At 32.9% G+C, this 105,443-nt stretch overlaps 8 protein-coding genes, 1 long non-coding RNA gene and 1 other non-coding gene across 23 annotated transcripts; 3 read left to right on the top strand and 7 right to left on the bottom strand.

Moving 5' to 3' along the window:
* Positions 1 to 10,446: 10,446 nt before the first annotated feature.
* LOC106371883 (beta-galactosidase 5-like) lies at positions 10,447 to 14,896 on the top strand. Its single transcript, XM_048737646.1, has 16 exons — positions 10,447 to 10,848; positions 10,921 to 11,016; positions 11,116 to 11,228; positions 11,322 to 11,388; positions 12,038 to 12,130; positions 12,208 to 12,345; positions 12,429 to 12,517; positions 12,623 to 12,728; positions 12,980 to 13,067; positions 13,138 to 13,421; positions 13,494 to 13,672; positions 13,747 to 13,856; positions 13,927 to 14,036; positions 14,121 to 14,231; positions 14,304 to 14,417; positions 14,501 to 14,896. Exons 1-16 carry the CDS (start codon positions 10,675 to 10,677, stop codon positions 14,816 to 14,818), a joined length of 2,190 nt encoding a protein of 729 aa, XP_048593603.1. The 5' UTR covers positions 10,447 to 10,674; the 3' UTR covers positions 14,819 to 14,896.
* LOC106371884 (thioredoxin H5) lies at positions 14,756 to 15,443 on the bottom strand. Its single transcript, XM_013811982.3, has 2 exons — positions 15,294 to 15,443; positions 14,756 to 15,201 (listed from the first exon to the last, which is right to left on the bottom strand). The coding sequence occupies exons 1-2, from the start codon at positions 15,378 to 15,380 to the stop codon at positions 14,932 to 14,934; spliced, it is 357 nt and encodes a 118-aa protein (XP_013667436.2). The 5' UTR covers positions 15,381 to 15,443; the 3' UTR covers positions 14,756 to 14,931.
* Positions 15,444 to 26,275: 10,832 nt separating this feature from the next.
* On the top strand, positions 26,276 to 33,557 carry LOC106370487 (signal recognition particle 54 kDa protein 2-like). Of its 2 annotated transcripts, none has more exons than XM_048737644.1 (10): positions 26,276 to 27,004; positions 27,066 to 27,106; positions 31,885 to 31,940; positions 32,002 to 32,152; positions 32,226 to 32,373; positions 32,450 to 32,598; positions 32,692 to 32,792; positions 32,868 to 32,965; positions 33,063 to 33,144; positions 33,215 to 33,557. In XM_048737644.1, the coding sequence occupies exons 1-10, from the start codon at positions 26,780 to 26,782 to the stop codon at positions 33,397 to 33,399; spliced, it is 1,236 nt and encodes a 411-aa protein (XP_048593601.1). In that variant the 5' UTR covers positions 26,276 to 26,779; the 3' UTR covers positions 33,400 to 33,557. The 2 variants fall into 2 exon arrangements, with proteins under 2 accessions (XP_048593601.1, XP_048593602.1); XM_048737645.1 differs by having other exon boundaries at positions 32,871 to 32,965; positions 33,215 to 33,556.
* A 7,081-nt stretch (positions 33,558 to 40,638) lies between these two features.
* On the bottom strand, positions 40,639 to 44,902 carry LOC106371881. The gene is made up of 15 exons (XM_048737643.1): positions 44,733 to 44,902; positions 44,344 to 44,546; positions 44,058 to 44,194; positions 43,863 to 43,973; positions 43,688 to 43,789; positions 43,472 to 43,577; positions 43,015 to 43,384; positions 42,845 to 42,926; positions 42,671 to 42,764; positions 42,421 to 42,517; positions 42,121 to 42,214; positions 41,688 to 41,760; positions 41,199 to 41,372; positions 40,990 to 41,112; positions 40,639 to 40,910 (listed from the first exon to the last, which is right to left on the bottom strand). The coding sequence occupies exons 1-15, from the start codon at positions 44,746 to 44,748 to the stop codon at positions 40,746 to 40,748; spliced, it is 1,947 nt and encodes a 648-aa protein (XP_048593600.1). The 5' UTR covers positions 44,749 to 44,902; the 3' UTR covers positions 40,639 to 40,745.
* A 1,596-nt stretch (positions 44,903 to 46,498) lies between these two features.
* Positions 46,499 to 49,939, bottom strand: LOC106369805 (mitogen-activated protein kinase kinase kinase 20-like). Its single transcript, XM_048737388.1, has one exon. The coding sequence runs from the start codon at positions 47,597 to 47,599 to the stop codon at positions 46,499 to 46,501; it is 1,101 nt and encodes a 366-aa protein (XP_048593345.1). The 5' UTR covers positions 47,600 to 49,939.
* Positions 49,940 to 51,687: 1,748 nt separating this feature from the next.
* Positions 51,688 to 56,605, bottom strand: LOC125577018 (F-box/kelch-repeat protein At3g27150-like). The gene has a single exon (XM_048737642.1). The coding sequence runs from the start codon at positions 53,364 to 53,366 to the stop codon at positions 52,065 to 52,067; it is 1,302 nt and encodes a 433-aa protein (XP_048593599.1). The 5' UTR covers positions 53,367 to 56,605; the 3' UTR covers positions 51,688 to 52,064.
* Positions 56,606 to 66,114: 9,509 nt separating this feature from the next.
* LOC106369804 (probable serine/threonine protein kinase IRE4) lies at positions 66,115 to 71,792 on the bottom strand. 3 transcript variants are annotated; one of them, XM_022689786.2, is made up of 17 exons: positions 71,409 to 71,791; positions 71,236 to 71,333; positions 70,982 to 71,179; positions 69,721 to 70,890; positions 69,253 to 69,425; positions 68,925 to 69,165; positions 68,747 to 68,839; positions 68,527 to 68,667; positions 68,366 to 68,458; positions 67,978 to 68,170; positions 67,816 to 67,901; positions 67,446 to 67,534; positions 67,300 to 67,351; positions 67,125 to 67,181; positions 66,856 to 66,984; positions 66,681 to 66,755; positions 66,115 to 66,535 (listed from the first exon to the last, which is right to left on the bottom strand). In XM_022689786.2, the coding sequence occupies exons 1-17, from the start codon at positions 71,608 to 71,610 to the stop codon at positions 66,437 to 66,439; spliced, it is 3,189 nt and encodes a 1,062-aa protein (XP_022545507.2). In that variant the 5' UTR covers positions 71,611 to 71,791; the 3' UTR covers positions 66,115 to 66,436. The 3 variants fall into 3 exon arrangements, 2 of the variants coding, with proteins under 2 accessions (XP_022545507.2, XP_022545508.2); XM_022689787.2 differs by having other exon boundaries at positions 70,982 to 71,164; positions 71,409 to 71,790; XR_007315348.1 differs by lacking the exons at positions 66,115 to 66,535; positions 66,681 to 66,755; positions 66,856 to 66,984 and having other exon boundaries at positions 67,300 to 67,373; positions 71,409 to 71,792.
* A 6,369-nt stretch (positions 71,793 to 78,161) lies between these two features.
* Positions 78,162 to 81,206, bottom strand: LOC106371880. 8 transcript variants are annotated; one of them, XR_002653492.2, is made up of 8 exons: positions 80,519 to 81,206; positions 79,888 to 80,309; positions 79,707 to 79,799; positions 79,498 to 79,621; positions 79,356 to 79,418; positions 79,116 to 79,289; positions 78,934 to 79,022; positions 78,162 to 78,435 (listed from the first exon to the last, which is right to left on the bottom strand). It is a non-coding gene; the product is annotated as an uncharacterized LOC106371880 (long non-coding RNA). The 8 variants fall into 8 exon arrangements; XR_002653491.2 differs by having other exon boundaries at positions 78,934 to 79,007; positions 80,519 to 81,204; XR_002653490.2 differs by lacking the exon at positions 78,162 to 78,435 and having other exon boundaries at positions 78,705 to 79,007; positions 80,519 to 80,776; positions 80,899 to 81,205.
* Positions 81,207 to 86,339: 5,133 nt separating this feature from the next.
* LOC106371878 (probable E3 ubiquitin-protein ligase RHG1A) lies at positions 86,340 to 90,598 on the top strand. 4 transcript variants are annotated; one of them, XM_048737637.1, is made up of 6 exons: positions 86,340 to 86,746; positions 87,433 to 88,850; positions 88,959 to 89,009; positions 89,676 to 89,774; positions 89,840 to 89,980; positions 90,055 to 90,598. In XM_048737637.1, the coding sequence occupies exons 2-6, from the start codon at positions 87,471 to 87,473 to the stop codon at positions 90,202 to 90,204; spliced, it is 1,821 nt and encodes a 606-aa protein (XP_048593594.1). In that variant the 5' UTR covers positions 86,340 to 86,746; positions 87,433 to 87,470; the 3' UTR covers positions 90,205 to 90,598. The 4 variants fall into 4 exon arrangements, with proteins under 4 accessions (XP_048593594.1, XP_048593595.1, XP_048593597.1 ...); XM_048737638.1 differs by having other exon boundaries at positions 86,387 to 86,669; XM_048737640.1 differs by having other exon boundaries at positions 86,671 to 86,904.
* Positions 90,599 to 103,992: 13,394 nt separating this feature from the next.
* Positions 103,993 to 104,099, bottom strand: LOC125577541. Its single transcript, XR_007315950.1, has one exon. It is a non-coding gene; the product is annotated as a small nucleolar RNA R71 (small nucleolar RNA).
* Positions 104,100 to 105,443: the final 1,344 nt, after the last annotated feature.

Genomic DNA, 105,443 nt, shown 5'->3' with positions numbered 1-105,443 from the left:
GAGATGTGAAAGTGATAATGGAAGAGGAAACACATGAGCGTGTTGGGTGAATAGTCTACCCTTCCTCTAGTTGGAAGAAGCTTCCAAGGACAACAGTTGGTGACGCCAAGAAGGTTCGTGATGTGCCATGTATGATTGATAACGCCGATCTCGCGTTACACTCACGGCAATAGCTGCTGCTGCCTCGTTACGTTATTGCCTAGTGTGATCAAGGCTCCATCCATCAATCCCATTGAGAAGTTGGTTTATAGATTGCACAACCCCAGTAAACTCAAGATGATGAAATGGCTCACAAAGAATGTTATGAAGCTGTTAAGATGAAGCTTCAAAGAGAACGTTGACTTGGTGAGTGTTATGCATACATTCCACCGCCCAGTGCATTGCCCACAGATCTGCCTCAGCTTTGGATCGCATGAAGGAGTATGAACGTCTGCTATGCATAATGGTTTTACCATCCTCCCCACGTAGAATCCAAGAAGCTCCACTTGGGTGATTAGAGTCTACCCATGATGAACCAATGTTACACTTCAAGCATCCAGATGGTGGCTTAATCCACCCAATAGGTTGTTCTGTTCTCAACTCTTCCTCTACTACCTCAGTGTTCATCTTAAGGATCATGGTCTTCTGCCATGAGGACGCTTCCTCAAAGGCTCTAGATGCGATGGTGAAAGCCGTTACCACCTTGTTTTTGAAAGCCAAAGCATTCCTAGCCTTACATAGTTCCCATACAATCCATGGGAACACACTTCACGTATTAGAATCTCCATCTTTCGAGTTGTACACCTTCAAAAGATGTAAGAAGTTTAGGAAGACAAAGTTCCTTGAGAATCCTATTTGAGGTAATGGAATGTTGGCAAGATCCCAAACTTCTTTTGCTTTTTCGCACACAAAAATCATGTGACAAATGCTTTCTGATTCACGATCACAGCTGGAGCATGTGGTATCAATCTGAATACCCCTAGTGGACAAAAGCTCTTTAACTGCCAAAGCTCCCGACTAAGAAATGTTCTAAGCAAAGAACTAAAAGATAAACTCATAAAAGGTTGAAAGAAAATCGATTGCCTTGATTATGAGAAGAATTTACATATTTATACTAGATGTGATCAAAGAGAAGACATAAAAAATTGTGGAAAAACACATCTACGAAATATAAATTTGACTTTAGAAGTTTAAAAGACATAAAGAAAACTCTTTGGTTCACGAACTGGTCAAGGTGACCATTCGCCTACTGTCCAGGTTCATCCGTACCAGCTGATTCCATGGCGGTAAAGATCAGGACGGGAGAAAGACGATCCGGACGGTCCGCCAAGTACCCTTCACAAACGAGTTGTGTCCCAAGATGGGTTAAGTCTTCAGAAAGCTTGAGGATCCTTGCCTTAGAGAAATGGACGAGAGAGAAGTCCATCACGGGATCGAACACGGAGGCAAGGTTGTTGGTACCATCTTCGGGATGTGCGGTACAGACCAAATGGGCCAAAAGTAAGAAGATGTGGTCGTCTTTGGATTCTTCGCGTTCCAAGTTGATTCTGGCTTGACCATCAGTCTTAGCTTGGCGAGTTGGACGAGAAAGAACGTCTGTGGTACAGTCAGTTCAGTCGTCTGGACGTGGTTCCAGCCTTAGCTCCATTCTGGACGTACGCGGGTCGATGCGGTACACGGAACGGTCAGTCTGATCGGTACGGTCGGACGGACGAACCTTGTTTGAACTGCTCTGAACGGCCTGAACTCCATTCTGATCTGGTTCCATGTACTGATCCATGTGCTGAGGCGCATCAAATAGTTTTAGGTTTGGTTCAGTTCGGATAATAAAACTAGGAACCAGAATTCTGTGATCTGTGGCCGTGTCGGGTGATCTGCTCAGATATTTGATCTGAAAGTCTTATGAGAATCCATATTCTGAGAATCCATACGGATATGGTCACTAGACTGGTTTGTGGATGAAGATCAATTTCTTGCAAGCTCTCGCAAACACTAATTTAGAGCTCCCTGGTTTGTTCTTCGTATACGATTGGTAGTTTAATGTATATGTAATTATATGTTGTTGATGCAGAGTTCATGAATTAAATCTGTTCATCGCATTGCAGATGTTGTTGGGCAAATTCAGTCTGTCCAAGGTTCAGACCTTAAGGACGCTGCGGTGATGACTCGAGTTGTGGTCCGTTTCGTTGTTGAACCGTAAGTGAACGAAACCGTTACTTTTCACTTTTTATAATTGGTAATCACATTGGATCCAGATTCCATGTCGATGTTTCCCTTTCCATTCCATGCTTCTGCTTTTGCTTCCAGTTCTTGCTTTCTCAATGTTCTAAAAAAATTGTTTAATGCTCTTACTGATCTGTTTCTTGCAGAGTGATGCATACTACTGGCTGCTACAATTTTCTTTGCTCAGGTTTTATTCAAATCAACAGCAACATAGCAATGGAAGCAAGTATCTCTCCTGTCTCTGGATATTGTAACTTGCAGTATGACATCAGCATTCTGATCTGGAAGGTTTGTTAAGCCACTTTTTTTAATTAAAAAAGATAAGAGGCACCTTTAACTTGGCCTCTGTTACTTTGTCACAGGATCCAAAAGAGGACACTGGTGGATGCAATTTAGCAAACGGCTATGTTATAGGATACTTGCCATCTTTTCTCTTCTCCTACTTGACAGAAAGTGTGCGTCAATGATTGAATGAGGAAGACAAGCAGATGGGCACCACACTTCAACGCAAATGGGCAGTGGTAGATTCCCAGAAGAAGGTTTTAGCAAAGCAAGTTACTTCAGGAACTGGAGTAGATGGAAGCGTGTTGTGTTACTTGTGTTTATATATATGTTCGGTCAAATGGTTTTGGTAAAGGGAAATATAAAAAATGAATTAATTGATATTGTTTGCAGATAATTTATGTTGTTTTCTTTATATGTGGATCCGTTTCTCCATATAGTTTTGTTGTTACATAAAAGTGATCGTTATATCAGATGACTGTTAAGTTTTCAAATTCTAATTTTTTTTACAATGAAGATCATGGATAATTTTTTTACAAGTCTTTTAATTTTGACTTGGAATTCAAGTAGTGTCATTAGTTTAACTAGAAAAGTAAACATACCAAGACAACATAAAAAGAATACTAATATCGCTACTAAAACACAAAAGTGATATAAAAAAAAAGATTAGAATTAATATAAGATATTTTCCTTTACAAAACCCACTTTGCAGATCTAGAGGAAGACAATCAGATTCGCTAACTATTCATAATCTCCGTCATTACCAACCAACAAGGTCAGCAATTCACTGCAATTAAACTAGCACTTTCCTTAATTGATTGTTTTTCGGAAAAAAAAAAACAAAATTTTACAACAGGGATGGCGCCTTGATTTCAAAGCTTGAAGTAGAGGAACATCTAAAATTTCCTTCACCACCAAAGAAGGCAAAAGACCCAATTTCATAGCTCCAATTCAATTTAAAACTCTGCTTTTAACTTTTAACCCATTATGGCCCAACAGTATCTGTCATTTTTAGATAATATGAATCATAGTATCTTAGTATGGGACTATGAGTAGTAACTTTAGATTCGATCCCAATAGGCTGATTGTTAATAAACATAGAGAAATTGGTGTGAATACACTCAGAAGCCCATATAATTTGTCATATACTCTTGTTTCTTTTTAATATTTTTTATGACTATAATACCCTTATCTCTATCTCTCTCTCTTCTCCCTTTTATGTGTTCTAATCACTTTATCTCTCGTACAGATTCTTCAAATCATCTTCTAATTCAACACAAATCTTTATTTTTTTATTCTGATTCTTTTGACACCCATAATGCTAATCTAATTATCTCACCCATAATGCTAATCTAATGAGAGAGAGAGAAAGAGGGAGAGAGAGGGAGAGGGGGGGGGGGAGAGAGAGAGAGAGAGAGAGAGAGAGAGAGAGAGAGAGAGAGAGAGAGAGTAAACACTTTTGTGTTTTAGAGTGTGTTTAATAATAACCAGAGAAGATTAGAGTAAAGATTCTAGAGAGAGAAAGATTCAAAACTCCATTAATTCATTCAATCTGAGAGTTTACAAAATAAAATAGAGATATAAGCTTGTCTAGGTTCAATGTATGTAAAACAGAAGCATGTGAGGTCAAAGACAATATTTGAATTCAGCCAATGAAGAGCTCCACATGCTTTGATATCTTTCCAGCATGTGCCAGCCTGTCCTGATTTTGTTTCTCTCTTTCTACACTTCACTGCACCTCACTGCACTTCATACATTTCACTGCACTTCTCTCAACAACCACCTCTCATCTCAACACATTGAACCCTCAAAGCTTCATATCATCACTTCTTGGTTTTCATCTCAACACTCCCCCTCAAGCTTGACCAAAGGAACCGATCAAGCTTGGAAACCATGAAGACCCCCCCCCTCATTAAATAGATATATAAGCTTGTCTAGGTTCAATGTATGTAAAACAGAAGCATGTGAGGTCAAAGACAATATTTGAATTCAGCCAATGAGGAGCTCCACATGCTTTGATATCTTTCCAGCTTGTGCCAACCTGCCCTGATCTGTTTCTCTCTTCCTACACTTCACTGCACCTCACTGCACTTCATACATTTCACTGCACTTCTCTCAATAACCACCTCTCATCTCAACACATTGAACCCTCAAAGCTTCATATCATCACTTCTTGGTTTGCATCTCAACACTCCCCCTCAAGCTTGACCAAAGGAACCAATCAAGCTTGGCAACCATGAAGACCCCCCTCATTAAAAACCTCACCAAGAAAAATCCATTAGGATAAAACCTTGATGAGGAAAAAAGAGTGGAGCAAGGGTGGACCCAGGAGAAAATGTGACTCGGTTCAAAAAAGTTAAATATGTCATTTAAGGGAATCAAACCCAGGTTTTTGGGGGTTCAGAAACATAGTTTTACCAACTAAGCTACTGATTCTTTAACATTTTCACATACAGAACAACATTTTAACATATTTTATGGTGTCAAGTGACCCCACTCCTCTCCATGTGGGTCCACCTTTGGTGGAGACTCCATGGTTAAGAGGCTCAACTCCTAAGGATAAGATCAATGAGCCCAAGTCTTGATAGTATGGACTCCATTGTCTTTAATCTCGCTGCCTTAGTAAACACATCTGCAAGCTGATCTTCACTTCTTGTATAACATTGCAGAATCACTCCTTAGATAATCATATGCCTCACCTTATGACAGTCCACTTCTATATGCTTCGTTCTCTCATGAAATACTGAATTGGAGGCCATGTGAATAGCTGCTTGATTGTCACAATGCATTGTCATAGGAGTAGCCTGCTCAATCTCCAGATGCTTCAAGATCCCCTTGATCCACACCAACTCGTTTGTCAGCTTCAACATAGCTCTATACTCAGCTTCAGCACTTAAACAAGAGATGACCTTCTGTTTCTTACTCTTCCAAGTAACCAGATTTCCTCCAATGAAAGTACAATACGCAGTAGTTGATCTCTGTTGAAAAACATTACATAGACGATATTACAGCCGACAATTTTACATGTTTTATGAGGATTCACATCTGATTGCATCACCATGTGCCACCTCATTTCTGACGGTACTCCTTGTGCCATGCTAAAGATCTTTTGTAAGCATTTTCTCCAATTTTTTGCATAATTTGCTTTCTTTGGGAATTGAAACCCAAACATCTTGGTATAGAAATTGCGTCGTTTGGGGTTTGTACCCCACACCTGAGTGTAAAAGCCTTTAAACCTTGGACACTAGGCCACAGTGCTTTCACAAAAAAATTGGGGATTTCCGAAATATTCGGGGAGTTTGAACCCGACGTGAATCGAACACGCAACCTTCAATTTTATATCGTGCTAATTTTTTTATATCGCATCAAAAATTTTTATTGCCTCAATGCCTTGTAATCATTATCATATCGAGAGCAAATGATTGCTTCTCATTCGGTTCAATTGAAACTAGGTTAAGACCCACGCAATTGTGCAGAATAAACTTTACATAAAAAAATAATTTTTATATTTTATTGCATATTTGTTCTCATTTACATATTATGTATATAATTAAATTAGAATAAGTATATAAATCAAAAAAGTTACCTCTTGTTTATTTACAATAATTGTTTTGGTAAATAAATCAAAATAATTGTTTTATTACGGTATATAACTAAATTTCAATGACATGGACATAGATATATAGTATATTTTAATATAAATATTTATTCTTGAGAATTCGTACTCTTATGATAAATACAAAATTTCTAATATGCAATTTTTTCAATGCAAATTTCAAAATTAAAATATTAAGGTTTCAATATTTTTTCAATGCAAATTTATAAATTAACATATTTATGTATTTTATATGTTATATAGTTTAATTTTAAACTATATTAATATATAATATGAATGTCTGTTAATTGAGACTTCATATTCATATGATTTATGATCATTTGTATCATGCTATTACAAAAAAAGTTAAACCATTTTCAATACTTTTTAAGGTTTACAAAAAAGTAAAAAAAAGTAAAAATTAAAATATTAAAGTTTCAATACTTTTTCAATACAAATTTAGAAATTAACATATTTATGTATTTTATATGTTATATAGTTTAATTTTAAACTATACTAATATATAATATGAATGTCTATTAACTGAGACTTTATATTCATACGATTTATGATCATTTGTATCATGCTATTACAAAAAAAGTTAAACCATGGATCACAAAATTTTAGTGTGAGACATTTAACATTTTTAGTAATTTATAGTCGTTTTAAAGATTCAAAATATAACATATAAAAATCTAATTTTTTATTATATGGTTAATGTGATTTTTTATCTTTTAATAATATAAAATTAAACAAAAAATAGAGAAGATACAAAAGTTGTTATCAAATATTTATTATTCATAATCATTAATTGTCATATACACGTTAACCATATTAAGTAATTCCATATGTTTTATTTAAGGAAAGTGCGAGAATATTATTTTGTATATTATTTATTAATTTGTAAGTTAGTGTAATAAAAATTAAAATATACGTTAAAAATCCATTAATATATAAGGGATTACGTAAACTACTAATCGGATACAAATAGAGGAAAACAAAATAACTCGATGAGTGGTTTATTGTTAACGTTGTTAAGTATATAGATTTAAATGGATACTTGATAGTATAATAGACATTTGATAGTATAATAGACTATGTCTCTTTCATTTTGATTGTTACACATATTGGTGTCTACAGCCAATCATAATTACTATTAGTCAAATGATATAGAGATTCTCTCATAAAAAAAAGTCGTGGACATACTAACAATTAATCTTTGAAAACATACCTTGATTGTCTCTGTGTAGCAATCGATTGTCATTTCCACAAGAAGAACGTTAAACAGTGAAGGATCGAGGTTTTGTTTTCTTACGTTTTAGGTTTAGAATGAATTTGATTTTTTATTAATATAACTTTTACCAGTGATATATTTGTTAATGTTTGGTTTGTGAAATGTTGATGTGTTTGTAAAAGGATGATAACAATTTTACCATAAAACAGTCCACCTCATTTTAATATAAACTAGATCTGGATCCGCGCAACCGCGCGGATGTTAATTTTTATTTTTACTTATATAGATATTTGGTTTTATTTCAAGAATGGTATATATTATAATTATATATGTGTATATGCATTTTAGAAACATAAGTATGTTATTCAATTTTTTTATTTTTCATCAAATTAATTATTTCAAAATGTAACATATTTTTGTATCTTCTTTTATATATTTTTGTTTGTTGAATTAGTGTTTTATGATTAAACACATGAACATGTATACAGTTTTGTAAAATAGAAAATAATTTTCATTTCCAAATACATTGTAACATTTCACAACATTATAAAGTTCAACAAAAAATATTCTTATATCTTCTTAGATTAATCAGTATGGATTATGTTTGATATATGGTTTTATTTAATGAATGTATAAACCGCACATGTTAAATAGTCAATGATTGACTCAAGATAAATCCGTTTCGGGTTTTGTGAAAACAACCAAAATTTACAAACCCAACAAAATCCTCTAAAACCTAAAATCCGGTTACCAGTTGAACCACTGGTTAAACCAATAGACAACTTTTAGTTTTTAATTATTTTTTTAAAATCTATTTTGTATAATTTTTAAGTTTTGTTATCAACATTTTATTAATGATTTTTACTTTTGGTATATTTTAGATTTAAGGTTTAATTTTATTAGTCACATTAAACATATAACTATTTATAATTTTTTAAGTCTTAATATATTTTTGTTAGATGTCATAAATCTTAACTTGTTATTTTTTAAAAATAAAACTAAGGTTAAATATTTTCTAATTCTTTTTAAACATAAAATATTCACATATCCAAACTGTTAATTTATATTTTATATAAATATTATAAAATACTTAACATTAGTTTCTATATATTTATTTTTATAGCTAATATATTATTATATAATACAATTAATTTATATATTATTCTGCCGATCACCGGCGGTCGATCCGATGATCTGATGACTCAGAAGTTCATCTGGTTTAGTGTCCGGGTAGGATTTAAAAACATTGAGTGGGGGTTATTGGTTGGTGTATTTTGATGGATTTGAAAATCCAAACTAAATCTAGTGTTATTGGTTCTGTGATTTTAAAATACGTATTGAAATCATGTGTTATTCGTTTAACGATTCGTAAATTCTAATTCAAATCAAGTGTTATTCAATTATACGGATTTACTAATAGAATTGATTTCATAATGTATTTGAATGGATTTTCATGGATTTCTTTGTTAAAAATACAAAGGCCCAAATCCGAGGGAAAACTTCCGGATTTGTAAATACTGATCCGAGAGAATTTGAAAATTTGTATATTTTACTAGGATTTATAAATACTGTATGGATTTCTAAATCAATCAAAATATATAAACCAATAACACAATCTAATCATGTATCAGAAATGATGGCCAGAACGGGTTATTCTAATTGTGATTTGTTTATTAACTTGTATAAACCAAACCTGGTAAAATTACTTATTTAGAAAAAATGTTAGGTTCGATATAGGCATATTTTTAAACACAGATATGCATCTTTATGTGAATCATTAATGATGCAAATATATGTTTCTTAACTGAATCGTGTTTGTAGGAGTAGGTAGTTATTATAATATCAAATATAGTGATTTAGTAAGGCATAAATGATATTAAGGAATGAATGAATTTGGACTTTCTAGGAAGGGTTTATTTTTTTTAAAAATCACACATGAATCAAGGTTGTGACTTTTGTTTTAATATATAAGATGATACTCGACAAATATTGTTATTGATGCTCTACTGTTCTATTCGGTGTTCTATGCTCTTCATGTGTTCTCAGGCCTTGATTGGTAGAACATTAGCATTAACAGTAGTAGTATGCTATAGAATCAATATGCTGCAGAAGCTGTATGCTTTGCTAAACTGTTTAATAAGATGATTAGTAGAGCATTATGAATATGTTATTTAAAATTATTATAAAAATTAGTATATAATATATAATATATTTATTTTTAATGAATATGTTTCTAATATATATATAAATATACTAACATATAAAATAAAAAAGATATATAAGTAATTTATTTTATTTAATAATTTTAAAATTATGCTTATATCGAAAAATATTATTTTAAAATAAATTATATAGTTAAAATATCTATTTTTATAAATAATATTTCACATTTAAAATAAATTAAATTATTTAAATTAAATTATATTTTAAATGTAAAATACTATTTAAAAATACTTTTATTGTAAATTAATTTTAGAAATCAAAATTTTATTTTTTAGATATAAAAATAATTTTATGATATTATTAAATAAAATAAATGAATTAATTATATATTTTCCTTAATTTTATAAATTATAAATGCAAATGCTCTTGTAAAAGCTTAGAACATACATTTAGAGAGCATTAGCATTTAGTAAATGCTTTTCTAAATGCTTTACTAACAATTGTTGTTTGGATAAAGTATAGCATAATGCTAATGCTAATGCTAATGCTAATGTTATACCAATCAATGCCTCAGTTTAAAAGTGAGTAAACAAAATTCCAACAATTTTTTCATGCTTATATTTCGTAGTTGAACCTTTTGATTTTTAAATTATAAACTTTTCAAAATTTTTTAAATATTTATTATTTAAAATTATGAGAAATAAATATTAACACCACATTTAAACTAATATTTTAGAAATCATAAAAGAACATAATATAAACTCAAATATACATTTAAAAGAACATAACACACATGATTGTGTTAATTTCTAAATTAATTAAATTCAGAAAATGATAAACTCATCCTAATCAACCACGTTCACAACAACCATTCAATCTCATTCTTAGAACATATATAGGCAAAAAAAAATCAACTTTCCACAATATATAAGAAACGCTTTTTGTATGCTAGTTAATGCAAATAAAGTAATACAGTAGTACAGATTAGTTTTAATTATTTGAAAACCTCCATTAATAAATCAGTATACTAGTTAATGTTTATATAAAGTGTCAAAGGAAATAGACGGTGGACGGCCAAACGAAATCAGAGATATATCAGACCAACTACACTACACTCTACACTGTTTTTGCTTCCTCTTTAAACTTTTTTTTTTTTTTGAAAGAATCAATTCCCTCTCAAACATCTTTTCCTCAAAAAATGGGAACCATCTGGGTTCTCTCCAAGATCGTTACCTTCTTCCTAACAGCAATGCTAATTGGATCCTCCATAATCCAGTGCAGCGTAACCTACGACAAAAAGGCCATAGTCGTCAATGGCCACCGTAGAATCCTCCTCTCCGGCTCCATTCACTACCCAAGAAGCACCCCTGAGGTAAGCAATCTCTCGATTAATTCTCAGATTTTTTTTTTGTTTCTTTGCTTTGATCTTTGTTGATTTTTGTAGATGTGGGAAGATCTTATAAAGAAGGCTAAAGATGGAGGCTTGGATGTTATTGACACTTATGTTTTCTGGAATGGCCATGAACCTTCTCCTGGCATTGTAAAAAAATTCCTCTTCTTCTTCTTTCCAAATCCCATTAAAGTTTGAATCTTTTTATGAAATTAAATTCGAGAATTGGTGGGTTTGTTTTGTTTGCAGTACAATTTCGAAGGAAGATACGATTTGGTACGATTCATAAAGACTGTACAAGAAGTGGGGCTTTATGTTCATCTCAGAATTGGTCCTTACGTTTGTGCAGAATGGAATTTTGGGTAATGCTACAGAAAGGAAAATAATAAGAACATTCTATTTATTTATTATTGCTTAGAAATTTTGAAATTTGAAATTATTTTTTCATCCTGTAGAGGGTTTCCTGTTTGGTTGAAGTATGTACCTGGGATTAGCTTCAGAACAGATAATGGACCCTTCAAGGTAAATACAAATCTTTGATCTTTTTGACGTTTAATTCTATTTAGTTTTGGATATTAATATAAGAGAAAAAGACTAGAATAGCACTAAACCAAGTTTATGTTCCCAAAGTAGCACTCAAGGCTCAAAGTCACAAAAATAGGTTTCATTAAAGAGGTAAATATACACTTATACCCCTTGGGTTAATTAATCCAAACTTTAGGGTTTAGAGTTAAGGGGTGGGGTTTTGGAATTAGGGTTTAAAATTTTATAAAAAAAAAATACTAAAATAAAAAATAAAAATTTTAAAAACAGTTTCAAAAAGTATTTTTAAATTATAAAAAAAAAAATTTGAAAAAAAAAAAATTATAAAAAAAAAAATTTGAAAAAAAAAATTATAAAAATTTCGAATCTGAAAACATATAATCTGAAACTATAAAAAAAAAAAATCTTTTTTTCATTTTTTTTATTTTTATTTTATTTATTTTTATTTATTTTTGTTTGTTTATTTAATTTTAAACCAAGGGTATTAGGGATATTTTACCCTTTAATGAATGTCATTTTTGTGACTTTCTCCTTCTAGTGCTATTTTTGAGACATAAACTTCAAAAGGTGCTATTATTGACAATTGCCCTTAATATAATGTAACATATTTATTTGTTGTAATGTTAAGGATGCGATGCAAGGCTTCACTCATAAGATTGTTCAGATGATGAAAGATCATCAATTCTTCGCATCACAAGGTGGACCTATCATCTTATCTCAGGTATACTACAAATTCAGAAATGTTACATCTTCTGAGAGATAAATGCTTCAAAAAGTTTTGATCTTTTGAAAATGTAGATTGAGAATGAGTTCGGTCCAATTCTAAAAGGGTCGTCTGATCACTCATATGTTAACTGGGCTGCAAAAATGGCGGTTGGTTTAAACACTGGAGTCCCATGGGTGATGTGCAAGGAAGATGATGCACCTGATCCAATTGTGAGAGACCAATCTTCTGATCTTTTGTGTGCTTCATAAGACTATTTGAGTATGTTCTCTAATCTATATTATCAACCTTGTAGATAAACACTTGCAACGGATTCTACTGTGATTACTTTACTCCAAACAAACCATATAAGCCAACGATGTGGACAGAAGCATGGACTGGCTGGTAAAAAAATAAGATCACTTTTCTTTTGAAAATATAATTTTGTGGGAGAGAGAGAGAGAGAGAGAAAATGTGTGTACTGATTTGTTCGCAATAATGACCTAACAGGTTCACATTGTTTGGTGGAACCATTCGAAAACGACCTGTAGAGGATCTAGCATTTGGAGTGACACGTTTCATTCAAAATGGAGGATCATATATAAACTACTACATGGTATAACGTCATTGCACAAAACTAGGCTTGCGGGTTCGGATAATTCGATTCGGGTAGTTTGGTTCGACTAAAGTCTTGCCGAATTGAACCACAAAAAAGTTCGGGTCGGTTTGCTTTGGAATTCGGGTAGACCAATTTTTAAAAGTTTTACTGACACTAACCGAAGTTTTTCGTTTCGATAATATCTCGGTTAAAACATTACAAAGCATCTGTTTCGGTTTCAGTCGCTTGATTGTGTGGTTATGTGACAGTACCATGGAGGAACAAACTTTGGACGAACTGCAGGAGGTCCATTTATCACAACTAGTTACGACTATGATGCTCCCATAGATGAATACGGTACAATGATCTCAACACTTTGTTTTGTGGCACGGTGTCGTTTCTCTCATTGCGTATTTTTATGATGCAGGGTTGGTCCAAGAGCCTAAGTATAGCCATCTTAAGCAGCTTCACCAAGCAATTAAGCAATGTGAATCAGCCTTAGTTTCTTCCGACGCAACCGTTACTAAACTAGGAAGGTACGGGGAGGCTCACGTGTTCTCCGCCGGTAAAGGAAGCTGTGCAGCTTTCCTATCGAACTATCACATGAATGCACCTGCAAAAGTAGTCTTCAACAAACGGCAATATACTCTACCTGCTTGGTCCACAAGCATTCTTCCGGATTGCGAAAACGTTGTTTACAACACTGCGACGGTAATGTTTAAAAAGAGTTTGGTTTGTGTGAGACTCCATCATGAAAGAATCTAATGTGAAGTTGTAAGACAGGTTGTTTCAAAGACATCAAATGTGGAAATGGTGCCATCTGGCTCTGTCGTGTACTCGGTAGCTAGATACGATGAAGATATAGCTACTTATGGAGACCGTGGAACAATCACAGCTCTTGGATTGTTGGACCAGATTAATGTCACACGAGATACAAATGATTACCTTTGGTACATAACCAGGTACGTGTGTAACCTTAATCTTTAGCTGGTTAGACATGAAATGAATCTGTTATTTATTTTTTTTGGGTTTCTAGTGTGGACATTAAGGAGTCAGAATCGTTCTTGCGTGGAGGTAAATTGCCGACGCTTACGGTTGATTCTGCAGGGCATGCTGTTCATGTGTTTGTTAATGGACACTTCTACGGTGAGAGTCAATTTTTATTTTATTTTTGCTAACTTAAAGCGGTTTCATCAAATGTTTTGAAATGATGCAGGATCTGCCTTTGGGACAAGAGAAAACAGAAAGGTTTCGTTTAGTGCACCGGTCAATCTTCGAGGTGGAGCTAACAGAGTCGCGCTACTAAGCGTAGCAGTTGGTTTACCGGTGAGTGTTATTACCAAGAAAGCACCACACTTATTGTTGTTTCAGACTGATAAATGATGTTTACTTTCTTGTGTGGTTCTGGAGAATGATGGACCACATTTTGAGACGTGGGCCACGGGAGTTGTCGGTTCTGTCGCGCTTCACGGTCTTGACGAGGGTAATAAAGATTTGAGTCGGCAGAAATGGACATATCAGGTGAGATACAAGAAGAAGAAGAAACTATCATTGATTCATCACCCATTAAACATTTTCCGCATAATTAATCAGGTTGGTCTACGAGGTGAAGCGTTGAACTTGATCTCTCCTACAGAAGCTTCCTCTGTTGACTGGATCAAAGGCTCATTAGCTAAGCAGAACAAACAACCTTTCACATGGTACAAGGTAAATAAGAAACATCTCTTTAGTCCAAGCTAAGGCTATAGCTGAAAATTCGTTCAACATGTCTCTTATTATCACATTTGCAGGCCTACTTTGACTCGCCTAGCGGTAACGAGCCACTGGCGTTGGATCTAGAGAGTATGGGGAAAGGACAAGCTTGGATAAACGGAGAAAGCCTAGGAAGGTACTGGACGGCTATTGCCAAAGGAAACTGCGGGAGTTGCAACTACGCAGGGCCATACAGGCAAGCCAATTGCCAATCAGGTTGTGGAGAACCAACACAAAGATGGTACCATGTTCCACGTTCGTGGTTGAAGCCAAGAGGGAACTTGCTAGTACTCTTTGAAGAACTTGGTGGAGATATATCTAAAGTCTCTGTTGTAAAGAGATCATCAGTACACTAGTTCATTACACAACAGCATTATCTATCTCCGTTGTGATCAGAACCAACTAGTTTATAACGACATCACTTTTTATTATTACATAACACCAAATAGCACAAAGATTCTAAAATGTTTTAAGCAGAAGAGACAAGACCACCATGCTTCATCAAAGTCTGGTGGATCTCCTCTTTCCTTGCCCCGACAACACGATCCACGACCTCGCCTTCTCTCATGAAGAGAAAAGTGGGCATCGCCTCGACTTTGAACTCTTTAGCAACGGACTGCAGTTCGTCAACGTCGATCTTGAAGAAGACAACGTTGAGGAACTTCTTGGCCATGTCTACAAAGACTGGTGCAATGAAGCGGCAAGGTGGGCACCATATAGCAGTGAAGTCTATCACAATCTGAGTCAAGTTCGAGATCAAAAGTCAGAGGTTGAGCATTCGTGATTAAAAAAAAAGTAAAAACCTAATAAGCAATGTCATTAAATCGTTACCAGTTTCTTGGATTCGTTGGCGGCTTTGATCTTCTCGCTCCAGACTTCGAGGGTATGGCAAGCGATCACTTCTCCTTCTCCGGCCATCTTTAGAAAGCTCGTAAGAGTTTTGTGTTTATTATTTTTGGTGAATGAACAAATTGTTATTGGTCCTTTTGGGGTTTTATAGGCAAGTCGAGGTTGACTCTGCGACTTCTTCTCGGTCTTTTTTTTCATAAAGATATTTAAAATAATACTAGTTTATCGTATACCATAATTTATACCAAATATTAACAAAAAAAGTTTATCTTTCTAAAAAATTAATAAAATTATCTAACATAACTAATATAGAAAGATTGGGCTTCTCTACGGCCCATTTGACAAAAACTTTGGGTTCCCTTCACCCTTTCTTATAAAAAGAGACGCAGCTCTTTCTTTTGTCTCATTTAGAAACTGAAGCGAAGCTCTGCAGAGAATTCCCGGAGACCGAAAACCCTAGCCGTCGAGCTCTCTCTCTCTCCTCTGCGCCGTCTCTCTCTTCTCTCTCTCCTCTCTCCCTCCTCCTCACCGGTGTTGTGTGGTGGTGGTGGTTGCAGCCGATTGGTGGTGGTGGTCTGATCTCGCTGCTCTCTTGTTTCCTTATTCCAGATCTGTTCAGATCTCATCCCCCTTGTTTCTTGTTTTCCGATCCATATCCAGATCTAGGCTAAGGTGGGGTGTCTCGAACCCAAATTTCTCTCATGATTCTGTATACTCCTTTATGTTGGAGTTAGTTTTGATTAGACCTTGTTTGAGAGCTAGGTTGATAGAACATGATTATTGCTAGGATGATAGATGAATGGATCATGATGCATAAGAACCCTCATACTAATAAATGGGACTTGATGAACTGAATTGAGTTATTGTGGTGATGATTGATTGGTAATTGATGCTTGTATGATTGGATATGCAGTCCCATGCATTGTTTGTGATTAAAGCTAGGATGGTAGAAAGAAAGGAATGCTAAGTTGATAGTAAGAATTGATTGTTAAGGTTATTGAGTAGAACCTGAGTGTGATGAGTATTATGTGTGACACCGATAACGGGTGGCGTATAGTGAATGAGTTCAAATACGAGTCTAAGGGTAAGGAAAGGTAAATGAGAATGAGAATGGATAAGTGAAAGTGAATAAGGATGTGTAAGGATAAGTGAATGTATAAGTGAATAACGTTAAGGTTAAGCATGGGTTTGGGGAATCATATAGAGTCTAGAGGGAGTACGTGGGATAGTAGTTCTACGCTAGGTATCAATAGGAGCTGTGGTGGAATCCACAAGAATATGGGGTAGAAGCCTAGTGGGAGCTACCCACGGAGAAAGAGAAGATGAGCCAACCGCGAGAGGCGGGATATAAAAACGTGCATTGTAGAGTTCCTAGTTCATGGTCGGGTATCGGGGTGCTAAAGGTGTCATAAGATTGAGTCGGTCTTGTATGTCGAGTCGGTTAAGTCTATGGTTTGACGTGTGTGGCAATGAGTGAGATCATTGTATTGACTAATCGCTAGGTTGTTAGAAATGTATGGAATTGAATGTTTGAAAATAAATGATGATATGAAATGTTAAGATGCATTAGCTGATTGTAGTGGCTAGTCAGCCTTAGTTCCCGCATAGAGTAGTATAGAGTGTCATGCGGGCAGGCTGGTCTAGAGTTACTTCACTGAGTAACTTGTTGCTCATCCCTCCATTTCCATTTCTCTGTATGCAGGACTGTAAGTAGAAGTATATGGATGTGGTTGTGACGGTATTTCAAAGAAGGTTATGCGTCCGTCGACTCTTGGGACCAATAACGGGACACGTAGGATTGTCTAAATGAGTAGACACGTGTCCATAACGCCCTTTTGATAACTCCGGTCGGACGCCGGGGGATCGGGCCGTTACATAACCAGTCATAAGTATCCCGTAAACGTACAAATTTCTAACCGTAGAACCAGTCGTACAAATCTCTTAAAACCTCTAGAAACCGCAATCATCCGCATCCGCAAACTCCCACAACCGCAACCGTTGCGTTTGAACCAGTCAGACCCATAAAAGGAACATTACCAGTTGGAAATCCTCTTGGGTTCTACAAAAAATAATAATATCAATATTATACTTAAATGATTAAATTTTTATTTTATTAAATCAGTTGAAAAAAACAAATGACTGATACATGTTGTTTGGGGTTATTAATAGGTTCCTAAGAGATGAGGTTTAAGAACTTTTGTACACTTTTTTGATGTTTTTACAATTTTCCATTTTCCTTTAGTTAGTAAGAACCTTCTAATAACTCTTTGTCGGAGCTGCTCTAATATCTACTAGATTTTGACAAAGTTTGTGTTTATGAAATTAAATTAAATAAATAAATGAATATCTATATAAGATAGTGTATAGATTTGGATACAATTATCCGGAACTGTAAACTAAACCATACCAAACTGTAAAAGTGAAATTAAAATGAGAAATTGCCAAAAATACAGATTCATAATATCACTTTCATATTTACCTTAATCATTTTCACCCTCACTTTTAAAGAAGCAAAAATACATTTATAACCCTAGGATTAACTAATAGACTTAGAGTTTAGAGTTGATGGATGAGATAGGATTTTTGAAATGTGGAGTTTAGGGTTCTAATAAATATATAAATAAATATTTGAAAAAAAAATTAAATTTTAAAAGTACTTTCAAGAAGAATTTTTGAATTTCAAAAAAAAAATTGAAAACAAAAATTCCAAAAAAACATTTTAGAAAAAATATTCTAAAAAGGAAAATTTAGAAAAAGTATAATTTGAAAACATAAAAAAAAAATATTTTTTTTATTTATTTAAATAGTTATTTATTATATATATATATATATATAATAATGGTATAAAAGTCTTTTGTCTCTTAATAAAGAAGATGTTTTTGAAAATGTCTCTTTAGTGATGGTAAACATGAATAATAGTATCAACAAAATGGTAAATATGAAAATTCCCGAATCAAAATTGCATTGAATTTCAGAAATAAACGAGCATATCATATATCTTTAGAACAAAAAAATTAAAATATAAATGATAACGAAATGGTACATGAATTTTTAAAATACAAACTCTATACTTATAAATATTAATTATATTTAATTACTAAATAATCAAATACACCAAAAATACTATTTATAAATTTAGTTACCCAAAAATCAAATTATTTGAATATATTTTATTCAAAATATTAAAAATTATCAAATTACCGTTTTACCTGATATTTAAACTGAGAACCTCAAATTATCCGATATTTCTTTTATCTATAGATCCATAACTATCTGAAAAACTTGAATCGAATTAATACTTAATTGGACCCAAGATTATTTTTACATATTAGACAGTTCCCAACTTTGATACTGAACCAAAAACCAAAATAACCCAAATGAGACCAAACCAGCTTTGTAATTACCTGAATGATTCCTAAACTCCTATAACCAAAACACCAAAAACCAAAATACATGAACCGAAACAAAATGTTGAGGACTAGTAGTGCATTTACATCTAAATGATGCAAAGAAATTTATGTATTTTTACAAATTATTTAACTCTTTTTAGTAGGATATATATGTGGTTTATAGACAAATTAGCATATAAACAGTGTTTGTATACCCGATCTGGACCCACAGTCGAATCAGTAAACCTTGAACAGTGTTTGTATACCCGATCTATACCCGATCTGGACCCACAGTGTTTGAGACTTTGAACACTCACGTGAAGAAGCTGGAGATGCATGTTGTTCAAACAGGAGAAGCTGTTAAGAGGCAAGAAGCCTTAACAAGAGGGGTAGGAGCTAATGTGATGAAGACGTGAATGCCATCATAGATGATGATTTATGGCATGTGGTGAAGCAAGAGAAGCTGCAAGAAAGAGATTTCAAAGTAGAAAGCTCGATGAGTTGCGGCGGATCGCATTGGTGTCGATCGACGCCGGACTTCGAACATCGATCGACATAATTCAATCAAAATCAATCGACAGGCTCTCCAGAGCATCGATCGATGACACCTACGGAGTCGACCGCATCTTGCAATGCCGTGAGGATTATGACTCACGAGGAGTTCGCAGCAAGACACCCACATCCACCCATCCCTATTTATGTCAATATCGATCGGCACACTGGTCCTGCCATCAATCGACAGAGAGTGACCGCCATTGATCGAAAACCTCCAGCGCCCATCGATTGATGCACACCTCTCACATACCGAGTGCAGATGCCAAAGATAGAAATCGCCAGTCTCAATGCACTCATACCACAACCCAAACCTTCAGCTAACCCTCCAGAGACGACCATGACACATTCGTTTGATGCAGCAGACCCTATGGAGGTTGATAAGGCTCCTATGGGGAGAATCTTGAGGAAGAGAAAAGGAAAGGTTAAACTAGAACTGTCTAAGGTGTTGATTCTAAGTTTTAATCTGTGAGTCCCTGCTGTTTTCAAGTCTGGGGGAGTTGATAGACCATGGATTTAACCCACTTTTACCCATGGTTTATAAGTGTTTTAACTACTAATTATTATATTATAGAGTTTATTTAGTATATTTATCGGATCAGAAGTGATTTTGGAAGAAAATGATGATTTTGGAGCATTTTGGAGATATTTGGAGTAGCACATGAGATGACCATCGAGCGCGACCATGGATCGATATTGAAGAGGAATAATCGATCGATGTTCACATCTTAACTTCGATCGACAGCGAAGCGCGCAGAAAGTCTGTTTGGTCTCAGCCGACTTAGAGCCCAAGTCTTCACCAATTTACAAGATTACCCCGGACGAGTTTTAACCTAATTATATAAGCTTTGCCAACATGTTAGAGGGAAAGTGTGCTTTCTTGTTTTACTGATTTTACAGCAAAGGTTTTCTAGGATCTTTAGTAGATTGGAGAGAAGATCCAAAAAAATTTGTGATTGGATCTCCATTGATATTTATCTATTTATCTATGCAGGTTTTATACCTTATTGCTGTTATGAATTACTTAGTCATGTCTGAGTAGTTCTCTTTGTTAGATTTAGGGTTTAAATAGGTTATGAGGGATTAACCCCAACTATAGACTGCTAAGTTGTGATATTCATCTTTAGGATTGTCATTAATACATATTTCTAGATTAGCTACCTAGAACTTGCCCTAGGAGTTGTAGACATAAGCGATAGTTTGCATCTCACCCTGGTTCCATCCTAACTGAGCTAAGATTGCTATAGTAAGGCGAGAGCTGATCTAGGAAGCTTAGTGAGCATATTCAATCCGCGCATTAACGCTTGACCAAAAGCGTTTATTGATATTTCAATCGAATAATCGGTCGACGTTGCAACAAGTGTATCGATCGATATTCCTATAGAATCATCGATCAACACTGGTTGATAGACAAACCTAGAGAGCGAAAGCCTAATGGTTTGTTATTAAGTGTTGAGCTCTATAATATTATGCATATAACTTATTAGGCATATGTAGGATTATAATCATGATTACCTGAATAGAAGCTTTAAGTCTAGCTACTTTCATCTAGTGTATCAAAATCTCACTCAATCAATACAGCAATTAACTTGATCACAAACCTGTCTTTTATATTTAATAATAAACAACCTAGCTTAATCAACTTAATTAGATTTATTAGGTTTTGTAGTTTCCTGTGAATTCGATCTCTAAATACTACAAGTGAATCTCAATAAATTTTATTAAAATGAAAATTCAATATACACAAAATATATATTTTTCTTTGATTGTTGGGTCTTTTTCTACATTTATGAATTAATATAGGAAAAATAAATAAAATGGTAATTACTATAAAAATAAGGTTTAGTAAGAATCATACAACATATGCAATATGAAAATAATTTGTATTAAGAACATTTTTAAAAACTTGTCAATAAAATTATAATAACATATGTAATATGAAAATAAATTATATTCTTGACGATGTTGTTTTATATTATAAATACTGTTATTTAATAAATATTAATATAAGAAATGATACTCAAAAGATCAATAATAAACTAAATACATATTCTACTTGGTTGCTAAACGCAATGAGAGTACTATATAATATTCACGTACATGTAAGCATCCAATCAAATTTTAAGAATGAATTCTTTAAAATATATACTATTAGGTTAAGTAAAAATAATTTGTTTAACATATTTAATATGAAAACATTATTAGTGAAGTTCTTAAAAATAAGTGATTTAATGTTATTTAAAAAGAAATTAACTTATAAGTGAAGTTCTTAAAAATAATAAATAACTTTAAAATTAAACAAATTACTAATCAAACTTTAGATTCCACAATATACAAATTTTTTATAAAAAAAAATTAAAAACCAGAATATATAATCACCATTCAAGTTTTTTTGAAAAACTAAAATCTACAGCAAAATCAAAAACTAAAATTTAAAAACCAAAAACTAAAATCCAAAAACTATGTAAACAATCATCACCTTAGTTTTATTTATTTCTCGGATCTTTTAAGAGGAAATTACATGTTTACCACTTTCATGGTACCACTTTTCATTTTTACCACCACTAAAGAGACATTTTCAAAAATACCTTCTTCATTAAGTGGCAAAAGGCTCTTATGCATTTGTTATTTATATATATAATATATCAATATTTAAAAAAAAAATAAAAAAAAAATAAAAATAAAAAAATAAAAAAAAAAGTAATTTTTTTTATGTTTTCGAATTATACTTTTTCAAATTTGAACTTTTTTTTTTCGAATTTTGTTTTTTCAAATTTCTTTTTGAAAAACGAAAATTATGTTTGAAACTATTTTTAAAATTTTTTATATATTTTTTAAGTATTTATTTATATATTTATTAGAATCCTAATCCAAAAACCCTATCCCACCCCTCAATTCTAAACCCTAAGTCTAGATTAGTTAACTCTAACGGTATAATTGTCTTTTACCCTTCATTAAAAGTGAGGGTAAAAGTGATTAGTGTAAACATGAAAAATGGTACTATGAATGTGCTATTTGTGGCAATTTCCCATCTTTTAATCCACTATATATTAATAGGGAAACTTTTAAAAAGATGTAACATTAAGTTTGTAATAATTACAAGAGGATCTTGCTGACTTGTCACTTAATTAAGACTAGGTGATTTTCCCGTGCTCATGCACGGGTATAAATGTTTTTGAAGTAAATATACTATAATAATTGATTGTTATTTATTTTTAATTTTTAATTAATTTATAATTTGTATGCATCATTTATATTTATAATATTATATTACTTTAATAATACATATGATTTTATATATGTTATATTTAATCGGTTTTTGTTGTTTTTACAGTCAATTTAGTTATCATTTGCGTAATTTGGATTGCATCTCCGAATACAACTATAATATTTTTATTCTAAATATATTAAAATTTTGATTAATTTCTTATTTGCAATTAGGTGGTTGTTCTCTTAAATATGTAAATATATTTTATGAAGATTATGTATAACTTTAGATATTTTGTGCTTAGAATAAAAATAAAAAAATAAACTAAAGTCTCTGATTCCAATTTACATAAATTAATATAACGCTAATATTCTGAAGTCTCATGCATATATATAAATTTTAGAAAAGAACTAAATTGTAACAGTTGTTTAATATTTTATTTTCATTTTACTATGTTTTGAGTTGTTCTATGATTTATATTTATTAAATAAATTACTATTCTTCAAAAATTATATATTCTTATCGTAGTTAAATCTATGATTTTAGATATAAGTTAGATTAGTCGAATCACTCATGTTGTGAGTATATTGAGTTACTGTTATTCTTTCAAATTCAAATGAAATATTTTTATTTTTTATTATAATCAAATCAAATCAAATCAATTTTATTTATCGTTTAAACGTACATGTATTTTCATAATATTTATCAAATTATATATTGATGTTTTTAAAAATATATTATAATAAAGTGATGCTCAATAGGAAGTTACATACATAAGTAGGTGATACATTTCTCGAAGCTCATGAACACATATTAATATTTACAATAATAAAAATATTCTATAAATTCTAAATAACTTTATGCCTTTGATTTATTGAATGGAAACTAAAATTTATTTAAATATAATTAAATATGAGAATTCAGATTTGTTTTGGTATTTTGATTATGGTTATATTAAGTTCCACAAACATAAAATTTAAAAGAAAATTTAATATTAAGAAAACAAATAACTTTAATAATGATAAAATATAATAAATTTATTTTGCAACTATTTGATTTTTTTTGTTTTCAATATCTCTTAAAAATAAGCAGGAAACAAAATTGTAATTTTATTTGAAAATAATATTATATAAGTAAAATATAATTTATTGATATTGTTTTTGATGTAATTGGAAGCTATTATAGTCAACAAAATATATGAAGAATAAATAAAACACTTCAATAATACTAATTATAAACTATTTTTAGTCAATTAAACATATATCAATTTATGTTTCTCAATTATTTTGTGTAATCTTCTAAAAAAGTAGATAGATATATAAAAATACTTCTATTAGTTTGAATTTTTTTGTATTGTTTAAAATTATGTTTTGAAAGTAATGTTATTTCTTTTTCTAATATCAAGATTATCTGTGTAAAATTTTTATAATGAAATCACATTATATACAAATTTATGTTTTTCATCTAAGAAAATATAGATATAAATAAAGTATTTTATTACTTCTTTTTTTTGTCAGCAGAAGTATTTTATTACTTCAAAAGTATATTTTATGCTATTTAAAAATATTTTTTAAATGAAATATTACAATTTTGTGAACTTTCCTTTTTTAAAAAAATCATATTATTGATACATATATTTTCGTTTTCAATTTGTTTTTTTTTAACTTTATAAAAACTTTCATTTTTTATTATATGTATATGTTTTTGGAAATTTTTTAAAAGGAAACTAAATAAATAAATGAATAATAGTATTTAATATTTTTAATTCATTAAGGGTATCAGTGTAATCAACCATCTTGAGAGTTAATATGAGAGCGACACATAGGAAACTGACTTCTCAAATAATATTATAGAGATGTCAATGACAGATTTACAATCAATTGAAAAAATGTTAGTCCAAAATCGAGTATGGATTCGCTAGGGACATTATATAAATAAACTCTATTTATAAGAACCGTATATAATAACACTAGCATAAGAAGATTGTATACTCTATATGGTTTATGTTTAATTAACTAAACACGAGCAGAAGAAGATTGTATACTCGATATGGATTATTGTTATTACTATCTAAACAATACTTAGAAGAACCGTATGTCATAACACATCCGTTCTTCTATTTAGAGTTCTGAAGATTACAAGAAAAAAATTTCAAAGTAGAACTTTTGTGTAAGGGACAAATCATATGTTAAGAACTGTATAGGATTGTATATGATCACGTTGTGAAAAGTTGTTCGTTTATGTAACTAGGATGTTGTGGCAATATTGTTTATTGCATAATGTTTGTTCATTGCATATGTTTAGACTTAATTCTCTACTAAAGTTGCAAAAAAAACTATAGTAAGCCATAATATATAGGGGATAAACTTCTGTATATTTTGTTTTCGAAAACAGAAGAAGGTAGCCGGGTTTGTGTATTGTTGATGTTGGTTTGATGTGGAGATTATTTTTTAATTGAACCGAACGAAATCGAAACAAAAATATTGTCGGTATAAGATAGATTAATGAACAATGTTGTGTTGGAAGATTGTTTTACGCTTGCGTTTGTTATGTTTTCCTTATTAAAAGAAACAATTAAAGATTATTAACTTTAAAATTCTTATGATTAAATATCAAATAAAATTGCCTTGATACAAAATTTGGTAATATGTAATTAAGGAAAATTACTATTTAAAATGCACAAACTTTGTCACCAAAGAAAAAATTGATAATATTTATTTGGGAATTAAGAAAAATTTATAATAAGTGCAATTCGTAATAGTTAATCGTAGTAGTTAATATTTTTTCTTTTCACCTTATGAATCTATAATAACTAATTTATTTAAAAATTATTTTTAATAGTTAAATATAATAGAAAAAGTATTCTAATTAAAAATTAGAGTAGTATTTAATAAATTTGATTCTTAATCATACAAAATTATATTGAAAAAATGTTATAAAGATAAATATAGTTTAAGTTTGTTTGGTATAAAATTGAATAAATAAAAAACCGACAGTATATAAACTGAACCAAACCAAGATAAATATGATTTTAATATGGTATCTAATTTTTGTAAACCAAAATATTGAAAAACCAAACCGAGACCAGACCAAAATTTAGTAAACCAAAAACCGACAATATATAAACTGAACGGAACTAAAACATATATGATTTTAATATGGTATCTAATTTTTATAAACCAAAATATCGAAAAACTGAGTCGAGACAGACCAAAATCCGGATTAAACAACCCTACTTTGAATATATGACTTTTATGCATGTCTCACCACACGCAAAGCGTGGATCTCATTCTAGTAGATTATTAAATTATAAATATATATTTAATGATGTTATATGTATACATAATTAATACTTTAATTAGGTAGAAATATACGTTCTTTTCATAGATCCTTATGTTTTATTGGTTGTTCTATTCCGGTCTGGCTCCCCAGACCACCTCAAATTTGAGTAATAGAATAGCCGTTTGCCGTAAAAAAAATTAGCTTTTATTATTTTAGATATAGAAATATAGAAACCATTTGGTATTTGAGGGTTCCGGTCCGGTTTCCGTTTCAGATATTTCAGTTTGGTTCCAGTTCAGTTCTTGAGTTCTGATTTTTTTGTCCAGGCTAATTACAATATTGCAAGCATAGAATCAACACATTTATAACACAAAACCTGTCTAAAAACTATGACAATATTGCAAAGATTAACACATCTATAAATATATCAGATTACAAAATAGTAAATCACATAATTTTACAATTTAACAAAATTGTCAGAATCTAGTTGTAAATGTTACAAATAAATCTCTTAACAAAAATTAAAATTTATTTTTTTGACCAAAAACATAAAAAAAAAAAAAAAAAAAAAAAAACTGAAGGCAATATTTTGGGGAAAAAGCTCTAACCGTTGCAAACTTTTCTTTTTCATCATCTTCATGTTTCGGTTCGTTCCTGGCCTCTCCGTCCATGGCGCATCATCAACGTTGATCTCTGAGGATGGCAGCCCCTCTGTTATCCTTCCCCCTGACCAAAATCCATGGAACAATTCCTCTGCATCGCAAGATGAACGTACCAAACACTTTTCTCTGTGTTGTGAAATTGTGAACAGCATAGCGCAAGCTACTCTCCCTACGGAATTTCTCAGTCACTCCCAATCTTTGTGGACCAACTATATTGTCGGATACTTTACTGGTAATCCTCCACATATATAAAAAGTCCACGCAACTGCCATTAATAGACTGTGGTCTGCTCTTGACAAACCATCAAAAATATATAGACGCTCAGAACAAACAGAATACATTTTCTCGAGAAAAGTCCAATCTCCGACCACGACGATGGTTCCAACGGAGATCAAAGACCGCCTAGCCCGTTCCTTTGAACAAATGCGCATCACGCGCATCTTGGATGACACAACGCTAAAGAACTGCTCGAACGAGATCGCACGTGTTCTTCTTGACGCCGATTTTCCTGAATCGCTTGTGGCTGAGTTTGAGGGGCAAATACAGACGGTCATCGATACCAATGAGGCGTCGGAGGAGAAGTGCAACCTAATATACAAGGTGAGTGAGATTAGATTTGATTGTATATGGGTTTTGATTTTTTTCATTTGAACCGTTTCAGACAATCTTGGAAGAACTTTCTACGATTCTAGACCCCCGAAAATTATTGGGATATGTAAAGATCCCATATACTAAGATTGAGTCATATCTTTATTATGTAAACTTTCCTATAAACTCGGGATTGTATTGTATATATACGATGGCTTGTTAATGCCTATGGAATAAGAGAAACAGATTGATAAACCTAAACTTGTCATGGTATCAGAGCCTGACCTAAATTCTTAAATTTTCTATCGACCTTAACCTCGTCTTGCAATCGCAAGGGAGACTGACCAAGACTGAAATCAACGATGGCGCTCACGAATGAAACCAGTGAATTGAAGTACAAAACGATCTCTCCCTACGACCTAAGTGCTAGTAATAATCCCGGCGCAGTCATCTCTCAGCCACTACTCACTGGTTCGAACTATGATGAATGGGCCATGAACTTGAGGATGGCGCTTAGCTCTCGGAAAAAATTTGGCTTCCTCGATGGAAGCATCCCGAAACCAGCGTCTGACTCACCTTACCTTGAAGACTGGATGGCAAACAATCATCTCTTGGTGGGTTGGATCAAACAAACGATTGATCCCAAGGTACGGTCCTCTCTTTCTACGCGAGAGATAGCAAAGGACCTTTGGGACATAATTAAAAAGAGGTTTTCCCTTAAAAGTGGTGCACGATTGCAGCAACTTCGGAACTCGCTTGCTACTTGTAAGCAAAACGGGTCAACAGTAGATGATTACTTTGGCCGACTAACGAAAATATGGGATGGTATTACAGAATGCATGAACACAAAAACATGCACCTGCAATAAATGTGAATGTGACCTCAATACAGCGCATGAGAAGGAGAAGGAGATACTGCGAGTTCACGATTTTTTATCTGGTCTAGATGACTCTGCTCATGGGGTGATTAGATCACAGATTTGTGCAATCTCTCCGCTTCCAGACTTGGACAGTGTGTATCAGACGGTGTCGCAGAATGAAACCTTACGACTGAACACAACGACTGATACTCCGGTGATGAGCTTCACAGCTCAGACGTCTCCTAATAGGAAACCCGGTTCTGTTTACACAAGAGATGTATCGAAGCAGAACTACGGAGAATCTACGGGCTCTCGCGGAGCACAAGGAAATCGCGACTGGCTGAAGCAATGCTCGCTGTGTGGAAGAGCAGGGCATGAAGCTTCGGCATGTTTTAAAGTCATAGGGTATCCTGAATGGTGGGGAGATCGATCAAGAAACAGAACTGACAACCGTGGGTCTCAGTCATCTTCAGTTGGTCGTGGACGTGGCTCTACTCCCAGGGCTAATGTAACTCAAATCAATGCAGCTGCTGTGGGATCAAGCAGTGAGCTGACAGAGCATGATCGACAAGGATTAAGTGGCCTATCAGATGAGCAATGGGCTACGATTCAGAAGCTTATCAACACTGGGAAATCGGCAAACAATATGAGTGGTAAGAATCACGATAAACTATGGATTCTAGACACTGGCGCGACTCACCATATGACTGGACGACTAGATTTACTCGAGGACATTCGAGAAATTACACCAGTGTCTGTGGTATTGCCAGCAGGCGCAGATGTCGTGACTGTGAAACAAGGGACAGTTCGATTAACGGCTCAAGTGCTGTTAAAAGATGTTTATTTTGTTGATGGATTTCATACGAACTTGATTTCGTTTGGACAGCTTGTAACAGACAACTACTTAGTGGGACAAGTAACTGATCGCCTTGTGGTTTTGCAGGACCGAGTAACGAGGATGCTGATTGGAGCGGGTGAAAGAGAGGGAGAGGGGTTGTACCGGTTTCAAGGAATGGAGATCGTGAAATCCCTGCATTCTGAACTTAGTAGTGATTTGGTGTTATGGCATAACAGGATGGGTCATCCGTCTCTCCAAGTAACTGAATGCATACCTGGGGTGCGGAAGTCATCTAATAGTACTAGTAGTGAGCTTTCTATTAAGAGTTGTGATGTGTGTTTCCGAGCTAAACAAACTCGACATTGTTTTCCTGATAGTATGAATAATGCAAAAGATATTTTCGATTTGATTCACTGTGACTTATGGGGGCCATATCGAACAACCGCTTTCTGTGGATCTAAATATTTCCTAACAATCGTCGATGATCACTCTAGAGCTGTTTGGTTGTATCTGCTTCCAGATAAAACAACGGCACCATTACAGATTCGTAATTTCATCGCCATGATCGAACGACAATTCTCTAAAAAGGTGAAACGGTTTCGCAGTGATAATGGGTCTGAGTTTGTCTGCCTAACACGTTTCTTTCAGGAGAAAGGAATTATTCATGAGACATCTTGTGTTCATACACCTCAACAGAATGGACGTGTTGAACGCAAGCACCGACATATACTGAATATTGCACGAGCACTCAGGTTCCAAGCAAAGCTTCCTATTGAATATTGGGGTGAATGTGTGCTTACATCGGCGTACTTGATCAATCGGACACCGTCTGCATTGCTAAAGAACAAGACTCCGTTTGAATTATTGTTCGGACATGAACCCGGCTATAAGCACATGCGGGTCCTAGGATGTCTGGCGTATGCACATAATGGCGATCACAAAGGTGATAAGTTTGCTACGCGTAGTCGTCGTTGCGTGTTCTTGGGATATCCATATGGGAAAAAGGGTTGGAAGCTGTATGATTTGGAGCGACATGTCATATTTGTTTCTAGAGATGTTGTTTTCCAAGAAACAACGTTTCCGTTTGAAGGCAGCGGTTTGACTAAAAGATCTGATCGTGACTTGGTAGCTGCTCCTCCTGGAGTAGGTCATGACAGTGACAGTGATGAAGATGATGAATCACCAAGTTCAACTAATGATGCGCTGTCTCCAAATTCTACCACTGAAAATGAAAGTCAGAGTAATGCAACGATACCGGTTCCAGAGGCAGGCACTTCTGAGCCTCAGGGTAGAGGACATCGACAGAAATATACATCTACACGACTCAAAGACTACGTTGTTCAGACAGTTACTACTAAACAACCTCCTCCTCTCTTAACAACAACACTCGCTCCTCAGACATCCTCAGGTACGCAATATCCTATTTGTAATTTTGTTTCGTGTGATCGTTTTTCACAGAAACACTTGGATTTTATCATGGCTCTCTCGGCGACTATGGAACCACGGTCGTTTATAGAAGCCATGAAAGATGAGAGATGGGGAGTTGCGGTAGACTGTGAAATTACATCGTTAGAGAAACAAAAGACATGGCGACTTGAGCACTTGCCTCCAGGAAAGAAGGCACTAGGTTGCAAGTGGATTTTTACAATCAAGTACAAGTCGGATGGAACGATAGAACGCTACAAAGCTCGTCTAGTGGTGATGGGAAATCACCAAGAAGAAGGGATCGACTATACGGAAACATTTGCACCTGTGGCGCGAATGACGACAGTTCGCCTATTTCTCGATATTGCGGCAAAAGAAAATCAGGAAGTACATCAAATGGATGTTCATAATGCATTTTTGCATGGAGATCTACAGGAAGAGGTGTATATGAAACTGCCACCAGGGTTCAGGGACAAGGGAGAAACCCGGGTGTGCCGACTCCAAAAGTCATTATATGGATTAAAACAAGCTCCGCGCTGTTGGTTTGCAAAGCTAGCTCATTCTCTACGCGCATATGGTTTTACGCAGTCAAGGTCAGATCATTCGTTCTTCGTATACACTAAGAGAGATGTCCGGCTGCGCATACTGATTTATGTCGACGACTTGATAATTACTGGCACGTCGCATCAAGATATTCAAGTATTTAAGGATTACTTATCTACTTGCTTTAACATGAAAGATCTTGGCCCAGTGAAATATTTTTTGGGTTTAGAAGTCGCAAGGAATGAGACTGGTATTTATCTGTGTCAACGGAAATATGCGTCTGATATAGTGGCTGAAGTGGGTCTTCTTGGATGTCGACCAGCAGGATCTCCAATCGACCAGAATCACAAACTCGCCAAATCAGAGAGCGCATATCTGGCTGATCCAGAGACTTATAGAAGGTTGGTTGGACGTCTTATATATTTGGCAGCTACTCGACCAGATCTTGCATACTCTATACATGTTCTCTCGCAATTTATGAATAAACCTCAAGTGGAACATTGGCTGGCTGCACTCAAGGTAGTAAGATATCTGAAGGGGACAATCGGGCAAGGAATATTGCTCCGTGCTGGTACACCAAAACATGTGACGGGATGGTGTGATTCGGATTGGGGAGGGTGTCCCCTGTCCCGGCGGTCGTGTACTGGATGGATAGTACAGTTTGGAGACTCACCAATCGCGTGGCGAACTCAGAAGCAAGATACAGTTTCTCGTTCTTCTGCAGAGGCGGAATACAGAGCAATGGCAGATTTGACAGCTGAACTTCGAGGATTGCGGACTCTATTATCTGAATTTGGTATTAGTCATGAGCAACCAATGACAATGATGTGTGATAGTAAACCAGCTATTCATATCAGTAACAATCCGGTTTTTCATGAGAGAACTAAACATGTGGAGTCCGATTGTCACTTCGTACGTGATGACATCATACGAGGATATGTGAAGCCTATTCATGTCTCCTCAAAAGATCAACTGGCTGATATACTAACTAAGGCATTGGGACGAAAGGAGTTTGATGTTTTCCTTCACAAGTTAGGCATTCAAAATTTGTATGCTCCAACTTGAGGGGGGGTATTGGGATATGTAAAGATCCCATATACTAAGATTGAGTCATATCTTTATTATGTAAACTTTCCTATAAACTCGGGATTGTATTGTATATATACGATGGCTTGTTAATGCCTATGGAATAAGAGAAACAGATTGATAAACCTAAACTTGTCAAAAATCTGCATCCATTCAGGGAAAGAATGAAAGCATTGTAATGTTTATCGGCCTACAAGGTCAGTTATTTGTTTCTTGATTTCAGAAAACGTATATGCTGATGAAACCGATCGAGTGCAGGTTCTGAAAAGAGCTACACATGCGCCAGATATGCTCGTTACCACATGACAATGGGATTCAAGCCTGCTTTAGTGTGCGCTGATACTTTTGCGATCGATGCTTTTGATTTGCTAAAGAAAGCTTCCAAAGACAAGGTCCCTGTGTACAGAAGGTTAACGGTAATTATTAAGCTTATATAATCTCATTATTATGTGTTTCTTATCTGTATAGTTTTGCTGATCCAGCCGCAAGAGAGATCCTGCCAAAATCGCCAGCGGTGGAATTGCAAAGCTCAGGAAACATAACCGTGATTTCATAGTTGTAGACACCACTAGCCGGCACACAGAGTGTTTTGCGTTGCTTGTAGAGATGCGCCGATTAGCCAATGCAGTGGTGTGTTCTCGTGCTCTCTTTTTTATTTTTGTCGCCAATTCTAAGCCCCTTAACATAGTCTTTTGTGGTCTTACAGAAACCAGATCTTGTAATATTTGTCATCGACGGGAGTGTCGGTAAGGATGCATTTGAACAAGCTCGTGCATTCAGGGAGAGCTTCCCTGCTGGGGTTGCTATTGTTACCAAAATAAACACCTACCCAAAGTCCTTTGGTGCTCTCGCGGCGTAAGCACTAAAAGCTATTATAGATTACAAGTTCTTAGTTAAACATTTTGTGATACAAGTGCTTGAACTGCCATTCCTTTTCATGGTCTCAAGTGTTGCCGCAGCAGAGTGTCCGATGATATACTCCACAAAAGGAGAGAAGGGTGAGGAGTTCAAAGTATTTGAAGCAGAGTCGTTTGTCAGGCAGCTCATGCGTAAGCAAATTATATCTTGGCTTAGCCTTCTATGCTTTGTATCTACCTCTCATCTCATGATTTGGTACCCTTCAGCAGCAAATCAAGATCATGAACGTGAGGATAACACTCCTGAATTTGCATATACATTGAGGAAAATGCATGCTTATTTCAGTAAAGCATGTCAGGGAAAGGTAGTGTTCATCCTTAAGCCTCTTCTTCTCTTTGTATTGTTTTGTTACAGAGAATGGAAGACACTGTGACCTTCTTCTTTCTAATTCCCTGTGCTAGGTTTTGAGCGGTCCTAGGCCACTGGTAGACATTCCAACGATGAAGCTGTACATCCAAATAATGGACAACATGACAAGTGAAGGTAAACAATGTGCTATGAAGTGGTGATAGTCTGACTGGTTACTGATCTGATTTTCTCTTGTGATTTTCAGAGCTCGAAAAATCAGAAATAAGCAAGGAACGTATGGTGCATTTAGCTGAACAATCTAATGTAGATGTGATTCAAGTTGTGGGCATGATGACAGTGTACAAGAGGAAGGCCAAGGCGTGGCTTGAGATTGAGGAGAGAATGGGTAAATTGAATAGTATATATAACAAATGGTACTTACAAAAATGAAGTTGTATGTAATGGGATGAGGTACCTAACCCGTCTGTGTTAATGGTACCCGAGTTTTCATTTGGGTATGTTAACGATAAGGATGAGTCTTCAATTTTATGAGAAACTCAACCAAAATTTCTTAAAACATATAATACTAATAGGACAATTCTCTCAAGTAACTTTTTTTTACGTTTTTGTCATAAAAATATCACTCAAAAATAAAATGACCAAAATAATTCATTTTTATTATGAAATTTTTAATATTTATTTTTAATATTTTTTTAAATTATAAACTTTATCTCTAAAACTCTAAACCCTAAGTCTATTTTTGTGGAAATAAACTAAAAAGGGCATCTAAGAGAATTTCTCATAATTATTAATATGTATGTGTAGAACTTTAATGGATAAAATCCGTTGGTATCGTCACATTTTAAGGGCCTGACTGGTTCAAACGCAGCGGTTGCGGTTGCAGTTGCGGAAGTTTGTGGATGCGAGCGGTTGCGATTTCTAGCGGTTTTAAGAGATTTGTACGACTGGTACTGCAGTTAAAAATTAGTGTGTTTGCGGGTGACTTATGACTGGTTAACTATCAAATGCGGTAATAGTCAAATAATAAATTAACAATATTTACATTTAATATAATTATAAAAATATCAAAAATCATAAAATTATAATAAATATAAAATTTATATTTACAAAGTTATAATTTTCATTTTTGAAAATTTATTGAAATTTTTTTTATTAAAAAATTTTACAATATTAATTAAAATATAATAGATATATTTTAATATTTTCATAATTTTAATTTTAAATTTTTATTTAAATATTTTTACTTTTGTATATATATATTGTTTAAAAAAAAAAGAAAAAAAAATTTACCCTCCCGCAACCGCAAACGCTAGCTGGAGCCAGCTTTTGAATTTATGAGATTCGGAGCGGATTGAAGCGGTTTAGAGCGATTTGAGTGATTGTTGCAAACCGCCGACAACCGCTACCAACCGCAAAAGCTGCGTTTACGAAAAAACCAGTCGCCCCCTAAATGAATGACGATACGACATTGTTTATGTTTCTTTGCGCACTCTAATCAAATTCGTATCGAGTGTTCAAAAAAAAAAAATGAAATAGTCAGAGGGAGACTTGTGACTTCTTCTCCGTCTTTTTAAAACAAAAGTAACAAAGCCAAAGATTTATGCTAATCCTTATTAATTTTATAGTGTTGTGTATAAGTGAGGAAATATAGAACTGATTTTATTATATTTATTATATAAAAAAATATTACATAATATTTATACATATATATATATATATATATATTATTTTATTGCTTGAAAATATAGAGAATAATCCTTACTAATAAAAATGACCTTTTGAGGCTCCATAGGGCGTCCACATCAGCGGAAAAAACTTCTTCTAAAATATGACATGTGATATTAACAAAAAAATAAAAATAAAATACATGTAAAGAAAAATAAATAAATATACAGTATAAGAAATTGAAATATTACATTAAACAATAATAATTAAATATACAATATAAGAAAAATAAATAAAAAGTAAATATACAATATAAAAAATAGAAATATTACATTAAACATCTACCATAATTCATCATCTCTATACTAATAAAAGTGAGCTTTTGAGGCTCTATAGGGCGTCCACATCAGCGAAAAAAACTTTTTCTAAAAGATGACACGTGGCAGTAACAAAAAAAATAAAATACATGTAAAGAAAAATAAATAAATATACAGTATAAGAAATTAAAATATTACATTAAAAAATAATAAGTAAATATACAATATAAGAAAAATAAATAAAAAGTAAATATACAATATAAGAAATATAAATATTACATTAAACATCTACCATAATTTATCATCTTATATAAAAAAAACGAAAATTAGAATGCGTAAATTTATAATTAAAAAATGAAAAAAACTAAATTAAACATCTATCTGAAAAATGTATCTATACTAATAAAAGAGAGCTTTTGAGGCTCAATAGAGCGTCCAAATCAGCGAAAAAAAACTTCTTCTAAAAGATGACACATGTCATTAATAAAATAAAAAAATAAATATACATATAAAGAAAAATAAATAATAAGTAAATATACAATATAAGAAATAGAAATATTACATTAAAAATAATAAGTAAATATACAATATAAGGAAAAATAAATAATAAGTAAATATAAAATATAAAAAAGAATAAATAATAAGTAAATATAATATATAAGAAATAAAAACATTACACTAACTATATATCGTAATATTATCATTGGTATAAAAGCAAAACATTTAGAATAAGTAAATATAAAAAATAAGAAGAGATAAACAGTAAGTAAATATACAATATAAAACATGGAAAAACTAAATTAAACATTTATCTGAAAAATATATAGTTAAATGGATAGTGTATATTTAAATAAATAATAAGCAAATATACAATATAAGAAATATTAATATTACATTAAACATCTATCGTATTATTATCATTTGATATAAAAACAAGAAAATTAGAATAAATAAATATACAATATTGAAAAATTCCCTAGGATAGCTATTTTTAAGTTTTTGTTACCAAATAGCTATAAATGAGAAAAATGACCAAAATAAGTCTTATTAAAGAGTAAAAATACATTTATACCCTATGGTTAACTAACATAAACTTATGGTTTAGAGTTAAAGAGTGGGGTTTTGAGGATAGGATTTCAAATTTTTAAAAATAAAAAATAAAAAATAAATTTTTCAAAACAAAAGGGGCTATTTTGGTCATTTTCTTTATTGAATACTATTTTGTGACAAAAACTTAAAAGATCTATTTGAGAGAATTGCTCTACAATATATATAAAAAAAAAATAAGTAAATATACAATATGAGAAAGGAAAAACTATATCAAACATCTATTAGAAAAATGTATAGTTTTCTAATTTTTTCTAAGGAAATATGTATTCACACAAACATATAATTCAGAATTTGTTGTTGTTCAGAATACAACGTTCAAAAAAAAAATATATGGTTAACATTTGAAAATAAAAATAGCCCCGCGCGTAGCGCAGATTAACTCCTAGTCTATATTAATAAAAAGAACCTTTTGAAAATTCTTGGAGCGTCCACATCAGCGAAAAAAACTTCTCCCAAAAGATGACATGTGGCATTATTACCAAAAAAATAAAAAAAATTATTAAAAGTAAATATACATATAAGAAATAGAAAAACTACATTAATGTATAACCAATGGCCTAGGGCCGAATTGGTGCTTAATATTTCATATAAAACTTAATTATTTGTATAACCAAATTCATAAGTTCATTATAGTAATGCCATTTTAATGTTAGCTAAGTAGAACTACAAAAAATTACAATATTATATTGAATACCTTTTGTACTATGTAAAAAGTTATTAAAAATTAATCCAATTTAAATTATTCATGCAAAATTCTGTATTATATTAAACAAAAGAATAAAATTTCAGTGTAAAATACACATATATATTAGCAGATTTGGTTACATACATATAGCTTAATATCATGGAAAATTACCTGGTCTGCCAAGTACTATGACTAAATTGAAAACCTTAAAAATTAACTTCATAAAATTCTTCATATTTATCAGCTATTTTATCGAAAGAAATATAATCTAGAGAGAACAAATAGAACTATTGGCATTAGAATTAACTTTTAAAATTTGTATGGACATATAAGGTTTTTATAGTAAACATAAGTATAATTTTAATTGGTAGAATATTAACATATATATTATTTATAAATATGAAACAAAGAATAACAAATATTTGTGGAAAGAAGTCCGTTTTTGTGGAACATATATGTGATAATTCATAGTTGTGAGATTATGTTCCCTATATATATCTTGTACTTAATTTTACTCTTAACTTCATAGAATCATAAAAAGACATAGCTAAACTATGTAGAAATAAAACTAGTGAAAACATATAAAACTGTTTTGGTAAACATATGACACTTGTTGACTTATATATTCAAGACATATAATTATAAATAATGAAACATATATACACATAAACAATCAAAATCATAAACAATGAATGTTCTTCAGCTATGCAAATTTGGGCTATGATGTCTATACCTTCAAGCCCATCAGTCTTTCTTTCGGTATGAGTTTATATAAATATGGCTGTTTGTTCTGGAGGAGAAATGATTTTCATAATTTGCAAGACGAACCCCTCATAATCGTTTGATATGATGAGAGAGAATGTCATGCTTGGTATGAAGCAAAAAGTCCAGAGGTGGTTTTATCTGATGTTCAGCAAGAATACACCATATTCAGGTAAGCCTACAAAATATTTGTATGTTGGATGGTTCTTGGGGTCATGATAAACCATTCAGTGGATATGGATATACATGAAGAGATTCCACTTGAGAGACACAACTTCTAGGAACTAATAATTCCAGTGGAGAAACACAATTTCTAGAAACTAATAATCAGTGGAAACGGTTATCACCACGTCATGTAGAAGTTGAAGAATTCACATAGACAATGTAAAATATACAACAGTAGTCCACATGTCCGAATTTTGAGACGGTTTGTAAAGAGCTAATATCAATGATTCAGGATCCAAGTAGATGGCAAAACTTCTCAACAGAACTTAAAGAAATATCAAGACTAAGAGGGAACTTTCAGCATTTCTTTATCATTTACATTCTACGAACGAGTAACTCAAAAGCAGATTCTTTAGCAAAAATAGCTAAGTCGTTTCATAGGAAACTTTGTTATTTTTGGTTGTTCTGTTCTACTCGATTATCCAGGCCACCTCAAGACTCAAAATCAACAATATACTATGAATTTTTTTCCTTAATGAAAAAGGTAGCGCTTGAAAAAATACATACCAATGTATGACACTAGTCAAAAGATATACAAAATATTATTATATGCTCAATTAATATATCAAATTTGCCATGTAAATAATACTCAGCCTTGGAGCTGCCCTAATAAAAAATAGAATGGTCATGACTAATGAGTGAATCCCTTGTTGTCATCATCAATTGTTGATGTGATTTTATCATTCTCTTCGTTATAAGAGCATCTCCAACCCAAGACCTTATTTTAAGGGAAGCAAAACCTCAAAATGAAGATTTGAGGGGTGGTTACTCCAACCATGAATCTTCAAAAAATTCTTAAAAGTTTATATATTTGCATTAAAAAAAATTCAGTTACTATCCTTAAAGGTACTATCCTTGACATTAACAAAAGTTACTATCCTTGACATTAACAAACATTAACAAAAGTTACTATCATTAACAAAAATTTCAGTTACTATCTTTGACATTAACAAAAGTTACTAATATTAATAAAAATTTCACAAATACATATAAAACATATATTTAATATATTATACAGCACACAATATTACAATATTATATAACAAAAGATGATATAAATTATATATATAATAAAACAACACACATACACACAAATTTTAGAAAATTACATCAACTAGGAGTAAAAATTACGAGTTGCAGCAATTACGTCTCCAAAATCAGGCTAAGAAAATAGCCTTAAAAAAACGAGAACGAGATGATAAGATATTATTAACAAATTTAGATTATGTCGATGATGATACACGTGAGTATATACGATTGGAAAAGGAGAGAATCATGCAAAAAAGAACTCAAGAGCAACAACAATCTTCATTTGATCCAAATACTTATCAACCATGATTTGATTATCTTGGAGGTTCAGGGTCCGGTTAACCAATGAATTCTACAATTTGTAAGATATGTAATATTTAAGTGTTTATGTAATTTGCTTTAATTTGTGCTAAGTTTGTTTAATGTATTTTTATTTTGTATGAACTTTATTTTATGTATTTTTATTTTGTATGAATTTTATTTTATGTATTTTTATATTGTTTAAACTTTATTTTAATGTTATGTAATATTTATTTTATTTTATTTTATTTTGGTGTACTTAAACTATTCTAAATTAAGTTTAGTATATGTATTTATTAAAATAAATAATTATAAAAACTAAAAAGAAAATAGAAGATAGTTTTGAGGATTTGAGGTTGGGTTGGAGATGCTCTAACTCAGGTATGGTCGTCCTCAATTGTGGATAACTATTTAGCTATTTTGATTGAGAAGAGTCTTTACGCATGTAAGAAGTCATACACATTTGTTCTCGGCTATGTATCATATGGTTCACACCTATGTCAGGATTCAAGGTTTGTTAGAAATATCCACCTGTAGTTCAAAATTTTTAAATTTGTCGAGCCTTTCTCTCGATATGTTATTGCTATAAATCTCTCTGTTTATTATTGCTATGAATTGATTATTCTGTACTATCACATATTGTATTAACAAATAGCCACGCGCAGGAAAGAAAAATTTGTTCATTTCGATGTCAAATTGTTACAAATATGATGCATGACTATTCTTTTTTTTTTTTCCCAAATTGTTATTTATTAGGGCCAAGCCCAGGCCGAAGCCCAAACAAAACGAGTACAAACCAAAAGCCCAGAGAAACAACGGGCTACAGAAAGCAAACACAGAAAGAGCCGAAGCCCATAAAATACATAACGGCCCACACTACTCGACACGGGCAGTTCGCCCTAAAAAACGCGCCGCAAGGAAATAGGTTTTAACCACGTGTCTTCATCTTAGCCTTCCGCACACCACGTGGAACCTATCTCGACTTGAACGATGCCATCGCCGGAGATCAACCCCGCCACCATTTGAAACCGGAGCTCCTAACTTGCAGAGCCTCCGCACATCCAAAAACCGTATATCAACGTCGAACTGTCTTCACGCCAGAGGGTTCATCGGATTACCGAGAGCGCCTCCGACTTTGGACCACCGGACACGCAGGACAGTCGAACCGTAAACAGCACTCACATCATCGTAAACCAAGACCACCGCTAACAAGCTCGAAACTAGTTACCTCACCCAAAACCAAGGGTTCCAAGGCGGCATCAAGGAGCTGTGTGAGCCTCCTCTCACCGTAATCCAAAAGCCGGCGAAGAGATCTAAAGGAGCCTCCCCTTCCCGGAACCAAGAGTGACATCGGTGAAGCTAAAGAAAGCCTCCACCCCCCACGAAGAACCGACGTCGATGGAGCTAAGAAAACCTCCATCGCCCGGAGGAAAACGACCAGAACACGCAAAAAACTCCCCGTCGCCTCCGAGATCCTCCAAAACGGATGCATGACTATTCTTAATTCGCCTTCTACTATATACATTTTACTAATTCACTTTTTTTTAGCAAACTTTTTTTTTTGAACAAACTGGATTTTTCTAAGACTTTATTCTTGTTCTATATATTATATTATAAAGTAGGCGTAATCGACGAAGCGTCTGTATAGGTAGTAGATACAAAAACGTTCTCATAACATTACTCTAAGAAGGTCTACATGCGTTGTACACTTCTCCCCGCAATACATCGATTGGTCTATGTTCCAAAGTGTATCGCTCAGGCCCCATGTACACCCCTGTCTTCTCCAATAGCCCCATTGCTTCCTCTCTTCCGTATTTTGACTCGTACAGCTTCAAGTACTCATAATCCTGTTCCATTACATCAATTTGAACACAATTCTTCTTTCTTTCTTTCTGGTTGGTAACTAAAAGCTTAAAGCAGCCATACCTGTAAGCCACTAAGAAGACGCTCAAGCCTAAGTGAAGCAACTGGCTCTGAGGATGATGAGAAAACTTCACCCGGGTAGTAAAGAACACCATCACCAGGAGGAAGGCCGCGCCTAAACCTTACCTATAAATATGTTTGGTTGTTTCATATAACTTCCTGAAGCAATCAATCAAGAAACATTTACAAAAGGTACCATAGGTCAGACGAACCTCAGCGCTTGGAACGGTTGCCTTCTCATAGCAGTTTGCACCCCAGTACAAGAACCCCGTTCCACCTTCTTTCCACACACGCCACATCACTGCACGGTGCTGCGTCCCACGCATCCCTAAGTGCCAATTTGGGTGAGGATCTGTAGGTCCAAGGCATATGTATGTCCACCATTCCTGCACCCATCATGAGAATTCCTCTTTATGGTTCCCATTGCAAATACATTCATATATAAACCACACAAGAAGAGTAGCATTAAGATGGCTTAGTTGATTATGATAATGCCTGAATGTATGCATATGCATGTGTACACCTTTTGGGAGCTTATGATAATAATTAATTAACTGTTTTGCGTATGGTTAAAAACTGACCGAAATCTATACTTAAAATGATGATGATTATGGTTATTAGATTTCTATTCAGTTACGCAATATTGATTAGACAAATGAGTAACATAGACTAGTGTAGACAAAGGATCAGAGAGAGCTTACCTCACGATTCTCTAACTGCAATCCCTCCACAATATCTTTCACCAAATCTTCCCGGTTACCAAGCACCCATTCACTGAATATTAAACCATATTTTAAGACTGTGTTGCGGGATTAAGGCAACGATAGACGAACTAGTAGTAAACAGATTTCTCTAAATATTCCTGAAAACGCATCTGAAATCCTAACTCATAGATGAATATAATAAACTCACATGCATGTCTATCCAAATAGGTAATCGGAGTGATACGGTTGGCAATTTTAAGATCAAAAATGTATTTGCTCAAAAAAAAAAGAGGTTACTTTTTGATTAAATGATAGATTGGTGAGGTTAAGATCTTGACAACTAATTAAGCCACAAACCCATGTAAGAGAAGGCAATTTGTCTGAATGATCAAACCACTGCCACCTAAGAGAATGGTGCATGCGCAATTACCTTGTGCAGTATATCTGAGTATGGGGTCGAAGCAGATTTGGAACTTTGACAAAAGATTCAAAGGGCGTTGGTGCAAGAGGCGCATCACCCGGACCTACAGATAGATAAATAAAATTTCTGAGTAGCTGAACCATTGTAAAATAACCGTAAGTGCTGTAATGAGACCAGTGGACCAACATGACGAGTGCGTAAATAATATTTAGCTCTACACAATGACCTAACATTATGGGTTGAACAAACACATTATGTGGGAAAACGTAAGTAAAATCGAGAAATCAAGAAACAAAAAGGGAATCATACCACAGTAGTAAGTAGTCAAAACCCGGGCATCCGGGGCATAGGCGTAAATTTCACTAGCCATCTTGCGAACGTTATGAAAGTGATCCATATTCAGTGGCTGCCAAATTTTGGAATGGTAATAAGAAAGCTGTCAATAAGTAAACCTCAACTAAAAGAACACATCAATTACACCTGTGGTGGAACATGAGATACACAAATGCTAAGAGACACCACCATCGGCCTATTGATAAATCAGTGGGAACTAAGATACCTCATCCCACAAGTAAAAGTAAGCTTTATTCCAGTGGGGTTTACTCCTCAATATCTCAACTTCTTTCCGCAGGTAAATTTCCCTTGAATCATCCCTGCTTGCACATCAACAAAAGTTATAGTTTGGGTACCTACAACACTTATAAGAAGTTTGACTGGGACAACACATGCATACCCTGCTATAACTTGTCTATAAGGTACTGCATAAGCCGCAAGCCTTGGATCAGAGAAATATTCATCAGACTTGGGATGATCGGCTGCGAAACCAAAAAAAGTGGAATGCAAATGGTGAACTTATTAGAATCTGAAGCAAAATAATTAGATGGTGCATAACAATTGCAATACCAGGCCATGGTGAGGTGTATGTCAAGACACGCATATTTTCACCCCATTTGCAGAAGTATGGACTGATCCGATACTGAAGAAGCCACTTGAAATGAAGATCCAGTTTCTCGTACCACTTTTCACTTCCATGTTCAACACCAAAACGATCCTCTATTACAGTATCAGAGACGCCGATGACAGCGGGGAGTGATGGAGTCACTGGAATAATAAATTCCCAAACTGTCAATCTTAGCTTAATACGCACTGCAAGGTTTGACACAACATCTTCTTCCATCATATCAGAGGATCCATTTGTAGAAATGAACTCCGCGAATGATGGAGAGAATAGAATTCTTCTTAATGACGAACTTGCACATTTTATTCTTTCTACCTAAAAGACAAGCTGCAGATTACTGACAAGTAAAATATTTATCCAAGGGGATGAGCTCAACAAAAACAGAAGCAAACTGAAAATTACCACTTCGTCCATGGGTTTTCCTTCTATCGGTTCCATAATATCCAGACAGTTCTTGAGTTCCACACATAGCTGATCCTTCTCATGCTTTCCCAAGTTATCAGAACAGCTGTAACCAAACCACAAAATTTGGGCATAAGCGCGTCAAATCCATGAGAAACAAGTTATCATTTTCCTCCTAAAGTAGATAAAAGAAAAGAAAAACAGAGGGAGACTCACCCTCCATCCGTCTTCATTGCAGAAACAGTAATCTCTCCTTCATATTGACCAGGAGGCTGCCCATTAGGAACGTCTATTGAGACCCAAATCACACTTGTTTCTCTACAATATGGAACATCCGAGATTATATCAATCTTTAACGAATTAAGAAATAAGATTAGCGAGTGGGTAGTACCCTGGAAGCAAGCTAAGTTGAGTAAGAGGCAAATCAAGAGGCACCAGAGCGTCAGGAACACCTAAGACAGGCACCACTCGCCGCAACTTTAGAGACTGGCCAACAACCAATCTGTCATTGAAAGGAAGAAAACAATCATATAGACATCAAAGTGAAGAATCCATCTCAAATATCCATTGAAGCAAATATACGCACCTGTCCCCAGCTGAAGAGCATAAGTCAGTGCACTGAACCTGAACACTCCCGGAAGGGGTAGAGCCAGCCCAAGAAACTTTGGGACGCATGGCAATCTGAAAACTTTCTCTCTCGTTTCTAGCTGCTAAAAGGTTTATCTGTAGAAACACAATGAACAAGAAAGGCAAACTAGAATAGATGATTTAATAATAGGACTACCTTTCAAACTTCCTAACTAACAAATGCAACAGAACACTTGTTTTTTTAATTATTTTAGTTTGTAAGTGTATAAGAAGAAGGGTTATACAGTTTCTAGAGGTCGAGGCGTTTCTTGGGAACCGACGTTAAGAGTATTGGGCATACACCAGACGTGAACCAAGTCAGAAGTAGGAACCTCTGTGGGGTCCGTAGATTGTTTAAGAGGTTGTGAATTAAGACCGCCGTCGTTAAACCCGTAAGCTGTGCCTCCACCAGCAACCCCTTCTACAGGTACACTCATCTCTTGAGTCCCTACACAATTGTTTTTAGATACTGAAACCTAATTTCCACTTAATCTTCTTCTTAGATAAGAGTTAATTAGAAGGAAACTTGTGTAAAATTGACTTCCCAAATTCGTTTCTCAATCAATTTATCTAATCGCAGACGAAGGAAGTCGAGATTGGGGGGTAAAGTAAAGAAGAGGGAATTGAATCGTACCATTGTTGCTGTCCATTTGAATCGCTTCTTCTTCTTCTTGTTGAGGAGAGGAGAAGAGAAGAGAGGATCGTGTTGTTGGAGATTTCCTGAAGCTTTAACACGTAAGTAACGTCCCCGCTTTTGTTTACTCTCTGCCCGAAAAGTACCTTTCTAGGATTTTTGCAATTATGATTAAAAAATAATTATATTTTCAATTTAATAGACCCGCAAAAACAATTTTTTTTTGTTAAATTAGCATTTTTAATATTACTTTTACTGTCCAAAGATTAGAACAGAAAAAAAAAAAAGAATCCGAGAGAAGAGAGCATTTTTTGGTTTGTGTTTTTTTTTTTACTATATTAGGTTATTTTTATTTTGGTTGTTTGGAAATAAAAAACTTTTAGGGGATTATCCATCTCTGGATCAGATTAAGATAATGAAGTTGATCTTCTCTTTATTCAGTCATTGATCCCGTTCTTTTGTAAATTTTGTTCTATATCAACTGACATGTAGTTTTAGAATGTTTTTTTTTTTTGCAACAGAAATAAAACCCGCATCAATGTAAAATCGAACACATCATCGCTTAACCACTGGACTACTCCGATTTTAATATGTAATTTTAGAATGTTAGCATAGCTGTTAACTATTTTGTTGCACTAAATACACTTTAAGAGTGTCTTCTTCACTTGCCTTCTATCTTGTAGAACTAGATGTTTCACCCACGCATACATACATGCATAGTCATGTTACATTTACTTGAGATATTTGATGTACCAAGATTCGATTGTGTATTCTCTGTTGATAAATTTTGTTCCGGAAGTAGCCACCTCTCTGATATGACTATTCATGAGTTAAAGTATGAGCTCAACAAGAACTCAGATGACAATGCTTCTGCAAGGAATGAAGACATTATAAAAACAAATTCCTTGCATGATTTAACCATGTTCAAGAATATTAGCTTTCACCAGGGAATATTTTCTCTGGCTCAAGGCCGGGCTGGTGTATGCTGTTTCAGAGAGCGACTTCGATTTCATTTCACAAGTATGATACTCTCACGTAAAGATGATTTTTGTGTTCTTGTGCCTGCCTAAACAATGCTATGAAATACAATCTTTTTGTGTGTTTTAGTATACATTGCTACTATGCTAGAGATGGATTAAGGCTGTTGCAATGGTTCATCTGTCGTTGTTGCTTATACAATGGTTTAAAATGGAAAGAAGAGACTTCCAATTGGAGACGCAGCTTGTGGAATGTTAGTTACCTCTGTAGCTGTTAAGTATAAATGCAATGACTCTGAAGTGATCCACTTGTCATGTTTCATAAGATTGAGATATAATGGAGTAGTCAAAGTAGAATTATTTTCATTGGATCTGTGATCTTTTGGTAGTCTCAGGACCTGCTGTGTTAGCCAAAGGCATTCCTCAACATGTAGCACCTTTATGTTCCATATCTGGAAAATGGAAACAGTTTGAATAACATCTCATGAAAACAGCTTCACCGAGGTGTTGCTCAAAGGTCCATATCGAAAGAAACACATATGACAAAGCAAACCTAAGAAGATATTTTCCAATTAAGGGGGCTGTGTTGCTAGGTCGTAAAGCTTGTTCTGATATTGGTTTGTTTAGTTTAAGTTGAAAGCTAGTGAGCAATTCAGATTGAAAAGATTTTTATTAAACAGTTATACCATGTCGTTACTGATTTGAAACCTCCGATACTACATACTAAATTGGGATCCTAAAGGTTAACGGACAAAAACGTTAATGAACAGAAAACTATCGTACTAAACCTTAATGAACAGACACTAATCTGAAGTAGGCCGATTTGTTCACAGGCATGAACTTCAACCTCAAGACTTTGTTCAGAGTTCTCTTAAACTGTGTGGCCTTTGTAGGAAAAAACCTCAACTTCAGAGGCTTCTTGTCTGAAACAGCAACAGCATCGGTCGTTGGTTTCTTGTTGGAACTTCTTCGTTTGATTCTCAACTTGAGCAACTTCAACAAAAACGATTTTCCTGTTATCTCGTCCTCTGTTTTCTTCTCTTCAACTTGTGGACGAGACAAGAAAGGATGAGACATCAACTCAGTAGCGCTCCCTCTCTCCTCAGGCTCCCTCGAGAAACACGTCTGGATAAAGTCCTTTGCATCGGAAGGTAAACTCTCTGGGATCTCAGGAGCTTCACCACAACGGAGAAGAGTAGCTAGAAGATGGAGATTAACACCTTCCCATGGAATCACGCCCGTGTACATCTCCAGAACCAAACACCCCACCGACCACAAGTCTACAGACATCTCGGCGACGCCGTCACGGACCGACTCCGGAGACATGTAGAACGGAGTCCCCATCCACGGCATATTAGTTTCCCAGAACTTGGGAACGTCTCCCACCTCTAACGCGCTACCGAAATCGGAAATATTGATCTCGTAACCTTCGCTACTCGAACAAGGGAACACGAGTAGGTTGTCTGGTTTGATGTCGCAGTGAGCATAGCCGTGGCCGTGAACCGAGACCAAACCTTGGAGAATCATCCACGTGAAATCTTTGATCAACGGTTCCGGCAACTTCCTGTCGGCGTATTTGTCCATGAAAGCGCTTAGACTACCTTCGGAAGCGTACTCGAGTTGGAGTTTGTAGAGCTTCTTCCCGGATCTGCTCAAGCTTTCTTCGAGAGAGTCTCCGAAACACGTAACGATATTGGGATAGCCCCTGAGTTCGAGCAGGATGTCTAACTCGCTTTGGAGATTGGCGTAGTCTTCTTCGTAAGAGTTCTTGACGGCGGAGAGGTATGAAGAGCCGTCGTTGGGATTGGAGTAGCGGACGAGATTAACGCAACCAAAGGAGCCTTCTCCTAGAAACCTTACGAATTCTTCCTTTGATTGAATGATTTGCATCTTTGCTGCTTTTTTAGGGTTTCGAAACAGAGTCGCTTGCGGAGAAAGAAAAAAAGGCAAAAGCTTTTTAGGGTTTAGAAGCAGAATCGCTTGCAGAGAAAAAAAAAACGTAAGGAAAATAGAGCAAGAGAGCAAAAAAGGAAATTGTAGTGAAGGATAAGTGATCTCAGACTCTTTTTATAGATTTCGGCACACATGCGAAAAAAGGAAATTTTGAATTGACAATTTCCTTTTCTGACACTCAAAAAAGGAAATTCAACGATGTCGTTAAAAAATAAAAGGAAATTGAACGCACCGCCAAAAGATTGAAAAAAGGAAAATCTTTTGAGTTCGCCGTTTCTTTTCATTAAAGTTTAATCATAACAATAAACAGTTTAATAAGTGTTTAGTTTTAATTCGAAGTAAATAATATATAAGTCTTTTAATTCGAAATAAATAATTTACAATTTAAAAGCTAAAAATATAGGTACTTTTGAAATTTGAAAGCTAAAACAATAAATTTTACAATTTTCTCTTTAAAATTTACATATAACAATGTAAATTTTGTTTTTTTTTTGTAATTCGAGCAAACAATTTTTGATTAACTACACGAAGTCTACGGTTAACAATGTTGCACATGGAGTGGATAAAAATTCGACAAACTAGAACGTTTTAAGATTTGTGTTTATCTTTTATTTTCGGTGACAAAAAAATAATCTTTTATTTTCTTGTAGTGGTTTGTTGTCAAAAATATTGGAATATTCTTTTAGAAAATATTAAATAAATAAATTTAATTTATAAATAAAAACATCACATAGTTTATTTATTTTAAATTAAATTGAACTAGTATTTTAAATATATAAAACATATTTTAAATTGGGATTTAGTCTGGGTTTCGTTATTTTGGTTTTTAGTTTGGTTCAAATAACAATGTTAGAAACTGATAAATTTTGAGTTCAATTCGAGCACGTGGGTATGAATAAGGATATGGAATTTCGATCTTGATTCTGATTTAGGTATCTATACTTTTGTGTTTGCATTTTCTTGATTTTTTTATTTCTTTTGTTATGTATATTATACGAGTTAGATGATAATTGCATACACAAAAGTTTAGGTTTTGATTTGCTGTTTACGTAGTTTTATTCCGTATGTTTGTTTGAGCTCGACATGGTTTGGTCCTTGTATAAAAAGTGCAATATCTATATTTGTCTAGTTATTATATGTTGTTTTCTTTTGTATCATATGTTTTGGTATTTTCTAGGGTGTATGTTTCTACCTTTTGATTTTATTGATTAGGTTTTAAGTGTGATAGAGAAGTCTTTTTCTCTTTGTGAAATACGTTTTTGATAGTTTGTCTGATAACTTTGACTTTGGGAGCAATACTCATTTGGTGTGTCCCAAGCATTTGGATAAAAATTAAGTTGTAGTCAATGTCTTAGCGATGATGTTTGGTTTTTATTGACGTCTGAGTGATAGTAGAAATGAAACATCCTTTGAAGCAAACATGACTTCTGGTCAATTGTGTATTAGTATGATTTTGTATATTTTGATCCAGTTGCATCATGTTTTTTGATTGTGACTTCTCGTAATTATTGGCCAACATTGTTGTCTCTGTGTTCACTTATGTTTGTATTTATTTTTCATATTTGGAAATAAATCACAACTAGACAAAAAGAATGACTAAACTGAAAATTTTTATGCAGATCTAGTTTTTTAGATGTTTTGTGACTTGACCAAAAAGGATGTTTTGTGAATGTTTTTCTGCTAATTTAGTTTGTTTAACTATTGATGAGACTTGTTATTTAGAGTTGTACCGACAAAGAATGTCCGTACTTTTTACCATTTATTCAGTTTAGAAAATGAATGGAAACATAACGAAGCTTGGCATAAATCAATTTGAAAAAAAGTTCATCATTAAAAATTTTGAAGAAAATTTTATTAAGCTACACATATGGGACATGTTCAAGAATGATGTTAGTAGAATAACAGATGTTAGTAGAATAACAGACGTCAGATTTAAGAAGATGGCTAATAATAGAACCGGGCTTGTCTATGATATTATGGAAAGGTTGGAGATGTAAGATGTTTGGTGGGGTAGACGTATGGGTGTCAAAATGGGTAAAAATTAATGGATCAACCCAAACCAATCCAAACCATGGATTTTAATGGATAGAATAATTGGTTACAAATGGATTAATGGATTAAATGGATTAATGAATTTAATGGATTGGGTTAAAATGGTTTGGATTGTAATGCATAATGAGTTATCCATAACTAAACCAATAACAATTTATAATAAACAAAAAATCAAATCAAATATATAAACAAAAAAACAAACCAAATTTCTAAACCAATTTTACTACACCAAATTTTATTTATTTTTTCACATATATATATATATATAACTAAATTTAATAAACTAAATCGAACCCAATTATTCACATATACATATATATATATGGGAAATACCCTAGGATATCACTAAAAAAGTTTATGTCACAAATATAGAATCTATGGATCAAAATGACCAAAATGTTTCATTAAAGAGGTAATATACATTTATAGCTCTAGGGTTAACTAATCTAAACCTTAGGGTTTAGAATTAAGGGGTGGAGATTTGGGATTAAATTTTTTTTTTCAATTTTTTTTTTATTTTTTTCGAATTACAAATTTTTTTTTATAAAAAAGTTCGAATTTGAAAACATATAATCTAAAACTATAAAAAAATATTTTTTATTTTATTTTTTTATATCTAGGGTATTAGGGTTCTTTTACCTATTAAATGAAATATTTTGGTCATTTTCCTCATTGTGGTCTATTTTTGTAACCAAAACTTTAAAATGGTCTATTTAGGAGAATTGCCCTATATATATATATATATATATATATTTGTTAACATCCAACTTTTCATATATATAAAACTATTATCTCTTGATTTTTTAATAAGCCAAATTTAATCATAAATATTGCCAAATCATTAAATCAAGTTTTCCACCAAAACTCTAAATTGGATTTTTTTTCATCAAAACGCCAAATCTAATTTTTCCACAGGAACGACAAAATCATATTTTTCCGCCAAAATCGCAGTCATGTTTTTTTCTGCCAAAACCGTAAAATTGAGTTTTCCGCCAAAACCGCAAAGTCGTGTTTTCCCGCCAAAACCGTAAAATCAAGTTTTTCCGCCAAACCGCAAAGTTATGTTTTCCCGCCAAAGCCGTAAAATCAAAATTTCCAGCCGAAACGACAAAGTCGTGTTTTCCCGCCAAAATCGCGAAATCGAGTTTTCTCGCCAAAACCGTAAAATTGAGTTTTCCGCTAAAACCATAAAATCGAGTTTCACGCCAAAACCGCAAGATTGAGTTTTTCCGCCAAAATCGAAAAATTGAGTTTTCCTGCCAAAACTGCAAAATCGTGTTTTCTCGTGAAACCTGCAAAATTGAAATTACTGCCAAAACCGTGAACTCAAGTTTTTCCGCCAAAACCGTAATATTGAGTTTTCCGCCAAAACCATAAAATCGAGTTTCCCGCCAAAACCGCAAAATTGAGTTTTTCCGCCAAAATTATAAAATTGAGTTTTTCCGCCAAAACTGCAAAATCGTATTTTCTCGTGAAAACCATAAAATTAAATTTACTGCCATAATCGTAAAATTAAGTTTTCCCGCCAAAACCGCAAACTGCAATATTGTATTTTTGCGGCCAAAACCGTAATACTATGTTTTCTTGCCAAAACCGTAAAATTGAGTTTACCCACCAAAACCACATAATTAAAATTTTCTCGCCAAAATCGCAAAATCATGTTTTCTCACCAAAACTGCAATATTGTATTTTCTGGCCAAAACCGTAATACTGTGTTTTCTCGCCAAAACCATAAAATTGTATTTCCGCTAAAACAGAAAATCTCTATTTCCCGCAAAAACGTTAAACATAATTTTCTCACTAAAATCACAAAATTATCTTCTCTGCTAAAATAATAAAATGGTTCTTAACACCAAAACCATATAATTGTATTTATCAAAGTCTAAGTATTATTTTTTTTTCAGCCCCAAAGTAATATTTTTACTTAGTAACCATTTAGCCTATATAATTATTGTTCATGGGTTAACCATTAAATCATTAACTTAAATGAGTTATGGATTGACTCAATCCATTTGTCAAATGGATTGGTTAAATCCATAACCCATATAAGCTTAAAACCATTTGGATATGGTTTAGTTTGGGTTGGTTTACCCATTTTGTCACTGACATTTATGGCTGAAGAGGGAAAAAACAAAACCAAAATAAATAAATAACCAGTACATTGACAACATTAGTATTTTTTCACAAACATAAGCACTTAAAACAAACAAAAAACAACAACATTTTTATCCCAAATGAAAAACAAAAAAAAATCAGAAAAACACAAACCAAACAACTTAAAACCAAATGCAACAACTTTAAGCACAAATGTAAAAACAAATAAGTTTCCAAGTTTTCCTTGGAAAATTTTTTAAGCAAACATCACACAACAGTTATGGATAAACTGTGGGAGCTGAGCACCAACACACCAATGTTTTATTTCTTCCCAGTGCTGCTCTTCCACGTCTGGAGAAGGACGGCATGAGTGAACTATTGTCTTCCTATGCCAAGAGTGAGAAGTTCCAATCACCAGAAGTCTGTCTCCCATCGATTTAAACGCAATCCCCCAACCGAAGGCAGCGTTTGCGCTCACAGGGACAACACCAAGTTTCTTCCACATATTAATGTTTATATCATACACCCGAAGCTCGTTCAAAGATGTTTCAAACATGTATAGATTGTCATCAACCACAGCAATAAGGGGCGGAGATTGGGAATGCGCAGTGACTGTCATGTCTTTTAGCATGTCAGGTATCAGCTCCCAAGAATTGGTCGTCTCATCATAACTTTCTCCACAAGTGAGGTGTTTATCATTATCATCTCGGCCACCGAGGACGTAAAATTTTCCACGCAAGAAACATCCTGAGCTGAACTTCCTTGCTTTATGCATTCCATTAATCATAGTCCACCTTTTTGTATCAGCATTATACTTTTCTACAGTTTGCACAACAACAGGGTTCCCATTTTCATCCATTTTAATGCCTCCTGCAAAAAATGCAGTTTTACCATGGCTCGCAGAACCGTACATAGCCCTCGGTGTGATCATTGAAGGACCTTTGAACCACTTATGATTTTCTAGCTCATAGCGAAACACCACAATTCCTTCTATTTCTCTCCCTATGACAATTAGTTGGGTACCCACACTAATTGTTTCCTTATCGCTGTGGAAAAAGCAATAGTCGGAAGAAGGAACTTTAGGAAGTTCCCGAAAGGTTTTAAAATCCTTATCAAACATTTCCCAATTAGATACAGCCCCTGAATGCAAAATCACATAGGGTTTCACAAGTCCCTTTTTTTGTCTCACCCTGAAAATTTCACAGCTCTTTAATAACTGCAAGAATTTCTTGTTAAGAAACTGCAGTTTCCAGTATTCAAAGCATGGTAGACGAGCAATGATCTCGACCTCAAGCTCGTACAAAAGCTTATGATCAACGTAACAGGCATCATGAGTTTTTAAACCTGCAATATTCTGAAATTCTTTTGTAATTTCTCCTTTTTCTTCCTCGTCAGAATCAGAACAAGGTTTCACATTCAAGTCAGGTATGTGAGGTTTAATTCCAACCATTGAAATCTTCCTTGGTTCAGATTGGCTCAAGCTTGCTTCAACTTTAGGAGCCTGATCTTCTCTTAGCATTAGCACATCTCGGTTTATTTTAGCCATCTCTTTTGACATCAATTCCTGTAAATTTTAAAATAATACTATGAATAACAGCATTCAATTCCAAGAATCTAACATAATTTTTTTTACTACATATAATTACAAACAATTTTAAGTATTTGAACTCCTAAATTTTATTTAAAGAAACAATAATGAGATTCTGTTATATGAACTGGGAAATCAAAGAGATTCAAAAATTGCATTAAGTAATATAAACTCAAAAATTGCAAGCAAATAATTAATTAATGCTATATAATTTATTGTTTTGAAAATTTAATATTTCAAGAGATTAAGAAAAAATATCACCTTAGTTTATACAATAATGTGAGCCACTAGAAAAAATGTAATTTAAATTTATGCAACACGACGGAAATGGACAAGCACTGTTCTAAAACATATAATTACAGACCTTTTACGATTATAATTTTTCTTTTTAAAGAACTTTCAAAATATCAAATTGGGAATATGTATTATTTCTTATAAGTAAATCAATATAATTTCAAAACTAAGCATATTATGACAAAGATTAATATATTCTGTGATAGTGATGCAATATAAAAATCTGATATGTAATAATATCAGTAGTGATTAGATTTATCATAAAATTTGCATGTGTACCTTAAAAACTGATAGAAATTCTTTATTGAATGTTCTTTTGAATCCCAGTTATATTTAGTTAGTTGAAAAGATGCATAAGAAATCTTGACTAAGTTACTCAGATATATATAGCATATGTGTTTTGAATTTTAGCTCTACCATATTATAATGTTTTGTTTAATTTTCTTACCATATTAATACAATATCCTTATTCAACCTTTTACCATAAATACAAGTAATAAATTATCTGGAAATTTTGACTAAACTTTTATGAGTTTATTTAAATCTTTACCATACACGAAAAGACTACTAATTAGTGATTGTTTGCAGTTTTGACTAAATTTTGTTAATTGTTTGAAAATATTTATTAGGTTTTCAAAAAAAAATGTTTTGAATACTTTTTGGCTTTCCATTAAAATAATTATTTTATTTCATTGCAATTTTTTTTTAAATGTATGCATTATTAAAGAACAATAAATAACAAAGTTGATACTTGCGAAATAAAATAGTTTCATTTTAAAATAAAAGATTACTCTCCATCTATAATGAAAGTCCATTTTGTATATTTTCTTTGATCAAAGTCTATTTGTGTATGCAACACATTAAATTTATAAATCGAAAGTCGAGTATTAATTTAATACCCTATGATTAACCTGATTCGAACCAACCTGTATTTGGTTACTCTGAGAATATAAAGAAATGAATTTATGTTACAATGCAATGGATATTTATTGTTTCTCCGATACCTTTTAAGTAGCTTACAATGTTCATTTCTCAGAAGAAAAATTTGATGCTCCTATATCTTCAGAGAGTTCTTTAAATTGGCTTCAAGGAAATAAAATATTGCGAACTCAAATCATTGATCTTGGATAAACGATAAAGAGTTTTCAAATTGGGATGATCTAATAAATAGTTATAGAGATCAAGCCGCTAATATCGAACTGACATGTAATAATATTAAGAAATAACAACCTTATCCTTATTATTATTTGTAGATAAATAAGCACATATTTATAAATGCTGCTTTTTTTTTAACGTTGGGTAACACATTACATCATCACATAATCTCTAAATTTATTATATATGATGATCAACTACCTGCAACATATGCGATATTGATTAACAGCTTCACGAATAATGATTCCACGATGAAGCTCTCCCCGAAACATTTGAAACCACATACGGTTCGGCATGTACGACATCCTCTATGAACAGGCTCTCACCGCAACAGGCGACCACAACGAACGGCTCTGCTTACAGTACTCTGGAACCTCTGAAAGCTTCGCATCCTATAATCTGCAAGAAATTTTATAGTCTGGGATTCGAACCCGAGACCTGGGTGTAGAAGCCTTTAAACCTTAACCAATAGGCTAGGGTGCTTCCACATAAATGTTGCTCTTTTATTTCTAACTACTTGCAACTTCATTATTTTTCCACACCTCTGTGTAAATAATAAATATTGGGTTCACAAAAAATACGATAAAATGATATATTAAAATTACCAAAACTAAATTACTTTATCTCTGTTTTAGTAAAATCTTATAGAAAATCTATTATGTAACCATATAAAATAAAATAGGGATTTTTTTAAATAAAAATAGATACAACCATAGTTTATGGTTAAAAGCCAAATGACCTTAAAAATTCTAGTTTATCCGAACTAAAAAAATAAATTAAGATACGATTTTAATGTGTTATAACTTTTACAAACCTAAAATTTTGGAAAATAAACTAAAACCAGATAGCGATTTTAACTGAACATATGACATAATTTCCCACCAAAGTCGTAAAATCAAAATCTCCCGCCAAAACGGCAAAGTCGTGTTTTCTCGCCAAAATCGTGAAATCGAGTTTTCCCGCCAAAACCGTAAAATTGAGTTTTCCGCCAAAACCGCAATATTGAGTTTTTCCGCCAAAATCGAAAATTGAGTTTTCCCGCCAAAACTGAAAAATCGTGTTTTCTCGTGAAAACCTTAAAATTGAAACTACTGCCAAAACCGTGAACTCGAGTTTTTTCGCCAAAACCTTAATATTGAGTTTTCCGCCAAAACCATAAAATCGAATTTCCCGTCAAAACCGCAAAATTGAGTTTTCCCGCCAAAACCATAACATTGAGCTTTTCCGCCAAAACTGCAAAATCGTGTTTTCTCATGAAAACCGTAAAATTTAATTTACTGCCAAAATCATAAAATTGAGCTTTCCCGCCAAAACCGCAAAATTGAATTTTCCCGCCAAAACCGTAAAATTGAAATTTCCTGCCAAAATCGCAAAATTGTTTTTTTCCCGCCAAAAACGCAAAATCGTGTTTTCCCGTCAAAACTGCAATATTGTATTTTCTGGCCAAAACCGTAATACTATGTTTTCTTGACAAAACCGTAAAATTGAGTTTTCCTACCAAAACTGCAAAATTGAATTTTCTCGCCAAAACCGCAAAATCATGTTTTCCCACCAAAACCGCAATATTGTATTTTCCGGCCAAAACCGTAATACTATGTTTTCTTGCCATAACCATAAAATTTTATTTCCACTAAAACAGAAAATCTTGTTTTCCCGCAAACATGTTAAAAGTAGTTTTCGCACTAAAATCACAAAATTATCTTCTCTGCTAAAATAATAAAATTGTTTTTAACACCAAAACCATATAATTGTATTTATCAAAAGTCTAAGTATCCTTTTTGTTTTCAGCCCCAAAGTAATATTTTTACTTAGTAACCATTTAAGCTATAAAATTATTGCTCATGGATTAACCATTAAAACCATTAAATCATTAACTTAAATGAGTTATGGATTGATCCAATCCATTTGTCAAATGGATTGGTTAAAACCATAACCCATATAAGCTTAAAACCATTTGGATATGGTTTGGTTTGGGTTAGTTTGCCAATTTTGACACCCCTAGGTAGACGCATTGTGTTAACTAACTTTTTTTAGGTTTGTTCTTTTATAATTTTGTTTTGTGGAATTTTAACATATTAATAATTTCTTTCATTTGAATGTAACAATATGTTTTGAGAATGTTTTATGTGTTCCAGTTTTAATAACGTGAGCATCATATATATTTTTGTATGGCTCTCTTAATCTTTCGTGCTTTAATAACGTGAGCATATTTATACGTTTCAAGTATATATATATATATATATATTTAACATGAATCACATGGTGCAAGAAAGAATAAGAACAAATTGTTTCCAAAGATAGATATGTTAGAAGCAAATTTTAGTGTTATTACTGTGACTGAAGCAAAAGGATGGAGCGTTCATCAAGGAGAAGCTACTTTAGCTTCTAGAGTATATGCATAAAAGAAATATGAATTTTATTCAGTTAACATTGATATGTCAGTGCTAAGAGCAGGAAAAAGTAGGTTTCGATGTACAAAGTCAAAACTGATCAAGAGCCTTATGTTGTACGCAATGCAATTCTCGCAAAAAAAAAAGCTAGCTGAAAATATGTTACATGTGTTGGAACTTTATCACAAATGCCGTTTTGATTATGTAGTGGAGATAATTAGTGAGCTGCCTGGAGTGATAAAATGACCATCATTTCACATTTCTGTAAATAATCATCTCAAAGCTGATGAAGGAAACATACAAATGTCTACAATCTCTAGTGATGATGATAATATTAGCTATCTTGAGCATATATCTAGAGTTAAGCTTTATGGTGAATTGTATTTTTTTTCAAATGTTCTTAACATTCTAGTATATTTTTGTGTATAACTTATTTTATTATTTTTGTTACGATTTCTTTTGATTGATTATAGAATCAATTTTGTTTATGGTATCATTCTTTATGTTCATAAAACCAACTTATATACTAACATTAAGTACTTATATATACAATTTTTAATATTATGCAGGTGGCTGTGTGGATGTTGAATGATGTTGATGATGAGGATGATGAACCTAATTTTTTGATGTGCTTAAGCCACATAAATTGCTTCAAAGAACATATCAAGAGGCAAGATGACATCATGTTCAATAACTTATGCACATATCATATCATAAGTGTTATGATGTTTCGCATGAACCAAAAAATATTTCAAAATTTATGTAAGATATTAGCAAAGAGATATGAGTTACAAGAGATGAATAATATTTATATTAAAGAAAGGGTTACAATGTTTATTGAAGTGGTGGGTCAAAATAAAGTTATGCTCGTTCTTTAAGAAAGATTACAATTTTGGTGATATTTCAATTCGCCCTCCTAAGAAAAATGCAGAAACATACACAGGTAGAAAACATGAATATACCATGAATTTATTTTCTATATGTAACTTTGATATGAATTTCACATATGCCTATGTGAGTGTATCGGGTAATAAATATGACACAAAGGTATTGACTTATTATGTGAGGAATGAGATTTTTTTCCACTTCCGTTAAATGGAAAATATTGTTTGGTTGATGTTGGATATCCCACAAGATAGAGCAATAGAAGATTTATGTGATTATATTACTAGTGAGTTGAGTAAGGGACATCATTTACCTTCCTAGTTTATTTGACTTTTTGTACTTATTTTTATTTATTAGTTTTATGACATTTGACTTCTAGTTTCTAAACATTTATTTTATATTTAGTTTATTAGTATATTTCTATTTAAAAGATAATATAAATTAAAAACAAAACTAAATAACTGAAAACAAATAAAAGTAGATATTTGGTCGCAACCGACATTGAAACGAACAACGCATCAACAATAGCCACAAAAACTGTAAAACATTAAAACGAACAATGCATCGACGATTTCCATGCTCAACCGCACAACTTTCGAAAGAATAACATCGTCAAGTCACAGCCTGTAGTCACTGAATCTGGTCGCTAACTCTTGTCGCTGACGCTGGTGACCACCAAATGAAGATTACCTTATAAAAAACTTACAAATCAAGAAGAGAACCCCTCATAACAGTGTCACAATCAACTACCGAGATATACATATCATCATTAACTATATCCGCTGAATTAATGGTGGTGTGGCCTATAAAAGGCATTTTGTAAACATGATTTGTTGGTCTATATAGACTCAATGTACGACTTAGGGTGAAATGATTTAAGTTCTTCCATTAGCCAAAAAGGTGAACCTTCCCCAAATTTTTTAAATTGTTCCAACATGTTGCATGGATCAAAACCATGCATTAAATATTTATAACAATATTAATAGCAAGACATTTAAAAAATATCATTATTAATTTTATGTTTATTTACTTTTTCGTTGGCGATTATGATTTCTAATAATTCAGCAAATTGTGCGTTGAAATGTTTCCAGGTGTGAATGATCTTGACTTTGATGAACCCACTTGTCTTAAATGGTTTAACATTAATTAAAAATGTATATTATATTTTTTGGGACCGCCATTCTCACCCCAAACATTTAAGAAATTTGTGCTAGTATTTGATGGGTTAGATTGGTGGTATTTACAGTGGTAGAAGATATAAGTTAAACGATGAATTTATTGTGTATTAATCATGAAAATTTAGTTTAAGATATGCATATATTATGTAGTTATATTTGATTGAGCTTTATGTATAATATTTTCTGATATATACAAAAGAGAATATATTTTTGGATATGTTGTATTAAAGAGTAAATTAAGTTCCTGTTTTGATAAAATATATGTAAAAATATATAGAGGTGTATATAAGAGGTTGGTTATTTGTAGATTAAAAAATATAACCATTAATAGATCTGTTATTAAGACGTTCAACAATCGTATAACTTATTTGGTATGATAGTTTATATATATATATATATATATATATATTCAAAAGAGATTTTATTAAGGGAGGAACCAATTTTAATATAAAAGATCCAGTAAATCTTGAATATTGTTTTTCAAAAGCTGTTTTGGATTTTAGGGTTTTGTAGCATAGGGTTTAAAGTTATACTTCACCATTTTATATGTATGTGAATCACAATTATACCATTATATATATATATTATCTTTTTTTTAACTATTATCTATAAACATGGAATTATATGTTATAATTATATTGTATGATCGATCATGCTGATTAATAGTGATGGTGACACTATGTTTTTAATAAGAATATGCAATATCGTTGATGATTTGTTTTGGGAAATTGCCACAAATAGCACATTCATAGTACCACTTTTCATGTTTACACTAACTACTTTTACCCTCAATTTTAATGAAGGGTAAAAGACAATTATACCCTTAGGGTTAACTAATCTAGACTTAGGGTTTAGAGTTGAGGGATGGGGTAGGGTTTTTGGAATGTGAAATTTAGGATTCTAATAAATATATAAATAAATACTTAAAAAATATATAAAAAGTTTTTAAAAATAGTTTCAAACATAATTTTCGTTTTTCAAAAAGAAATTTGAAAAAAAAATAAAAAAAGTTCGAAAAAAAAATTTCAAAAATTTTTTTATAAAAAGTTCGAATTTGAAAAAGTATAATTCGAAAACATAATTTTTTTTTTTACTTTTTTTAATTTTTTTTTAATTTTTTAATTTTTTAATTTTTAATTTTTTTATTTAAATAATGATTTATTATATATATATAAATAACAACGGCATAAGAGTCTTTTGCCACTTAATGAAGAAGATATTTTTGAAAATGTCTCTTTAGTGGTGGTAAAAATGAAAAGTGGTACCATGAAAGTGGTAAACATGTAATTTTCCCATTTTTTTAGATATTAGTGTAAAAAAATATCATTGTTATTATGTTTTAGGACATGTAATATAAAAACTAATTTCACTAGTACACAATAATACTATAAGAGCCATTAAACCAAACTTTTCAGATGATAAGTATAAGTTATAAAATAGACAACTATTGAATATATCAACTATATTTATATTTAGAATGTGAAAGGCAAAATTAACTGGGAAAATTTCATATTAATAAAAAACTTTAATTACTATTTCCAACTTAATACGCAGATTTTTAGACTAGCCAAAAAATACACAATTTTTTTTTTCATTTAAAACACCAACTAAAGATCATGTAGTTTGGCTCGTTAACACCGTTACCAATACTATTAACACCGTAAAGTAATTGTTAATTTTGTTGTTTAGTGTTAAACCATGGTTAATAAACTAATTATTATCTTAAACGATGTCGATTAGTTTACTCTCTTATTTCTCCCAAATAAAAAACTATAATTTATAAGAAAGAGGACAGTTGATTTTCATTAAAAAATCACATTCTTCTTTCTATCAGAATGTTCGTTGTAAGAGTGTGTGCGTGTTTGTGTTGTCCAAGGCAAGTAATAAGTTGTTTGTGTTGTTGGTTGTGTGTTTGTTGGATTTGTTTCCGAAACAAGTTGTATGTCTATTGCGTCTTTGTGTTGGTCATATGTATTTGTGGGTTTGTCGTGTTATAATAAGATTTTGTTTTTCGATTTTGAAATTCTATATGCACACAAAAACAATAAAATAACTAAAGTTTTAACAAGGTTAATAACTAGAGCTGTGAAACAAAACACAAGCATCCAAAGACATCATAATAACTAGAGTTGTAAAACAAAAGACTAAAATCCAAAGATAAATTTCAAGAGATTTAGCTAAAACCCCACACATTCATTTCTTAGAAGAACTTATAATTCTTGAACTATCTCCATAAACTTTAAATAATTTGTTAGTAATTGGATTTATATAGACTCTATGTCTCATAGAAATGACCTCTCTGCTTGCTTGTCCTTTTCCAAGAGGACGCCCACGTCTACAGACACGACTAGTTGCAAGTGGTCTTCTTGCTGCTTCAGTTGCAGGTGGTCTTGTTGTTTCATCAGTGGAAATCGACAAAGATGGTCTTGTAGATGCCTTGGGGCATGAAGATATAACATTAGGTGTGTTGATGGAAGATTGGAACTGTGTTTTCTTCAATCTCCTTGGTCTTTTTGGATTTGTTTCTTCTTCTTCCAATAATGTTAAATAATTCAGATACAAAACTATTATATTAATATGAAGTGGCAAATCTGATAAGAAGATATCATATAACTCACAGATATATTAAACGGTCTTCCACGTTTACGTTTTGGACTTTGAACCACATGAGCAGCATTCTTACAAGTGTTTCGGTTATGTCCAACCTGTTGGCAATTACCAAATGTCATTGTTCTGCCATTACGAGTCAATCGGTTAGGTCTTGAAGGTGACTCATGTGCTGCCTTAATCATCTTTCTCTTAGGACGTCCGGGCATTTTCCTGAAACCCGTAACTCCAATGGGGTCTTTACGAGCCTTCCTCCAAAAAATTCTCCATCAACTGGTTTTATGTTGTTCATGTAAGTCTCTATCCAAACCTGAATCTTGAAGTAATAATCACATAACTGCATAAAAATGTTAACATTATCAAAAACGATGTAAGCATCATGATATAATAAAATATACAACAACTTACTTAGTTGGATCTTAATTGATGTCATTGATGACCCGAACTGAATGCCAATATGGGATGCCTGTGAGGTCGCACTCCCGACAAATACAAGTTTTTATTTGAAGACTCACCATGAAGCTAAAACCATATAATCTTACTTCATACAAATTATCGCTACTCTTTTACATAGTACAACGGTTACTTGTTTCTTGGTATGTTTCCAAAGTAACAAGTAATTGGAGAAATCCAGTAGACATTGGTTTTCCTTCACACACCTTTGAGAGAAATGCACATCATAGCTTGCCTCCTAATTGTTTCCAACATATTAATCAGAGGCAACTCTCTGAATTTTTTAATTGTCATATTTAAGCTCCCATATAAGTTGTTGCAGACGTTATCATATCGTGCTACACTGGAGAAGAAAGCACGACACCAAGTGCTAGGATCAGATGCTTTTAAGTCATCATGTAATTCTCTATCAAATACACCAACTCATCCATTATTGATTCAAACTATGAAATTGTTCGATTGTAAGCCACCCTCCAGAAGAAAGGTCTATTGTCTTCATTGATGTAAGTCTCTTCCAATTAGCATACACATTCTTAGCACAGTTCCTATAATCTTCGTTTGGGAGAACTGTTGCTAGAGAAATTTCCAGACCCTGAAAACACACAGAAAAAAAAAATTATTGAGACCAATTAAGTTTGATATCCTCTTGCAGACCCTAGAACTCCTCAGTATCAAACAATGAGACCAATCAAGTTTTTTGAAATATCTTAAGCTTGCTTTTACATGCATATAACCAGTACATATTTTTCATATCAAAAAACTACATTGGAAAAAAACAATACATATAACATATTCAAAATTTTATAAGACGACACTATTTGAAATCTGAGGTGACGACATAATTAACATTTATAAGATTATAAAGCTATTCATTGCAATTAATGTAAAATGAAATGTTAACCATATATCATGATTTTTGACGCAGATGAAAAGTAAGACACAACATAGACCAAGAGCAAAGGAAAATATGTTATGAACAACAAGCAACCATATTCATGATTTTCCAAGGGAAAGCTATAAGTGGTGATGTATTAAGGTAGAAGACATACTTTTTGTCTGTATGAAATGAAAGTAAATCCAGTTCATGAACCCAATCCAAGTTCACTTGCAACTTTTTAACAAACCACTCTCATGAATCTTTGTTCTCTCCTCTAGATATAGTCCAAGTAACAGGATAAATCTTATTTTCTGCATCTCTCCCTACATATGCTATTATCTCTCCTTTTAATTCCCACTTCAAGAAAGTATTATCTAGTTCTATCAAAGGATAAAATAATTATTCCAAGTTATTCTAAATGATTCAAAGCACACACAGAACCTATCAAATACTTGCCTTCCATCCTTCTCAACTATTATAATTCTTGTGTTGCATTTGTTGTCAGATCTCTTTAACTCGGTCTCATAATCCCACAACTTTGCAAATTGTTGTTTAAGTGTTTCTAGCACAATAATTAAGGCAATCCTTCTTGCTTTTCTGCACTTATATATCAATACTGAGACATTGTATTGATGCATCAACTCATCTTTGATATATGTAATTCTTATTTTAGGCAATTTTCTAGCTTTTTCTTTGAACAATTTGGTGATAATACCTTATTTCAACATCTGAACTTTTTCTGTTGGAAAATGGCAATGGATGCTTTCGTATACTTTAACCAGCCACTTAAAAATTAGTTTCTCAACAGAACAATATATCCTTCACTTACAGTTTTCATGGGTGCACATATCTGCTTGTTTTTTTGACTCTCATCTATCAAGCTTGACATTAAACTATGCATTCAAGACATACCTTAGCAGCTGATCTCTGAACTCCACCATTATTAAACGTTTGAATTAGTCACGGATATGGAGGCTTATCATAATCTGCACAGCTTCTTTGTGAGGTTGCTTTTTTTCTTCTTATTTCTCTATCTTCTTTGTGAAAATTTGTCCATCCTCAGCTATATCAACCAGAGAATCTGGATATTCATCTCCTCATCTTCACTATTGCTTTCACTTTCTTCATCATGAATAAGGTTTGGTTGTGTACACTCGGTCTGTGCAGCCTGTGAAAACATATTTTGGAATCAAACATCTTGATCAACGCCTTGACCCAAAATATGTTCTTCATTCTCCGATTGATGACCATTTATAGCTTTTTCCTGCTCTTCTCTAATCTCAGTCTCATTTGTTTCTTCTTCATCACTAACTTCTTCTCTAATTTCATCATCACTCTTCTCTTTATCATCACTCTTATTTTCGTCAGCATTCTGACCATAGACAATATACAAATCAGCTTCACCAACACCTTTAGTTTCTTCACACAACTTCTTAATCTCAGCATCGTTGTTTTTGTATATCGACATAGCTGTAGATATATCTTTGTTGGCTACTTTATACCAAACATGTTTCACGTTACCCTTGATTCCTTTATCTAGTATAAAATCCTCAAAAATTGACTATGTAATAAGATCCGGGTCGACGACCAAATCTCTAACATAAATTCCGCCGAGTATGAGAACTTCTCTCTTTTGTATGACACTGAACCGGCATAACCAATGTGCATCTTTAAAACACCATCGATGTTACTGTAAACACAAAAAACAACAAGATTATGAGTGATTCACAAAACCAAATAATTCGATGATTCACAGAACCAAACAACGACAATCACGATGGATTTCTTAAGTCGTTCTTCTCAAAGATACACTCTTAAGGCGAACATTCCGACATAAAGAAGAAGGTGTTTTTTTAATGAAAATCAATTGCTATCTTTCTTATAAATTAGGGTTTTTTATTTGAGGTAACTAGGAGAGTAAACTAATCGACATTGTTTAAGATAAATGTTAGTTTATTAACCATGGTTTAACAGTAAACGATCATATTAACTACTTTATGATGTTAACAGTATCGGTAATGGTGTTAACGAGCCAAACTAAAATCGCTACACGGGTTTTAGATGAAAAAAAAATTGTGTATTTTCTCGGTCAGACTAAAACCATGTGTATTAATATGGAAATTTCCCAAATTAATTTTAGTATGTATACGTAAACAAGTCCGGTTAAAAATATCAGATGTTGCAATATGTATGTATAGTTTTTTTAATCGATAATAGTTAATATTGTAAGACATACATATAGAAAGTGACACTTGTAATATCTTAAATTAGATCAATGGTGAATTGTAGAAGCTCCCTTGGTCCAGTGGTTTGATCAAGGGTTCATTAATGCTTCTACACCAGGAAGTTTGAGTTTCAATTTCCGGAAAATGCGGAATTATGTGAATTAAGGGAGCAAAATGCTTAGAAGAGATCTGCAGCATGGCGCAAAGAGTACTGTCAAGCGTGGATCCCATAATGTAGTCAGGCGTGAATCCTCATACGGCAGATAGAATTGTCGGCTGTAGAATCGTCTGTAATATTTTTCATAATTGTAATAGCATAATTATCCAACATTTAAAAAAAAAAAATCAATGGTGAATCCCAAAAGTGGATCCAATTTAACAATATTGATAAACGTATTAAACATTTTATGATTATTCAGTACATTTTGTTTACTTTCACTGTTATTCTTCAGGTTCGATTAAAAATTACCATGCCAAATTAAGTGAAAAACAATTCTCTAAAATCAGAAAAATTGAATTCCATGTCCGAATAGGTTTAAGCAGTTGTGCGATTTTTACGCATTATTTAACCCAACATTATGAAATTTCCTCTAAAGAGGCCTCTCTCATTGACTGTGACAGTGTGTTAGAGAAGTGGGGTGCCATAATTTTCAGTAACCAGAAACTCTCTTTTATTTTCATCACCCTGAAATATACACCAATCTAATAATACAAATGTGTATCTAATAGATATGTGCTGTGGGCGGGTATGCCAGTTTTGTTGCCACACTATTAATTAGTTTTGAGATTTGCATTTGAAACCATTCCAAATGATTTTATGACAAAACTGCATAAATAGTTACCCTAAACCTTTAAGGTAACCAACTCGCATAAAAATAAAGGGAGAGAAGTGGCAGCAGCAGCTACAAACGTCAAAGCAGGTGCAAACCAGACCAACCCGTGGACTAAAGTCAGCTTTGACGGTTGTAGCAACGCTCTACGTTCCATGGCTATTAAAAGGTGAGGCTCCTCCTCCTTTAGCTGGATCCTTTTGCAATAACACATCATGATTGATCGAAGCCAATTGTGACAAATTCTGCAACATAATATTAACATTATCTTATAGTTTGATAATAATATAAACCTCAACGTTACTTATTTCTCCCAAGACTACCCAACAACGTCAAGTAATGTAAATTGAGAATCGTACTTGGCTTTTAGCGTGGAAGCAGAGATTTTACCTTGAAAGAAAAGTTTATGAACGAGAGATAGTAAGGTGGAGAATCAAAGTCGGCCAGGTTGGTGCATTCATCCAACTAAAGAAAGGGACGAAACCAGGATATGCTTTAGATCCGATGTTTGCAAGTGAAAGTACTTGAGAGAGAAAAGGATGCGAGTTTTCTTAGATGTTTTTACCTCGTCTCCTGAGTTTGGATATGATTCATTGTCGTTGTCAGTACCAGAATCACTACAACTCTTTTCACCAAACCGTGATACAAAATAGCTAGTGTCATGTATACTCTCAGGCTGTGGTACAAAGGCAGCCTGCCAAAAAGCAAGAACAAGGAAACAACTCGATCATTTATAAGACTTCTGTTTTCCCCAGCTCTTCACCAGGCGACTAACAATAATTTGTCTATCAAATCTGCCTTGATAGAAAAACAGGTGCGTAGTCATGTTCTTACCTTTTGCATAGCAAGATTTTCCCAGTCAACACCTCGAAAGAAGGGATGTGATTTAACCTGGAAATGAGACCAGAAATGTTACGTATCCTTCTGCTGTAGCATGCATTTAGAAACCAGTTGTTTCTCTGTTCTGCGGCGTTAGTAAAAAAAAAGTAAAGGGAAAGTAGTTGAGTACCTCTGCAGCCCCATTCGCCCCCAGTCGTTTTTCCGGCTCATGAACAAGAAACCTATTATCGAAAGAAAATGAATCTATATGAAAAGTGGAGCAACTAGTAAAATATACAGCATAAAGTCAGCTGGTGTTGTGCGGAACCAAAATACCTGTTAATCAGATCCTGAGCTTCATAAGACATTTGACCAGGCACATCAGGCCAGGGCATTTTCCCGTTGAGGATGTTGTCAAATATGATCTGCGCAGCATAATTAGAAAAGTTGAGCCTGATAAAATGTTTGTAGAACTCATCTCATTCTAACTGATAACAAATGAATTATTCAGAGAATTCTTTGCTTAGACGGAAATAAATAGCTACTAGTTATGGTTCAATCAGATATATGCATATGGAATCCTCAGAGATATAATCATACTACAGTGAACATATGATTATGATACTACTAAGCTTTCATAACTTTAAAACTTGCTGGCAGCTCCAGAACTACACTCTAGTCAGTAAGTTTAAAATGTTGTAGGCACCTCAGGACGGGCGGCTGTAAAAGGTGGAATTCCAGTTATCAGTTCAAACAAGATGATTCCCACAGACCACCAATCCGCAGCATAACCTGCACACACATCAAGAAGGTAAATATAATTTTCTTCGCGCTTTATAAGAACCTACGTTTAAGGTAGTATGCAAACCATGTTCTGTTCCGAGAAGAATCTCCGGCGCCAAGTAGTCAGGTGTCCCAACAGCTGAATGTCGAATTCTCTCTTCTTCTTTGCTCTTCTGAAAATGACGAGAACTTTTTCTTGGAGATGCCTCTGACTCAGGGCCAGATAAATCAATTGTGTTGTTTATAAGACCGATTTTTGACAGCCCAAAGTCTGTCAGCTGGTGACAAAGATTATAATAAGTTGGATGGTTAAACAGCAGAATGTAATATCAACAATCGCAACGGAAAACAATATTAGCATATGGTTATTTTCCTATATATGTAAGAACACAATAGAAATCTCATTTTATCAAGGAAAAACATTTGACCACTCTACTGCAAGAAATAGGTATGTAAGAGGTTAGATAACAGACCTTGATGTGCCCATCATGAGCTATTAAAAGGTTATCAGGCTTAATATCTCGGTGCACAATATTTAGAGAATGGAGGTATTCCAATGCAAGAACCTGAAATAAATGATAACCGTTTCTTTAAGAATCCCACAAACCATCCCCATATGAAGCCTTCGACAAACCAGTTCCGCGATGTAAATACGAGCAATGTCATCGTCAAGACAGCCAACTTTCTGGAGCAGAGAGTATAGATCACCACCATTAAGATATTCCATTACCAAGTAGAGGTTATCACTGCAGGTGAATGAATAAAAAAATCGAACCTGCATCAACAAGATAAGGTGTTCAACCTTTGGAAATAGTATTATGGGTTGGACAGTAGCAAAGAAGTGAAATGTTTACCACAAAAGGGTATCTGACAGTTATTAGTATATTTCGCTCTTCCAATATCCGTTCGAAGTCGTTTTTCCTTATCATATCCAGCTTCTTGAGTACCTGGTATATGAGCAACATAAGATTAGCACATGGAGAAGCTGACAACAAAGCAAAAAAAAAAAAAAAGAAGATAAAATGCAGCTACCTTTATTGCAAAAAAGTCCCCTGTTGTTCTTTTACGTGCAAGAAAGACTTTACCAAAGGCACCTCTGCTTATTGGTTTGATGATCTCAAAGTCATCTATGCTTGTCCTTTCTTTCTGCGCAAAATGCGGAGTAGTCATTGCGGAACCTTGCGATGCATGCTCCGAGACACTTTCACTCTCTTTTACATTGCCCGTTGAACTCTTATCACCAATCAAATCACAGGCATACATATATTTCTCGCTGCAGATAAGATCAGAAATTAATATACTTTATTATATATTTCTCGCTACAGGTAGGACTAGAATTTTATAACAAAGTGAATTTTACCAGAGAAGTTTCTCGATCCTCCCCCCAAAAGTATCTATAACAAGTGCTTTGAGCTTGCTCTGCTTCAAGACAGCTTGTATGTCTTGCATGCAGGCAAGCAAATAGTCACAGGAACCCTCTTTCGAGAGATCTGTGCTTGCTCCACACCGGGCAATATCAGAAAGGTCCATCATCTGCAAGATGGGAAAAAATATAAGCAGTTATGAATTAAGATTATTTTATACTAAAATCAGTGAAACAGGTAAACACAAATTTGAATCAGAAGAAATTCGAAGCAATGGATTCGCTAAAACCCACAGAGGAGTTAACAGTAGAGGAGAAATTCTCAACCCATTAATGGCATCAGTAGTACCCACAAAATTTTGAGTGTACAGTTTTTGATTAAAGACATTAATGATTTCCAAATTCTGGCAAAACTCATTAGGAAATAAATATATAAGAAAGAGATAGTGGAAACAGAAAACTAACCAATTGAAGATCCTCTTGCTCTGGACTATGCCGCTCTAGCCAATAAGAGTCAAAGTGACTTGTTCTGGGGGTATTTGTTGAAGATACTGAAGTGATGCTACCAGTTGATGATGAAGTGCCATGATGGCAAAATTTAGCCCCTACATGGCTCTTCAAGTTAATAGGAAATGTGTTAGACTCGTCTATGAAGGCAGTGTCCATCTCATGCAGATCCTCAAACATTCCCTCAACACCTTTGTTCCGCCATTCATTTACTTTAGGAGAACAACCTTCAGATGCAACTCCAGATTTCTGCAAGACCGAGTTTTCCAGGCCACCAGCTTGGGGATGAAAGGAATTTGAACTTCGTGAATCAATGATCTGTTCCAGTATCTCTTCAAGTTTCAAAAGGCGCTCATCAACATCCAAACAATTGATTTCACATTTATCTGCGTATGCACATATGTAAGAGTGTGGTTCCAGATGGGAGAGAGTAACTTCTTCCTCGCATATTCTGCAGATTACAGAGTCCCATCCACCTAACTCTTTTCCAGAAGGATCATTTGGCATCTTATCTTGATACTCATTACTTAAACAAGATCTTTGTTCCACCACTTTACTATTAAACTGAGACCCCTGTTTAGAAGCTCCATAACCTTCTCTAGCAGCATTATTGCTTTGATCATCTGGCATCCCAAAGCCTAAAGTTGCCTCTGACTCTAAAGATTCTTTGTCCTGTTTCTTGAACTTTTTTCCTGCGTCATCAACTCTAGAAGTGGAAACCCAATTTGTTTCCAGAGCAGGGATATTTTCCAAACATTCCTTAAATTTCCGGAAGGAATTCTCATCAATGGGCTCAGTCTCCTTCTGAAACATGACAACTCTTGTACAATGAGTCAGTATAAAAAGCAACTGAGAGACAAACCACTTCACAAGTCCTGCTTGGCACTGTTTCATCTTCTTAGTTAGGTCTTGGACAATAGATTCACAAGTAGCACGAAGCTGAGCAGATGTCATCTCTATACAGGTTTGAGCCAACTTAAGTAACTCCTCTGCCGTTTCTCGATCTTCAGGACATGATGGATCCATTTTCTCCATATTCTCTTCCACATCTATGACAAAGTCATCCAGCTTCTTATCCACAATCTCCTTTGCGACATCAAATCTAGAGTGAAGTGAGCCCAAAAGTTCCTGAAAATATCATATCATCTCCAACCTCAATATTTTGTAACACTAAACCAAACAAATCAAAATACAAACCCACTCCCGTAACAAGCATCACCTTGAGGTCGTTGTAGCTGTGTGGACGAGGGTGAGAAGTTTGAACACCACCGCGTGGCCCTAACTCATGTGAAAAGCTCTTTATACCTATTGCTGGCACCTTGCAAGAGGAAAGGTTGGTTTCAGATAGCTTGACCATCCTTTCCTCGTCTTTACGAGAGTTGTTGACTTTAGATTTGGCATCCTGCCACCACCAAAACTAAGGTCAGATAGTTTCAAAAACCCCAACGCCCTCATCACAAACCCAATTCATACCTCACTAGTTGAGCAGCCATAACCTTTGTGAAGGTTCACAGAATACTTTGGTTTGTAAGAAGCAAGCCACCTCGACAACTTCTTTCCCTTATTACGCTCTGAAACATCAAGAAACGCTTATCAATTTTGTTTTTTCTATGAAGCCAAATGATGATCATAGGAGAAATCAAAACCTTGCTTGGAAGTGGTTTTGCCATGTTCACGACGAGGAGCGATACTTTTCGGCTTACGGTTATAAAAAGGAGGAGGAGGCTTTGGAGCGGTGAGGGCGGATTCATCGGGTTTGGGAGCTAACCGAGTCTTGATCCGGTTCAAACCGGAAGGAATCGAGACTTCAGAGGAAAGGCCTCGATCCTTACGATTCTCTGCCGCCATAACAGGGAGGGTGGTTACGAAAACCCTAATTGAAGACCTCTCAGGCTATATATGGTGGCTTCTCCCGGGAAACGAGGGCGGCGATGAGAGAATATCAGAAAGATTCATGGTTTTGGTAAGCTTCTTCTTATTAGAGTGCAATGGTGTTGTTTGGTTGGTTCTAGGATCAACGACCTCGCGGTTGTAATATCTCTTTCCATATAATTATTTCTTAATGTGTGACCTTTTCAAATTTCAAAACAATTAATTAATTATATCTTATATATTAAAATATAAGTTACAATTTTGATTCATGTGTGATTTAATAGACATATTTCTAAAAAGTTATGTTACATTTAATATTTAATCTTATCATTTAAATTTTAAACCAACCAAACAATAGATGATCTATTGAATTCAGAGTATTATAGAGTAATTGGCGTAGATGCACCTAGAAACCCATGTAATTTGCCATATAATCTTGTTTCTTTTTAATATTTTTAGTGACTATAATATAATTATCTCTATATCTCTCTATTCTCCCTTTTATGTGTTCTAATCTCTTTATCTCTCGTACAAATTCTTCAAATCATCTTCTAATTCAACACAAATCTTTATTTTTTTATTCTGATTCTTTTGACACCCATAATGCTAATCTTATTATCTCATCCCAATTCCAATGTTTCCAATTTCGAATCATAATCAACTTTTAGATAATATATATGTTAGTAGGTATTTTATTACTTACCTGCTATTATTTAGATTTTAATTGATTCTTAATCGATACATGAAGTGTTAGCTGTTACAAATAGATTTGGAGCTATTTAATAGATAACTAATTAATTGTTAATAGTTTCATTAACTGATATATGATTTGTCAGTCGATACATTTGTTTGATACGTAGATTGTTAGATGATACTAAAATTATTAGCGGATATGTTAGTTGGTATGTAGATTGTTACCTGCTATGTAAATATTTAGCTGATAGATCTAGAGTTACTTGTTTTCGACAAAGCATAAGGGCATTTTCATCTGCACAGTATCAAAAAGTTACTCCTTTTTTAGTTATCCATAATTAAGGGCATTCAGAAAATTTGGACCTTAATTGGGTATATTCCACACATTGACTCTTGAATTTATCGATAGTATAAATTATATAAATATAATTTAATATTGTAATACTATACATCTATATGCTAAATATTTAAATATTTGTCGATGTTAACTTTTAAAATTATAAAGATTTTTTTTTAAATAACAAAAATCATATTATCAAACAATGATTAATATTTATTACCTTAAACCAATGAAAACAAATTTTAAACTATATAGTTTATTTTTAAAATTAAATAAAAACTAAATGTTTAATTATTTACTCGATAATATAAATCTATGAAGCGAAAACTTTAATTTTTTTAAAAACTTTCTAAATTTGTGAAATATTACAATATGACAATATAACAATATTACAATATTTTACAAATCTTTATATATATATTTATGATTTTAATAATGAAATAACAATCCAAAAATATATATATAGAAGAAGATACAAATACATGTGAAAATTTGAAACAATCTATTCAATGAAAAATATACCGTAATTTTTTTTTAATTGCTAGACACATATATATTATAATATATACCAATTTTGAATTGAAAACAAAATGTTTATATAAAAATAAATGAAAACAAAAACCCGCATGGTTGCACGGATCGAGATCTAGTATAAAATTAAAGTAAGTATTAAAATTTTCAATTATCACAAAAAATAGATAGTGTAATTTAATAGATAGCTGGATATTTTATTCGTTAAATATGATTCGATTCGATCCAAAAATTCTGGATATCCGTAAATATTCGAAACAAAGCAAATACTCAAAATCAATATCCGCTAAAATCGAAGCAAATCAAAAATATTAAAATTTTGGGAAGCGGATATCCGCTCCGATCCGGCGATATATAAATACATGTATATCTTGATTACATTTACAGTTTTAAATGTATAAATTTATATATTTATTATTCTAACATATGATTTGATAAATTATGTTCACATTATTACTTATACTAAAGTATTACATAAAAAAAGAGAAAAAACTTATGACAAATATACTTTTTCTTAAGTTTAGTTTTATTATAATTGTTAACTTAAGTTTAAAATTTACAAAATATGTAGTTTCACAATTTCTTTAAATTTTTATTTTATATATCATGCAAAAAAAATTTCTAAATAAAAATTGTATTAAACTTTCAAGATTATTTGTATTAATAAAAATGGATGAGATATCCGTAAGTATTCGTAAATATCCGTAAATATCTATTTATTTTTCGAATATCCATTTTCCGGATATCCGTATTTTTCTAAAACAAAGCAGATAAAAAATTAGATATTTATGGCATACGACGCAAATCACAAATACTTCTAAAAATCCAGATATCCGATCTGTGCCCAACCATAATTATATTGTTGTCACTAAAACAGAAGTCACAAATTTGATTCATGTGTGATATTTTTTTAAAAAATGGATCTAATGAACTTATTCATAGAAAATCATGTTACATTTAATATCTGATCTTATCACTTAAATTTTCGGCCAACCAGAAATTTTTATTGGGCTATCAATAATTGAATTTAAACAATAGATGATCCATTGGATTTATAGATAGTATAAATTAAATAGATATAAATTAATGTTTTAATACTATACCTCTCTATACTAAATATTTAAATATTTGTTGATGTTAACTTTTAAAATTATAAAGATTTTTTTTTAAACAACAAAAATCATATTGTCTAACAATGATTAATATTTACTACCTTAAACCAATGAAAACAAATTTTAAACTATATAATTTATTTTTAAAATTAAACAAAAACTAAATGTTTAATTATTTACTCGATAATATAAATCTACAAAGTGAAAAGTTTAATTTTTAAACAAATTTCTAAATTTGTGAAATGTTACAATATGACAATATACCAATATTTTACTAATCTTTATATATAGAGATATGATTTTAATAATGAAATAATAATCCAAAAATATATATATAGAAGAAGATACAAATACATGTGAAAGTTTGAAACAATCTATTCAATGAAAAAATATACCGTAAAATTATTACGTTTTAAAAATTGATAGACACACATATATTATAGTATATACCAATTTAGAATTCAAAACAAAATGTTTATATAAAAATAAATGAAAACAAAAACCCGCGCGGTTGCGCGGATCGAGATCTAGTTGTATACTAAAGTACAAATCACTTGCCCAATGAAGATCTTGTAGCCCCCTATTCTAGTGGTTTGACTAAGGGTTCATTAATGCTTATACACCAAGAGATATGGGTTCCAAACCCCAGAAAATGCAAATTATGCAAATTATGGAGAAAATGGTTACAAAAGGTCTTCAGCATGGTGCATGGCGTATCATCGAACATGGATATCATAGGGCGGCTCGGGATGATGCAGTTAGACGTGCATTCCCATATGATGGTAGAATTGTCGGCTGTAGAATTGTCTGTGTAATATTTCTCATCGTTGTAATAGCATAATTAATCAGACGTTAAAAAAATGAAGATCTTGTGAAAATCTTTTAAAACAGATTTGTTAGAATTTTAAAATAAATATATTTATATTTAAAATGAAAAGATATCAAAAGATATTATGATTAAAATATTTTAAAGATCTTATCTATTATTAGTCTTAATAAAATACATTTAATAAGATTTTTAAGTGATGGTTCAAATTAAAATATCACACATGAAAAAAGTCATGACTTCTGTTTTAATATTATAAGATATCAAAATTATATTTTTAAGATGCAAAATAACATTTTTTTTCATTGTCAAATACCCAAATACTATATTTAGTGTATCTATATATAACCAATACCCGTGGGAGATATCTAGAGATGTCAAACAGGTTTACCCATCCTGTTTCATCCTGTACCGCGGCGAGTTAGTTGTCGAGCGGGTCACAGCGGGCCTGTTCCGCGCGGACTGCGGTCTTCAAATTGTCGGTTCAAATCCGTACCGCAGAATATATAGGTTCGTGGGCCGTCCCGCGGGACGCCTACTTATCAAACCGCCTACTACAGCTTCTTTCATGAATGTTCAAGTAAAATAATTGTGTAAGAGAGTTGAAGAGAGCTCATTAAGCTTCACTAAAACTTTATCAAAATCAATGCCACAAATCTCCGTTTGTCCTTGCGTTCTTGAGTTAAAAGCCTGCTTTTGTTATCAGCATAAGCTTTTGTCAAGTTTGAATCTGATTGAGTTGTTGTCTTTGTAATAACTTGGCTCAAGTGTTGTATGTTTTTATCAAACTATTTCTTTTTTTAATTATTTGGATTGCTAAAAAATTTGTGAATCACTTTGCCAAATTATACAAGTGACATGATATACAACTACCTTTTCTCCTAAATAACACCATTGTAACCAAATTTAATTTAAGAAAAACACCACTTCGCATTACTGAAAACAAAACTAATTAACTTAAACAAAAAATATCACATTGTAATAAACAATTCATAGCTGTGTGTAATAAAAAGAGAAAACAAAATCAAAACACCACCAGAGCTCAAATCGTCCTCGCTGGAGCCGGAGTTGTCATCGCCGGAGCTCGAATCGTCATCAATCGGAGCTCGAATCATCATCGTCGGAACTCCTTATATTTGCTGGGAGAAAAGTCACAAGAATCGCTTTCTTCTCACTCTCTTTGTCGTTTTTTTTCAGATAAAATAAGAAATGAAAAAAAAAATACGGGTCCATGTAATCCCGCATGATCCGTTTCGGTCCATCTCGCAAAAGGTCCAGTCCCACAAAGACCCGTCCCGCGAGGCCCGCAAATTTAAGGACTTAAAAAACCTCGTCCCAATACCATTCCGCGACAGACCTTTACGGACCAGGTCTGCGGTCCAGATCCATGATTACCATCTCTAGAGCTATCACTAGTCCTTCTATAAAGTACAATATACTTTTACCATATGTTATGTCCATCATGGATAACATCCTATTCTTCCCAAACTATTTTTTTTTATTAATCTGAGATATTTCAGGTCCATAGAGAAGTCCAGACTAATCCCCAAAAGTAAATACAGTCCACTGATAATTTTTTTTTCTGGGTATTCAAATTTCCTAAAACATGGATCTATATTCTTGTTAAGTGACCAGGATAATTGTGACTTCGTTTTGCGTAGCAGGTGGTTCGAAACTAAAACGTGTTAGCGTTCTAACCCCGCCTTCTTACCACCCGACCAAAATCACCCGGTCTTCCCAAACTACTTGAAGCGGCTCTTTTTGTAAAAATGATCAAGATTTTACCCATTTTGGTCATTATAATGTTTTTAATAAATAAATATCAGAGTGGGTAAAGATTATCGAACTTATGTAATTTGCCAGGAAAAAATATTTTTTAGAAAGGGCTGAGAAAAAACATTTTGATGATGACAAAATATATAAGAAGCGAAAATATAACCATTTCGATGTAAAAAGTAAAAAAAAAAACACGAAACTATACTCAGAATTTTCTATGTAATGTAAATAAGTTACAATAATGATCAAAATATTAAGATTTTAATGAGCAAATTCCAAAAAAAAAAACTCAATAAAAGAACACTACAAGAGTTTAGAAATAAGTAGTCACAAACGATTTCAACTCAATATAATTCCACTGTATAAATTCAAAATGAATAAGTAAATAACACTTCTGCTAACATTAGTACCAAGAAAATAATAATAACACTTCTGCCAAATTTCTATTCAATCAAAAAGATCACACAGCCAAATTTTCCAAACACTCAAAACAGCATATGTTTTACACTGAATCATATTCATTTTCCAAAATCTAAACATGAATGACCAAGTATATAATAGGGTGATTAAGAGAATCACGTCATATATTATAAATTGGCTATCTTGAAAAGTAGTTTGGGTCCTCGTTTTGTTATCTTTTCTTTTGCAATAACTCTAATTTAGACCGATATTTGCAACCTTTCCTACAAGATAAGTCTCGTTTTATATGTTTGCAGAAAAAGTCATCTTACCATAATTCTTTATATTATAAACTAGTGGTATTCCGGCGCGTAGTATGTTTTATTTTTACCTGAATTTACAATTCTTTTATGTTTTTAGTAAAGAAAATATATTTAAGAAAATGAAAATTAAAATATGTTGAAAGAAGATGATTTTCCTCCGATTTATTTGATTTTGGCTAGCGATCATAGTGTATTAATTATTTTTGAAGTTTCTTAGTTGAAAGTGGATTAGCCTAAGTGGCCATGACTAATTGATTCAATAAAAGTAAATAAGAAGATGATAAACATATAAGAGTTAATTTTGTTAGAATTTAAGCATAAAGTAAAGCTGATGTTTAGTTTAAAGAACATATTTATATTATTAAGTACCATATGGACAATATATCTAAGGAATATTATTTGAAATTTTATTTTAGAGACTAAAGTCACTAAACTGAATTTAAATGTGTAACGAAATTTTGTTCATATATTCTTCTTATTTTATTTTTGGGAAGAAATTAATTCTGGCTATGGAAAATATTTGGAAATGAGGGAAAATATTTATATTTTTTATTTTGAAAATTAAATGAATATCCAAAACTGTATGTTAATGAAACGATGGTCGTGTATGCTTGAAACAAACAAGATTGTAAAATAAACTCTTTAGGTTTGGATATTATGAGGAACAGTAACCAATCGGATTAAAAAGATGGTGTTTGTTTAGAGCTTGAGCTTAAATTACATGCCTCTTCTTCAGATTAAGAGGTGAGTGCTTTTTTCATTAGGTTTGACCAGCAAGTTCTTCATGTGCTATGAACATCCCTATATATATATTCAGGGACTGATATTAGTTGCTTTCATGCAGGATGTTTCTCGTAAGAGAAGAAAGATAACTCAGGAAACACTGCAATCTCATCTAATAGTTACTCATCATCTCAAGCTATTCAAGATAGTTCCTTTGCTAACGTAAGTAACATATTAAGGTCATAAGCTCTGAAATTCTCTTTCAAGTAAAACAAACTTGAGATGATGTGAATTATGTGTAACTATGTATTTTACCATCACAAGCAAATAAAAAATACAAAATCATCTGCTCAAGTCGGGAAAACAATCCCAAACCTTCTGACCACATGGGTGTTCCTTGGTAACAAATACAAAATAACATCTAGTCTGTATAAGATCTTCTTGAATCATATGGTGATTGTTACAAATGTTTTGTGTCTATGAGTAGAAAATCTAATATTCATATTTCTATTTGCGAAAGTGATTTACATTTTTCGAGAAAGCTGGTAACCATGATGGTTTTTGACTATTTTTTACCTGGAGGATTGCAGATCTCAAGAGTTTGTGAAACTCATGAATGCTGATTCTCCGATCTTCATTAACGCCAGCTTCTGCAAGAAGTGATTCTATAGAGCGTTTCAAACCCGTTTGATGCAAAGGTGGAAACTTGATTAAACGATAATTAAAAGCGAGGTGAATATAAGAGATGTGAGCCTGACCATTTTTTGTTCCTCAGATGTTATAAACCCATCTCTGGCAATGTCAAACTTCTCGAAAGCTGCTCATGACCACTACTCCCACTGGTCAGAGTCATGCTCCTCCAGTTGACTAACATGTAAAGTAACGACCACAAACTCAGCGTAGTTCACTAACCCATAAGTGTTGCTATCGATCTGCAAAGACGGATATTTTATTTTTGAATATTTTTAAAACAAAACGTGGAAAGTGAGCAGACTTACTCCTTGAAGAATCGCAGCTAATCTTGCATCATTGAGCTTCCAAGGACTATCTTTCACAAGAACCTGTGAAATATGGCTAATGAGTTTACGCACTATTGCCTTGAATCGCTTACTTGCATCGCAAGTCTTGTTTTCTTCTTACCTGCCTCATCTCCACAAGACTAATGGAATCATTCTTGACTTTGTGTGATATGGAATCTCTACATATTAACTTCTCCAAACTGGTCTATGAGATCATCCAGCTCATCATCATCATTAGTCGTCTCCTGAACCGTTCAAAAACACACTTCAGTTAAGTAAAAAACTCATGAATATGAAACACAATCTCTGTCTTTGTTTCTTTTTGATTACCTTCAGAGCAATCTGCTTAAGCCGGCTAACTTCAGAAACTGATGTATGTTGACAAGAACAGATGTCTATTACAATCTCTCACCCATGCGTGTGCTGCAAAACGCCAACAAACCAAATACAAAAACTGTAAATCTACAAACATAAACATTGGCTATTAAGAATCACATTCATAGTGCTTCACCTGCTGTTAACCGTGCTCATGACTCCTTTGCCAACAACTTCTTCACAAGATCTTTGGCTTCCTTGTAATCGTTGCCCGTGTGTTTGTTTCGAAGTCATGTTTTTTCTTCTCATTACCTGTTTTATTGTCTACAACTCATTCAGTATCACGTCTTGTGTCTTACCCCAAAAGGGTCTTCTTCCACAGAGAAGAATGCAAGTGATGACACCCATACTCCAGACATCTGATTCAGGTCTCGACCTATGCTTGAATGATTAATATAACAACAACCACGACACTGATATCAACACAACAGAGGATGTCACTATATCTATTACAGCAACAATTCTTGGCTCTCTCCCGTAGCTATCGAATTTGCTATGGAATGCAAGAGCCAGAGAGTCAAACATACTAACACAAACGCTTGTATCCCTGCACATAAACTATCTTACAAAGTCAGACTTGTTAAGTATCTATATATAATAAATGAAGATTACACAATCTAAAGTGCCTTTCTAGACGCAAAGTAAGCATTATTGTGTTCCTAATTGCACTAAGCTCCCCCATGATGTCTGATAAATTATCTAACGGGTTTACGTCAACTCATGCTTTAACAAAAACCAACTTCAACACTGAAACTTCAAATACATACCAGGGAGCTGTTTGCCGGTGTTTGCTAGTTCTGGTAACTGGTCGTATGATGGAAATCGAAACATTTCCGTTGGTATGGTCCTCACGGTCATTGCTCGCTTTTCGAAAGAAGTTCCATCATTGAACCATATGGAGAGGAGGGCATCAGATAACCGGAATTTGGGGTTTTTGCGCGAAACATCAAATCCACTTAGCGTGAACACAGAGCCTTCTGCAAGTCGTTATCTAAATCTCAGCTGTCGAATCGCACCAATGGACCCTTGAATAAGTGTTGGAAAGGAGTAAAATAAAACATTAGTAAATCAGAATGAATCTAATAGTCGACAAGGTTAATGGGAAACAAAGGTTCTGGCCTCTCAAAACCTCAGCAGACGACCGAACCTCCGGGAGCAGCGTCTGGCTTTCCAATCGGCAAGGAGAGTGTATGAAGACGCCATTGTCGGAATCCATTGCTTAAGCAAACTATTTTTGTGGATCTCGTTTGAGTTGTGGTATTCATCGTCGAAAGGTGGGATATTTGTAGTTGAACCTTCAGCCGGTAATTGGAGGACGAAGGTAAGAACGCATTTATGGAGATCTGAGGCGTTATGTATATCGGAACGGCGATCTGAGCCTATACGTGGGTTCGTCGGTGAGCTCACGCCGCGAGAAGAAAATGGAGAAAACCCTAATGAAATTGTGGTTTGGGCTTCATGCGCAAATACCATAAAGCCCACATCAGACTCTCGTAATCAACAACGCAAGAAACAAAAGCAGGAGAAAAAACACGGAACCACTCAGGTGTCGACACGTGTCGAGATTTGCCTTCCCCTACCTGATGACGTGGCTTAATGAGGAGAGAGGCAAGTCTGTTTTATTGTATAAGATTTGAATTCAAACCGTCCAACTGCAACCCTAAAACACACACCAAATCCAAACGAGGTATATAAAAAGATTTTGTCTTTTTATTTTATTTTTATTTTTTGAAAATATTCTTCTATTTAAAGCAGAAAAGATTTAGTCTTTAATTCTTTATAAAACAGACAACTGAATGATATCTTACAAAATTGTAGAAACTAAACTATATATGCATTTTCGAAAGAAAAAAAAAACTAAACTCAAATATCTGCTCTATTAAAATAGATCTTACTTTTTATCTAATTAAAAATGTTGTCATTTAAGTTTTGGACTTATTCACATTTCATTAGAAATAAATATAACATCTCTTACTATTCGGTTATACAATAGTTATCCCTATAAACACTAACCGAAATTAACCAATACGAAATACTCATCAATTATCTGAACATTTACATAACCAAATACTCATCAATAACCTAAACTTTTACATACCATAGGATCATCTTTGAGTCGTCAATGTGTGACGCAAGGGAAGCTATGCTCCACACTCATCTCTTTCCTCAGTTTCATTACCTCCTTGAAGGAATAGCGATTGGCCTCTCCTTCATTCGGCCTGGTCTCTTGACCATACACTGGATATCAGTAACACTATGACAACTGAAATGGCTCAAAGCGTTATAAGGATCACATACATCAATCTTATATATATATAATATTTTTTAAAAAATTGTTATACATTATATTAATTATTAATAAATAAATTTTAAATGTTACTCAATTTTTTATTTTCAATTATATAAAATTAAAAAAACAATTGACTTGATTAATATTTGGTTATGTATTTTCTGTTTTTAGTTTTAATTTTTTTATTAAAAGATATTAAAAATTGTTATACATTATATTAATTATTAATAAATAAATTTTAAATGTTACTCAATTTTTTATTTTCAATTATATAAAATTAAAAAAAAAATTGACTTGATTAATATTTGGTTATGTATTTTCTGTTTTTAGTTTTAAATTTTTTATTAAAAGATATTTGTCAGATAACAACACAATATATATAAGAATTATCTTTTTATTTTAATATTAGATTTTGGATCATTCTTATTATTATTAATAATTATCTATTGAAAATAATTTAAATTTGTTTTTGTTTTGTAGATAATTTATAAAAAAAATTCATTATGGGTATAAAATATATCAATCATTCTAATTTTTAACGTGAGAGCTCCATCGCAAAAAATCACTTCGCAAATAATAGCATAGATAGTAAAAAAGTAAATAAATTCATGATTGAGAAATCTCAGCAAGGATTTTCTTTACCAACCTATATTTTTTATAAATAACATCCTTTTGTAGCTAAATTGTATAACAGTTAAGTTTAGGTAGGAATAGTGAAGAGTCAAATAAATGTACTTGTGAGTTTTTGTAAGTAGATTAGTTAGTAATTATGTAATATTTGTAAATATATAATTTATATTTTAAAAATTCAGGTATCCATTTCGTTCTTGATTCGGTTTTAATTTTTCGGTTCATAGATATATGATCTGCTCAATTATTTTTGAACTCAGTTCAGTTATAGTTTTTTTTTTCTTTCAGTTTGGTACTGTTTAGTTCGCGGTTCCGATAAATGTGACCAGACCTATACACGATCTTATATAAAAGTTCATTAAACAAAATTTATTTAGTTTCAAAAGCAATCTTCGCTATCCATAAGTGGATCAAAATCTAGTTTGTATTTTAAAGTTCTCTATCTTTACTAACATTATATCTTAATCTAGTTCGTATGTATTGAAAACTAACCAATAAATTTGATATAAATCATCTATTTATTAATTTAAAAAAAACAAATTTTACATAATACGATGTATGATACTTATAGAAAAGAAACTCTATCTATTCAAATATCCTTTTGTTTTAGATGTATTACTAGATTTTGATCCGTGCAACCGCGCGAGTGTTTGTTTTCTGTTTTATATACATAAATATCTATTTTTTCTGATCATTAGTGATATATATATTTTTAACGTTAATCATATACTTAAATGTTTATATAACTATTTCAAGTAAAATAATTTTATAATTTACATGTTATAATTAATCGATTGTTTAAAACCGGCAGATGTATTTGTCAATTCTTATTATATATATTATTTTATTGTATTTGAATTTAGTTATTAAAAATATTAATATATTCATGAGAAAACATATTTGATACTATTTTGTATTTAATTTATGCTAAATTTTGATCCGTTTTTCAAAGCTGGATTTCATTTTACCAATATCTTTTATGGTTCTTCATTTTAGATAATATATTATTTTTTTGATGAAATTTGAAATGTATTGATCATCATAGGAAAAAATTAACATTTACAAAAGAATGACTACTTCTATAGTGTCTCTTTAAAGGAAATCAACATGTATAACTACTCCTATCAGCCTGAAAGTTCAAACCATCTCTGCAATAGTCCAGCATTTCGGTGCTGCCAGTATACTTCAATCAGGCTATTCTGTTAATTTCTCATTGTCTTGTCTATAACCTTGTGAAGTTGATCTGCTGTCTTCCCTTTCATCTGATGCCTTCTCTCATTTCTCTCTCTCTCCAAACATGGTAGATAGTCATCTGAAACACCATTTTAATCAGAATCGAGTCCAACATGTTACGTCTATGACCTGCAATCATCTTCAACGTTTCAGTCCAATCCGGGTTAGTCCTTCTACCAAAGAAACCTCGCACCAACTTTTCCCAGACAGTGAAAGAATAAGGACAAGCAAAGAAAAGGTGATCCTTTGTCTCATCCCTCTCTCCACATAACATACAACCTTGTACGACACCCCAATTCCGCATTCTAGCACCAGTAGAGAGTCTGTCTAGGACAGCTAGCCAGGTGATGAAAGAGTACCTCGGGATGTCTTGGGAGAACCAGATTTCTTTACTCCACTGAACTTTATTTTTCCTCGGTCTAATTTGCTCCCAAGTGGCTTTAGATGAAAAAAACGTTTTTGAAATCATCCTCCCCATGCTTCCAGAGTACAAGATTAGTAGATAATATATTATTGTATATAAAAAATCTAAGATATATTAATTTTTTAGACATGTATTATATAGTTTGCTAATTTTAAGTCGTTATGTCATCATATTATATTTTTAACATAAATTGTTTATATTTATTAAATAAAAATTATAAGCTTATCAATTTAATATACTTTTATGATATTTAGTTCAATATAATAATTTTATTTTCACAAGTTGATTATTATTATTATTATAAAGTAGATAAAATAGGATTAAATTTGAATTTTTCATTTTATAAACGATAACTTAATATATAATAATGCGTAATAATAGTTCATTGCTAATTAAGAAATTAGTAAAAATATTTACATAATTTTTTTGAAAATTAATATATTGTGAAAATATATTTCAACTGATTTATTATAATTTTAAAATATAATATAATATGTATATTTATATTTAAAATGAAACTATATCATGATTAAAATAGTTACAAAGATTTTATACATGTATCATATAGTCTGCTAATGCTAATACATCTTACAAACATTATATATATATATATATATTTTTAACATAATTTTTAATAATTATGAAAATAAAATATATAAATTTATCAATTTAATACAATTTTATCATGTTTAGCTCAATATAATTTTTTTTAATATGATTGGTATAATTATATAAAAATAAAAAAACCAGATATAATTTTTAGTTTTCATTTTGTAAATGATAATTGAGTATATTAATTTATAAGAATATTTCAAAACTAATTTTGAAATTATTTAAAATATTCAAATATAATTTTTGAAAATTAGGATCTTGTTAAAATATTTTGAAACAGATTTGTTAGAATTTTTAAATAAATATATTTATATTTAAAATGAAAGATATCAAAAGATATTATGATTAAAGTAATTCAAAGATTTTATATATTATTAGTTTTAATAAAATACATATAATAAAAAATTTAAATGATGGTCCAAATTAATAGATAATATATATAAACATAATTTCACAAGTTTAATTATTTAATTATGTTTTTATTACTTAGAAATTTTAATCAAATAATAATTAGTTTTCCCCCAATAATGATATACATACATTTATATTTTGCAAATGCTCAAATCTGAAACACTCAAACCGAATATGACTATGATTTTCATTGATATTTGATTCATCCTTAATGCCATTTCCCATAAGTTTTCAAAAGCCTATCTGTTTTTTTTTTGTGTGAATCCTATGTCTAACCTATCTCTTGATTGATAATCTCTGACTGAAGGAGCCATATCTTAATCTTTTTTCTGTTGTTGTAGAACTAAGACTATATAGATTTTTCCATGGTAGATTTGAAAAAATTAATGATTTACTCATAAATCTTCCAAACTAAGACATTATTGTTTAAGTATTTTGCTCTTTACAGCCAAAAATAAAGAAAAAAAGAGAAAAAATATCTAAGAAATCTGTATAAAACATAATAAGAAAAGTTGTGTTTTAGAAAAATTCTAGCTGTGAAAAGATTTCAAAGCATTTGCCAATCAAATCTATTATGTATGACAGCCCATAACATAATGATTTAGGAATCTATGTTGAAAAATATAACTAAAACAAGTAGATTGATAACGCATACTTTCAGACATGTTCTAAAGAAAAGATAATATACTATACTATACACATTTATCACCAATTTGAACAATTGGTTTAATATTACAATTAGCTTTGGATTCGTTGAAGTTACTTTTAATTTACAAAGTTAATAATAAAAAGAGAGAGAGGAGGGCAACAAGAAGAGGCAAAAGAGGCAGCGTGCGTTTGGTTGGACGTGAGAGAAAAGAAGAGACAAAAGACACCTTCTCGTCTTAATTTGCCCAACTTGCTTTTCTCTCCTTCTCTCCTCACCAAATCTAATACAATATACATTCACGTTACAAATACAAAGTCTCTCTCTTTCTCTCTCTACAATAGATTTATTACCATAGTTTCGTGTTGGTACCTATCTTCTTTTGCAACATAGCTATTCAATTCTGTCTTTGGAAACTGCTCTTTTTCCTTGACTTTTTCTCTTAAAATTAATTCCCGTTCTTCTTTTTAAAAAATATTCAACTTCCTTTTGTTGTTGTTATTATTATCAAATTTGAATAATATAGTCTTTGGTTAAATGTGAATTTACCAATATTACTGTTCTCTCTTCCTAATAATCTCCGGATTCTATTCCCATTTGGTTTATGTGTTGCTTCGCTTACCTTTCCTCATTCCCATCATCATCTCCTCTTCTCTCTGCTAATAAAAAGTGGTTTGTTTTCCTCCTCTCTCCGCAATCGGTTTCCTCTTTCATTGTGTTTTGTTGAAGAATCTATTTGATATTTAGAGGTCTGTAACGTTTCTTTCTTTCTTTCTCTTACCAAACTTCTCAGATCGGTCTCTTTCTTTTTGCTTTCTGGGTTGTGGGTTTCTTTGTGCTCGATCTTTACTGGTGAAATCGGTTGGTGGGTTTGGCTCTGTTCGTCCTTAGAACTTGAATAATTCAGGTTTTGTAAGAAAAACGTTAGTTTCTTTGCAATGAGTTTTTAGGCTGGATCTCTGTCTTTAGGAACCTGTTCAGTGTTTGGTTTGCCAAAAGCTTGTCTTTTTTTTTTAATTATGTAATATATTTTGTTATTGTTTTTCTGATTTATTTTATTGATTCTGGTTAACTAACAAGGCTTTTGTTTACCTAATACATTCAAGTTGTTGATTTCTTTGAATTGAGATTGTGATTTAAAGTGGAGAATTTGCTGAAGCTTTGATCTTTTTATTCTTCTTCTGTTGCAATTGCCATTGGTTTATATAGGCTGCTCTTGATTTTAAAGTGAACATGTCAAAACTGATAATGCAGCTTTTGTATGTGGTTAACAACACAATTGGTTTTGTGGTCTTAAGATTATGCATATCATATTTAACTTTACTTGACAAAACTTTACAATTGAATGCTTCCAGTGACAAGATTGTTGAGCTTTTTTTTTTTCTTTTATTAAAAAAATAACTTAAACAGGTTTACATTGTTGGTTTTCTTTCAGTTTCCAGCATCGGTTACATTGTGAAAAGTGGTAAGAGGATGCAGGGAGAGAGGGCAAGTATCGGTTCTTTATCAGAGACAATGAACTTTGAGCATGGTTCTACATCTAGCAACCCTGTGGTAGAACAGCAGATTCTTTGGGATAATGATCTGCAGAACTACATGAGTTCAGCTGCTGCTGCTGATACAAACACTACTATGTCAAACGCAGTGTATCATGAGCCACGTGACTTACACAGGTTTAACCTTGGTGAAGGTAGCTCTAGTGGTACAAAGAACGAAGCCCCTAGTAGTCACAGCGAGCAATGGATGCAAATGGGACGTTTTGAGGAAAGAAGAAACGACAAGCTAGAGTTGAACCCTTTGTTTATGCAGCAACCGTCTAGTACTGGAAACCGAGTTGTTCGTGATGTCAATTTGAATGCAGAGTATATTGAGCGTGCTGAGGACATGAATCCAGTCACAGGTCAAGGTAACGTAGCAGAGAACAGTGCTAGAGCTGGTTGTAAAAGAAAAGCTATTGATGCTGGCATTGGCCAGTCATCATCATCAACCGGAGCTTTCCACCGTGGAGAGAGCAGTTCTTCTTGGGTGTCTGGTCCTTCGTTTTATAATCATAATGATTTGAACATATCTCTTAACCATGCTCCAAGAGGGTTGGTTCCAAATCTGTCTCCTTCTCCTTCCCCTGCCATCTCCAGCAGAAACTTCTCTTTCGGGGCTAATCCCACTGCTCAACAACCAGTTTTTGTCAGACAACCAGTTCCTCCATCCATGAGCGCGCCAGGACATGTACAACCTGTTGTAGATCAACAGCTGATGGACATGAGATATAGACATCCTTTCAGCAATGTTACTCCTCTAAACCCAAATGCTTCTGCTCCTAGTATGCCTCCAAGAAACATGATACCACCATTTCATTGGAGTGGGAACCCAGTAGCAGCCGCTGGATCATCTGCTCCCGTTGACCGAAACGCCCTTCGTCCAGGTCAGTCCAGGCTAAGAAGCAACATGCTAGCTAATCCTTTGTTTGTTCCAGCTCCTCCTGAACCGAGGAATCTCGCCCACGGTCATGTTGCATCGGCAAGTGTTCAGCCACCAGCTTCGAGTCCAACATGGGCTCCTTACCAGAACCAGTCGCCACATAATCAAAGAAGATTATCTGAACATCGTCGTAGGTCGTTGATTTCTTCCCTTCTTACAAACCAGAGAGCTGCTGCTGCTGCTCGTTCCATGGTCCCCCCTCCCGCTCCGGATCATCATGGGGTTCATCCTGGGGGCGATAACAACTTTCAGACACATAATCAGGCATACTCGAGAGCAGTACCAAGGCAAGGACAAACTGCTGTTGGCGTTCCTCATTCTTTGCGTGGCTTGGCATCCACAAGTCGAGGAAGAAGCAGACCTTCTGCATCTGAGGTTAGTTTTATATAAAGATTAGTGTTACCTCTTGTGGGTTAATCTCCACTGTAAAATGATATAGATTTGCTTATATAGAGCTGACTCTGTGCTTCTATTTTGAAACAGATCCGCAATGTTTTGGATCATATGCGTAGGACGGGGAACTTGCGCGTGGAGGTACCGTTTTAAACAAAAATAGATTTTGTTTAAGTTGCATGCAAAGATATTTGTGTTATCACATCTTGTGTTCGCCTTGGGCATTCGGTTCTCGGTTCGGTTCTAGAGGTTTGGGGTATTAAGAAAATTCAGTTTGATTTCGGTTCGGTTATTTCTGTTTTCGGTTCGGTTTGGATAACAAGGTTAGGAATTGACTAATATCTAAAGGAATTTTGGATCTCATTCGGTTCCGGTTCTTTGGTTAATGTCGGGTAAAAAGGTAAAAATGGGTGTTTGGAATTAACTATCAGATTTTTTTTGGGTTTTCCGATAAAAATTTGGATAATTTTAAATATTTCGAATAAAATGTATTCTTGTAACTTGTTTTTCTTTGGGTATTTCAGTTTATAATTAATATATTTTTAAATTTATTTGCTTATTTTAAAACTAAGTATAGTTAATATTTATAAGTACATAAACTATATTATAGAACGGTTCTTCGGATTTTCCGGTTCTAGAAGATATAGAGTTGACTCGCATTATTGATAGGATCCAAACCAGAACTAAACCACATTTTTTGGTTCGGTTATCTTATGTGTTTTGCTTAGATGAAAGGCAATCAAATAAACAAACTCTACATATACTTTAATGGTCGTTTAATGTTTTTGTTGTGCTGATTTATTTCAGGATTTTATGCTTCTCAATCAGACGATGATGCTAGGTGTAGCTGATGTTCATGACCGGCATAGAGACATGCGCCTTGATGTTGACGACATGACATATGAGGTAAAGCCAGAACATAAAAAACTCTTTATATGGTCATCGTATTAACAGTGTCATCAAATCTGCAGGAGTTGCTGTCTCTAGAAGAGAGGATTGGAGATGTTTGTACCGGTCTTAATGAAGAAACCATATCAAACCGGTTGAAGCAAAGGAAATACAATAGTGGTACCAAATCTACACAAGAAATAGAACCATGCTGTGTTTGTCAGGTAATATTTGGTGTTCACCTTCACTTTTGCAAAATGTTATGAATGTATATATTGACTTGGTGCAAATACTGCAGGAGGAATACAAGGAAGGAGAAGAAATGGGGGTGCTGGAATGTGGGCATGACTTCCATAGCCAATGCATCAAAGAATGGCTGAAGAGGAAGAATCTTTGCCCAATCTGCAAAACAACAGGGTTAAACACTGTTGAGAAGGCGAGCAAATAATGATGGAAAGACCTTAAGCTGTTCTTGAGTTTTCACCATTCGTCGAATCTTCTTATACCATTGCAACCTCATAAGAACACACCCAAAAAGGCAACTTTGGTGTCTGAGTTTGAGGTTTGATGATTTGGAGATAGTGAAAAGTAAGGAAATCAACTGAGGGAGATAGGAAGGAAATGAGGAGAATCTAAGAAAAAAGAAACTTGGGTTCTTCTGAATTTGTTTGGATAATTTAATTTTTTACCAATTAGTTTTTTCTTTTCTTATGATTAAAAGAACCAAAAAAGTTTGTGAGTCAATTTGATAGATTTTATGGATGATTGATTATGTAATATAAGTGTCTTATATTATCCTAATTGGATCTATCAACATAGCAAAAGCTATGTAAATTCTTTGATTCGAGGATGTAGCAAGATCTTAGCTCTGAGTATCATTTGATTTTAGATGGCTTTGCTTATGGTTAAGTTAGGCGGATTTCCACCACTGTGGTCAGCGGAAGGTTAATATGGTTGGCTATACTTCCGTTGAGTATTTTTTAAAGTTTCTCAAATGCATTTTCCGATATACACTTATTTCCGGCAGGTATACAAGTCATTGTGTAAATTTTACTTCGAAAAGAGACAGCAAGTCGTGAGAGCACTCTTTTCTGTCTCCTTCCCCGTTCTCTCTCAATTATCTTTCACCGGGAGAGATAAAAATTAAGATTTTGTCTTGATGTTCTTTCGATCCTTTCCGGCGATCGTCGGCCCGTTGATGGGCTTTAGTTCCGGCACATGATGGCATCTTCTGCATGATGTGGCTGGCTTATGGCTCCGGAGGTTCACGTTCTTCACAGCGGAGCTTCCGGCTCTTGGCTCCGGTGACTCGACCTTTCCTTTGGTGATGTCACTGGCTCTGGTTCGGCGAACCATCTTCTTCTCCGTTGGTGTTGTCTGGATCTTCTCCGTGTCTCTCTCGGATCTTGCTTGTTCTTCACTTCTTTGCTTCGATTTGTTCCAATCAATCCCGATCTCTTCAATTGAAATTCGATTGTTTTGAGATCGGTTGAAGGTGATTGGAATCTCTATTCTACAGCGAAGACTTCGTTCTTGTCTGCTTTCACTCCTCTTCGAGAGTCGCCGGTGGATCCTTTGGACGGGTTTCTTTTCCGGTTTGTTCCGGTGAAACGTCGATTAGGTTCTGGCGGTGATTCTGTAGCGGTGAAAGTGGCGTTAGCTCCATTATTGTCTGAAGTTGCCTCGACGAATCCTCTCTCTCGACATCCTGTTCCGGTGTGTCCGGTGGATGGACAGAGAGTCGCTCCGGCTGTGACTTCCTCGCCGTGGAAACGTGTCATGTCTCGCCTGCACGTGTCCCTTCTTCGCATCTGCATATAACGAGTGGCAGGCTGATGCGGCGTATTCTTTTTTCCTTTGGGCTAGGGTTTTATCTGGGCCTTCTTGGGCCTTTTGACTTTTGTTTAGTTTTCCGGTTTAGCTGAGATTAAGGGCTTCTCGTTGAAATTGGCTTTTGGCCTTTTGCCATAATAAAAAGTAAGTTTATAGTGAAAAAAATATAGGTATAAGAAGTCAACTAAATTGAGAATATAACTTGGTTTTGTTCAACCAGGTCAAAGTCAAGAGTTTTAATTTACACATGTGTCCTACTATATATTAAATTATTAATTAAGAAGTCACTTCGCTTTTTTAGTTTTTTTTTTATGTGTCAAATCCTATATAATTTTTTTGAAAATATGTTATAATTTGATTGATTGATAATTTTTAACTTGTGTTCAAAGTAAACTCATAAAACGTTGATTTAATAAAAAAATCACATGTATATTTTTTATGTTTTGTAATTTACATATAGAGTAGAATATATTATTTTATAATATATACATTTGATAATAATTGTTTTTATTTGTACATAATATTATATCTATACTATTAAAGCAGAATACTTCTTATGAATCTACCCCTGAAATTTCCTATTAATTACAAAACATTCTATTCCCTTTTTTACTTGTTTTTTCAATTATTTTAAATGTTTTTCGAAAATGAAAAGCCCAACCAATTTGCTACTTACATTTTCGTTTTTTAAGCCATTAAGTCGTTTTAAATCCCGTTTCGTACTCAAAGATTTACGGAATCAAATCAAATAGAAAGAAGATCCTCCAACTTAAGGAACACGCAGAAAAATATTTTAATTGTTTGACATGGTAACTGAATTTTTCAAAAACTAATATTAAAATATAGAGAGATTCGATTTTAAAGAGAAGATCCTCCAACTTTCTCTTAAAACCTAACACCTCGCTTTGAATCTGATCAATATTATAAATAGGCAACACCGGTTTTCTATTCAAACCCATACCATCGAACAAACCAACATGATCTACGTAGGATAATAGAGGACAAAATTTTTTATTTTAATAATTATTAAAAAAATAATGAAGACAATATTATAAAAATTGACTATAAACAAATAAAAAATCTATTAAAATATAGATTCGACAAACATTTATTAATTTAAATGAAATTTTAAAAAGAAACGATCCCGCGCTTTGAAAGCATGGGTCAATATCTAGTTAAAATTTTATAACTTGATGTAATTTGATGTAATTGTACTATTCATTTATTAACATGTTTTTTTTTGTTAATTTTTTTTAAAATGAAACACCATACTAAAAATTTTCATTTTTTGCATTATTATTTTTTTGAGTTATTATTAATTTTTGAGAAATTTCCTTAGATAACCCTTTTTAGTTTATTTTTACAAAATAGACGTCGAAGGATGAAAATGACCAAAAGAGGTTTTATTGAAGGGTAAATATGCATTAATACCCTTACGGTTAATTAATATAAAACTTAGGGTTTAGTGTTAAGGGGTTGGGTTTTGGGGAATGGGTTCAAATTTTTAAAAATAAAAAATAAAATATTAAATTTTCAAAATAAAAAGAGCTATTTTGGTCATTTTATTTTTTTGAAGGCTATTTTTGTAACAAAAACTTAAAAATAGTTATTTGAGAGAATTGCCCTTAATTTTATGATATTTTGTTTTCTTGAAAATTCAACTTTCAATTTTTTTTATTTGACTAAATTAAATAAGGTAATACTATATTTAATTTTTTATAATATATACTATATATTTCAGTTTGTGTTTTTATTTTTACCACAAAGAAACAACAACCATTCTAATTAATTTATTTAAATTGATTTTAAATACGGTGGCAAAATTTGTAAATAAAACGAAATACAAAAATGAAGTACTTAATTTATTGTAAATGAAGTACTTAATTTATTGTAAATGAAGTACTTAATTTATTGTAAATGCAATGGCTAGATGTGTAAATAAAAAAAACATTTAATCTGCTATTGATGTTTCCAAACCATTCTCATTTATTATGTTAACTAAGTTTCCAAACAGTACCAAAATATATTTCAGTTTTAATAATATAGATTAGTTATCAAACAATCCATATAATATCACATATAATCAATTATAGTAACTAATTCTACCAATGATAGAAAGTTTATACAATGCTTTGTTTTATTTTTCATTTTCTTCATTAATCATTTACTTATAAACTATATAAGTATATTTTTAAAAGTAATTTATAAAAGCCAATAAAATAGCTTTTCAATGTTAAATAGTTTTATTTTCCTATATAAGTCATAATATATGTATATAATAAATTATAATACCTATTAATGCATTATAAACGGATTTGTTAATTATATACAAGAGTTTAAAGTCATTTATGGTGATTAATATACCATTTGTATAAAATTAAAATTCATTTATACTAATTCATTTCTATAGATTTATATAATAATTTATATTTATAAATTATTTATAAGGTTTTCAAATCATAAATTATGAATATTATATTATTAATTTGAGTTTAAAAATAATTTACAGATAATTAAAATTTATTTGTTAAAATCTGACAAAACTGTTTATAAGGAATAATATAACATTATAGGAGACTTAGGAGTTTATGAAACTATTTATGAATATTAATAGATATTAAATGATTTAAAGTTAAAAAACCATCAATAAATATTTTTCATGATTTATATAATCACTTATTAGGATTTATGAAACTATTTATACAAATTTTAAAACTCCTGTAAAATTTATATATAGGAGTTAAAAATTATATGAAGATAATGATTTTTTTTTAATATGTATAGCAGCACATGTAGGATATCTATGTTTATATACAAGTTACTTAATTTATAAGTGCTATTATATATTTTGTATTTTTAATTATTTGACTTTAAATTATTATAAATTATTGTCATAATAAAATAGGAGAATTTTCATGTTTACTTCTTTTTTGGTACCATTATTCATGTATTACCACCACTAAAGAGACATTTTCAATAATATTTTTTTATTAACCCTGGGATTATAAATGTATTTTTTCCTCTTTAAAAATAAGGGTAAACGTGGTTAGTGTAAGCATGGAAAGTGGTACTATGAATGTGGTTTTTTGGCAATTTCCCATAAAATAGTCAAATAACATTTTTGTTAAACATAGAACAAAACTCATACCAATACTAATTATTTATAAAAATAATTATCATTCTAATCAGCAAATATATTAAATTAATTTTACATATAAATAACATTCCATTTGATTCAATTTATTGGTATTTGTTTTCAAGAAAATTGCAAAGTAAGTGCTATTTTATTATTTTTGATAAAGTTTATTATCTTTAGAATTTATACCAATTATATAATATTGAATTTTTATTGATTTAATATATTTTATTTATTAGCCTTTTATGTAACAAAAATAAGCATATAAGTGAAATAAAGGGAGTAATGAAAATTTGTTTTTCCTTGTTTATACTATGAATTACTATACTGGTATTTAGAATTTTAATATAGAGTTATAATACAAAAATCATGTGTACATAAGAGTAATTATCTTATAACTTGTTCGAGTACAAAAACAAAGATATTTTATTGAGAAATGACCTTAGGATCCTAAACCAAATTATTTATCCAATCTAGACTGCAATGTCCAATATCACCAAACTATGTTTCATTTAATATGACAAATTACCATTTTATCCCTTTCACTAATTCTTTAATTACATTAAATTAAGAAAAAAAGAAAAAAAAATTGAATCAATCATTGGCTCAATCGATACCGTAGTCTTCGCTGGCGCTTAGTTTCAACTCTCCGTCATCAGCTCCGGGTCACACTGCTTCATCATCCCACAGATCCACCATCATCATCCCCAGCTCTGTTAATTATCGTTCATTAGCTTCGCCGTTGTTCCTTAGCTTCAACAACCTCCCTCAACTTCGTCGAAAGTCAGTTAAGACGGTTTCCTACAGCTCCGCCGTTGTCCAGCTTCGACATCTCTCTCAGTTTTGTCGTATCTCATTGTCTTCATCATAAATAATATATATCGTCCTCTTGAACTGATTATTTTATTGGTTTTCAAATTATTTTGGAAAGTTTTCAATTAGATTGATTATGTTTTTTTTTCTAATTAATATAGCGATGATAATCTAACTTGAATGAGTTTTGTGATTTTTGTTTCAATTGAGAATCATTACTATTAAAAAGGAAGGAATTTTAAAAAATCTACTTATGCAGGGTTGTTGGATCTATTCATTAACTATTTGTTATTTTGATACTTCTTTTATTTTTTTGTCCTTATTATTCTGAGATTTCGTATGCCTTTTCTATCAACCTGAGATTTTCGTATGTTTGGTTGGTTTAAATGCCTTTCACCAAGTGTGATATTTACCAAATATTTACTGCTTTTTGCCTTTTTTTATTTATTTTTAAAATACCACAAAAAAATGGCTAACCAAATAAATTTACCTTATAAATTGAAATATGTGTTCGTACTACAATCTATACGTGCAAATTAACATGTTCGACTAATATATGATTCTGGTTAAATTCACAATCACTATATTTTGTATATGTTGCCGTGATGAGCAATATTTTGTATATGTTGCCGTGATGAGCAATAATTTCGTATTTCATCAAAGTTTTATTTGTAACAAATATTATAATTTGCTTCCTCAGTATAAAATCTTCTCACTGAGTAACATTAAAAATAATAATAACTTGAACTATAAAAATATGTAAAATCTGTACATGAACATATAAATCTTTTGGGCATGTAAATTTAAGGATGTAGGTGGTTCCAGTTTCAAAATTATTAGTTGACGATTGGTGAGACTTGAGATTACTTGGTTTATCGGTTCGACTTCTGGTAATCATTTTAAATATATAGTAAGAGAAAATAAAAAATAATAATTATAAAATATTGTTATTTAATATAAGTTTAAAACCTATATTAAAATACGTAAATTAATCTCATGTCTCACCAATTTAACAAATGTAATTATTATAAATGCACACAAATAATAATGAGAAATAGAATAAGCATGGCCATAGAATCTTCGCGTTGGTACATATCGGTTAATTTCGAGTTTGAGTCCTTCAGATCCTAGACATTTGGACTTAATTAGGTATTTGAAATTATTTTGTTTGGGTTTAGGTTAGTCCTTTTTTATAGGTTTATATCCATAATTCTGATACATATAAAATACCTGTAATTTTGAATACATAATAGGTCTGGATCAGTTCGAATATTTATGACTCGAAAAAGATTTAAAATACCCAAAAAACTGAAAAATACTCGAAAACCCAAAAATTCCTGACACAAAAACATACCCGAAAACTCAAACGAATACCCAAAAATATTTCATATCATACACTTAGTAATATAATAACGTACAACAATCACAAAATATTATTTCCTATCAAAATTTATATATAATACAAAATAACCAAAGCGCGGGTCAAAATCTAGTTTTTATGTTATTAAGAAAGCTGTTACGAAGAATCTCTCTTTGTTACTATTGATATTTTTTTGTTTGTAGCCAATCTATATATATATATAAAATTGTTTGCCTCACTCCTAGACTATCCAGCTGGAAACTCGCTTTCTGAAGGGTTGACACGTGTCCTGCTGTGTTAAATACTGCGATTCATTTAATTGGAAATCATATTGGGCTTTCGTTTATTGTGTATTTGTCTAATAATTATGGGCTTAATGTTTTTCTTGGTTACAACCATGAGTAAACATCATGGATACGATACTCACTCTCAATCTTTAATTAGATTTCATATTAGCAGAATAAAATATTTTTTAAAAACGGTAAAATGCATAAAATTTATATAGTTATAACATACAAAGTAATAGCTAGATTCTAAATTTGATTTGTTGTCTATCCAATTATTTCTTTTAAATATTAGTTATAAGTAAATTATTCTAATAAATGTGAAAATACTGAACCAATTAATAAAAAATTAACTATTTATATATTATTAAAATATACAAATATTTTACTAATAATAAAAAAAAATACAAAACCCATGTACAATGTTGAAAAACTATATAAAATAATCAATATTTTGAGTATTAAACGTAACCACACAACAACAAAAACTGAAATCTACTTACTATATATAAGAAAAGTTGAGCAAACATTTAAGAAAACGTATAATACCATTTCAATCATGAACATCATGTCATGCTAATACAAAATTATAATCTCTAATAACACTAATAAAAAAATAAAAAATAAAAGAATTTAGTTAGACATATGTGAAGATGATATAAAAATGTGTGTTCATTATAAAAAAACATAACAAAAAAGAAAGATAATAATAAAGTAGTACAATGTCAGAAAATGTATTTGAAAATAAATAAATAAAAACATAAACAAGTTAGAAAAATAAACAACATCCAACGTTAACTAAAATGAATGTAATATCCCTCATCACTTAAAATTTTCTAATAGAGAAATATCATTATTATACACATCACTTACAAATGAAAATGCAAATCTAAAACACAAACCACAAAATCATACAAAAGAATAAAAACCAAAATCACAAATAAAGTATATCCTGCCCGTAGGGCGGGCCGGCCCTAGTTACATATGTTTGTTTGTAGTTTAATGTTCTCTATTTTTAGCAAATAAACTATATTTAGTGGCCTATGTATCCAATAAATTTTCTTATAACTCTGTTTATTTTGTTCATTAATGTTTTCTGTCTGAACCATATTCTTCGTTTTGTAGATAATGAACTTTATTTAGTGATCTCTATAGCCAATGAATTTGTGATAGGATAATATTACTTAAAAATTTAAATGATTTATCAGAGATGGATTGATGGTAAGACTAATTTAAATATCTATTTTTATTTAAGAAACAACTTAGATTAAGAACAAAAGTGAGAATCGTTTTATATAATTTTTTTAAGATATATTAATTTAAAATAAATTTTCAAAAACTTATCATTGTTAACAATATTACTAATTTTATTTTTATAAAAAATCATATATACACATTTAAATCATAATATCTAAAAAGTAATTGTTCGGTTAGTTGAAATTTATTAAAAATGCTTACATAGTTGGGCTTGTGAAAAGTAACTTGAGAAATACATCAAAAATAGATTTCTTAAAACTGTTATAGAGATGTAAGATACTTTGTTATTCATAAAAAATAGGAATAAATGTTAGTATTTGTTTTCATCAACATAAACTCATGAAGACTCGACAAATCAAACAGGTAACTCTGCATCCATGTGAACAATAAACGACAGTTGTTTCATGGCACTGCGTGCAAGGCCATCCGCTATTGAACTTTGTGTTTGTGTACATAACTTGCAAATACTGGTCATTCTCTTGGTTCTGAAACCATCTTCACCAATTGAAAAATCTGTTGCAAATGTGACATGAAACTGACGTAAATTTCTCATGCATTACATAACCCAATTAAACGCTTCTACTTCTGAGTGAAGGGATGACAGTCTAGTCCAAGTGTTTTTTACCCCCACCAATCAATCAGAGTCTTCTAAGGTACTATACCAACCTTGTCCTAAAACCTTTCCTGGTCTTTCCTTGATCCATTCGTAAAACACCATCTCCCTAGTATAGATGGTAAAGTTGTAATATCTACCTCTGTATTTTGGGCCACCCTCTGTGTAATTGATTCATGTTCCTCAGCCCAAAGTAAAGATTCTGTATATGTCAATTTTAAAGTGTCCCTAGGATTGATATCCACATTATTGAAGACTTTGCTTTTCTGTCCCTTCCAAATGTACCATAATATCCATGCAAACTGGTGGTATTCCATTTGTGGGAAGACTCTCTAAAACAAATGATCCATATTTATGAAAAGTGATTGGATTCGATGGAATCTTTGAGAGTGCCCAGAGTTGAATTGCTGGTGGACATTCAAAAAATACATGGTTTATTGATACCTCCGATGATCCACATATAGCACAATGCATATCACCTTGCATCCCATCGTCACAGGTTTTTTTTAACTGCTATACATCCTGACATTATTTGCCACATAAAATGTTTTATTTTCGGTGAGCATCGTACTTTCCAGCAAAAGTAATAACCATGGGGCCGATCACTGTTGGCGATACTTCCTTATCAAGATAAAGTCGTTCCACTTGGTATCCATATTTCACAGATTCGTCACTATTTTCTATCCGAGTTCTGTTCAGAGGTATACTTTCAATAATTTTCACATCCTGAAGATCCACCAAATACCGAATTGTCTGCAAATTCCATATATACGATGATGAATTTATGAGTGAATCCACTATAAAATTAGGGTAGAAGTTCAAATGTTACTGTTTGATGGTCTCAGACGAATGGTTGGGAGTCAAAGATCAATTTCATATTGATATAGATGACCATGAACCCACTAGTTTAATAGTTGAAAAGGAAATAAATTTATATCAGTTTTAAAAGCGTATGTGAATGTTACACATAAAAACAAAATTTTCAAATAGTTCTAGGATTTTTTATACTTTCTTAATAAGAGAAGAAAAACTCTTCAGTTGGTTATCTATGTTTACTTGTTCCTTTTGTTTATTTATAAGATTTATTGATTAAATTAATTGTTCTAATTTATTTTCATTGAGAAAAAATAAAGGAAAATCTAAAAGTATTCCTTTTCGCTAAAGGTTATTCCAATTTAAATGGAAAGTAAGGCATATGTATTTGACCTTTAAGGTAAAGGTTATTCGAACCACCTAAACCACATACCAAAAATGAGTGAAATGTATGAATATGACTACTGTAATTTTATGTGTGTTTGCTCAACATCTGATACTAATCACGTATCATTTATTTAATATAACAGCAGAGATGGACTCGCACGCCAGTGCCGGTATTAATTTTCTATTTTTTGTTTTTATTTAATAAAATTTGTATTTTGTTTTCTATGATTAGTGTTATATACTTTATATATGTCATTATATAATTAATTGTATAAGTACTTTAATAAATTTTGTATTTTGTTTTCCATGATTATGTTACTTTTGGTTATTTTAGGTTAATATGGTTACTTTTGGTACAAATATCTAAACTTGTTTCAGATACATTAGTTTTTGGATAGTTTTAGGTTTCTATACATCAAATGAAACATAATTATTATTATTTTTTAAAACAGATATCCGAAAGAAATAACTCATATTTGAACAGGTCTCCAAATTTATATGCCTAACTAATTATGTAAATAAATAAATAAAAACTCTCTCTCAAGCATTTTAAATTCTCACAAATTGAGAAATTTCATTCAAAAATGTTTAATTATTATTGTTAATATGCTCGAAATATTACAGTAAAGATAATTAATGAAATAATTAAAAGAGTGAGAAAAGAAATGTAAAATATATAATAAAACAATTAAAATTAGATAAATATTTTGTACTTCTGTAGTAAATGATGTTGATTTATTTGGGAAAAAATAATAAATGAATTGGTTAATTATAAATGAAATGAAAATCTGTAAGAAAAATAAGCAAATATTGTTTTGTACTTGAATTATAATAAAATAGATTATATCCCTTCTATATTAGTTAAGAAGCATTACAACATTTTTTTGTAGCCACGTGTTGTCACTAGAATGATTCTTAGAATCTTTAAAGAAATATGTTGGTCCTTTTAATATATAATCAGATTTTTATACTAACCACATAAATTCATTATTAATGTTCTTTATAATTTTCTTAAATAAAATTTACGGAATTTCCTAATGTGGATAAAGTATATATAAAAATTAAAGATTTTAAATAATAAATATTTGATAAAAAAAATAGTGTATCTTATATTATATTTGTTTAATTTTAAACTACTTAACTAAATTACACAACTACATTAACCATATAATAAAAATGTAGTTTTTTTCTCGATATGCTATATTTTGAATTTTTTTTGTCATCAATATATACAGACTGATACTGACTCTTTAAACCAAATTGGTAACTCTGCATCCATGTGAACGACAGAAGACGGTTGTTTTCTGAAACTGCGTGCTAGACTATCTGCCCTTGAATTTTCCGTCCGAGGTACAAGAATGATCTCCGAGTTTAGGAAACTTGCTTTCAAAATCTTAATATCTTCCAGATACATTTAAAACACTGACCATTCTTCTCGTTCCAAAACTATTTTCACCAATTGAGAACAATTTGTTGTAAACGTGACCTGAAACTAACGCAAATTCCTTATACGCTCTATTTCCCATATTAGTGCCTCCACCTCCGCATGAAGAGGTGAGAAAGAGTTTCCCTAACATTTCTTGCCCCCATCAATCCATCAAAATCCTCTAAGATGCTATACCAACTTTGTCCTGAGTAAGGCTCCTTGTCTTTCCACGACCCATCTGTAAAGCACCACCGCCCTGGGATGGATTGTAGATTCCTAACCTCTACCGGTTGTGTTGCCCGATTTATATTCAGTAGTTGCGCCTCATCCCAAAGTATTGACTCTGTTTCTGCTAATTTGAGTTTTTCTCTGGGATTGATATATGGTATTTTATACATCTTGTATATATGCTTTTAAATTGGTTTTCAAGTCTTTATCGAGTCTTCCTAGTCCTTTTCGAGTCATTACAGGTCTGGAGTTGCATTGGATGTGAGATGAACCAGCTGGAACAAAAGAGGCAGAAAACAGTGCAATTTGGTGATTTTCACGCAGAACAGTCTTGATGACTGTTCTGGATAGCGGAGCAACCCGAGTGACTGTTCCGAGGGAGTGTTCCAGCGGCAGAGATTTTTAAGGAAACAACAACCTATTTCGGGATTTGCCCTAATCTCTCTATTTTCTCTCCCAGCCGCCTGTGGTTTGGATATATCTTCTTTTTCTATTTTTCCTTATCATACTACGCTATTCTAGACAGAAAAAAAACCATTGGAGACTTGTGTGCTTTTGGATTGTAAAGGGAGAAGGCTCCATCTCTCTCACCATAGAGAAGATTATTCTGAACCCTCTTTCTATCTCTTTTATTTACATGAAGTATTATTCAGAATTGATTTCTGTGTTCTCTCTTGTTATGACTGAGTAGTCGATCTAGCTAGCCTAGGGTGTTAGGGTGTTAGATCGTGAGCTAAACATAGATAAGTATCCATTGATTGTCTTCATTCATAACTGCTCTTATTGCTTGCATTAAACTGGCCAGTTATTGTTAGATCCTAGGTTTAACCTATTCATTAACCGTGTAATAGGTTGCTAGATCTGTTATGAATGAGCATAGCATCCCTAATCAGCGAAAGTAGATATTAGGGTGTTTTGTGAACCGATTGGACTTGATCTTAATGTTCATCATCACGCCTTGATCCAAGCGAGAGCTTAGGTATTGAGGATGATCGTTGAAAGGTGAAACACCACGACAGTGGGTTGATCTAGTGTTGTGTTCCTAGTTCTAGACTAGTCCATTAATCAAACTTGAATAATTGTTTGGCTCATGATTGTAAGCGCCCGTTAAACCCTAGGTTAGTTTCTCATTAATCTGAAACTTAAAACCAATCTGTTACTTGCTTTTTACGTTACCACAAACTTTAAAACCCCCATATTGTTTTAGCTTGATTCTGATCCCATAAAGATAAAGTGTAAGATTTGGTCTCTGTGGATTCGATCCTAAAGTGCTACATCGACATACCATTCGATTGTGGTAGTGTGCACATTAGGTTATTTGGTGTGCGTATACACGTAATATCAAATTGGCGCCGTTGCCGGGGACCATCTTTTTACCTTTATTTTTCGGTTATTTATTTAGTCTAAGACCTCTAACTTGCCTTATCCTTTTTGTTGCAGCTAATGTTCCAGGTGCATGACCAGTAGACATACTCGAAGAAACGCACAAGGAGAGTTAGTTACATTTACCAACCAGGAGCTAGCAAGGTTAGAAAGAACAAATCGTCAACAGCTAAGGCAAACTGACACCACTATGGGTGATCATGCCAATCAGGATGATCTCGCTGCAGCTATGGCACTCATGCAGCAGCAGATGCTACAAATGCAGCAGACCATCCAAGCTCAGCAGGATGCTGCTGAACAGGCTGCTCTCGCGCAGCAAGAACAACAGGCGCAGACTGTTCCAATCGGGCAGAGAAACCTTCCGCGTAACATCCCTACTACGCGCTCTGCCATTGTTCCTCCACTCTGCACCAGGCAGGACTTCGAGATCAAGCCTGCTTTGATTGGTCTAGTACAGAGAAAGGTGTTCTCTGGTCTCTCTACAGAAATTCCAATGGAGCATATTGAGAGCTTCGAAAAAGTCTGCAGTTTCACTCGCGCGAATGGTGTTCCACCAGATTACATCAGGTGTATGCTATTCCCATTCTCTCTTGATGGAAAAGCTGCACGGTGGTTGAACTCTCTCCCTACCGGCTCTCTCACTTCATGGGAACAGGTCCGATCAGCGTTCCTCAGCCATTTCTACTCTAAGGCGAGAACAGCTGCATTGAGGAACAAGATCACCTCCTTCAAACAGCTCACTGATGAGCCTTTCTGCGACGCATGGGAGCGCTTCAATGACTATCGCAGAGAATGTCCTCACCATGGATTTGATGATGATTATATCCTGGACATTTTCTATGATGGAGTGGACTGGAAATACCAAGGTGCTCTAAACTCTGCGAGCAATGGAGACTTCATGACTCAAACCACTGCTGGAGCGTTTAAGCTGATTGAGAACATGGCTGCTAGCTCAGCTAATAAAAAGAGGAGAGTGATTGCTCCAAGAAAGGAAACAGTTCTGACGCCCAGAAAATAGATGAGCTGACTGCCAAGGTTGATCAGCTACTGAAAAACAACCAAGGGCACGTTTTCAGCATGGAACAACCTACGGCCGGGCATATTCAGAACCAGAACCAGCGACAACCGCAGAGCAATCCGCATGCTGTTCCAGCTACCGGGAACAGTCAACCAGATGAGCTGAAGGGTCTGGGTATGATGATGCAACAGCTGTTGCAGGGTCAGCAGGTTCAGGCCAAGGCGTTGAATCAGGTAACCACGGAAATAGACACCAGGATGGGCAACATGTTCACTGAGCTGAATAACAAGTATGACAATCTTGCGATCCATATAAGAAAGATCGATGTTCAGCTTGCTCAAACAGTTGAGAGTGTCAAGAGGCAACAAGAGACGCTTCCTGGAAGAACTGATAAAAATCCTAGGACTGAGCACTGTAATGCAATAGAGCAGCCGTTTGCTGAGACTGCTTCAGGCGCAGAAGAGAGAGCAGAGCAGTCTGCTAGCTCTGGAGTGACTGCTCCTAGCGAACCTGCTGAGACTCCACCATCTCGAGTCTATGTTCCCAAGGTTCCCTATCCAATTCCACCTAGACATCTGATGGATCCCATTAGTGAAGAGCAGCTGATAGGTTTTAACAAGATGGTGAGAAGGCTTCCTAAAGAACTTGCATTCGAAGATGCTCTGCAGATTCGTCCATTGCTCCAGTTCTTTAAACACTGTAGAGAGACTCAAGAGGAGATCAAGGTCCTCTATATCAAAGCACTGTCTACACCAGCATTGAAGGTATTGCCTAAGGTTGATGATCCTGGAAAGTTTGTTTTCCCATGTTCCATCGCAGGAACAACCTTCAAGGATGCTCTTTGTGACTCTGGTTCTTGTGTGAATCTCGTCTCAAAGGCTATTGTAGACGATTTGGGTATTGCTGATGTTGAGCGTTCTCAGCTGACCCTGACCTTTGCAAACTCTTCCAGAGCAGTCCCATATGGAACCATCCGCAGCCTTCATGTTCAAGTAGGGGAATGCATTGTTCCTGCTGAGTTTCAAGTTGTTGAGATGAACAAGGATCATGAGATGCCTTTGATATTTGGAAGGACATTCATGGCTACTGTTGGAGCAACCATCGATATGCCCAACAAGAGAGTCTGCTTCTCCAAC

Source organism: Brassica napus, chromosome A8 (assembly GCF_020379485.1).
Source record: "Brassica napus cultivar Da-Ae chromosome A8, Da-Ae, whole genome shotgun sequence".
NCBI classification, from domain to species: Eukaryota; Viridiplantae; Streptophyta; class Magnoliopsida; order Brassicales; family Brassicaceae; genus Brassica; species Brassica napus.
The sequence above is the reverse complement of the archived record's forward strand: the minus strand, read 5'-3'. Positions and strand labels throughout refer to the sequence as shown.

Coding starts and splice junctions, on each gene's coding strand:
- LOC106371883 (XM_048737646.1), top strand. CDS start 10,675: ATGGGAACCATCTGGGTTCTCTCCAAGATCGTTACCTTCTTCCTAACA. Junction 12,518..12,622: donor ACAGAAGCATGGACTGGCTG/GTAAAAAAATAA, acceptor ATGACCTAACAG/GTTCACATTGTTTGGTGGAA. Junction 14,037..14,120: donor GCGTAGCAGTTGGTTTACCG/GTGAGTGTTATT, acceptor GTGGTTCTGGAG/AATGATGGACCACATTTTGA.
- LOC106371884 (XM_013811982.3), bottom strand. CDS start 15,380: ATGGCCGGAGAAGGAGAAGTGATCGCTTGCCATACCCTCGAAGTCTGG. Junction 15,202..15,293: donor CCAACGAATCCAAGAAACTG/GTAACGATTTAA, acceptor AACTTGACTCAG/ATTGTGATAGACTTCACTGC.
- LOC106370487 (XM_048737644.1), top strand. CDS start 26,780: ATGGTTCCAACGGAGATCAAAGACCGCCTAGCCCGTTCCTTTGAACAA. Junction 27,005..27,065: donor AGTGCAACCTAATATACAAG/GTGAGTGAGATT, acceptor GAACCGTTTCAG/ACAATCTTGGAAGAACTTTC. Junction 31,941..32,001: donor AATGTTTATCGGCCTACAAG/GTCAGTTATTTG, acceptor GATCGAGTGCAG/GTTCTGAAAAGAGCTACACA.
- LOC106371881 (XM_048737643.1), bottom strand. Junction 43,578..43,687: donor GCAATGAAGACGGATGGAGG/GTGAGTCTCCCT, acceptor GTTTGGTTACAG/CTGTTCTGATAACTTGGGAA. Junction 41,113..41,198: donor CAACCGTTCCAAGCGCTGAG/GTTCGTCTGACC, acceptor ACATATTTATAG/GTAAGGTTTAGGCGCGGCCT.
- LOC106369805 (XM_048737388.1), bottom strand. CDS start 47,599: ATGCAAATCATTCAATCAAAGGAAGAATTCGTAAGGTTTCTAGGAGAA.
- LOC125577018 (XM_048737642.1), bottom strand. CDS start 53,366: ATGTCAAAAGAGATGGCTAAAATAAACCGAGATGTGCTAATGCTAAGA.
- LOC106369804 (XM_022689786.2), bottom strand. CDS start 71,610: ATGGCGGCAGAGAATCGTAAGGATCGAGGCCTTTCCTCTGAAGTCTCG. Junction 67,902..67,977: donor TCTTCTCGGAACAGAACATG/GTTTGCATACTA, acceptor ATGTGTGTGCAG/GTTATGCTGCGGATTGGTGG. Junction 66,756..66,855: donor ATCCAAACTCAGGAGACGAG/GTAAAAACATCT, acceptor CCCTTTCTTTAG/TTGGATGAATGCACCAACCT.
- LOC106371878 (XM_048737637.1), top strand. CDS start 87,471: ATGCAGGGAGAGAGGGCAAGTATCGGTTCTTTATCAGAGACAATGAAC. Junction 89,010..89,675: donor CGGGGAACTTGCGCGTGGAG/GTACCGTTTTAA, acceptor GATTTATTTCAG/GATTTTATGCTTCTCAATCA. Junction 89,775..89,839: donor TTGACGACATGACATATGAG/GTAAAGCCAGAA, acceptor TCAAATCTGCAG/GAGTTGCTGTCTCTAGAAGA.